At 44.6% G+C, this 144,179-nt stretch overlaps 1 protein-coding gene across 8 annotated transcripts; it reads right to left on the reverse strand.

Annotated features, from left to right (window-relative positions):
* Positions 1 to 19,081: 19,081 nt before the first annotated feature.
* fmr1 (fragile X messenger ribonucleoprotein 1) lies at positions 19,082 to 99,720 on the reverse strand. 8 transcript variants are annotated; one of them, XM_086002011.1, is made up of 17 exons: positions 99,611 to 99,718; positions 88,583 to 88,635; positions 75,765 to 75,858; positions 66,160 to 66,231; positions 64,685 to 64,833; positions 64,432 to 64,525; positions 64,209 to 64,325; positions 57,562 to 57,630; positions 57,128 to 57,298; positions 51,515 to 51,593; positions 51,311 to 51,420; positions 39,356 to 39,442; positions 30,098 to 30,293; positions 27,116 to 27,316; positions 26,458 to 26,537; positions 21,220 to 21,249; positions 19,082 to 20,155 (listed from the first exon to the last, which is right to left on the reverse strand). In XM_086002011.1, the coding sequence occupies exons 1-17, from the start codon at positions 99,659 to 99,661 to the stop codon at positions 19,985 to 19,987; spliced, it is 1,824 nt and encodes a 607-aa protein (XP_085858137.1). In that variant the 5' UTR covers positions 99,662 to 99,718; the 3' UTR covers positions 19,082 to 19,984. The 8 variants fall into 8 exon arrangements, with proteins under 8 accessions (XP_085858137.1, XP_085858128.1, XP_085858147.1 ...); XM_086002002.1 differs by having other exon boundaries at positions 57,562 to 57,633; XM_086002043.1 differs by having other exon boundaries at positions 20,036 to 20,150; positions 57,562 to 57,633; positions 99,611 to 99,720.
* Between the last annotated feature and the right edge of the window lie 44,459 nt (positions 99,721 to 144,179).

Raw genomic sequence — 144,179 nt, forward strand, 5'->3', positions numbered from 1 at the left:
AAGTCAAGTTACCTCATCCATTGATCCCAATGAGATTCAGATGGGACATTACCACAATCCTGGCTTTTATGGGGTCGATAGAACTGTTTACTTTCTTCTTTATCGGTGCTTTCCTCTTGACATTGCTCCTTTGGTTGCTGCCTCTGTGGCTTAAATTTCTGTTTTGCTATTAGCCAAAATATAGAGAGAAAGAGGATACGGCAATAATGAGAGAAAATTTCCTCCAGCAGACAGGAAATTTCAACCCTTTTCTTCCTGTGTCCCCGTTACTCCTTGCCTAGCTCTCTGTTGGCTGCGTTTGTCGCCTGTTGAATATGAATGGGTGAAAACATAGCCATGTTATTTTTCGGTCGCGTTTATTTCCAACACCAGATTTCTGATTGGTCCCCTTGGAGGACAAGACACACACAGCAGTTTATCTGGAATGTGTAATTAGATCCTGCCTGCCTGAGTAATCAATAAGTGTAATTCGAGCCATTCTGACTGCCAGGCTCCAGACAGAACAGAGCTCACATAGAACAGACAGGGCTCACCCTCGCGGGTTAAGTCCTTCTCCCACCCCCCAAAAAAGTTCCTGCTCCCCCAACAAGTTCCTAACCTTCCTCCTATCCCCTGAGTTTCTGACATTCTCCCCCTGCCCAAGCTCCTGACGTTACCCCCCCGAGTTTCTGACCTTCCCCCCTCCTCTGAGTTCTCTATCTTTCTCCTCCTCTCTCCTGTCCTCTCTCTCTTCTCCTCCTCTCTCTCGCACCCCTCCTCCTCTCTCCCCCTCCTCTCTCTCTCTGCCTCCCTCTCCCCCTCCTCTCTCTACTCTCCTCCCTCTACCCTCCTCTCTCTCTCTCACCCTCCTCTCCCTCTCTCTCCCCCCCTCTCTCCCCTTCCGATTCACACTCTCTCTCCCCCTCTCTCTCATCCTCCAATTCCCTCTCCCCCTCCAATCTCTCCCCTCCTCTCTCTCTCTCCCCCCTCTGATCCCCTCTCTCTCTCCCACCCTCTGATCTCCTCTCTCCCCTTTCAATCCTCTCTTTCACCCCCCCCCAACCTGGCCACTAACGGATCCAGTGACCTTCTCCTTACGGAGCCGAGGAAAGTGCAACCCATGGTGCCGGCCGCAACTGTTGGGTACTGCGCATGGGCAGCTCCGGGATACCAAGCGCATGCGCAGAAGGTCGTAAAGCTGTTCATGCGGATAATCATAGAATCATAGCATCATAGAAAGTTACAGCACGGAAGGAGGCCATTTCGGCCCATTGTGTCCATGCCGGCCAACAAAGAGCTATCCAGCCTAATCCCACTTCCCAGCTCCTGGTCCGTAGCCCTGCAGGTTACAGCATCCCAAGTGCACATCCAAGTACTTTTTAAATGTGGTTAGGGTTCCTGCCTCTACCACCCTTTCAGGCAGTGAGTTCCAGGCCCCCACAACCCTCTGGGTGAAGAAGTTTCCCCTCAAATCCCCTCTAAACCTTCTCCCAATTACTTTAAATCTGTGCCCCCTGGTTTTTGGCCCCTCTGCTAAGGGAAATAGGTCCTTTCTATCCACTTTATCTAGGCCCCTCATAATTTTATACACCTCAATAAGGTCTCCCCTCAGCCTCCTCTGTTCCAAGGAAAACAAATCCAGCCGATCCAGACTTTCCTCATAGCTAAGATTCTCTACTCCCAGCAACATCCTTGTAAATCTCCTCTGTACCCTCTCTAGTGCAATCACATCTTTCCTCTAATGTGGTGACCAGAACTGCACGCAGTACTCTAGTTGAGGCCTAACTAGCGTTTTATACAGTTGAAGCATAACCCCCCTGCTCTTGTATTCTATGCCACGGCTAATAAAGGCAAGCATTTCGTATGCCTTCTTAACCACCTTATCTACCTGGCCTGCTACCTTCAGGGATCTGTGGACATGCACTCCAAGGTCCCTTTGTTCCTCTACACTACTCAGTGTCCTACCACTTAATGTGTATTCCCTTTCCTTGTTAGCCCTCCCCAAATGCATTACCTCACACTTCTCTGGATTGAATTTCATTTGCCACTGTTCTGCCCACTTGACCAATTTATTGATATCTTCCTGCAGTCTACAGCTTCCTTCTTCAGTATCAACCACACAGCCAATTTTAGTATCATCTGCAAACTTCTTAATCATACCCCCTATATACAAGTCTAGATCATTGATATATACCACAAGAAGCAAGGGACCTAGTACTGAGCCCTGTGGAACACCACTGGAAACAACCTTCCAGTCACAAAAACACCCATCAACCATTACCCTCTGCTTCCTGTCTCCGAGCCAGTTTTGAATCCAACTTGACACTTTGCCCTAGATCCCATGGGCTTTCAACTTCGTGACCAGTCTGCCATGTGGAACCTTATCAAAAGCCTTGCTAAAGTCCATATACACTACATCAAACGCACTACCCTCATCTACCCTCCTTGTTACCTCCTCAAAAAATTCAATCAAGTTTGTCAGGCACGATCTTCCCTTAACAAATCCGTGCTGACTATCCTTGATTAATCCGTGTCTTTCTAATTGAAGATTTATCCTGTACTTCAGAATTCTTTCCAATAATTTTCCCACCACCGAGGTTAGGCTGACTGGCCTGTAATTACTCGGTCTATCCTTTTCTCCCTTTTTAAACAAGGGTACCACATTAGCAGCCCTCCAGTCCTCCGGCACCACACCTGAAGCCAGAGAGGATTTAAAAATGATGGTCAGGACCTCTGCTATTTCCTCTTTTGCTTCACTTAACAGCCTGGGATACATTTCATCTGGGCCTGGAGATTTATCCACTTTTAAAGCTGCTAAACCCCTTAATACTTCCTCTCTCACTATGTTTATTTCATCTAATATTTCACACTCCTCCCCCCCGATAGCAATGTCTGCTTCGTCCCTCTCCTTTGTGAAAACAGACGCAACGTATTCATTAAGAACCCTACCGAGGTCTCCCGCCTCCACACACAGATTACCCTCATGATCTCTAATAGGCCCTACCCTTTCTTTAGTTATCCTCTTACTCTTAATATATTTATAAAACATCTTTAGGTTTTCCTTGATTTTACTTGGCAAGAATTTTTCATGCTCTCTTTTTGCTTTCCTAATATCCTTTCTAATTGCACCCCTGCACTTTCTGTACTCCTCTAAAGATTTAGCCCTCGGTATCTGTCATATGCCTCCCTTTTTTCCTTTATCCTACCCTGTATGTCCCTAGACATCCAGGGGGCTCTAGATTTGTTAGTCCCACCTTTTTTCTTTAAGGGCACATATTTGGTCTGAACCCTCCGGATCTCCTCCTTGAATGCCTCCCACTGCTGTGACACTGATGTACTTTCAAGTAGCTGTTTCCAGTCCACTTTGTCTAAATTCCCTCTGAGCTTAGCAAAATTTGCTTTTCCCCAATTTAGAATTTTTATTCCTGATCCATCCTTGTCCTTTTCCATAACTACCTTAAATCTAACTGTCTTATGGGCACTAGCACCAAAATGCCCCCCCACTGATATGCCTTCTACCTGCCCAGCTTCATTCTCTAAAACTAAGTCCAGAACCACCCCCTCCCTTGTTGGGCTTGCTACATACTGGCTAAAAAAGTTCTCCTGGATGCATTTTAGCAATTCCACATCCTCTATACCCTTCACACTAATTTTATCCCAGTTAATATTGGGGTAGTTGAAATCCCCTACTATTACTGCCCTATAGATTTTGCACTTCTCAGAAATTTGTCTATATATTTGTTCTTCTATCTCCCTCTCACTGTTTGGGGGTCTGTAGTACACTCAATTCAATTCAATTCAATTTTATTTGTCATATATGCAGCAGACGTGTGTACTGCACAATGAAATGTTGATTTTTACGAGTCCTCCCAAGCAGTGTGATCGCCCCTTTTTTGTTTTTCAATTCGACCCATATGGCCTCGTTTGATGATCCCTCCAACATATCAGCCCTCCTCACAGCTGTAATAGTTTCTTTAATCAATACCGCGACTCCCCCTCCCTTTTTACCTCCCTCTCTATCCTGTCTGAAAATCCTGTAACCAGGAATGTTGAGCTGCCATACCTGCCCCTCTTTCAGCCATGTCTCTGTAATAGCTATAATATCATAGTCCCAAGTATCTACCTGTGCCCTCAGCTCATCTGCCTTGTTCGCTATATTCCTTGCACTGAAGTATATACCATTTAGTACAGGCAAACCTCCTTGTTGACTACAGGTGCTATCTAGCCCTTGTTCGCTATATTCCTTGCACTGAAGTATATACCATTTAATACAGGCAAACATCCTTGTTGACTACAGGTACTATCTAGCCCTTGATTCCTCTGTCCTTCCAATTTACTTTCTACGTTTTTGTTTTCCAATTCCAGTTTTTCTTCCCTCCCTACTGACTCTATTCTTAGGTTCCCATCCCCCTGCCAAGTTAGTTTAAGCCACCCACAACAGCACTAGCAAACCCTCCCACGAGGATATTGGTCCCGTTCCCATTGAGGTGCAATCCATCTGGCTTGTAGAGGTCCCACCTCCCCCAGAAACGGTTCCAATTCCTCAGGAATCTAAAGCCCTCCCTCCTACACTGTAATGTATATACCTTTAAGGGGGGAACTATCTTTTACAGCTCATGTATGCTGCAGTACTGGCAGTGACCACACCTGTATATAGCACTGAGTAGTAATCTGTACAGATCAGTTCCAGTGTGAGCCACGTTTAGTAAACACCTGTTGTACCGTTCTCCTGCAGTCTGTGTCTTATTATACACGGACACAACATTGGCGACAAGGCAAGTTCGAACCTACCTGCAACTCTGCATCACCTCCCGGGGATTCGTTCCTGGAGATCAGTGGATTGGAGGTCAAGGCCAGAGACTCGGGCGTCGACCACGGGCAACCGCCCAGTCATCCAGCAGAGACTCAAGAATTGCAGGGGAGGCTGTCGAGAGCCAGGCTTGGCTTTCCAGTCGAGGTGGTCCAGCGAAACGGGCTGGCAACAGGTAGTGTGCAGACCCTTCCCAGACAGCGGCAGGCTAGAGCCCGACCGAGCGGCACAGCAAAGGGCCGAGCAGCGTCGACGGGGGAGAGAGAGAGAGGGCAGAGCGCACAGGGCGCAGCCGGTGTTCAGGGGCTGAGCAGCGTCGGAGAGAGGGAGAGAGAGATGCACAGAAACCCGCGAGGCACCGCCATTGCCACGAGGACTGCCGAGAGCGGCGTTGGCAGCAGCGCAGGAGAAGCGCATGAAACCTACAGGGCGCCGCCATTGCCACGAGAACCACCGGGAGCGGGCGTTGGCAGCAGCGGGGGAGGAAGGAAAGCGCGGGAGCCGCCATTTTAAGTCATTGGGAGACGCCATTTTAAACCACACCCAAAGTGCTGAAGAGTGGCAGTATCACCGCATTTGAAATTGAAGTCGAAGATTGGACTACATATGTCGAACGAATAAAGGTATACTGCAAGGCAAATGAGGTGTCAGATGACAAGAAAGCGTCGGTATTGTTAAATTTAATGGGTGCAAAGACGTATGGTTTATTACGAAATCTAGTAACCCCAACGAAGCCAATGGAAAAGAGTTTTGAAGACATAGTAACGATACTACAGGAACATTTAAACCCCACACCGCTGCTGATAGCAGAAAGATTCAAGTTTCACAAACGGAACCAGCATAAGGATGAAAGCAATGCTGATTATTTAACAGAACTGCGCAAACTATCGAAACACTGCCAGTTTGGAGCGGGACTGGCAGATACCTTAAGGGACAAGTTTGTGTGTGGGCTTCAAAGTGAAGGAACCCAGAAACGGCTTTTATCTGAAAAGGACCTTACGCTGGAAAAGGCTTTCAGCATTGCGGTATCATATGAAGCAGCAGCACGGGGCGCTGCAGAGATACAACAGAGACCGCAAGAATATGGCACAAACGAAATGCCATATGGAACAGAGAAGTGCTATCACTGCAGCAGAACAACACACGACCAGAATGATTGCTGGTTCAAAGACAAAGTGTGCAGACAGTGTGGAAAAGTAGGACACATAGCACGAGTCTGCAGGTCGGGAAAGAAAACCAGCAATAAGAAACCTACCAAAGGAAAGTACCAGAAGGTACATAAGATGACGGAGAATAGTTCAGATGAACAAAAGAGTGATAACGACTCCGAAATCAGGGAACTGAGTTGTCTGAAACTACATAATGTGATCACAACGGAGGATCACTGAAACATTTGGGTCACTCTCAAGATAGCAGGAGTCCAGTTAAAGATGGAATTGGACACAGGATCAGCCCTAACAGTCATAAACCGACGGGACTACGAGCGGCTATTCTCACACATACCCTTGAGAGACACAAAAATTATTTTGAAGACATACACGGGGCAAAAAAGTCTACCCCAATGGAAAAATAAGGGTGACCGTTATATATAACGGTAAGGAAACACCAAAACTAGACCTGTATGTATTGCAAGATGGAGGACCACCATTACTGGAACATGAATGGATCCGGAAAATACAACTGGATTGGCATTCCATACAGGCACTGACTGTGGCTGACAAAAAGGATGATGATGTCACACCTGGGCGACTGTCAAAGATCCTAACTGACGCGAAAGAAGTGTTCCAGCAAGGACTCGGAACACTAAAAGGCATGACAGCGACGATTAAAATTGAAGAAAACGCAAGCCCAAAATTTTTTAAGGCCAGTCCGGTACCTTATGCGATCCGCCCAGCCGTCGAAGCAGAGCTGGAGAGTCTGGAACGTTCAGGTGTACTGTCCAAGGTAGACTGGAGCGAGTGGGCTACACCCATCGTCCCTGTGATGAAAAAGTCGTTGAGCAGCACGCCTGGGGAACCAAGGAAGGTTCGCATCTGTGGGGACTTTAAGGTAACAGTGAACCCGATCCTTCACACCGTACAATATCCACTTCTGCGGATTGAAGATATTTTCGCCTCGCTATCTGGAGGGAAACGCTTCACTAAGATTGATCTGGCCCAGGCGTATCTGCAAATGGAGGTAGAAGAAGCATCAAAAAAGTACCTCACAATCAACACCCATAAAGGTCTCTACCAATACAACCGGCTGGTATTCGGGGTAGCATCAGCTCCGGCTATTTGGCAGAGGGCAATGGAACAAGTCCTGCAAGGGATCCCAGGGACCCAGTGTTATTTGGACGACATCCTGGTCACGGGCGAAAATGACAGTGATCACCTTGCCAACCTGGAGCAGGTGCTCACTAGATTGCAGGAATATGGGCTCCGAGCTAACTGCCCCAGCTGCGAGTTTTTTAGAAAAGAGATCTCGTATTGTGGCCATGTTATCAATAAAGAGGGGTTACATAAGTCCCCAGAGAAGATTGAGGCAGTAGTCAAGGCTCCAGCACCGGAAAATGTGTCACAACTGAGGTCGTTCCTCGGGCTGGTAAACTACTACCATAAGTTCTTGCCAAATTTGTCTACAATACTACACCCACTGAACACCCTACTGCAAACTGGGGTGCCATGGAAGTGGAGTGACAAATGTAGACGAGCTTTCCAGAAGAGCAAAACACTAATCACATCGAAAGAGGTATTGGCCCATTACAACCCAGCATTACCAATTCGGTTGGCATGTGATGTGTCACCCTACGGCATTGGAGCGGTGCTGTTGCACAAATTCTCAGACGGCTCAGAGAGGCCAATAGCCTTTGCGTCACGATCACTAACCTCAGCCGAGCGTAACTACGCCCAGATTGACAGGGAGGCCCTCAGCCTAGTGTGGGGAGTGAAAAAGTTCAATCACTATCTGCACGGGCAGAAATTCACGTTGCTGACTGATCACCAGCCTCTTGTCTCCATTTTTAATCCGAAGAAGGGCGTTCCGGTGATGACTGCGCAATGACTACAAAGATGGTCACTTTTTCTAGGGGTGCACCACTATGAGATTGAATATAAGGGCACGAAACAGCATGGAAATGCTGATGGGCTATCACGCCTGCCACTGCCTACTGTGGAGGAAGCACCAGCAGTGGGTCCTGTCGAAATATTCCATTCGACTATAGTTGAATACCTACCGGTAACTAACGCTTGTATCGAAAAGGAAAACCGAAATGACCCGACACTGTCTCGGGTATATGATTTGACGGTGAAGGGATGGCCAGCACATGGCGACTCACTGTTGCCAGCATTCTCGACAAGGAGAGAACAGCTGTCAGTGTGCCGGGGGACCTTGATGTGTGGATCCCGAGTGGTAATTCCACCCAAGTTAAGGGATAGAGTGCTCAATGAGCTTCATGAGGGTCATCTGGGAGGGGTAAAAATGAAAAGCCTAGCCAGGGCTTATGTGTGGTGGCCGGGAATCGATAAACAAATCGAGGACCTGACCAAAAGCTGCTCAGGATGCCAGAAAGTCCAAAATGCACCACCACAGGCCCCTCTACACCCATGGGAGTGGCCCTCATCTCCATGGCAACGGGTGCATATTGATTTTGCTGGTCCATTCATGGACTCAATGTTTTTAATTGCCGTGGATGTGCACTCGAAATGGCCTGAGGTCATCAAAATGTCCTCCACCACCACGGAGAAAACTATTGCAGTCCTACGGACCATTTTTGCCAGGAATGGCTTGCCAGAACAGATTTGCTCTGACAACGGACCACAGTTTGTGCCCGAAGAGTTCCGGAGGTTCTTGAAAAAGAATGGGGTAAGGCATTACACATCCGCCCCGTATCATCCAGCCACAAATGGATTGGCTGAGAGGTTCGTACAAACCTTTAAGAAGGCAATAAAGGCTATGTACAATGACAACATTCCGCTGCAGCACAAGGTGGACAATTTCCTGTTCGCCTACTGGAATGCGACACATGCAGTCACCAACCAGGCCCCAGCCATGATGTTCTTTAACCGAAGGTTAAGATCTCGCCTGGATTTGCTCAGACCAAACGTACGAAGAGGTGTTGAGAGTAAGCAATTCCAGCACATCCATGAGAAGCCAACAAGGAGCTTCAATGTAGGGCAACCAGTCTTGGCCCGTGACTACCGAACAGAAAAATGGCAGCCAGGAATGATATGCACACGGCAGGGCCCACTAATGTACACAGTGGACGTTGGGGAGAGCATTGTGAGATGCCATGCTGACCAGATCCTAGAGTCACAGGAACAAGTCAACCCCATGCCTCGCCCATACGTACCTGGTGATGAACCCGACGTACAGGTCGCATCTACCCCAGAAACAGTAGCATCGGAAGCTGATGAACCAACCGACGACAGGGGGCCAGAATCGCCTCCGCGCCAAGAGCAAGACACTCGGGAAAGGCGCTATCCAGAAAGGATCAGGAAGCCTCCCCAAAGACTGAATATATAAATAGACTATTTTCAGCTAATGTTGCATGTTAAAAGTGTTAATTGTAATTAGTTTGATATTTAATTGTTAAATGAGTGTTATGGTACTGTTAATCTAAAAGGGGAGGAATTGTAATGTATATACCTTTAAGGGGGGAACTATCTTTTACAGCTCATGTATACTGCAGTACCGGCAGTGACCACACCTGTATATAGCACTGAGTAGTAATCTGTACAGATCAGTTCAGTGTGAGCCACGTTTAGTAAACACCTGTTGTACCGTTCTCCTGCAGTCTGTGTCTTATTATACACAGACACAACATACACCATCTCTCCAGCCACACAATCATCTGCTCTATCTTCCTATTTCTGTATTCACTAGCACGTGGCACTGGTAGTAATCCGGAGATGTCCTGCTTCTTAATCTCTTCCTTAGCTCCATAAACTCTGCCTGCAGGACCTCATCCCTCTTTCTACCTATGTCGTTGGTACAGTGTTATTTTCTCGCTATTCACTATTGCTTTCTTTTTCTCTCTCAATGATACACTATGTTCTTGTTACTCCTGATGCTTTCTCTGAACCCTTTTGTGTTATTCTCCTCGAATGCTCTTCCAATTGCTGCCTTTTAATTACATGCTCTCTCCCAACTCCATGCCCCTCAATTCTGCACGTCTTGCCTGACGTCAGCACCAGCTCCAATTCAACTGAGGAAATCAAGGCACTTCAGGTAAAGTTACTGTTTATTTGGGATCCTGAGTGACCAATCGGTCCGTTGAACGAACGAACGAACGACCGAGCAATCTGGAAATGTTCAAGCCCTCATCTTCGGCCTACACCGTTCAAACTCCTCTTTCATCCTCAGCCACCACCCGTCCCCACCAAAATAGAAGGGGAGCCTGTATTGTAGTTGAATAGTGGGGGGGGGGGGGGGGTGAGGGGAAGTGAGTTCTTCAGAGCAAAATTTAGGAAAGTAATTGCTTTGGAATTGTTATGTTTGTTTTCAGATCTCTTCATTGACTTGCCCCTCCCTATCATCACTGTAGCCTCCTCCAGCCCCACACCACCTTAAACATTCACTCCCTCCACCACCGGCGGACCGTGTCTGCAGTGTGTTCCATCTACAAGATGCACTGCAGTAACTTACCAAGGCTTCTTTGGCAGCACCTCCCAAACCTGCAACCTCTACCACTTAGAAGGACAAGGGCAGCATGGGAACACCACCACCTCCAAGTTACATACCATTCTGACTTGGAAGTATATCGCTGATCCTTCATCGTTGCTGGGTCAAAATCCTGGAATTCCCTCCTTAACAGCACTGTGGGAGTACCTTCACCACACGGACTGCAGCGGTTCAAGAAGGTGGATCACCACCACCTTCTCAAGGGCAACTAGGGATGGGCAATAAATGCTGGCCTTGCCAGCGACGCCTACATCCTATGAATGAATTTTTTTTTAAACTCCGAGATCTGAGAACAGTGTTAGCACTGTTGCCTCACAGCACCAGGGACCCGGGTTCGAATCCGGCCTCGGGTGACTGTCTGTGTGGAGTTTGCACATTCTCCCCGTGTTTGCGTGGGTTTCCTCCGGGTGCTCCGGTTTCCTCCCACAGTCCAAAGATGTGCGAGTTAGGTTGATTGGCTATGATAAATTGACCCTTAATGTTAGGGGGATTAAATACGTGGGGTTACTGGGATATGTGTTGGTGTAGGGGTTGCGGGGATCAGGTGGGATATGTGTCAGTGCAGGCTCGATGGGCCAAAATGGCCTCTATCTGCACTGTGGGGTTTCTGTGATTCTGTGATCTCTGCTCTCCTCCAACTCTAGCCTCTTGCGCATTCCAGATTTTAATCGCTCCACCACTGGCGGCCGTGTCTTCAGCTGTCATGGCCCTACGTTCTGGAATTCCCTCCCTAAACGTCTGTTTATCCACCACTTTCCTCCTTTAAGATGCTCCGTAAAACTTACCTCTTTGACCAAGCTTTTGGTTGCCTCTCCTAATATCCCTTTATGTGGCTCGGTGTCAGATTGTGTTTGATAATCGCTCCTGTTAAGCAACTTGGGATGTTTTACTGCATTAAAGGTGCTATATAAATGCAAGTTGTTCGTTGTTGTACTGACGCTGTAATCTTGCACATACGCCTTCAGGTGTTTCTCCTATCTTCCAATCACTGCGGTGAAGTAAGGACAATTGTAAACCAACAAGTTATTTGAATGTAATATACAATCAGGATATAGTTTTGGGTGAAATTCAGCCTAATTTCTTCTGCTCACCCTAGCTTCAAAAACAATAAAACATGCCACTCTATCCGTTATGAGTTAAATTCCACCATAAATTAGCCCGTTGTGCTCCCCAACCCTCCTGCTGGCGAATTTACACCACAATTCACTGGAAAAATAAGTAGAATACGCCACAGCAAGCAGAGACAGATCGCGAGTGGTGCAGCCAATGAATAGTTAATAAATAATTTCAATTGTTGGTTTCTGTGGGAATTTCAAGTTAGATTATATAATGAATCACTCTGTGGGAGTGTAATGTCAAATCTATCTAAAAAAAACTCTAATTAATCGAATCCAAGCATATTGTTCTTTAAGGAAGAGATGTTCCAAGTACAGGCTAGGTACATTCCAACAAGGGGGAAGGGTAAGGGAAGCAAAGCAAGGGCTCCTTGGATGATGAGGGAGATAGAGAAGATGATAAATCAAAAAAAGAAGGGGTATGATGCATGTCAGGTGAATTCTTCAAGGGAGAACCAGAACAAAAACAATAAGTTGAAAGGGGATGTGAAGATGAAAGTAAGATTGGCGAAGAGAGAATACGAGAGTAAAATGGCGATTAACATAAAAGGGAACTCTAAAATCGTCTACCGGCATGTAAACAGTAAGCGGGTAGTAAGAGGCGGGGTGGGGCTCATTAGGGTCAAAGAAGGTGATATATGCTTAGAGGCGCAGGGCAAGGCTAGAATACTCAATGAGTACTTTGTATCGGTGTTTACTAAGGAGGTGGATGCTGACAAAATATCGGTAGAAGTGGAAAAGGTAGAAGCAATGGAAGGGGTGAAAATTGAGACAGGATGTACTAGAAAGGCTGGGTATGCTTAGAGTGGTCAAGTTGCCTGGTCCAGATGGCTTGCATCCCAGGTTGCTAAGGGAATTGGGGGAGGAGATAGCAGAAGGGCTTGCATAATTTTCCAATCTTCCCTAGATGCGGGGGAGGTGCCTGAGGATTAGAAAGTGGCAAATGTGACACCGTTGCTCAAGAAAGGTTGTTAGGACAATCCTAGTAACTACAGGCCGGTCAGTTTAACATCAGTGGTGGGTAAAGTTTTAGAAACAATAATCAAGGAAAAAATTAACAGGCATTTGGAGAGGTTTAAGCTAATTAAGGAGAGCCAATACAAGTTTGTAAAAGGCAGATTGTGTTTGACTAATCTAATTTAATTTTTTGATAAAGTAACAGGGAGGATCGGTGAAGGGAATGCAATGGATGTTGTCTACATGGATTTTCGGAAGGCGTTTGACAAAGTACCACATAGAAGGTTGGTTAACAAAATTGAGGCTCATGGAATAGGTGGGTCAGTGGCAGCTTGGATAAGGAATTGGCTTAAGGACAGAAAACAGCGAGTTGTGGTAAATGGCCATTTTTCAGACTGGAGGATGGTAGACAGTGGTGTTCCCCAAGGGTCAGTGCTGGGGCCACTGCTTTTTTTGATATATATAAATGACCTGGATAATGGAATAGAGAGTAGAATTTCTAAATTTGCCGATAACACCAAACTTGGGGGTGTGGCAAACAGTGAGGATGATACCAATCGACTGCAGCAGGACATAGAAAGGCTAGCAGAATGGGCAGACAAGTGGCAGATGGAATTTAATACAGAGAAGTGTGAGGTGATGCATTTTGGCAGAAGGAACAGGGAGAGGCAATATAGACTTAATGGCACAGTTTTAAAGAGTGTGCAGGGACACAGGGACCTGGGAGTTAATATGCATAGGTCCCTGAAGATGGCAGGACATATTGAGAGAGTGGTTAACAAAGCATATGGGATCTTGGGCTTCATAAATAGAGGTACTGAGTACAAAAGTAGAGAAGTTATGCTGAACCTTTATAAAGCGCTGGTTAGGCCACAACTGGAGTATTGTGTCCAGTTCTGGTCACCACACTTTAGGAAGGATGTGAAGGCCCTTGAGAGGGTGCAGAGGAGATTTACCAGAATGGTTCTGGAGATGGGGGATCTTAGCTACAAGGACAGGTTGGAGAAGCTGGATTTGTTTTCATTAGAGCAAAGGAGGTTGAAGGGTGATTTGACAGAGATGTACAAGATTATGATGTGTTTGGATAGGCTAGACGGGGGAAAGGCTGCTCCCACTAGCTGATGGTACAAGGACTAGGGGACACAGATTTAAGGTTTTGGGCAAGAGATACCGGGGGGGGGGGGGATGGGAGGAAAAACTTATTTACGCAGTGAGTGGTGAGGACCTGGAACTCGCTGCCGACGGAAGCGGAGACACTCAATGTTTTCAAGGGGAGACTGGATAGGCACTTGAGGGAAATAAACTTGCAGGGCTACGGGGATAGAGCGGGGGAATGGGACTGACTGGATTGCTCTACAGAGAGCTGGCACGGACTCGATGGGCGAATGGCCTCCTTCTGTGCCGTTATGACTCTATGACTACGACTATGTTCATTTTCAGATGAGTTGGCTGAAAGTTGCATTTTACCCCTGCTGACTGGAACGGGAAACCATTTGTTGTTAAATTGTTAAGGAATTCATCAGAACACAGCAGTGCCAATATAGATTTCTGCCTTTGGTCAACATTTATTTAGTAAAAATTTGGTAGCAAATTACTAAAAGCTGTAAGCCCGGACAAATAATGAATAAATATTGGCACAAGAACAAATAGTTCTTCTGTAACTCTCGCACTGTATTAGGAGGCTATGGCTGGGAGCTGTGGATTTTAAGTGTGTTGTACTTCACCTGTAATTGACATCAGAAAAACAATTTCAGAAATGATACAGAAACGTAAGATTGTAAGAAATAGGAGCAGGAGTAGGCCCTACGGCCCCTCGAGTTCCATTCAGTAAGATAATGGCTGATCTTCTACCTCAACTCCACTTTCCCGCCCTATCCCCGTGTCCCTTGATACCCTTCCTGTCCAAAAATCTATCGATCTCATTCTTGAATATACTCAATGACTGAGCATCCACAGCCCTCTAGGGTAGAGAATTCCTAAGATTCACAATCCTCTAAGTGAAGAAATATCGCATCTCAGTCTTAAATGGCCGACCCCTTATCCTGAGGCGATGACCCCTAGTTCTAGACTCTCCAGCCAGGGGAAACAGCCTCTCAGCATCTTCCCTGTCAATCCCTCTAAGGATTTTATACATTTCAATGAGATCACCTCTCATTCTTGTAAACTCCAGAGAATATAGGCCCATTCTACTCAATCTCTCTTTATACAACAACCCTCTCATCCAAGGAATCAATCTAGTGAACCTTTGCTGCACTGCCTCCGAGGCAAGTATATCCTTCCTTTGGTAAGACCAAAACTATGTACAGTACTCCAGGTGTGGTCTCACAAAAGCCCTGTATAATTGCAGCAAGACTTCCTTACTCTTGCACTCCAACCCCTTGAAATAAAGGCTAACATGCTGTTTGCCTTCCTAATTGCTTGCTGTACCTAGAATCATATAATGGTTACAGCACAGAAAGGGGCCATTTGGCCCGTCGAACCTGTGCTGGCTCTCTGCAAGAGCACTTCAGCTAGTCCTACTCCCCCGCCCTTTCCCCATAGCTCTGCAATTTTTTTTCCTTCAGGTACTTATCCAATTCCCTTTTGAAAGCCACAATTGAATCTGCCTCCATCGTCCTTTCAGGCAGTGCATTCCAGATCCTAACCACTCGCTGCCTAAGAAAAGTTTTTCCTCATGTCGCCTTTGGTTCTTCTGCCAATCACCTTAAATCTGTGTCCTGCATGTTAACTATGTGATTCATGTACAAGGACACTCAAATCCCTCTGAATACCAACATTTACTAGTCTCTCAACTTTAAAAAAAAAATTGGTTTTCTAGTCTTTCTACCAAAGTGGACAATTTCACATTTCCCCGCATTATACTCCATCTGCCACCTTCTTGCCCACTCACTTAACCTGTCTATATCCCTTTGCAGGCTCTTTGTGTCCACCTCACAGCTTACTTTTCCACCTGGCTTTGTATCGTCAGCGAACTTGGATATATTAGAATATATATAGAAAACATTCACTAAGAGGCAAGTTCAGTGCTTCAAGGACCACCCGTACACTTATTTCTTGAACGCCTGTAAAAAAAAAAAATTAACATCCGGATTTGCGTTACATAAAACCTTAAAAAAAAGTGGGCTCTGCTTTGATCAACTTGCTCAAAAAAAATGTAGAATTGAGATAGCAACTATTATAATGCCCAAAAGCAACGCTGCCTCATTTAAATGAGTTCCTGTTATGATTCTTGTATATTCAGCCACCAGATGCAACAATCTAAGTGGGACCGGTGATCTCAACGGCTTTAATTCAGCAATTTGATCTTGCAATTGATTTTAATGGAGTTGGGAGTTATGATAATTCGCCATTCAAGTAATGGCCTGAGTCACTCATGCCATAATTTCCTGGAAATAATAATGGCGCAAATTTCCAGCCCCAAGATGATATTGGGAGCCCTAGAAAGCCAGGCAGATTACAACAAAAAAATAGGCATGGCTTTAAACTTCTCAGGGAATCCCAGCCAAGAAATCATCAAGAGATCAGCAAAATTGAGATTAAAAAAAAATAAACAAGTGAAGAGCGAGCACAGTTGTAAAGAAACCGAGAGGAAAATTTCAGCCTGATCACAGGAAGCAAATAAAGATGCTCTTGGAGCACCAGATGTGGAAATGTCAGACAAGCCAGAATAAGTAGCTCATCGTTGGGTGAGTTTTGCTGTCAACATGCCCGGTAACAATCGTCATTAAAGTCAAATTAGACAGACATTGTGAAAATTTGCATCAATGAGATTTCTGAATGCTACATCGAGTATACTGTTGGGTTTAACAAAATATCTAACGGATAGCAGATGTTTTTACATGCCTGGATTCAGAATAATGATTGATTTGTTTTCAGTTATGTGCTCACTCTGTGTACTTAGGAATTAGGCCAAACGGCCCCTCGAGCCTGCTCCGCCATTCAATAAGATCATATCTGATCTTCGATCTCAACTCCACTTTCCCGCCCTATCTCCATATCCCTTGATTCCCCTAGTCCAAAAATATCTATCTCAGCTTTGAATATACTCAACAATTCAGCATCCACAGCCCTTGGGGTAGATTCACAACCCTCTGAGTGAAGAAATTCCTCCTCATCTCAGTATTAAATGTCCGACCCTTTATCCTGAGACTCTCCAGCCAGGGTAAACAACCTCTTGGCATCTACCCTGTCAATCCCCCTCAGAATCTTTTACTGTAGTAGTAACTTGGTTTCAACTCCGTGTGCTAGTTATCTTTTTTTTAAAGACACAAGCACTTCTTGCTTATGTTTGGACAGTGCATATACTGGACAGAAAATTTCATGTCATTTTTTCCTTAATTTGTTCATTAGTCAGATCAAAAGCGCTCTCCACCATCTCCAGACAACGTTGACATACGAGAATAAAAGGAATCTATCTTTTTTGCTGCTTTCATGTCATTAGTGATATCACTTACCTTTTTCCTTTATTGGGTTTTATGATTTTTTTTGTAACGGGAAATGAAAATCTAAATCTATAGCCAGTTGTATATATTGGAGGGCATTTTGTTATTGGCATGCGAGAATATTTTTGCCATTTTCCCAAAAAGTGACGTTGCACCATGTCAACAACTTCCAACCTCCTCCCCGTCTCCAAGATGAAATCATTTAACTTCCACTTGGTTTGAATTATGCAAGTGTGATGCGTCTTTTGTAGTATTTTACCTTGCATCAGTTTGAACTGTACGCAAAGACTCAACGGGCCAGATTTTGCTGGAGCGGGGTAGCTCGCGGCGAGCCCCGTTACTTAAAGACTTGTTGGTGCACATTTAGGTTTTAAAAAATTTTGCCCACAAAGTTGCTGGGAGTGCGAGCTGATAACGGGGCGGCGAGGGCAACGGGGCATCTGGGACCTTGGTGAACGACGGGACCACCAGTCTATCTCCCTAAACAATGAGATTAAAGGATTGAGAAATAAACTGAGGAAGGACTGAGGAGGAGGGGGAATTCAACATGAAATCAGTTACAGAAAGAGTAATAGAGAGGGAAAGAAAGATTGGATTAAGAGAGGGAAAAAAGAAAAATGACATTTTAAAATCTCTTAAAAACATTTCACAACCTGCAGGAATGAAATTTCACATTTGGAATTGTTTAATTTCTGGGCTAAGAGATTGATTGGCAGTCATGAACAATCATTACATCATTAAAAGGGTGCTTACGCTGATAATTACTAGACCACTTTTTCTGGCGAGTTTAGTGGGCAATTAACATGCAAATGCAGCAACTTGATGAAAATAACAGGGAGGTTAAGCGCTGTTTTCGCAAAGATACTTATGGCGATTTGCAATTTCATCGCTACAAGTTGCTGGCCGATTTGCGCGTCAATAACTGCGTGCGTCGTTCAGGTGTTGTCATTTTTTGCAGCAAAATCTGGACGAGTAGCTTCTCCATTTACTCACACAAGTTTTCAGCTGAATACACCAGCTCCTTCCTTCAATTCTCCTCCCACCCATTCCCAACAATAAAGTGGTTCCTCTCAATATGCTGATTCACGTGCCACAAAAGAGAGACACTGGTTTGGGGGGGGGGGGGGGGGGTGGGTGGGAATGGAATAGAAAACATTGCAAATCTTGTATTTTGCACACTGCGACGTCGTATCCTGTTGTCATTTTTATAACCACACAGAAAATGTCAGAATTTTCCTGGGTAGGTAAATTCAATGGCCCAGAAATTCGGGTCGGGGGCTTCCCGCGGGTGCAAGCCCCCGACCTGCACTTACCTAGCGTGCCGGCCGGTGCGCTGTGGGCCCACGTGGGATTCCGATCCTGGGCCTCCTCCAACTGCCGGCGCGCAGTGCTTGCGTATCCCAGGGGCGCAGTTAGTTCGATGCGTCCCCTGGGATCACGTGGGCCATGGAGAGCCAATCGGAGCAGGGAATGCTTCATTCATAAGTTTGCCAAGAAGGGCTGTCAAACTTATAAATACTATAAGCCCCAAAACATCACTAAATCTTCAAATAAATTTTAAAAAACATCACTTTTTTAAAATAAACTATAAATTACATGAAATAACTATTTTAAACAATAATTTAAATTTTTGAAAAAAATAATTTTATTTTCTAATGGGGCTAAAAATAAACTTACCTTTCTTTAAAGTATTTAAAAATAATAAACCTGTGGAAAAAATGTTTTAATTTTAATTAATTCACCACTTACCTTGTTAAAAGCAGGCCTTGCGCCTGCTTTTTAAAAGTGTAACTGCTGGAGACTTACCCTCCCGGAGAAACCTGCAAAAAAAACGTAAGTTCGATGCGCACGCGCTGCCTCTCCTGCGCACGCGTTTGACCTCTGAACCCCTTCTTTCAGGAGAACGGAAGTGCCAGTTTCCCACGCATGTGCAGTGCCCTCTTGAAAGCCCCGTGCGTACTCACCCGTGGAGACCCGAATTTCTGGGCCAATAAGTCAGTTACTAACTAGCTAAGAAATTTTTGTTGGGTTCATTTAGTTAATTGAAAAATAATTAAAACTGACATTTAAACTGTGACTTTGCAGTAAATTAGCAAAAAGTAACGTTGGTCCTACAGTCAGCAGAGGAAGATCAAACTTTATTAATTGAAACTGCTTGCATACAAAATATATTGCACTTCAACCGAACAATATCAACATAAAACCAAATTATTCGTTTTCACTACTATGTACAGAGAAAAATATTGCCCCTGTTGCAGATTCATATACTGTAAGGTCAATCTACCTTTGTTAATCGTCTATACTAAGTTAACACAATAGCCCATAGTGGACAGGTACATAAACAAAGCTTTTTTTTCCTCCCCAAATACTGTACAGTCCCAAAAATAAATAACTACAAATCATCAGTTTGGCAACAATCTTCAGGCATTTTATGCCTTTCAAAAACAATACACCATTTAATTCTTTACGTTAACCCTCGTACATCAAATGTAGAGGTGTAAAGAAAAAAGTGCCCTCCCACAGTGACCAATCAATGCCATACAAACTTCAGTGCAAGGATTTCTGATCCTTTACTGTTCCGCTAGATGCATATACAAGGAAAATCATGAAAAGCATGCATTCTTCTGTAAAGGTTCCCCGATATTTAACCACACTTTTTATCTACATACATGTACAATACAATGTTACTGTCTTCTGCTCGTTTAGCTTCCCTGATTTCTGCAACTATAGTAAGGTTACCCTCTTCTGGCAAGTTATATTGAAGGCACAGATCAAACAATATACTTTTTTTTAATTTTTTTTTTTCAAAAAAGGAGTTTTGCTAAGTGAAATGAAAATGGTTACATCACAAATGTTCCACCTGCCCACCAAAAGACAACGTGGACCATGTGCATCAATTGTGCACAAATGAGTTTTTATGTCTTTGGCCTAATAGGTTTCTCTAAATGACATGTAAGCATCTGGTTTGTATGGTTAATGAAAGGAAATTAAGAGAGAACATCACTCTACAGATATGCGCTTTAGGATACTCCATTCACCAGCACTTGCTGGTTGTCTGTGGGACTCTCTGACTTCTCTTTCTTTTGAGCGCGCTCCTTGCCCACGCGCTGTCGAGTGCTCTCGCCAAAGACATTTGGGCTGTGTGAAGCTTTCGTCGTGACACTCCTTTCATTATTGCTGTCAATTCTGATCTGAAACAAATCAGAAAGTGTTCAGAAACTAAATGCTGAACCCACCACATTAATTGTACGGCAGAGACAAGCCGCAATATTGGAACTTAGGAGGACTTTGCAAAAAAAAAAGTGAAACAGTAGATAAAATAAGAACTGTATTAAACTGGTTGCATTACTTTAAAGAGTTCAGCACAGCCAATAGAACACTACTTGAATAGATAGGGCGCGGTAGCGTAGTGGTTAGGTTACTGGACTAGCAATCCAGAGGCCTGGACTAATGATCCAGAGACGTGAGTTCAAATCCCACCACCAGCAGTTAATTAAATAAATCTGAGTACCTTCACCACAAGGACTGCAGTGATTCAAGGTGGTGGCTCACCTCAGGGGCAATTAGGGATGGGCAATAAATGCCGGCAACGCCCACATCCCATGAACAAATAAATAGATTTTCCACACATATGAGCAGCTCAAATCAACATGAGCAATAACTGGTGACACTGACAGTCACATACCCATTCTTGTTTTCTACCGAAGATATCTAAAAGTTTGTCACCTTGGTCAAACATATTTCATCAGGATAGTGCCTTCAACTTCTCCACTGCCCCTCGCTGTTGGACCCCTATACAAACACTGCCACAGGCCCGTTCAGCCATCACCCTCGTCCTTGATGATCTCCTTTGGCTCTCACCTTGACCTTGTTTACAAATCCCCCCTTCCCCCTGTGCATTCGTCCAAGTCTACCTTTCCAATCGCTGCCAGCCTAACACCCCAGCCCGCGCCCAAAGGTCCCTGCATTCAAGCCGCTTGTGCGTGCCCCTTACCCCCCCTCTCTGCTCCATCCTCGGTGAGCGAGCCTTTTGCCGAGCTTCCTCCGCCTTACAACTTCTTTCCTCACATTTAAAAGCCTCCTGGAATCCATGCTTTCAACCAGTCCTCCCAACTCCTGTGCTAGTGTACAATCCATTTCGTCTGTGAAACATCTTGGATTATATCAGAAGGTGTTATATAAATGCAAGTTCTTGCGTCACAAGTTGTTTTGACTTGCTGTGCCATAATGTGGTAGGACGCCAGTTCATTCATACCTGTGATTCCCCATATAGTGGCTTCCCAATCTTCGTAGTGCCAGCACACAAAAAAAAGGGAGAAAAGTATGTTTTAAAACATGCCAGGAAAAAAGTTCAAACAAGTGCCAGGTGTACTTTCTATGAAATCTCCTAAGCACTAGAAGGAAGTAGAAATTTGCTAGTAACATCACATTTTACAAACCCAAATTTTCATATTGAGAGAGAAATAAACAAAAGAACCTATCTAAAGGCAAATCAAATGTCAGTGACTCAAAATGATTACATCCTACACAAGTGAATAGTTTAGTAAAAATGTACACAGTAAGTAACGAGAAAAGCTTCAGTCACTGGGTTAAAATGTCTACTACAGGAAACTTTGTGCTATCCGGAGGTTGAATGTCCGGCAGCTTCGATCTAACGGCAGAAATCAGCAGCCGTTTTGGTTAGGTTTTTTTTCTTCTCCTAGCATTCTTTTCACAGGCAGGCTCTGGAAAGCGTCTTTGTCGCTTAGCAACAGCTTCAGAGACGCTTCCAAGCTACTGGGCCGAGTGTTTACAAGCTGTTGCTGAGCAACAGTGTTTGTGGTCAGATACGGCAGGCTCTGGAAGGTGTCTCTGTATCTTAGCAACAGCTTCAGAGACGCTTCCAAGCCACGGGCCGAGTGTTGACAAGCTGTTGCTAAGCAACAGTCTTTGTTGTCAGATACGGAGATGAAAAGCTCCTATCTGATAACATTGACGCTGGTCTATCCGGAAGTTTTGAGGCAACGGCAGCAGCTCGGTCCCGTGGGTGCCGGATAGCACAAAGTTTCCTGTAGAACCTTTTAAAAACTTTTTGTAAGGTATCAGAATCTACAGTATATAAAAAAATGATAAGATGGTTTATTATACAGGCTATTGAAAGTTTTGTCCCATTTTTAATCTGTCTGTAAATTCAGAGATCCAGTTGGTCTCTTGTAGATCTGCATGTACAGGAGCTAGAAATTTTACATTCTGGCCCAAGGCTTTTTAAAAGTCAAAATATCACTAGAATACTATACTGTTTACATATTTGTACCATATTTTCGCCACAGGATCTAGTTTTCAGGAACTTTGTAAATTATGGAAAAAAGCCTACAGTCCCACTAGCTCTTTGGAGACACGTTCCAAAACGTCAGTCGCGGTAACATGCGGGAGAGGCCTAAGTTTTTTTTTAAAAAGGGAAAAGAACTACAGGAAACTTTCTGGTATCCGGCACGGACGGGACCGACCTGGTGCCGGTTCATCAACAATTCCGGATAACCGAACGCTATAGTAAAAGATACGGAGCTCAGAGCTCCGTATAAAGCAACAAACCCTGCAACAGCTTCAAAACAATCGGCACAAGTTGCAAGCGTCTCTGTAGCTTAGCAACAGCTTCAGCTACACCCTTGCACAGCAACAAATGGAGTTTAAAAAGGTAATAAAAGTAATAAAAGTTACCGGAACCGACTCCTGAATTTTGCCGGTGGATAGAGCGTTCCGGTTATTTAGGGGCCGGTTAATCGAAAGTTTCCTGTACTAAAGTGAGTTTAAAAAGAAACACCAGATTGTTCAAATGTTCTGGCAATTTTGATTGTGGCATCATAATACTTTAACACAGACCAATATAGACTTGGAGTTGATGAGCTTTTTGGGAAATTAATTTGTCCACAATGATTAGTAGCAGGTCTTGTTGCAGAAGAGCATTACTAATTACAGGAAACTCTTTGGTATCCGGCACCGACGGGGCCGGGATGGTGCCGGTTGAATAAAAATTCGGGATGACAGAGAGGGTTATCTACCGAGGCTATTTTTAACAAACAAAGAGTCAGACTCCTGTTATTGAGGTGTTCGGACTTCAGACAGTGCCAAGAAGCCGAGTAGTGGCAGTTTGGAGAACTACCCCCGCTGACTAACTCGGCCACCGCGGGAGACTCGGACTCGGCAACATTGCCGGTTATTGAGGTGTTGTTTTCGGAGTGAGAATTTTGCCAGTTAATAGAGAATTCCGGATATTTAGGTGCCGTTTAAACGAGAGTTTCCTGTACATTCCCAATCAAACAATTCACATGGAAATAGGAGAACACATGGTTTGTGGGTGGGGTGGGGAAGTGTGTATAATTGTGATGCACAAGGTATCACAACTGTGTGGGACAGACTGGATGGACCAGAGGGTCTTTTCCTGCCACGGTTCGTATGATCCTCCTTACCATCGAATAGGACAAATTCACTTCCGAATCGGACATCTATACTTGCGAGTTCTGAAGAACACTTGTAGTATGAGTGAGTGCCAGCCATTTTAGAACTGCTTTGGGAAAAAGACGACTGATTCAGGCGAGATTTGGCCAAATTTGAGTTCAGGCACAATGGCAGAGTTTGGGGGTTATTTAGTATTCTACAAGGACACAGGATTCAGTAAATAGCCATCCAAACAAACTTTCTTTTGCATACTAATTGCAGCATTGCATGCATTAACCACAGCAACAAGGCCACGACAACTGGAATGTAGCCTCAGGCTGCACAGAGAGCGAGAGAGAGAAAGGAGCCAGGGCTCTTGTCTGAAACACTATTTGGCAGCAACCTCTAGAAATACCATTCCTGGACCTGCACATGTAGATACTGGCTGATGACACAAATCACATTCAGCTGCATTGATCCCAGTGGTCAAACGGTTTGCCAGAGCTCAATGTTCAGGCTCAAACATGAAGACTATTGCTTGGGCGAGTTCCAGAGAGGCTCCAGATAATGGGTCTGGACCCCAGCACCAGTTGCCATCTTCAATCAGAAACCAGATGGGGCAAAACAGTTTCTTGAATGCATTAGTACAAATAAATCCCATCAACCAGGTCTGATCTCTCTCTCTAACTGCCACAGGATTCAGGAATTAGATCAATTGTTGACGCCATCTGTCTTTAATCTCCAACACCCCCCATTCACAAATGGGATAAATATTTCCACAGCTGTGAACAAGTGCATCAGGAAAGGCAGAAAACACTGCACTATCAGATGTTCATGTGGAAGTTAGAGGGAAGCCAGATACAGTTAATAAAAAATAGAAGTAGAAAAAGGAATACATTTGAAGAATGAGGAAGATTGCCTGTAAATAATGTAATACAGGAAACTTTCGATTAACCGGCCCCTAAATAACCGGAACGCTCTATCCACCGGCAAAATTCAGGAGTCGGTTCAGGTAACTTTTTTTTACTTTTAGTTACTTTTTTTGCTCCATTTGTTGCTGTAGCTGTTGCTAAGCTACAGAGACGCTTGCAACTTGTGCCGATTGTTTTGAAGCTGAGGGTTTGTTGCTTTATACGGAGCTCTGAGCTCCGTATCTTTTACGATAGCGTTCGGTTATCCGGAATTGTTGATGAACCGGCTCCACGTCGGTCTCGTCCGTGCCGGATACCAGAAAGTTTCCTGTACGTTGAATTTAAGCCCATCGATGCACACCTCAACCTAACTATAGTTCAGCACAACACCAGGCTCCAGATAGAAAGTCTGACCAATATTTGGATGTCGAAATCCACGGAGTGCCAAGTTTTATGCCAGGCAAAGCACCAGCTGTGTTAAATTCCTACAGGCAGTCAGAACCCATGACGGAGTCAATAGCAGCATCCGCCACCTATCGGGAAGGTAGGTTCAGCCGCTAAAACCAATCAGGGAGTGGAATGGCAATGACCCACCTCTCCAGATGGTACTTGAGATGCTTAGGAAGGGGCGGGGATGGGAAGACTAGACAATGTTTGAGAATCAATGATTCATCCCTTAATTTATTGATCACATAGAATCATAGAATGGTTACAGCACAGAAGGAGGCCATTCGCCCGTCGAGCCTGCGCGCTCTCTTGCAAGAGCACTTCAGCTAGTCCCACTCCACCACTGCCCTTTCCCTGTAGCCCTGCAAATTTTTTTCCTTCAGGTCTCCACCGCCCTTTCAGGCAGTGCATTCCAGATCCGAACCACTCGTTGCGTAAAAAAGTTTTTCCTCATGTCGCCTTTGGTTCTTTTGCCAATCACCTTAAATCTGTGTCCTCTGGTTCTTGGCCCTTCTGCCAATGGGAACAGTTTCTCTCTATCTACTCTGTCCAGACCCATCAAGATTTTGAACACCTCTACCAGATCTCCTCTCAACCTTCTCTGCTCCATGGAGAACAACCCCAGCTTCTCTAGTCTACCCACGTGTCTGAAGTTCCTCATCCCTGGAACCATTCTCGTAAATCCTTTCTGCACCCTCTCTAAGGCCTTCACATCCTTCCTAAAGTGCGGTGCCCAGAGTTCGACACAATACTCCAGTTGAGGCTGAACCAGTGTTTTATAAAGGTTCACCATAACTTCCTTAAGAAGCAGAAATTTTACGCAATCAGATCTGTATGCATTCAAGTAAAGGGGAACAAAAAACCTTTTAAAAAATCTGCCACTTTTTGATGTGCAGTAATGTAAACTTTTGTATAAGTCAGTATAGAAATTGGCTATGTAAATGCTGGGCTGGGTCAAAGTGGTGGATATCAGTGCTGTACAGCATATATATGAAGGGCCACTGGAAGAGTGATCATCACTCTAAGCTTACTATACTTATTCAACACTCAACTGAAGTGTTCTGGGTTTTGTCTTTTATGCTCTTTTTCCCTCAAATTCTCACAACCCAACCAATGTTCCCTTTAAGCTGTGCGGCCATGCAGCGCTCCAGGGGTCCCGCGCAGCGGTGAGCCGGCTTTTAAATTGAAAAAAACTGCGCATGCGCGGAATTTTGAAATGGGCCGCGCAGCCCAAAAAAAAATTACAAGGAACATTGAATCCAACCCTCTACCTTCAGTGACACACAAATCTCCTGCCTCTTTTACAAGATGCCGTTATTTGTAGTCCAGGTCTTACACTATCTGGAAATAAATCTATATTTTCTGCAATGACGGGCGTGTTTGCCTTTGGGTCACTGACAGTGTAGCTGAAGTTAGGATAGGGGGATCAGGCAGGAGTGTGACGTTTGAAAACCTGTAATATCTAAAATACGGAGAATCCTAACTTTTGGTCTGTTTTAGTTAATATATTTTATTTAATATTTGTATATTGAAGAAAATAAACCATAACCAGTTTTATTGCATGTTGCAGATTTCTTTTGTCAAAAAGACCAATCTTTACACGTGCAATTTGAGAGACTCAGCTACAGATCCCTTAAATACCAGAATATCGTCTTCACAAACTGTAGGTCAGAGTAGACCAATCTGAACTGTGCAACCCAAAATCACAATTGAAAGGCTACCTGCAATGAGCCGTCTGTCGTCCTGGATTTTGAGTCTCTTGATGAATTACGTTTACGGATGTCTGCCCTCAAGAATTCATCTAAAATGCCAAACAAACTGAAGTCAACTTAGACTGAGAATCAAGACTGCAGAGTACAATTAAATTATTCAGGCAATCTGTCCAATTGTTATCTAGTGATACGAACCTACACACACACACACACAAACCTATCCACACGCACAAAATGAACTTCAATCTGTCCAGTTATCCAGCTATATAAACAATTACACAATATTGTAATCTGTCCAGTTTGCAGAACGTGACAGTATTATCCAGCCATGCACACACGAACAATATTGTCATCTATCCAGTTGTCAAAATGTAGCAGTTATCCAGACACACGATGAATACTGCAGCCTGCACACTTATTCAGAATCCACTTTAAAAATTTATGTCATTTGCATTGTAATGTGAATGGTGGATTAAATTACATAGAACTACAAACTGACAAAAGAGCTACATACACAGGGATTTAATATGCTTGACACTCCACTTCATTTGGATATTTTCTTTGCGGAAAAGCACCCGGCAAAAAAAAAACCTGTGAATCTCTGTTTAAAAGTTGAAATGCCTGCAGATAGTGATAGTAATGGAACAGATGCTCTGGGGCCACTTACCTGAAGTTGCCGACGGATTTTTGTTACTCCCGCGGCCACGCCCTCCACCGCGGCCACGCCCAGCACTGCCACGCCTGCGACTGTCACCCCGGCGCGAATAGGGTTCCCTTTCTTCGTCTGTTGGCGCCAGTGACCAATCACTTAGCTCATCTCTGTGCTCGGATTCAGTCTCAGAGGCATTGGATGCTTCAGAGTTATTACCTTAGCAGCCAGAAGGAGAAAAAAAAATCAGTCACGGGATTGTAAAACCTCGCTCAATGAAAGCTATTTTATCGCACTTTATGGGAGCAACTGTGCACAAAGCACAATGTCCGATATTTCTGAAATCATTTTTATTTAGATCATATCTCAACTCTTAAATGCAACTCTGGATCCTTGTAAAAAAAAAAGATAAAGTCCCATGGGGCTTGGAGGGGATAGACGGAGAGGGGATTGCTGGGGTGGGGGAGGGGGATCGGGGGGGGGGGGGGGGGGGAGAGAGAGGGGGCTCCGAGGGGGGAGAGGGGCTCCGAGGGGGGGAGAGGGGCTCTGAGGGGGGGAGAGAGAGGGGGAATCGGAGGGGGAAGAGAGAGGGGATCGGAGGGGGGGGGGAGAGAGAGGGGGATCGGAGGGGGGAGAGGGGATCAGAGGGGAAAGAGAGGGATCGGGGGGGGGAGGGGGATCGGAGGGGGAAGAGAGAGGGGATCAGAGGGGAGAGAGGGGCTCCGAGGGGGGGGGGGGGGGGAGGAGGGGACCTAAGGGGGAGAGAGAGGGGATCAGAGGGGAGAGAGAGGGAATCAGAGGGAGGAGAGAGAGGGGATCAGGGGAGAGAGAGAGGGGATCGGGGGGAGAGAGAGGGGATCTGAGGGGGGGGAGAGAGGGGATCTGAGGGGGGGGAGAGAGGGGATCTGAGGGGGGAGAGAGCGGGGATCTGAGGGGGGAGAGAGCGGGGATCTGAGGGGGGAGGGAGAGGGGATCTGAGGGGGGAGAGAGAGGGGATCTGAGGGGGGAGAGAGAGGGGATCTGAGGGGGGAGGGAGAGGGGATCTGAGGGGGGAGAGAGATGGGATCTGAGGGGGGAGAGAGAGGGGATCAGAGAGAGGGGATCAGAGGGGGGGAGAGAGGGGATCAGAGGGGGGAGAGAGAGGGGATCAGAGAGAGGGGATCAGAGGGGGGGAGAGAGGGGATCAGAGGGGGGAGAGAGAGGGGATCAGAGGGGGGGGGAAGAGAGGGGATCAGAGAGAGGGGATCAGAGGGGGGAGAGAGAGGGGATCTGAGGGGGGAGGGAGAGGGGATCTGAGGGGGGAGGGAGAGGGGATCTGAGGGGGGGAGAGAGATGGGATCTGAGGGGGGAGAGAGAGGGGATCAGAGAGAGGGGATCAGAGGGGGGGGAGAGAGGGGATCAGAGGGGGGAGAGAGAGGGGATCTGAGGGGGGGGGAGAGAGAGATTGGAGATGGGGTGGGAAGAGCAGCTCGGTTGGGGGGGCAGCGCAGTCAGGAGATTTGGGGAGAGAATGTCAGGAACTTGTCCAGATGGGAAGATGTATCACGTTCCACTACCCTGTTAGGCCTGGATCACGTTATTCCACCCCGCCCCCCCCTTTTGTTGCCTTTGCCCTAAGCTCTGGAATTCCCTGCCTAAACCTGTCCGCCTCGCTACCTCTCTTTCCTCCTTTAAGACACTCCTTAAAACCTACCTCTTGACTAAGCTTTTGGTCACCTGCCCTAGTTTATCCTTGTGTGGCTCAGTGTCAAATTTTTTGTCTTAAAATACTCCTGTGCAGCACCTTGGGACGTTTTACTAGGTTAAAGGCGCTATATAAATACAAGTTGTTGTTGTTGTTTACACCGGCACCACGTTTGCCTTCTCCTTCCCCTCCCCCCAAGGCCACAGCGGTGCAAGAAGGCAGCTCACTACCATCCTCTCAAGGGCAACTAGGGATGGGCAATAAATGAATGAATAAAAAAAAGAGAGCTTATTCTGTGTTGGTCCTACAGCCTGCGTAACATTACATTTGTGTGTTATTTACCAGACTTGACTATTCCAATGTTCTCCTGGCCAGCCTACCACCTTCCACCCTCAATGAACGTGAGCACATCCAAAACTCTGCTGCATGCATCCTAACACACAGCAAGTCCCATTCACCCATTACCCCTCTGCTCGCTAAGCTGTGCGGGCGTGCAGCTTTCCGGAGGTCCTGCACAGCCCGTTAAAGGGACCGCACACCCCCAAAAAAATTAGGGCGAACATTTTATAAAAACAAAGTGCTGGAGATACTCAGCGGGTCAGGCAGCATCTATGGAGAGAGAAACAGAGTTAACGTTTCAGGTCGATGACTTTTCATCAGAACTGTTCTGATGGATGAATGAAGATGAGCCGAATGGCCTTACTCATCCGTAATTATCTTGTGATTATAAGGGCAGGTAGGATGGATCACTAGAGAGGCTGGGATTCAAAAATCACATACAGGAAACTTTGGTTTATCCGGAGGTTAACAGTCCAGAATGCTCGAGCCACCGGCAAAATTCAGGAGTCAGTTCAGTAAGTTTTTTTTCCACCAGTCAGGCTCTGCAAGGTCTAGCTAAAGCTGTTGCTTAGCTACAGAGGCGCTTGCAAGCTACGGCCGACTGTTACAGGGTTTGTTGCTAGATACGGAGCTCAAAAGCTTCCGTATGTTTTAACATTAGCGCTGGTTTGTCCGGCAGTTTTGATGGGACAGCAACAGTTCGGTCCCGTCGGTGCCGGATATCACAAAGTTTCCTGTACAATACTCTGGTTGAGAACACAAATTCTTTTGCCACTTATGAATTTTTAAATTGGGCCACTTTAGGGGGAAGCTAAAAATAAGTCGCAGATTTAATTTACTAGAATTTTAAAAGTAAAAATGTTTTTCAAAACTGACAGCAATAAATGCCCATCAGTTGCGAATCCTGAAACATAAACTTTGTTGCTGAAAGTGTTTTTTCTCCCAAGCCGGTTGTATATAAATTAATGATATTAAACCTGATGCATAGCCTGGGCCTCGTCTGCCACGCCCTCGACTACTGTAGGGTCTGCCCCCACGCAAGTAACTTGTACTCTCATCGGTCGAGTAGCCCCTTTCCTTGTCGGGACGGTTTGCAGGGGTCCGTAAACCTGCACCCATCTGTCGAAGTTGCTCGTCTATTTGCAAACGTTCCATGCGCAGTTGGTCAACTTCCTGTAGAGAAAGCACAAAGACTTTTACGATGGCCAAATTATTATAAATCAGGATCTGCAGAACCTACAAATCGGGACTTGACCAGTGTACGCAGGGCTGTTTATTCTCGAAAGTTAATGCGACTAATAATAATAATGATTCCCGCTATCTAAATTGGTTGGGGGGGGGGGGAAAGAAAAAAGAGAACGAGAAATGCATTCACTTATCGCCCGAAGGACGGATTTCAGCACCGTTCTCTGCAAACAGATCTACAGGGCCCAACCCATTGCAAATCAGTTCAGAGGAGATTTAGAATAAAAAATGCTGCAGCTTAAAGTCTAATATACAGGATAATAATTCTTCAGGTTGGCACGATGTGGAACCACTTCAGCTGGTGTACGTGTGCCAGGTTCCGCAATGGGCATCAAGCAATTATGAAATTGCACATCCCCCTTTCGCTGGCCAGATAACACATAAGAGTCTTAGCAGTAAGCTGAGCAACGGACATTTTGGTAATGAAAGTGCTGCAGATGGACAATAGTTTAACTTTTTTCCACTTTTTGGCCCAAGCAGATTAGAATGTTCATACCAGATTCCCATTTCAACTGAGATTCCGCACCCTCCCCCGCCCGTCGAGAGTCTATTGAAAACCTGAACAGTAGTGGGAAGCACAGAATATGGCATGTCAAAAAATACCTACAGATTCATATCTGGTCCCGCTGGCTGTCACCCAGCAGTGTATATTGAAAAGATAATTGTTTTCCAATACATACTGCTGGTTTTCATTTCAAGCAGCTGGAGAAATGAAAATACCTTTTGAATTTTAGGCGATACAGTTCACTAGATGAGGGATACAATTAACACAACAAAAGTCAATGAGAAGATGATATATGGGGAGGGGGTGGGGAGAGGAAAACTGGCTTGTGGACGTACACATTCCACCTATCCAAGACTTGGCAAAAAAACTATGTTGATGCTGCAGCATTGTTATGTCAAGGGCACAGAGTTTCTATATTCTACACAGCATTTTGCCATGAAGAGATAATTCCAACAGCACCCCCTGATTCCTAGATAACAGCAGATGGTAAATGGTTAAAAAAAAAGTCAAGAAAGAAGCCAGGAAGAACACAATGCAAAATTGCTCACAGCATCTCAGGCAACACAAAGGTTTCTCCCCACCCCCCTCCCCCAAATACACACAGTAAGCAAATGGTAAATATATTGGACCACTTAAAGATGATGGTGGGACACCCCAATGGTTATTAGTAAAGCTAATGAAATTAGTTTTGCAAGTGCCCACTCCTGGGGAGCACAGGATGCCTCACCAGCAGCGAGAGGAAGAGGAGAGAAAACAATTACAGCAAGAAGCCGGAATTTGTGGGACAAAGAAATGGGATTCAATAGTTAATTCGACAGCACATCTTTCAGAACTAAGGGGGAAAGTAACCCAAGTTGGAAATCAGATTACCAGGGAGGAATTAGACGACATGCAAATAACAATGGATGGACGGATAGATATAGAGATATATAAATAAATATAAAGCAGCTGATCACTTTTACATGTCTCAAAACACATCATGCAATATTTTTGGAATGTAGTGATTGTTATTACATAGGCGCATGGTGTGGTTATGGAAAGGTTAGATGCTCTTAGTACCTGGACTTCACAGTAAAATTTGGGAGAGACTGAGGGCTGGAAAGTGGCTATCAAACTTCTACTACTTAAGAAAGGGTCAAGAGAATCTGATTTTAACATGGGCTGTTGAGAAAACCTTTGAAACAATTCTAAGTGGATGAACACTTCACTGGTTAGCATGAATTTAGGAAGCAGAAATTATGCTGAAGTAACCCAACACTTTTTTGAAGTGGACAAGGAAAATGTAACTGTTTGTACTTGGATTTCAGAAGCTTTCAACAGGTCCTATATTGGTGCCTAAGCTAAGGAGTTATAGAACAAGAGGTAAAGTATAATTGCTGGGTAGGAGATTGGCTTAAAAATAGGAAACAGGCTATAGCCATCAATAGGAACTTCTCAAGCTTGAAAGGGGTTACAAATGAAGCAACCTGGAGAGGGGGCAATAGGTCTTGGGTCTTTGCTGTTGAATGCAGGCATTGTAAGCAAAACCTCCAAGTAGGCAGATGATACCAAAACTGGAAGCAGGCCAAATAAGGAGGAACAATGCAGCTGGTTCAGAAGGATTTGGATCTTTCAGTTGTGTCAAATGCAGCTCAGTGGGGATAAGTGGGACAAGGAACCAAAAGACGGGACATGTATTAAACAGAAGTCATACAATACTGTGCTCAGCAAGTAAATCTAGAAGTTATAGTGGATAAATCTATTAAGCTGTCAGTCCAGTGTTCGTCTGTGCTTTAAAAAAAAAATCAAGATTACTAGGCTGAGGGATGAAGCGCAGATCAAAAGAGGTGGTATGGTTGCTGTACAAGACCTCATATACAAGTACTGTGGCAGCTCTAGTCAACTAATTATAGAAAATACATTATTGTGCTTGAGACGTAATTCCAGGTCCCATAAATTGATCAAAATTATGAGGAAGGTTTAAGGAAGTTCTGCATGTCTGCTTTAGGAATAAAGGAACAGGAGTAGGCCGTACAGCCCCTCAGGCCTCTTCCGCCATTCAATTAGATCGTGGCTGATCTGTACCTCAACGCCATTTACCCGTCTTTGTTCCATATCCCTTACCCAACAAAAATCTAGTAGAATGTGACAACACTACAGGGTGAACATCGCGCCCGATCCTTCAGCATCAGCACATTTCACTTAAAGCAGCGTGGAACTAGAACTGGTCCATGTGATGAGCCATTTCTACAGGCTCTAGTGGGGTGGAATTGCCATCAGCCTTACCATTTGTAGTTTATTGCGCAGCACACGTGGTACAACTGGAAGGGGCATCAGGTAACCTCAGCAGCCTCACTGAGGGTATCTGAAGCTGAAGGGTGTTGCTGTTTTTTTTTTGCTTGCACATTAATGGAGGAACTTCCAAACTTTTTTTTCTCCCCTTTCAGAGAATGAGGAGGCTCCCCAGTGATTCAACTAGTTAAGGCAGTAAGTAGCTGAGCCACACAAACTAGGAAATTCCCAGGCTCGACAGTCAGCTGGTGTCAAGTCAGGGCAGCAGAAAGGTCTCATTTTAAATTTGTGCCTGGAATGTGGGCGACTGGCAAGGCAATATATAATCACCCACCCATAATATTGTAACAGGTTTCAGCAGCCCTAAGTTTAGGGGGCAGGGTGTGGATAAAGTAAGAAAATAAATAAAATTGGTTTGTGTTCCCTGTGCTGACCATCACCCTGCCTGAAGAGAGAGAGTTGTGTGTGTGAGTGTGTGCACGTCGGGGGAAGGACAGGATGAGGCTTGGTTGTGGAAGCATAGCCTGCTGATGCTTACTGTTTTCACACAAAAAGAGCAGCAAGTTGAGAGGGGTATAGGAAAGGAGGGGAGAAAGTTGCAGGAAGGAAAGAAAGGGGGTGTGGGGGAAAATAGCAGGAACTTTTTCGATAGCAAAATACTGCAGATGCTGGAAATCCAAAATGACAACAGAGAATGCTGGAAAAACTCAGCAGGTCAGGCAACATCCGTGGAGAGAAATTTGAGTTGACGTTTCGGGTTGAAACCCTTCTTCAAAACTGGAAAGAAAATAAAAAGATCGAAGGCAAAGCTGCGATCGAACAAAAGAAGAAAAAGAGACAATAAAAGGTATGTGAAGCCAGATGAGATGGTAATGGGCCCGTGGAGACAAAAGGCAGCTGAGATTAGGTGTGAAGTGTACTGGCAGGGTAAGGACAGCTGCCAGGTGAGAGAGAGAAACAAAAGGAAAGGAGGGGGTGGGGGGGGGGGGGGGAGAAAAAAAGGACCCAAAACAAAGGGGTGGAAAAAATTGAAAGGAAAAAAGTAATAGGGGCCGAGGTTATGATCTGAAATTATTGAACTCGATATTGAGTCCGGAAGCCTGCAAAGTGCCTAATCGGAAGATGATTTGCTGTTCCTCAGTCTATGTTCCCCTTACTGGGGTCTGCTCTACAGGACAGAAAGAGGTCATGGGACAAGTGATGGAACTGTGGTCCACATTATGAACAGGACACCTTTATGTCTTCTCTTGCTCATCAGAAGAATTGAAACAGTGGCACAAACCCTTCTTGTAAATTCGCTTCATTTTAGATGTTTGGATAACAAAATATATATGGATAGCAAAAGAACTACCCTAACTGATCTGGGAAAATGGAGAGTAGCAAAGGGGAGCCTCAGCCACTGCACCCACACGATTACCAGGAGGCTAACAGTGTTGAGGATCCAGGTTTTTAATAATTGATGATTTGGGGGGTGGGGGGGGGGGGGATTTTTCTTTTTGGTTCCTACAGATCTCGGCTTGTAATTATGGAAGCAGAAAGCCCATGGTGAAGTCTAGATTTCAAAAGAAAGTAAATTAAAATCATACAGTTTTACTTTTGTATAAAGAGGTGCCGTAATCCTCAAGTGGTTTATTCATTATTAACATTCGTTATTTAATGCAAATTTACACATCATGGACCTGCATGCAAATAACAGCCTTTAAACACACAGAAAATAATAGGCAGATATTACACATTCAGGGAAGGCGCAATGTTTCCTCAGAAAGAAATTAAATGCACATTTACATCTGTGAAAGGATGTGAAATTGCTCAGTCAAGTAAATACTGGCAGCACCAGTTAACATCAGAATAGAGGGGGAAGAGAGAAGGTGCAAGAGAAATGTGGAAAGAAAGGGTGTGAAAGAGGGACAGAGGAGAGGGAGTGAGGAGAGGATGAGGAGTTGGACGTGAAAAGTGAAGAGGGCTGAGTGGTGAAAAGGCGAGAGGAAGAAAGGGGATGAAAGTGGAGAGAAATGGGGAAAGAGAGAAGGGGAGAGCAGGAGCATGGGAAAGGTTAATGGAGATGGTAACATACAGGGAGTGGAGAGGGTGAAAGAAGAGGTCAGAGGCTGGGTATTCTGCAGTGAGTGACTCACCTCCCCAAAGCCTTTCCACCATCTACAATGCACCAGTCAGGAGTGTGATGGAATACTCTCCACCAGCCTGGATGAGTGCAGCTCCAACAAAACTCAAGAAGCTCGACACCATCCAGGACAAAGCAGCCTGCTTGATTGGCACCCCATCCACCACATTAAACCTTCACTCCCTCCACCACCAGTGCACCGTGGCTGCAGTGTGCACCATCTACAGGATGCACTGCAGCAACTCACCAAGTCTTCTTCGACAGCACCTCCCAAACATGCGACCTCTACCACCTAGAGGGGCAAGGGCAGCTGGTGCATGGGAACACCACCACCTCCAAGTTCCCCTCCAAGTCACACACCATCCTGGCTTGGAATTATATCGCCGTTCCTTCATTGTCAGTGGGTCAAAATCCTGGAACTCCCTCCCTAACAGCACTGTGGAAGTACCTTTACCACACGGACTGCAGCGGTTCAAGGTGGCTCACCACCACCTTCTCAAGTGTAATTAGGGATGGGCAATAAATGCTGGCCTTGCAAGCGACGTCCATATCCCATGAATAAATAAAAAGAGGGGTTGGATGACTGGAGCAAGAAGGGACGAGGAGGCTGCTGGAGGAGATGGGGTCATGGAAAAGGAGGTAGGGCGAGAAGTGGGAGCAGGAAAGACAGGGCAACTACCTCAGCAGGGGGTGGGCAGTAAACTCTCACAGCAGAGGGTGGTAGGGGCTGGTTACATTCTCCCAATAAAGTGATGGGGCTTAGGTCAACGTTTCAAGTCTCTTCCAGATGGTTAATGGGTTGCAAATTGAAAAATTCTCCCCGGGAAATGGCCAAACCCAAAAGTTCGAGCTAAAATTGGGCCCACAGACCCATAAGCACACGTAGTGGGGGGCGGAACTAGGATCAATGCACAGGACTGAAAACACACTCAAGCGTGGGTGGAACCGTTGCATTTGCAGACCAAAAATAGGGTGCCCAAGAAAATGCTCAGCAGATTGGAGGTGCTGCAATAGCCAGTGGAACATTACAGCAGGGCTTGAAGGCACAATCAGCAGGTGGTAGGGTGCAATCAGAAAAATATGTGCTTAAAAGACAACAGTGATCTAGTCTGTACTTGGCTTTTAGTTACTGCATTTCCTAATCTTTCAGAAACCAGAAGTGGTACCCCTCTAGAGCCACCTAGAGGACTGTGCTAAAATCATTGGAGACTACTTTTCACATTTCACTTCATTACAGGAAACTTTCTGGTATCCGGCACTGACGGGACCGAGCTGGTGCCGTTAGATCAAAACTGCCGTATAAACCAGCGGCAATGTTAAAACATACAGAGCTTTTCAGCTCCGTGTGAATCAACAAACCCTGTTGCTCAGCAACAGCTTCAAAACAGTCGGCTGCAGCTGCAAGCGTCTCTAGCTGAAGCTGTTGCTTAGCTACAGACCTTGCAGAGCCTGACTGGGGAAAAAAAAAAGCAACGAGAAGTAAAAAAACTTATAGAAAACGGCTCCTGAATTTTGCCGGTAGATAGAGCTTTCCGGACTTTTAACCTCCGGTTAAACGAAAGTTTCCTGTATCTATTTTTAAAAAATCAAGGCAATGCTACATTTTAAGCTTACCATGCCTTATCAGAGCGCCACCTACCTAGGTGTATGTACAAAGTGTTACACGTAATGTTGGGACCCCACCATGCCTTTTTAACGTACAACAGCTTTTGATTTTTCATAACTGAGTTAAGGTTAGGAAACAGAAGTCACATTAGGTGCAACAATGGGTAATTTACTGAGGTTAGGTTTCAATGCAAGTACGACGCATGATCCAAATACCAGATAAAGAATGGAAAAATACACAACAAATGTTATATCTTCAGCATAAGCAAAATACTGCTGCTGCATGAAATCTGAAATAAAAACAGAAAATGCTGGAAACACTCAGCAGCATCTGTGCAGAAAGAAACAGAGTGAACATTTCAGGCCGATGACCTTTCATCTGCATTGGCAGAAGTTATAAAAAAAAACAGAGCCAGGGGAAAAAGGGGGGGGGGGGGGGGAACAAATGAACGAAGGGGAAAGTCTGTCATAGGGTGAAAGGCAGCAGCGACTGAATGACAAAAGTGAAGATAGTGCAAAGCAAAATGGGGCAGTAATAAGACAAGTAAAGAAACAAAAGACGGGTGCAGAGGAGGGGCAAATGGTTACAGTTGAATAACAGAGAAGGAGGAATCATGGAAAATCAGACAAAGAGAAGGCCCCCATGGCCTGGGAATGTGGCAGAGAACAGTGGGTTGAGCCCAGCGGTGCGGACCGCCTTGCCGGCATAGAAACATAGAAGATAGGAGCAGGAGTAGGCCATTCAGCCCCTCGAGCCTGCTCCGCCATTTAATGAGATCATGGCTGATCATCCAAATTCAGTACCCTGTCCCTGCCTTCTCCCCATATCCCTTTAGCATTAAGTATATCTAATTCCTTCTTGAATATATTTAATGAATTGGCCTCAACTGCCTTTTGTGGTAGAGAATTCCACAGGTTCACCACTCTCTGGGTGAAGAAATTCCTCCTCATCTCAGTCCTAAATGGCTTACCCCTTATCCTTAGACTGTGACCCCTGGTTCTGGACTTCCCCGCCATCGGGAACACCCTTCCTGCATCTAGTCTGTCTAGTCCTGTTAGAATTTTATAAGTTTCAATGAGATCCCCTCTCATTCTTCTAAACTCCAGCGAATATAAGCCCAATTGACCCAATCTCTCCTCATACGTCATTCCTGCCATCCCAGGTATCAGTCTGGTGAATCTTCGTTGCACTCCCTCCATGGCAAGAACATCCTTCCTCAGATAAGGCGACCAAAACTGCACACCATACTCAAGGTGTGGTCTCACCAAGGCCCTGTACAACTGCAGCAAGACATCCTTGCTCCTGTACTCGAATCCTCTCGCTATGAAGGCCAACATACCATTTGCCTTCTTAACCGCCTGCTGCACCTGCATGCTTACCTTCAGCGACTGGTGCACAAGGACACCTAGGTCTCGTTGCACTTCCCCTGCTCCCAATCTATTGCCGTTCAGATAATAATCTGCCTTCCTGTTTTTGCCACCAAAGTGGATAACCTCACATTTATCCACATTATACTGCATCTGCCATATCACCCGACCTGTCCAAATCATACTGGAGTTTCTCTGCATCCTCCTCACAGCACACACGCCCACCCAGCTTTGTGTCGTCTGCAAACTTGGAGATATTACATCTAGTTCCCTCGTCTAGATCATTAATATACAGTATATTGTGAATAGCTGGGGTCCTAGCACCGATCCCTGCAGTACTCCACTAGTTACTGCCTGCCACTCGGGAAAAGACCCGTTTATTCCAACTCTTGGCTTCCTGTCAGCCAACCAGTTCTCTATCCAAGTCAGTGCCTTGCCCCCAATCCCATGTGCCTTAACTTTACATGCTAATCTCTTATGTGGGACCTTATCGAAAGCCTTCTGAAAGTCCAAATACACCACATCCACTGGTTCTCCCTTATCTATTCTACCAGTTACATCCTCAAAAAAAGTAATAGGAGATTCCCCACCCCAAGTACCAGCCCACATCTCCTCTGCTTCTAGTGGCTCTGGTGCAGCCGTCCTCCATTAACAGCACCGGCTGTCCCTCAGAAAATGAGAATGGTGCTCAAGGTCTAAAGTATGTTAAACTCTGTGTTGAGGCCAGAAGGCTGTAAAATGCCCAGTAGAAAGTTGAGATGCTGTTCCTCGAGCTTGCATTGAGCTTCATTGGAACAGTGTAGGAGGCCAAGAACGGAGAGGTCAGAGTGGGATGGAGAATCCTTTAGCAATATTTATCCACACCAGTAGAACATTGAAATTGAGATGAGGAAAAAGTTAAATCAAATTTGGTTAGAATGGATTAATCCTGATCTACTTTATTTACTTTTGACAATATAGGTAGCAATATCAGCAAAAAGTTCCTCCCTCCGTTAAGTATGAAGCACAGAAAAGGAAAAGAAAAGTCATTTGTGGCAGTTCTTTTGGATGCAAAGAAGTTATAACCGAACTCAAAAGATAACCATCAGCACAGTCCTGTTGAGAAATTTCAGCTCTTACCTTTAAGTAGTTCAGATGGTAGTCCAACAGAACACGTGCATTGCTTATGCTTTCCTTTGTTCCAACAAACACAAAAGGAACCATGCCCTGCAAGTGATTTTTGGATTAAAATGTCATATTTAAGCCTGAGTTTAATATAAACAACCTCTCAGATTAAAAAATTTGGGTAAAACTTACAGCATACATAATAAACATAAATCATTCTACAACGTTTAAATACTCATGACCAAATTGCACGATATACTGTAAGCCAATCTTAATCCTATTTTTAACACATGGTTCATGCTTTGTTAGCGCATGTGTAAGTCCTGTTCCATTTAAGAAGCTTTATTGATCCATGAAGAACAAAAGTTGAGGATACACACACACACTGTTCAGGGCCACATGTTATGGCGACGGAGGAAGTTAATTTCTTTTTTTATTATGTGAAATTCCTGGATGTTCAGCTGCTGTTTTGGAGATCAGATTCAGCGATTCCATTCATTTCCAGCCCCCGTGGTTATTTTTTTGAAGTAGTCCTTGAACACTTTCATTCTATTTCCACCAAATAAAAACAGATAGGATAGACTGATATTCCAGAAGATTCTTTTTTAACCAGGTTGATTTATAGAGCCGACATCTTTTGGTAATGCTGAAACATTTCCAGCTTTGTCGGTCAATAAAAGGAAAACAGTAAACTCGTCACAAGGGAGCCTTCGAAGTGGATAAAGCCATGCCTGCAAAGTTGTGGCTCGTAAATTTTCATCCAGCACAGGTCAATCAAAAGGGCGGAAAAGTTTTTGTCTAACATTTACACGCCGTTTATCAGAAATGTTTGTGAATTCCACCCCACCCCACCCACCTCACTTTCTTCCCATTATCTCCTGAAACTCATGCAAGGGTTTACTTCCATGGTCAGCAGCAGCCTTCAAATAGCGTAACCAATTCTTGTGCAAAGAATAAACTTTTTATTTTTATCACCTTATCGTGTCCTCAAATCAAAAGAATCAAATCAACTTTATTGTCATTGTTAGTGCACAAGTGCAGTAAAACGAAATGTAGGCTTGCGGCTCCCGAGAGTGTACATTTAGATTAAGACATTTAAACATTCAACACACATTTGGCTTGTAGTATATTAACATAAACATAACCATAATAAAGTGCACTGGCAGATGTGCAGGCTTTAGAGTTTATTTGTGGAGTTCAGTAGGATGACAGCCCTGGGAAAGAAGCTGTTCCTAAATCTGGTCGTACGGGTGCGAATGCATCTGTAGCGTCTCCCAGATGGCAGGAGGGCGAACAGACTGTGGCTGGGGTGGGTAGGGTCTTTGATGATGGACCGTGACCTCCGTAAACAGCGTTTCTGGTATATGTGCTCTATGGTCGGTAGCCGGGTGCCGGTAATGCGTTGGGCAGTTTTGACTACCCACTGCAGGGCTTTCCGGTCATGGGAGCTACAGCTGCCGTACCATACCGTGATACAGTTTGTCAGGATGCTCTCTATTGTGCAGCGGTAAAAGTTAGAGAGGATCAGGGGTGACAGGTTACATCCCTTCAGCCTCCTCAGGAAATATAGGCGCTGCTGGGCCTTCTTCACCAGAGAGGAGGTATTGAGGGACCAGGAGAGGTCTTCCGTGATGTGGACTCCGAGGAACTTAAAGCTGTCCACCCTTTCCACCACAGCCCCATTGATGTGGATGGGGGTGTGACTTCTGCCTTTAGACTTCCAGAAGTCCACAATTATTTCTTTGGTTTTCTTGATGTTAAGGGCCAGGTTGTTATCGGCGCACCACTTCACGAGATGCTGGACCTCCTCCCTGTAGGCTGACTCATCGTTGTTGGTGATCTGGCCTACTACCGTGGTATCATCCGCAAACTTGATGATGGTGTTGGAACCATGAACAGCCACACAGTCGTGGGTGAAGAGGGAGTAGAGGAGGGGCCTCAGCACACATCCTTGTGGGGCCCCCGTGTTCAGGGTCAAAGGGGGGGGGGGGAAGGTGTGGTTACCTAATTTGACAGACTGGGGTCTGTTTGTTAGGAAGTCCAGGGTCCAGTTGCAGAGGGAAATGTTCAGGCCAAGAGTTTGGAGTTTGGTGGCCAGCTTGTTGGGGACGATAGTGTTGAATGCTGAGCTGTAGTCTATGAACAGCATTCTGATGTAGGTCTCCTTACCATCTAAGTGATTCAGTGCCGAGTGTAGAGCAGTTGTGATTGCATCCTCCGTTGATCTGTTTGCACGATAGGCAAACTGGTGTTGGTCAAGAGAGGCGGGAACACTGGCTTTGATGTGAGCTAAGACCAGTCTCTCGAAACACTTCATTATGATGGGTGTGAGTGCAACAGGTCGATAGTCGTTCAGGCACGTCACAGCCGTTTGTTTTGGCACAGGAATAATGGTAGCGGTCTTGAAGCATGTAGGGACTACTGCCTGGGCCAATGACAGATTGAAGATGGCGGTGAAGACATCAGCCAGCTGATCAGCACATTCCTTGAGTACCCGTCCAGGGATGCTATCCGGTCCAGCAGCCTTTCGTGTGTTCACTCCGCGTAGAACACCCCTTACGTCGGAGGTCGACAGAGTGAGCACCTGGTCTTCCGGGGGTGGCAAGGCTTTGGTAGCCGGCTCCCTGTTGTCCCTGTCGAAGCGAGCGTAGAAGTTGTTAAGCTCCTCCGGAAGGGAGGCATCGCTAACCGGGGGGCTGGTGTTTTTGCCCTTGTAGTCAGTGATGGACTGGATGCCTTGCCACATGCGCCGGGGGTCCGAGTTGTTGTGGAAGTGATCCTCTATCCGCAGTGTCTGTTTCCTTTTGGCAGTCCTGATACCCTTTTTTAGGTTGGTCCTAGCTGCACTGTAAGCCGCCGCGTCGCCAGATTTAAATGCTGCGTCGCATGCTTTCAACAGTGAGCGGACTTCTCCGTTCATCCAGGGTTTCTGGTTGGGGTATATCCTGATATTTTTATGGGTCGTGACGACCTTGACGCAGCTGTTAATGTAGAATAGCACTGTGGATGCGTATTCCTCGATGTCATTATGGGCAAACATGCCCCAATCAGTGCGTTCGAAGCAATCCTGAAGCTCCGATACTGCCCCCTCTGGCCATACTTTCACTGCTCTCACTGATGTTCTCCCTCTTTTGATGAGCGGTTTGTATGCCGGGGCTAGAAACAGGGAGAGGTGGTCAGACTTCCCAAGGTGGGGGCAGGGAATGGCCTTATAAGCGTCTACAATGCTCGTGTAGACTTGATCCAGTGTGTTCTCCCCTCTTGTGGGGCAGGAAACATTCTGGTGGAATTTTGGTAGTACAGTTTTTAGGTTTATGTGATTGAAGTCCCCTGCGACGATAAAAGCTCCGTCATCCGGACATCCCAAAGAAACTCCCAATGTACAGTGAGCTATTTTCAAAGTGCAATCACTCTGGTTATGTAGGTAAATGTGGCAACCAATTTGCGCACTGCAAGGTGCCACAAGCAAATGAAATAAATGATGTTAATCTGTTTTTGGTCATATTGGTTGAGGAAGGAACTTTGGCCAGGACACCAGAACTCCCTGATCTGCTTTGAATAGCGTCACGGGATCTTTTACGTCTACCTGAACGAGCAGACAGTGCCGCGGTTTAATCTGAATATTGGCACCTCGGACAACGCAGCACTTCATAAGAAATAGGAGCAGGGGTCGGTTATACGAGCCTGTTCCGCCATTCAACAAGATCATGGCTGATCTTCTACCTCAACTCCACCTTCCCGCACTATCCCCATATCCCTTAATTCCTTTCATTCCCAAAAATTTAGCGACCTCAGAGTTTAATATACTCAACGACTGAGCATCCACAGCGTAGAGAATTCCAAAGATTCACAACCCACTGAGTGAAGAAATTTCTCCTCATCTCAGTCCTAAATGGCCAGCCCCTTATTCTGAGACTGTGACCCCCGTGTTCCAGATTCCTCAGTCAGTGGAAACATTTTCTCACCATTAAGCCTGTCAAGCCCCTTAGGAATTTAATATGTTTCAATTAGGTCACCTCTCATTCTTCTAAACTCGAGGGAATATAGGCCTGATCTGCTCAATCTCTCCTCATAGGGAAATCAATCTAGTGAACCTTCGTTGCACTCCCTCCAAGGCAAGTATGTCTTTCCTTAGGTAAGGAGACCAGAATTGTACACAGTACTCTCAGTGTGGCCTCACCAATGTCCTGTATAATTGTAGTAAGACTTCTTTCCTCTAATACTCTAATATCTTTGTAACAAAAGCTAACACACCATTTGCTTTCCTAATTGCTTGCTGTACCTGCATGTTAACTTTCTGTGATTCATGTACAAGGACACCCAGGTCCCTCTGAGTGCAAACATTTCCCAGTCTCTCACCATTCAAAAAATATTCTGCTTTTTTGTTTTTCCTACGAAAGTGGATAATGTCACACTTCCCCACATTGTATTCCATTTGCCGTGTTCTTGCCACTCAGTCAACCTGTCTATATCTACATAAGAAATAGGAGCAGGAATAGGCCACTTGGCTCCTCGAGGCTACTCCGCGATTCAATAAGATCATGGCTGATCTTGGGCTCAAAGCCACTTCCCCACCCGCTCCCCATAGCCCTTCACTCCCTTATCTTACAAAAATGTGTCTATCTCCACCTTAAATGTATTTAATAACCCAGCCTCCATGGAGCAGCTCTCTGGGGCAGAGAATTCCACAGATTTACGACCCTGAGAGAAGAAATTCCGCCTCATCTCAGTTCTAAAAGGGCAACCCTTTATTCTAAAACTGTGCCCCCGCGTTCTACATTTCCCCATGAGGGGAAACATCCTCTCTGCATCTACCTTGTCAAGCCCCCTCAGTATCTTACATGTTTCAATAAGATCACCTCTCATTCTTCTAAATTCCAATGAGTATAGGCCCAACCTGCTCAACCTTTCCTCATAAGTCAATCCCCTCATCTCTGGAATTAACCTAGTGAATCATCTCTGAACTGCCTCCAATGCAAGTATATCCTTCCTTAAATAAGGAGACCAAAACTGTACGCAGTACTCAAGGTGTGGTCTCACCAATACCTTGTACAGTTGTAGCAGGACTTCCCTGCTTTTATATTCCAACCCCTTTGAAATAAAGGCCAACATTCCATTTGCCTTTTTGATTACTTGCTGTACCTGCATGCTAACTTTTTGTGTTTCATGTACAAGGTCCCCCTGAACTGTAGCATTTTGTAATCTCTCTCAATTTAAATAATAATTAGCTTTTTTATTTTTCCTGCCAAAGTGTATAACCTTGCACTTTCCCACATTATACTCCATCTGCCAAAAGTTTGCCCACTCACTTAGCCTGTCTATATCCCTTTGCAGGTTCTTTGAGTCCTCTGCACAACTTGCTTTCCCACCCATCTTTGTATCATCCGCAAACTTGGCTACATTACACTCGGTCCCTTCATCCAAGTCATTAATGTAGATTGTAAATAGTTGAAAGCCCTAGCACTGATCCCTGTGGCACCCCACTAGTTACCGTTTGCCAACCAGAATATGACCCATTTATCCCGACTCTCTGCTTTCTGTTAGTTAGCCAATTCTCTATCCATGCTAATATATTACCCCCAATTCTGTGAGCTCTTATCATATGCAGTAACCTTTTATGTGGCACCTTATCGAATGCCTTCTGGAAATCCAAATACACCACATCCACTGGTTCACCTTTGTCCACCCTGCTCGTTACCTCCTCAAAGAACTCCAGCAAGTTTGTTAAACATGATTTCCCTTTCCTAAAACCATGCTGACTCTGCTTGACTGCATTATGATTTTTCAAATGCCCTGCTGCTGCTTCCTTAATGAAGGACTCCAGCATTTTCCCAACGACAGATGTTAGTCTAACTGGTCTATAGTTTCCTGCTTTCTGTCTCCCTCCTTTCTTAAATAGGTGTGTTACATTTGTGGTTTTCCAATCTGCTGGGGCCTCTCCAAAGTCCAGGGAATTTTGGTATATTGCAACCAATGCATCCACTATCTCTGCAGCCACTTCTTTTAAGACCCTGGGATGCAGGCCATCTGGTCCAGGGGACTTGTCATCTTTTAGTCCCATTATTTTATCAAGTACAATTTCCTTAGTGATAGTGATTCTCTTTCTTTCCCCCCTCCCTGTGGCCCCTTGCTTATCCATTATTGGGATGTTGTTAGTGTCTCTCTGTAGCCTCTTCAGTACTGAACTGAAGTGTCAGCCAAGATGACGTATTCAAGTCCTTCAGTGGAACTTCAACTCTCAAACTTCCAACTCAGAGGCAAAGATGAAAGATTTGTTCATGTTTCAGGCATAGACTCTTAATTAGATTGGTCAGAGGGAAGGGCTTAGGAAACAAGTTCTGGCATCTTGGTGAATGGCTCACCTTGCTGTCAAAAATCCTGGTGTCTTGTGCACTGCCAACTTCGAAATGTGGTGGCGTTCGTTTGACTCGGAAGATTGGCAGCCCTTAACAGCATTCTAGGAATTGCAATGCAGTCTGGTTGCACAGATTTGCAGCGCATTCTTGGAGTTTAGCTTGATAAATAGTTTAGCTCCTTCATTTAGCTGGCAGAGTGATACTTCAGGGAAGCTTCATGAACTCAAACAGTCGGTTTCTTAGAGGAACAGGCCTTCAATGGAAAACGTTGATCCAAGTCATGAAAGGCAACGGCATAGCTAAGAATAATAAATTCCTTGTGAATTTTGTAAGTTTAAGTCTAGAAACCTTACTTTTAGAACAGGTTGCTCAGAATTGCGAGAATGCAAAATGACATCTGAAAAGTTTTTTTTTTTTTTTTTTACAAGAACACTTAATGATTTGATTGGTTTAGCATTTCATTTAAAACTCTTGGTAGGTTTATTGTTGTTGCTTTGTATGATGGTAAAAGCTTATAACGGGATGTTTAGTTTGGCTATCCATTCCTTGGCCTCCTGAGATCTTGAGTTGCGAAATGAGATGCCTCCCACAACAGATCTTAGTGGGCAGGTTGATGTGATGTGTTCCATGGTCTGGGACTCATGGCCACAGTCCCACTTCGGGTCGTCCCTCATCTTCCACTGGTGGAGGTGGCCGCATCATCCGTGCGCTGTGCGGGTTGGGTTGAGCGCTGTCCACTGTCTTTGAGGGAGGTCGAAGCCAGGGACCTCTGCTGTTGGGTCAGTGATGAGGTGTTGGATTATAATCAGCAGCTTTGATACTTACATGTTGGTAGGTTCGTGATATGCTTAGCTGTGATTTTAAACTTTATGAATATGACATCAAAACAAGTGCTCGTGTGACAGACACAGAGTAGATGCTGTGTAATTGTTAAGGTTAATTAAAGCCAATTGACTATGCTTCCCAAATACTGTTTGTTGCTCCGGGAGCTTCTCTGCAGATTGCCAATGATTGCCCTCATATATACGCTACTTGAATATGCACTTGAAGTGCTGAAACCCACAGGGCTACGGACCAAGAGCTGGAAAGTGGGATTAGGCTGGATAGCTCTTTTTCAGCCGGCACTGTGCCATAAATTTCTATGATGTGGAGATGTTGGACTGGGGTGGACAAATGTGAGAAGTCACACAACACCAGGTTATAGTCCAACAGCTTTATTTGAAATCACAAGCTTTCGGAGCGCTGCTCCTTCGTCAGGTGAAGTGGAGAGATGCATATAGGCACAGCATATATAGTCAGAGAACACGGCCAGATGATTACAGGTAATCTTGCCAACTGCCATTTATCACACCTCGGCAGAGAGATAATCACAGAAAACAAAGGTGTGAATGGTGTCCAAACAGGTCAGTCAGGAAAACATTACATCAAAGAACAATGAGGTGGGGTCACAAGGGGTCAGATGTTACAGATGCTGGGGTCTGTATGAAAAACAAAGAACAAACAAAAAAAAAGACAATTTTTTTTTGCTGGAAATCACAGCAGGTCGGGCCGCATCTGTGTAGAGAGAACAAGCCAATGATGACTCGAGTCTGGATGACTCTACGTCAGGTGGGGTTACATGTAGCGTGACATGAATCCAAAATCCCGGTTGAGGCCGTCCTCATGAGTGCGGAACTTGGCTATCAGTTTCTGCTCGACGATTTTACGTTGTCGTGTGTCTCGAAGCCGCCTTGGAGAATGCTTACCCTAAGATCGGAGGCTGAATGTCCTTGACTGCTGAAGTGTTCCCCGACTGGGAGGGAACACTCCTACATGTAACCCCACCTGACGTAGAGTCATCCAGACTCGAGTCGTCGTTAGCTTGTTCTCTCTACACAGATGCGGCCGGACCTGCTGTGATTTCCAGCAAAAAAAATTTTTTTTTCTTTTTATTGTTTTTTGATTGTTTTTTGTTTTTCATACAGACCCCAACATCTGTAACATTTGACCCCTTGTGACCCCACCTCATTGTTCTTTGATGTAATGTTTTCCTGACTGACCTGTTTGGACACCATTCACACCTTTGATTGCTGTGATTATCTCTCTGCCGAGGTGTGATAAAGGGCAGTTAGAAAGATTACCTGTAATCATCTGGCAGTATTCTCTGACTATATAAGCTGTGTCTTTATGCATTTCTCCACTTCACCTGACGAAGGAGCAGCGCTCCGAAAGCTTGTGATTTCAAATAAAGCTGTTGGACTATAACCTGGTGTTGTGTGACTTCTCACATAAATTTCTATGATTCTGTATTTAAAAAAAAAAAAAAATAGTGACGCAAAATTTGTGCACAGAAAAGTGTGACACCAGGTGTGATGTGCACCTTATGCATCATTTAAAAAATTCTGCCTATATCTTATAAATCTTGCATCTGCGCAGATTTCCTGCCTACAAAGACTCGTTTTCTGTTGGCACTTCTCGTCACACTTGTGTCAAATTTTCCCCGCGTCCACATTATGGATGGCAACCCAGTTAGACTTATTGTAATTAAAGGATCTGGCCTGTATTTTACTGTATTTTCATCACAAATTTCTCATTTGAAATCCCCCCACCTAACTGAAATGTCTAATGTCCAAAATAAGGGTTTATTTTTTTTTAAATCACATATTTCGCAATAACTTGATCACATTTATCTACTGAATTGTCCTGTGTCTTTTAATACCTTTAATTAAAATGTTTATTGAAAAGGCCTTAGCCTCTCTGAAAAGTATGGTCTTGGACTTAATGGCCCAGAAATTCGGGTCTCCACGGGTGAGTACACACGGGGTACTCACCCGTAGGCCCAATGGAAGTGTCGGTATTGTGCATGCACTGCGCATGCGCGGGAAACCAGCACTTCCGTTCCCTTGAAAGAAGAGGTTCAGAGGTGGAGCGCGTGCGCCGGAGAGGCAGCTTGTGCGCATCAAACTTACGTTTTTTTCCCAGGTTTTTCCGGGAGGGTAAGTCTCCAGGAGTTACACATATAAAAAGCAGCCGCAAGGCCTGCTTTTAACAAGGTAAGTGGTGAATTAATTAAAATTAAAACATTTTTTCCACAGGTTTATTATTTTTAAATACTTTAAAGAAAGTTTATTTTTAGCCCCGTTAGAAAATGTAATTAATTTTTTCAAAAATTTAAATTATTGTTTAAAATAGTTATTTTATATAATTTAGTTATCTTAAAAATGTGATTATTTGAAGTTTTAGTGATGTTTTGGGGCTTATAGTATTTATGGTTTTGACAGCTCTTCCTGTCAATTTTATGAATGGGCATTCCCTGCTACCATTGGCTCTCCATGGCCCACGTGATCCCAGGGGATGCATCGAACTAACTGCGCCCCTGGGATATGCAAGCACTGCACACCGGCAGTTGGAGCAGGCCCAGGATCGGAATCCCACGGGGGCCCACAGCACAACAACCGGCGCACTAGGTAAGTGCAGGTCGGAGGCTTGCACCCGCGGGAAGCCCCCGACCCGAATTTCTGGGCCACTATTTGCTGTTGTGATGAATTTGCTCTGCAGATTCTGAGCATGTGCAGCATACATGATTTCCCAGAATGTATCAGTACCATTGATTAAGCTGTACTGATGGAAATCTTTTCTTTAGCTTCTAACGGTTTCTGCTCAGTTGCTTTTCAAAATTATTTGACGAAAAACTAGAGAACAAATTTCAAAATCTTAAGGCAAAATTTATACCGAGTATTTTTATAAACATGTATGTCTGTGAGTGAGAAAAACTACTAATTACACATCTGTTGCAGCTTGTGTTCTTAAATTTCATTAAGTATATTGACCAGTGAGAGAGAAAAAAGACTTCCTTATGCTAATTTTAGTTCCATTAAAATAAAGTTGCATTTTTAAGCCACCATTTATCTCATCTGCGTTTTGATGAGTTAGAAAAGGCTAACTGGTCACACCTACAAGACAGAGGTTCTAATTTCTAACACCCATGAGACAATAATAGAGAAACAAATAAAGAGACAGTGTTTATTCCTCATTCTAATTTGATTTCTTCAAAACAAAAGCCAAGTTGTCTGGAATGACAAATTCTAGGACCTGGGTCGGATTTGCATAAATTTTGTGGCTAGCAAACTGGGAACCAGTGATTTCACTGCTGAAATAACAAACTCAAAAAGCCATACAACCAGTTTCAACAATCCCCACAGAGCCGCCCATTTAGGTCCCACATTATTATTGATTGGTTACTTGTTCTTGCTGGTTCAAGAGTGAAAGCCTTAGGAAAAAATAAAAAGAGGGTTTGTATGGTTTTCTGTTGGTTACTTTTCCGGCATTGGCTTTGTTTATTTAGTTAATTCGATATTTAATTGGTAACTTGATAGAAAAGTAGTTATTTGAGCCATTTATGATTGTTTTGCTCTATGGACACGTGATGCTTTGGAAGGGTGACCTCTAAGGCGTGACACTTGAGATGTGATGCCTCTGGGTCCACATTTCCAGGCGCGATACCTTTCTAAGGTGTGACGTGATGAATGCGTGCCAACTCAAGCCTGGAAAATCTCCCATGGCACTGCTCAGATTGCGCTGCTTTGTAAGGACAGGAACATTGTGCCATGTAAAATATAATGCATTAATCTTCTGCTTCAAGTGTAGGTGTACGTGTCTAAGGATGCAAAATCTAATTGCTGTTAAGTAAATACTGGGCGAGTTCATACAAGTCAATTAAGAGACTGCAGACATTCCAGCACTGATATTTGGTGGGCATACTTTGTTTCTTCATGGTTTAAGTTTTAGCTAGAAATTTCAATTTACCAAAGATGTGTCGCAGAGGAAAAATGTTCACTGGAGGTTTGTTTAAAAAAAATATCACTAGGGTATTTCCTGTGGCATTGTGGCAGTAATTAGGTGTGCTGTTTTAGAACGATAGGGGTGTTATGCCATGGACAATGATTTCTGACAACCAGAAAAGTCAAACTCTGATGTGGTATTCTGCAATTTTTATTGGTGTTTGAGATCGAATTCCACAACTCCTTTCATTTTTCTGAGAAACCTGTATGAGTAGCCTTGATTATTATGTGTATTTAATCTTTATTTCACCTTTAAAAAAAAAATCAGACACTCAGAAGATGGTAGGCAACAAGTAGAAGATTGGAGACAGGTATGTTGACTTTAGCAATACCTGACGTACTCAGTAGCAGATGTACGGTGCTGGGCTTTGATAGCATTGGGGAGTGGTGCTGGATTTCGCAGTTCTACGATGGGGAGACCTGGGGCTTGGTAATAACCAGGGAGTGGAAGGTGGGGTTTGAGTTACTGGAAAATGTGGGGCTTAGTTTACCAGATGATTCCTGGGGTTTAACAGCAGCGTGGTGGAATGGAAATTAGCCGCAGGATGGGCAGCACTGGCGAAGGCGCTAGGCTCCGAAGCACTGAAAGGGGTGGTCCTCAAGTGCATCAGATCCCGGGGGGGTGGGGCATATCTAGGGGGACTGGTAGCTGGAGGACAAGGATGGTACATTTGAATTAATTAGAATTCTGTAGGACTTGGACTAGTGTATCATACTTGGATCAGATACATTTTCCTCAATAGCAAGCTGCAGTATACCATACATCGAACTATCATAACAAAAGCACAACACACCTCTTCCCGTGGAATCTTTTTATCACCGTCTCCTTCAATTCTCACTCGGACAACTCCAGATTTGTCTACAATTTCTTGTATGAGCTTCCCGTTTTTGCCTATTACTTTTCCTGGTAAAGGAATGGATTACAGATATTCAGTTCCATTTTATAAGTTCAACAATAAATAATATTTACTCAAGGGCATTTCTTATGATGGGCTTACCTACTAGATTCCTCGGTACTTGTACAGAGTCTTCTGTAAACTCGAGATAATTCCTGGCCTGCTTGACTGCCTCCTGGTCCTATAAATCAGATTGATATTAAAGGAAGACTGTCGCCTGGAGAAAACATTAATTTCAACTAAATTAATGATATTAATGTTACCATTTCTGTATAGTTATACTGCAATGCTACTTGTACTGGGTTTTTTTTGTTGCCAATTTTCTCCCTTCTCCTCTACTGAAAGCATCGATTCCTTGTTGTGTAAGGTGCTCGGGGTCACCTTCCATTACCTTGCTTAAGGAGAGACATGTAGGCAGACATGGAAATTATACAACCTCACAAAACTATTTGAAAATGGGAAATACTCATGCAGATAGCGAAGGCAAGTTACCTACCTTGAAGGGGCTTCCTCATTTTTCAAATGAAACCATCTTCCACATGATAAAGGAGCAAGCCCCAGTGGGAAGATCAACACGAATAAAGTACCTTTAAGACAGTTTTGACGTCAAGGACGTTATGATGTCAACACTCTCCCTTCCTGTGCTGTTTAAAGGTGAATCAGCTCTTTCCCAGAGGAGGAAGATAAAAATATATTAAACTTAACTATGTACAGATATAAATATAGGAGAGGGATTAAGGGCAGCGTGGCGTCACTACATGGGGAGCGCTTTCATTCACAGAACAGGGGAGACCTTACAAGATTGGAAAAACTCCCTCTCTTCCTCCACATAGCATACGATTCTAAACCAGCCACACTAAGAGGGGTGAAAATAGCAAGACTTTCTGATCTAGACAAAACTCCTGCAATCAAAACACAATCACTAAGTTGTAAATCGCCCTTAGGTGAAATATCCATAATGAAGAATTAGGTGCAAGAAAGTACTGAATCTCCAAATATTGTTCACAAACTCATTAGATTAACAAATTCAAGACCTAATGGAATAATACTTGTTATCCAAATGTTTCACACCTACTAGAGTTTAGCCAAATAAAATATATTAATTCAACCGTTTGTCCAGTACCTTCCGATGAGACTACAGCCCCTGTGCACACGTCCCAAAAAGGCTACATTTATAAACTGAAAATGTAAAAGGATAAAGACATTTCAGTATCTACAAAATGGTATACAGGTAGACTATCCTTTATCCGAACTACCGAAAACCTCTGAAAACCGAAAGTTTTTTCGTTAAGCGTAAGTCGTGCGCACGACATGACCCGAGTGGCGCAAAACATGACAGGAGTGGTCCTCCGGGGCCCAGAACAAGAATTCCTGCAGATTGTCGACACGCCGGCCTTTGCTCTCGATGTTAAGTGTGACTGAGGGAGCTCTGCCTTTCCCTGTGAGCAGGGCAGAGGGTCACAGAGTTCCCTACTGGGTAGGAGATTGCAGGCCGAGCCGGGCAGTGTGAAGGAGGTACCGGGAGAGTGAACCCAACAATACAGCGGCCCGTCCGATAGCTGCAGCGGCCCGTCCGATATAATTTGTTCTCCCCCCACCCCCCCCCCTCCGCCGACCTGATTTGCGGACCAGCTTAGCGTAGGAGTCAGCCGATATCCGGCTTTCCCACAACTGGCGGCGGCAGTCGAGCCCCAGACCCCCGCTAAGTCAAGGAATTCAGAGAAGCAGGAAGGGGAATGAGACACGGAACAGTCGCAAGAGGTAGCCTGAACTTTTAAAATTTATATTAAATACAAATACTAATTACCAAATTAATTTAATGTTCAGAGTTTCCCAGTCTGAAATAATAGCTTCTGAAATCCGAAAATTTCCGAAAACCGAAACACAGCTGGTCCCAAGGTTTTCGGATAAGGGATAGTCAACCTGTATATACTCCATTGCCAATTCATGCAGAGATGGGTAAACAGTAACTTTCTGTTGGAGACTAGCTTAGGTGGGAACCTGAAACAAAGCATATTCACTGCAAATACAGCAGAGCTCACCAACCAAAACTGCCTGTAGTTTATCAACACTCTTAAGATCAAGGCAACTAGGATCAATGTTCCCGCGAAGCTGCACGCGTGCGTAGCCGCGCAGTAATCTGCAAGGTCCCGTGCAGGCCGCTCAAGCGCTTTTCCATTTGAAATACTGCGCATGCGCAGAAATTTAAAGGGACCGACAATTGAAATAAACAGGCTGCGAACAACAAAGACAATTCAGAGGGAACATTGACTAGGATCATACTTCTCCACACAAGTAACTTCAATTTACAAGAGCACAATGGTTTGAATGGAGGAATACACAAAATCACGAGCCAAGTTTAATCCAACAGGGAATCAGAGAGAATTGAGTTTCAATGCTCTTTTCAGGAAAGATCCAGAGACTATTCATCAAGGGAAGCAATATTAAACGCTGCATTAAAAAAACAAACTATAAAGGTTGCAGTATGCGCCCTGACAAAAATGAGTTCCGAAAAACTGGATCAACAATGTTCAACAGCAAGATACTGAAGAAGTCACCAATACAAACACAAAATCAACCACTGGGGAGATCACTTGTTTGTGTGCATAGTTTTTAAAATCCCCCCCCCCCTCCCATTTCTCTTTTCCCTCCCCCCTAATTTATATGTTGCATCACAAATAACTGGGAAAATCTACTGGCCTCAATGTGCACATCCCAGGCGATTTACTTACATCATTGAAGTAAAAATGTATTGGCACACAGGAAAAACAAACAACGGACAAAAAAGACAAATAAAAGACTTGCATTTATATAGTGCCTCATCACATCCCTCTGAAACATGTCAAGGTAGTGGGAGTGTTGTAGGCAACACTGTCGCCATTTTGGATTCCACAACAGCAATGGGATAAATGATCAAGTTTTTGGCAGTGCTGACTGAATGTTAGCTAAGACACCAGAGGAACCCCCTGCCTGTTTTTAAAATACAGGAAACTTTGTGCTATCCGGCACCGACGGGACCGAGCTGTTGCTGTCCCATCAAAACTGCTGGACAAACCAGCGCTAATGTTGAAACATACGGAGATTTTGAGCTCCGTATCTGGCAACAAACCCTGCTTCTAAACAGTCGGCCATACCTTGCAAGCGTCTCTGCAGCTTAGTAACAGCTTCAGCGAGACCTTGCAGAGCTTGACTGTTGAGAGAAAAAAGCAACAAAAAGAAAAAAAACCTAACGAAACGGCTCCTGATTTTTCCCAGTGGCTCGAGCATTCCGGACAGTTAACCTCCGGATAAACCAAAGTTTCCTGTAGTACCACAGAATCTTCAACATCTACCTGAACAGGCAAGACCAGATCTTAGTTGCATGCTTCATTGGATGGGCAGCACCTCTGATAATGCAGCACTCAACCAGCCCTACACTGATGTGACAACCTAGATTAGGTGCTCAAATCCTGGAATGGGGCTTAAACCCACAACCTTCTGGCTCAGAGGCAAGAGTGCTACCAATTTAGCCAATGATACTTGCCTTTTATTCATTGTGTATAATGTACAGCAACATGAGATTGAAGGGCAATTTTTCTCACAATGTGCCAATGATGGAAGAATTTAAAGTTTTATCTGGTGCCTGCTCATATTCACATTGTCATGACCAGGGAAGAAATGAAATCAGTAACCTGAAGCTTAGCTAGAGAAACAATTAGTCCTAACCAATGTTCCCTTTAATCTGCGCGGCCACACAGCGCCCTGGACCTCCCGTGCAGCTGACTTATCAACAGGAAAAACCACGCATGCGTGGAATTTTGAATGGGTTGCGCAGTCCCTTAAAGGGTCGCGCACCCCCAAAAAAATTAACAGGAACATTGGTCCTAACTGAACCAAACTGCAATATCTTTTGTTACATTATCTCTTTTCTAGTCAGGCCTAGTGCTTTCACATTTTTCCTTAGGTCACACTTACTCATAGAAACAGACTATATTTACTTGCTATGCTGATTATTTTAGAAATGTCTACACGTCAAACTGAAATGTAATCCTACACTAATGTTATTAACTTCACAATCCATTCCCTTATAGAGCTCCAATCTTTCGTTTTCAGGTCAGATGGTAACTGAAAGATTTTGACAAAAGGGTCTACAACCCAAATGTTAGCTTAGTTTTTTTTGAAGTGCTGACTGATCTGTGTATTTCCACAATGTTCAGTTTTTATTTATGAAGTATTCTACTTGTGGTTATTCAACCACTGCATTGCTTAAAAATTACATCATGCTACACAGGAGTAAGCGCTTTGAAAAGAAGTAACACAAAATCCAAGTTGCTCCCTGCCACCATGCTTCAATCTTCACTCAAAGGGTCGGAGGGTTGTAGACTTCTGCAACCTGACGATCTGCCAAGGCTTCATGTTGTTGGACTAGAGAAGTCTCATTAGTCTTAACCACCCCCCCCACCCCCCATTTCCCCGACATGGTGCCCCGCACTGCTACATCAAGTTTACTTCAACAGCCCCTCCCTTCGCTGCGACCTCCGCCACCAAGAAGGACAAGAGCAGCAATATCAGTGGGAGTGCAATCATAGCCAAAGCCCCCTGCAAATCACACACCATCCTGACTTTGACACACATCTTCATCTCTTTTGAACACCATCGCCACAAGGACAGCAGCGGTTGAAGAAGGTCCACCACCACCTTCGTGGAGAAACTAAGCATAGGCAAAAAAGGTAGACTTGCCAGCGTCACACACATCCCATGAACAAACAATTAAAAAAATTAACAATGCAAACAAGAGCTGTGAGAATTTGGCCAATGAAGGTAGGCAAGTTCAAATATAAAACACAGACACATTAATACTTTCTATTCAGAGTACTCCCCCCAAGCTTGCTCCATCTGTTCAATAGGCCATATTAACACAAAACAGCAAGGCCAGTTAGAATGCATTTAGAATGGTTTTGAATGTTTTGGCCTGGAGGTTGAATTGGGCTGCTCCCAACACTGGTGAATAGGCCCCCAACTCCAAACACGAAAATCTGTTAATATCAGTATCTTGACATGTATGTAATCGAATGGAAATATGGATTAAAGAACGTAAGAATTAGGAGCAGGAGTCGGCCATACAGCCCCTCGAGTCTGCTCCGCCATTCTATAAGATCATGGCTGATCTTCTAACTCAACTCCACTTTCCCGCCCTATCCTCATATCCCTTGATCCCCTTAGTGCCCAAAAATCTATCGATTTCAGGCTTGAATATACTCAACGACTGAGCATCCACAGCCCTCTTGTAGAGAATTTCAAAGATTCACAACCCTTTGAGTGAAGTAATTCCTCTTCATCTCAGTCCTAAATGGCTGAACCCTTATCCTGAGACTATGGCTCCTAGTTCTAATCTCTCCAGCCAGGGGAAACAGCCTCTCAACATCTACCCTCCAGAAAATATAGGCCCACTCTACTCAATCTCTCCTCATCCCATTTAAACATTATTACATGGCTGCTGAAGATCCATGACATGCACCAATAAAGACGAAGAGCGCGGAAACCCCAGCTATACTGGTATTTAAAATCATAATATATTTGCGCCAATGAAAAATGGCTTTATCCTTTCACCGTGTTCTTCAATTGAAACAGCTGTGTTGAATTTATTGAAATAAATGAAACTCAGCAGTTATGCCCGTGTTAATATTAAACACACACACACGCGTCCATTCATAACAGTATTCTGAAGGAACCCACCTCACCGTAGATGTGGAAAGTGCAAGTCTCTTCATCCAGTTCGATTGCAGTGACGCCCGGCACTTTCCTAGCTTGCTGGATGTTGGCTCCGTGCGTGCCGATGGCGAGGCCCATGAGGTCTTCTCGTACAACGAACTGCTCGTGGAAGCGGGACGCAAGCTGCCGAGAGCTCTAAACAAATGTAAACAAGCACAGCAGGCATAGCATCACTGGAGGCGCTGCAGCCATCATCCAACAGCATTCATCTTGGCAAATTGTTATGGCAAAACAAATAAAAGGAACCTGCCGTTTATTCCCAACTTTTCAGTTGAAGTAAGCTGCCAACAGTAGCAAGTAGCAACAAAGATTTGGGTTTTGAATCCAGTCTCCAGCTACAAGTTGCAACGAAAAAAAACTTTTAACTAGAATCTAACTTTACATAGTGCATTACTCACTTTTCTCTGCATTAAATAGTAATCTTTTCTCAGCGACATCTTATTCTGCTGGTCAGGAAACGTATAGTCCTGCTAAGAATTATGAGTAAAGGTAAACAGACAGTTTTTTTTGTCTTTATCCAAAAGAGGGATGTTAGTACTGGGAAATGAGTGTTTCCTCCCTCCCGCCCCCACCCAATTTTTGATTCAGCATCAATCCCAGAACTACGTTGTTCCATAACAGTTTTTAAAAACTTGCAGTCGTTGAGGAGGGGGACGGAAAAGGAGTGCAGGTTAGCAGAGAAGTAAAGATTACCAGCAGGGATTTGAGAGTTAGGAGTCTGAAAAGGTAAAAGAAAACAAAACCTTGTGATGAATAAGTAGCAAGACAGATACAGTCTAACAAAAATGTAGTTAGAAAGGAGTGAGTGGCAGTACATCAGAAATATAGCAAATTAGATTCATCTAGAAGGAAAAGCAGCAAGAGAAATTGGGAATTTGGGGAAAGAGGCCAGAGACATGAAATAACTGGAAACAGAGTCAAAGAATCAGTATATTATTTTGTTAATACTAGATTACCACATATATGTGATTCACCATTATGTCTGCTTCAAACTGCTTGAAAATGCACCAAATGAAGTGACAAAAAAAAAATCAGAATTTGAGACAGGCCCCAGAACCTTCTCTGACTCCAGTTATTACATAGAATTTACAGCACAGAAACAGGCCATTTGGTCAACTGGTCTATGCCAGTGTTTATGCTCCACACGAGCCTCCTCCCACCCTACCAGCATAGGTGCTACTATCCCTTTCTCTCTCATGTACCTATCTAGTTTCCCCTTAAATGCATCTCAACTACAGGTTCCACATTCTAACCGCTCTCTGGGTAAAGTAGTTTTGCTGTTGTAATGTTCAAATGCCCACTTGACATCAAATCCTGGATGAATCAAAACATATTGCAGCTCAGCAATCGGCAAAACTGAGGTTAATTTTAACTTCGGCGATGGTGTAAAGTGGGAGATATCGGATGAACTGCCTGTTGTACACCCAGCCTGATTTTTCATAGAAAAAAAAAGGGGCGGGTGTATAGCGGGTGGCAAATTACCCTCAAGGTGTCTCGCTGCTTCTCACCGGGACCTATGCCCCTGGCTGCTCACTTGGGCTGAACGAGGTGGTGTACGATTTCAGCATTCTCTTTGACCCTGCGCTGAGGTTTCTAGCCCACATCCAGTCAGTCTCAAAGACCTGCACCTCTGCAACAGCTGCCCACTACACCCCTACCTCACTCCCGAGTTTGCCGAGACCCCCAGCCTCACCACCATCCTGAGGACTGACTGACCAATACTCTCCTCACTGGCGTCCTTGCTTCCACCCTTTAAAAAAAATTCAACTAACCCTGAACTCTGTTGACCCAAATCCTCTTCAGACCCCCATCACTTCCACTGCCACCCAGTTTCAATGAATTCTTTTCAAGTTCTTTATACTCATTGTCAAAGCCCTTTGGATACTTTTTCTCAATAGTATTTTACACTAAAACAATGCAAGATTGTAAGTGATACCTTCCACATTGTTTACTGTACCAAAGTGCTTGCACAACAAGAGAAGGCATAAAATAAATATCAATATTTGAAATCGCTTCTAACTGTTTGGATGAATGATTACAAAGAAGTAAAATTCTGCAGCTCAGAGATATTGGTCTTGAATGTTAGCACATCAATGCAATGCAACGAAGAGGTGAAAAGTGGAAGTGTCAATGTTTCTGCAGCAGTGATCTTATTCACCAAGTTTAACAGTTCTGAAGCACGGTGGAGCAGTAATTATTGCAGTTTGGCAGTGATCAGCCGTTTACTGCCACAACGAGTAGGAAATGAGTCCCTCGGCTCCAAGCAAGAGACAATATAGATGTGCTGAATGGAGAATTTAGAGCCAGTGCTAGAAAAAAAGTCCATAAAAATCACACATTTTAATCAGAAGTGAATTTGATTATACAAATAGTATTAGCGAGGAGGGCAGCACAACTTGGCTCTGGCGCACATGTGTAAATCCACAAGCTTGGGAAGAGATTACACGCCAAACCAGCAGCAAGGCAAAAACAAAAATCTAGCTTTCAAATCAACAGGCAAGCAAGATTATGGGTGGTACTGGAAAGTTAAATGTGGACTTGAAGCAGTCATGGAATCCAGACTCTTGTTTGGCCTGAAGAGTGTGGATAGGGTGACAGAAGTCAAAATGGGTCCACACATCAATAACTTGGGTCAGTAACTATCGTCTCACATTATGCTTTTCCCATGCCCATTACTAAAGAGACGTAGAGACAATCGCATCTTTATGGATATGGCACACACAAGCAATATTTTGGAATTTCATACACAGCAACCAACTATTTAACCTTGTGTTCCCTCCTAAGACCTGACAGGGCCATCTAGATTCCAGGGCACACTACACCTGAAGAGGCACCACTACTGTACCAGGCACCCAACACAGAGGCAGAGCCACCTGGACCTTCACAACCTAATGAGTCAGCAACACAGAAGCACTTGGAGAATGGAGGAGTTAGAATCTACACAAGTTAAAGGTGGTTTGAAGAGGCTAGTGAAGGCATCCTAGAGCAGAGGCTCATAGTGGGAGGTAGTCATCAGTGGGCTTACCTTCAAATAGAGAGTAGTGCAACACCAGCACCAGGCACACTATGTTGGGAGAGAGGCGCTAGGCAGGATAGATACTATCTCCAGAAACCTCTACGTTTACCTTACATAATGGTATCTCATGAGATGAGACTTCCACTTGACATTTATAGTATCCTGGCTCAACAGCTGGCTGAAGTGGAAGTCTTGCTGATTCAAGGACTTGATAAAATCGGTCATTATTCTACTCTGATTGCTGCGGTGTATGATGCGAAGTCTACTATTCAAGAAAACATCTGGTAAGGGCTAGATAATCGTGAAAAAAGAATATAGTGAGTTTTGCTCACCTTATAGACACAATTGTTCTGTCTTAGTGTAAAATCAGTACAGCCATGAGGAGATAACTTAGCAACAGTCGCCAAAGTAGGGCACCTCAGGAGGAAAGACAACAGAACCAATGACGTCAAGTAATCCTGGCCACATTTCTTCTGGTGCTCCACTGGACAATAGCCCTCCACAAACACTGTTCAAGATATTGCTTTCCTTGATACTGCAAGCGCTACTGCTGATCCTTCCACTATTCGCTGCGAGTAATCTGTAGGTCCACAGTTGGATGTTCAAGTTTGTACCAGTGGTAGCGCTACTGGAAGCATTACACAAAAGGGCACCCTCACACACACATACTCCCCTGTTCAGAAGTATATGGTTTGCTCTTAAGAGGCCACAAATTCCACTCGTGCAAAGGCGGCAATACAGTTGTTCACATCGGCCGCTTGCTTGTTTCCTCAGTAATAGATGTCTGCTCAGGCATAGGGCAACAGTGAGTTTATGTATTGGGTACGGCTGCTTGTGTGACAAGTAGCTCAGCTGTGTTGGATGATTTATTGTATCCTGTAATTTTAATGTACTGTGTAATGTTTCCTATGCTGTTTTGATGGATATGCTTTCGTAACGAGATATCAGCCGGATCAGTATTTGACTATTTGCCTCGGTGGAGAAGATTCCTTTCTGTACAGCTCTTCATCTGAAAGGATGAGGTCAGCCCCCAGAGGACAAATGTCAGTGTCAACGTTGCTTGGTTTGGTAAAAATGTCCAACTTCTCAGCAGCGGCTCTGAGGTGGGCATGTCGGCAACAGGTCCACAGACCTTCTTATGTGCAAACTGGAAGGTGGCCTCTTAACTGGGTTCGAAAATCTCAGTTGATTACTCAACACCATCATCCACTCACTCCCGATGTTGGAAGGTGGCTTTGTAACTTCTGTCCCCCTTGGATGCACATATAATTCCAGTTTCCATGTTATTTGGTCCGAAAAGTTTCCCACGTGGGGCATTTCGTCCCCAAGATTATTGGTGTGCAAGGTTTCTCAAGTACATCAGCGCAGCAAGCAATGTCAAAAGTAAAATGTAAATGTTATTATCTTATTGGAACCTGCCTTGTAAGAAAGAGAAAAGAGAAAGACTTGCATTTCTATAGCGCCTTTCATGACCACCGGACATCCCAAAGCGCTTTACAGCCAATGAAGTACTTTTTTTGAAGTGTAGTCACTGTTGTAATGTAGCTAACGCGCCAGCCAATTTGTGCACAGCAAGCTCCCACAAACAGCAATGCGATAATGACCAGATAATCCATTTCAGTGATGTTGATTGAGCGATAAATATTGGCCAGGGCACCGGGGAAAACTCCCCTGCTCTTCTTCAAAATAATGCCATGAGATCTTTTATGCTCACCCGAGAGAGCAGACGGGGCCTCGGTTTAACGTCTCATCCGAAAGACGGCACCTCCGACAGTGCAGTGGTCCCTCAGAACTGGAGGGTCAGCCTGGATCTTAAGCTATAGCAACAATTGTTTTAACAACAAAGCAGGTCTTCAAAAGCAGAAGTTATCCTGTCACAACTTCTACCAAGTATCTTTTTGCTCAGATTGGAAATTAAAGTGGGTTATCAAAATTCCTGAACACATTTGCACAAATCAAGTGTACTTTAAATATTAAATATAACCAATGATTGACTACATTTTTCTCTCATTTTTTTATAATTATCTGTATACAACATACTGTGGTAACTGCCTAGTTTGCTGCAATTGTATCACAGTCGACACCTTCATTAAGTGGTCGCTCCTGTTGTAATCAATTACTAAATGTGAAAGCAACTTTCCGGTTAAACATTTCATAAGCCTAATTTTAAAATTCTAGAAGATCTCCATGGCTTTGCTCAAGGCGAGTTGCAGGATATATAATTTTATAACATTAGGGCTGCCATCAATAAAGTATGACAGGAAGTAGGTGCGACACTTAAAAGAAAGTTGTGCACCACATGTAAATCTTTTAATATTTTGCACAAATTTGTATTCATGGAGTTCTTGAGAAGCCACGTGCCCCTTATTTTTTCTTCAGTAAAGAGTGGAGCAAACAACAGCCTATAATGCATGTCTGTTCCATAACACTTAGCATCAGTGATATCAATCTCTTTAAAAAGGGTAAATCAGGGCTCCCATGCAGGTTGTTTTTTGCTCAGTTGATAAGCGTGAAACTAAAGATCCTTGGTACGATTCCTGGTCTGTACTGTGCATAGCTCAGCTGGGGTGGCAGTGGGATCTGATTCTGAAGGTTCCCAAAGATTCCTGGCGGAAACTGGATGAGGGTACATGATCAGTCTCAGCTGTAATGCTCCCATGATCAAACAGAACTGATGATCGCCGTCAAAGCTCACACAAGAAAAGTAATGCCGCTTGTGTGAGACCCCGCAGGGCTACCAGGACCCTCGGTACTACCCGAATGAGTCAGTAGCTTCAGAAGAGAAAATTGGGGGGGGGGGGGGGGAGAAGACAAAAGCTGGCAAAAATGCAAGGTACTGTACTGGAGCTTATGAGCAGATTCTGCAATATTACATAACGGGCAGAGAATATTACATGTCCAAAAGGTAGTTTAACATATTTTTAAAAAACGCACCAATATTTCATGCCAACATAAGCATTTTGAGTACCAGCACATGAAAAGTGACAAGGAAATATTCACGTAGCGTTTTGTTTCTTTTTTTTTTACAAATTGTTGATGAATTCTGGTACTTGGCATATATAACTGCATAGAATATATGCCCTTAACAGATGTTTCATGAACATTAGAACAGTGTTAAACTCCTGCCTTTACCATTACAAGCACTATACGAGTTGAAATATGCCCATTTCCTTTCATTACTAAAAGAAAAAGGTCATCTTATGGCACCAATGCTGGATTTCAGTGGACTGTCAGCGACATGATTTATAATGTAATTACAAGCTAGTGTAGATAGTATTCTTAGCTCAACACTAGGTATATTTATCACCCACACACTCCCAATATTTAAAAAGGTGCAATGTGTTACCCTTGTGCAGTTCAGAAGTACAAGCCTGTTCACTGTCATCAATAAGCTGCTATTTGCTGATGGCCAGTTTGTAATTTCTCCCATGATAATTTGGCAGGCTTTATATAACCTTGGGGGGGGGGGGGTGTTAGGCTAACCACTTATAAAACTTATAAAATTCTAACAGGACTAGACAGACTAGATGCAGGAAGGATGTTCCCGATGGCAGGGGGAGTCCAGAACCAGGGGTCACAGTCTAAGGATAAGGGGTAAGCCATTTAGGACTGAGATGAGGAGGAATTTCTTCACCCAGAGAGTGGTGAACCTGTGGAATTCTCTACCACTGAAGGCCGTGGAGGCCAATACATTAAATATATTCAAGAAGGAGTTAGATATATTTCTTAAGGCTAAGGGGATCAAGGGATATGGGGAGAAAGCAGGGAGAGGGTACTGAATTTGGATGATAAGCCATGATCGCATTGAATGGCGGAGCAGGCTCGAGGGGCCGAATGGCCTACTCCTGCTCCTATCTTCTATGTTTCTATGTAACCCCGATAAGGAAGAAAATACTTTTTTCATTGTGAAACATTTTGTCTCCTGCGTGCCAGTCTTTCACAATAAGCTTTCACTTTGGACTTTTCCCCCAAATTAGATCGGCAGAGAAAGGAACACTTAAAAAAAAAAAGCTGAACCACGCAACGTACCTCCAGCTGCTTGCTGGCCTCTTCGTTCCGCAACATCAGAGTCAACTTTGTCCGAATGCTTCTGAAGTGCATGTCGCTCAGCATGCTTGCTCGCTTTGCTGTCATTTCGCTGGTGGACTGGAGTTTTTTGCAAAGAAGTGCAGCGTTAGGGTCAAGTTGGTACAATAAAACTCAAAAATTAAAACATGATAAAAAGCACCAAGAAAGGAAATCCCACACATACCAGAACAACTAGTTGATTACTTTCTGAATCAAAGTACACACAATACGCGCCAATAGCCTTTTTAAAATCCTTATGTGCAGATTCGTTGGCACATCTAGAAATAATTGAAATACACAATTGGAAACACTGAGTGTGAGTTATTAAGACTGCAAAATACATTAAGGCTTATTAAACACTGCAACAGAGTCTAGATTTAATGTAGTAGTCATTAAATTCTTACGTTTAGTTAGTAACAAATCAAAATTTTACTTACGCACGTCTCAGGTCATCTGGGACGTCAAGTTTTATTTTGTGAAATGTGCTTTTTGTTGCAGGCTTATTAGGGTTGATAGGTCGTAGTCGTTCTACTGTGACTATTTCATTGAAAGTGGCATCACAGACAGCGTATTCTATAACATAAAACTGAATAATTTTTTTCTTTTTAAAAAAACATTTCTTTAAATTTGTGCTTTACTTCCACCTAATACTGTACACCAAAATCAGAATTAGTGATCACAATTGAAGATTCCACAAAAATACTGTATGTGGGACTGGGAAACATCTTACTGTACTGCTCAATGCAGACCATAACTACAGGAAACTCTTTTTTATCCAGCACCGACGGGACCGGCGTGGTGCCGGTTTATCAAAAAGTCCGGATTACAGAGAGGTATTGTAAAAGGTACGAGAGCCACAGATCCAGGCGTCCCTGTTGCTATGCAACAGGTGCAGGAACCCCAGCCACAAGATCCAGGCGTCCCTGTTGCTATGCAACAGGTACAGGAACCCCAGTTACAGGGCCACTGATCCAGGAACGGCCACTGATATGAAGTAAAACTTACCTGAATCTACTCCTGAATTTTGCCGGTTAAGAGATTTCCGGTTATTTAGGTGCCGGTAAATCAAGAGTTTCCTGTACTAGGTTACATTTGGAATGCATTGTTGGGACCCTAACCCAATATATGCCATCTAACCTGTGCCTCATCAGGCCCTAAAAAGCTTGATAAAAGATCAGGAGCAACATGGGATACTTTATTTCCTCAACACAATCACTTTCCACTGTTACTCCCGTTTACTTTTAGAAGTCATTTCTATGCAAATTTTAGACAAGCATTTTGCAAACCAACCAATGCAAACGTCAAATTAGAAAGGAGAATGATTTTATTAACCAAGTGTAAACCTCAGCCCCAAGTCCGACAACTCGACCAATTTTTAGTTATAATACGGAGGACAGGCAGTACGCCACTAACTCAATTCGCACTAAATGGCCACCGCTACCCGTCATCAGTAACTAGCATGCCTACCCACACAGCAGTTTCCACTACCTACCTATCCATTGCATGGAATGATTTGTGAAAATGTGGACAAAATAAAAGCTTTAAGAAAGCAGTTCCCCACGTGAAGGTGCCACCAGTATCAATTTCCTGCCGGCTTGTAGCATGAAGAGGATTTAATTCCACAAGTCCACAGAAAATGACATGCAGGATGAAAACAAATTTACAAAATATAGAGGAACAGCAATTAAAGTCATTTCAAACATGCATTTTTGCAAAACCTAACATGCAGTATCTGCAGAATAAAAAAGAAATTGTATAAAACAAATATTTTACAGCAATTTCAAATCTTTGATTTAAAAAAAATTGGAACCTAATCAGCAATATTAAAATGTAATCAATGAAAGTAATCAATGAAATTAATCATGATATTAAACATTGAAACCTGAATATATAAGCGTAACAAATTTCTTACTTCACCCTTCATCATTCTAACTTTTGCCAACCACCAGCCGCAAGGTTCTTTTTCATTTGCTCGAGAATACACCTGAGAAAAGAATTACAACCACTGCTTTAGACAGGAAATCACAAAGAAGTTTTGCAAAGGACAAAAAACTGGATGCACTTTCCAAGTTGATAAAAGTTTAGATTATTTACAAAACTAACAAAGTCAGAAATGTACTTAATGCAGAAAACAAAACAAAGGAGGGGGTGGAGTCCTCCACCTTTTTGAATGTCCAAGTATATGCTGTGAAAGCATTGTGGCAATACTGCTAAAGACAATTCGTTCATTGTTTAAAAAAAAAGACGAGTTGATCTCCCATGACATTACTCAAGGCAAAACTAAAAAAAAAACTTCAACAATTGGCACTTGTTCTCCAAATATTTATCAGTCTTTGTTTTTCACGCTATCCCTACACGCTTCCCAATCATTTCTTATTGTATTTATCCAGGTGTCTCCGAATCTCCTCACTTTAGTTTTTGTGCAAGTCTCTCAATTGCACTGGCACGTAATACTTTACTGCTGTGCTCAATTTTTAATCTTGGCTTTTATAATGCACAGGGTAACCAACAAGATGGTCGGCAGCATCAGGGGTGGGTACCAGGCGGGAAAGGCTGTCCAGGAACATGCAGGTGAGAAAGCGGGGTGTCAGACTGGTAGGAGTAATCAGGGATGGGACCTGGCTTTGACTCTTGGATGACAGTGGACAGCGGGAGTGCTTGTAGGATATGGGTTCTGGGAAATCAGGTTTGGTATTCTAGAAGGATGAGAAGTCAACTTGAGGTAGGGCCTGGGAATTAGGTTTGGAAACGTAGAAAGTGATTAGAGAAGGAAATGGGCAAAGCTGCATGAGTTGGGGCTGGAATTGGGGCAATGATTGAGGCAGTGCTTCTGATACCACCTGCTACAACTGATTGAAATCCTAGGATGAGGAAGGACAGTCACGGTTTCCCCATCCCCTTGTCTCTGCCACCCGACTGTGCTTTGTGACTCTCCTCCACCACCATCTTGGGCTTGGAATGGCTGCCGGGTTTCTGCTGCAGGATGGCTAAATCCTGGGGTCCTGGTCACAGCCATCGGGAGCCCGCCGACTCCTCAGTGGCCACGGAGGTCACTCAAAAAAAACCACACAAAGTCTGGGAGGTATAGTCTATTTTAGGTCTGTTCCTGGGACACATAGAAACATAGAGGATAGGAGCAGGAGTAGGCCATTCGGCCCCTCGAGCCTGCTCCGCCATTCAATGAGATCATGGCTGATCATCCAAACTCAGTACCCTGTCCCGGCCTTCTCCCCACAGGAGAAAAGATACGAGAAATTTGACTGGTTCCTTTTATTTATTGGTTGCGTTTTAGTGAACAGAAGCAAAGTACACAGCAATTGAGCGCCTTTCTTTAAGCAGATAGTGATTTGTAATTAGTTCAAATGTCCCATTCACTCAATCAAATCAGCATGCCTCACACTTTACAGATTTTCGTACACTGTATGGACATTTTCTGCCCTTACTGACAAGCACGAGATACAAAACTTTTTGACAGATGGATTTATTTTAAAAGATTTTAAACACTTAAAAACAATCCCTGCTGGGGTTTGGTGCAATGGATTAGCAGACTGCTCTTTCACCTCCAGGTGCCGAGGGGTCACCAATGCAGTGCAGAAATGACAATTTTCACAGTTGCTGGTTTATCGTGACTAAGTACAATTCCATTTTTATTCCATAAGAGAATCTTAGAATTTTTAAATGCACGTTTGGAGGAAATCATATTCCAGGATTGTACTAATTTATCACTGGAAACAAGTGACCTTCCCTATGTCTTGTGTGGCAAATGGGCTTGGTAGAGTATAGTTACGGTACTGAACTAGCAACTCAGAGGTTGTGATTTCAAATTCATAGGATTACATAGGATATACGGCACAGAAACAGGCCATTCGGCCCAACCAGTCCATGCCGGCGTTTATGCTCCACTCGAGTCTCCTCCCGTCTTTCCTCATCTAAATCTATCAACATAACCCTCTGTTCCCTTCTCCCTCATATGCTTGTCCAGCCTCCCCTTAAATACATCTATACTATTCGCCTCAACCACTCCCTGTGGTAGCGAGTTCCACATTCTCACCACTCTCTGGGTAAAGAAGTTTCTCCTGAATTCCCTGTTTGATTTCTTGGTGACTATCTTATATTGATGGCCTCTAGTTCACAGAAATCACAGAAACCCCACAGTGCAGATAGAGGCCATTTCGGCCCATCGAGCCTGCACCGACACATATCCCACCCGATCCCCGTAACCCCTACACCAACACATATCCCACCCGATCCCCGTAACCCCTACACCAACACATATCCCACTCTATCCCCGTAACCCCACGGATTTAATCCCCCTAACACTAAGGGTCAATTTATCATAGCCAATCAACCTAACCCGCACATCTTTGGACTGTGGGAGGAAACCGGAGCACCCGGAGGAAACCCACGCAAACACGGGGAGAATGTGCAAACTCCACACAGACAGTCACCCGAGGCCGGATTCGAACCCGGGTCCCTGGCGCTGTGAGGCAACAGTGCTAACCACTATGCCACCGTGCTGCTCTTCCCCACAAGTGGAAACACTCTCTCTGTATCCACTCTATCAAAACCTGTCATAATTTTGAAGACCTCTATTAGGTCACCCCTCAGCCTTCTTTTTTCAAGAGAAAAGAGACCCAGCCTGTTCATCCTTTCCTGATAATTCCATCATGACAAGGTGTGCAAGTGAATTGAATAAATCTGGTTGTGTGGCAAAGCCACCAATGGACTCCTGTACAAATGTATAACTGTCTTTAACAGAGTGCTACAGCACCTACGTTTGTTTACTGCATGTAAATAGCCTTTCTGGATAAGTCCCAGAATCAACGCGATGACATCATCACATTGGTCACGTGATGCCCCGAACGGCGGGAAACGTGATGACGTCATGACGTCTGAGAGTGGGAGGTTCCCAATCCAGACCTCGTAAAACCAGCGCCTGAAAAGACCTGTTTACTGTTGCTCCTGCATGCCTTTGTTTTGTTCTTTAGTTTTAATTAAACTTCGTTTATTTATCGAACTGACTCGACCTCAGTACTTTAGTCGGGGATCGGTCGATCCCTACAGTTGTAAGCCATATACTTGAAAAAGAAAATGTTGCAGTGCTATGTGGAAAGTGGGACTAATTGGACAGCTCTTTCGGAGAGCTGGTATGGGTACGATGGACTGACTGGCCTCATTCTGTGCTGTCATATTCTATGGTAATTTGTGGGCCAGCACCAGAAAAATGGCCACACGAGCCACCATATTGTTTTAAAAACCCAAGAGATTCACCAATGCCCACCAAAGATGAGAATTTGCCATCAGGACTTGCTCTGGACTCCAGTTTTCCCATCTGCACTTAACTCAATATCTCAAGTCATTCAATTGTGAAAAAAATCAAATTACGCAAGATGGTGGCATACCACCACCATTTCAGGTTAACAAATGCAGCCTTGTCCATACCCAGAAAAAAGAAAAAATGCAAAGGGACTACTATTCCCCTATAATCAGGGTCACTGACTTATGCTCACTAAATAAATCAACAGGGATTGTGTGTGAAGACCTATGGCTTTGTCCATATTTCGAAATGAATTGGCAGTCTCAAAAGGCACAGGCATGGCTGGTGTGCAAAATGGAAACGTTCAATGGTACAGTAACAGTGCTGCTCTAGTTAAAGCATTGTGTTAGCACAGAGGGAGCTTTATTAGGCAGCCGACTCGCGTTACATGCAAACTGGAAGTGCTAGGTGTTAACAGTGACAAACAAATAAAAAAGGTCCCCTTCCCCCCCCCAGTGTTTATCAGTACAAAGAAAACGTACACGAGTTTCTCCGGCATTCCCGTAGACACCCCCGGGGAGAACCCAGTGGAAATTCTACCCCGTATTTTCTTCTCCAGAAGATATACTGTGCATTACACTAGGTAATGCAAAATGTATTATTCTGCTCTTCAGATAGAGCCGAGTGTAAGCCATACAGCCCTTCAAGGCCACGAAGGGATAAATGTTCCATAGGCATATCATGAGATCAATTCAGGCTAACTGTTCCAGGGTCTCCCTATTGCTGGAAAGTTTAGCAGGTGCTTGTAAATCCCTAGAACAAAGCAGGAGGAAGTAACTTTTTATAAAAAAAAGAAGACAGGTAACCCAGAAATTTGCATGCATGATAAAAAAATAAGATGCCTGATGTGCAATAGGTAGACAGATATACAGGTTTCTAAACTTTTATTGTACAAAGACTTAAATACTGTTCCACTCGTTCAGACTTGGCTCCCTGCCCAGATCTGAAGCACTAATTGTTACAGCGAGTCAACGTTTGATACATTAGGAGGGAAAACTTGTGAAAATTATGAAAGTCACAAAATATTCAACATGGTTCTATATTTAATAAAATCGGTACTGGTTGTATTAAATGTTCAGCTGCTATCTCAGTCATATAACCCCCATGTTCCTTTTAAGTGCAGAAATCAACTCAAGCTGCAATAATTTGAACCAAAACAATGCTGCAGCAGTGAAGATGTTAGATTCTGCTCCTGACCAGAGTCTCATTCCCAATTTTCTGGCCTTTAAAATATCAGTAGTCAGAAAATTAAAAGCAGCTCAAATCAGACCAATCTGCACTGGGAATCCATACCGGGAACTATGTTGATGCTTATGCTTCCTTGATTATTGTCAGCACTTCCCAATGTATAGCCCATCCCTATCTCTGTAACCTCCTCCAGCCCCCTGATCTCTGCACTCCTCCAATTCTACCCTCTTACACATACCCGATATTCAATGCTTCACCATTGGTGCCTTCAGCTGCCTCGACCCCAAGCTCTGGATGTCCCTCCACCTCTCTCTCCTCATTTAAGAAGCCCCACAAAACGTAGCTCTTTGACCAAGCTATTGGTCAGCTGCCCCAATACCCCCTTATATGGTTTGGTGTTAAATTTTGTTTGATAATGCTCCTGTGAAGCAGCCCGTGACGTTAAAGGCGTTATATAAATGCTATTTGTGGTTGTTCTAACCCACGCATCTTTACAACATAGGAACATGAGTAGGCCATTCAGCCCCTCGAGCCTGCTCCACCATTCAATGAGATCATGGCTGATCTGCGACCTAACTCCATATCCCTTAATACCTTTGGTTAACAGAAAGATAGCAATCTCCAATTTAAAATTAACAATTGATCCAGCATCAATTGCTAATTGCGTTAGAGAGTTCCAAACTTCTATCACCCTTTGTGTGTAGAAGTGTTTCCTAACTTCACTCCTGAAAGGCCTGGCTCTAATTTTTAGACTTTGCCCCCTAGTCCTTGAATCCCCAACCAGCGGAAATAGTTTCTCTCTATCTACCCTATCTGTTCCCCTTAATATCTTGAAAACTTCAATCAGATCACTAAGGTGTCACTAAGCAAATGGGGATATTCAACCAGCCCGACAACTTGTGAATGTGGAACTGAGGCACAGACTATGCAACATCTCCTGCAATGCCCATCGTTAGAGGAACCCTGCACTGTTGCAGATCTTGCCGAATCCAACAAGAAGGCGCAAAATGTGTCCAGTTCTGGCTGGGCTATGTATAGACTGTCCGTGGACACGATAAGAAGAAGACCCCTTAACTTTCTAAATTCTAGGGAATACAACCCTAATTTGTGTAATCTCTCCTCATAATTTAACCCTTGAAGTCCAGGTATCATTCTGGTAAACCTGCGCTGCACTCCCTCCAAGGCCAATATATCCTTCCTAAGGTGTGGTGCCCAGAACTGCTCACAGTGCTCCAGGTGTGGTCTAACCAGGGTTTTGCATAACTTCGACCCCCTTGTATTCTAGTCCTCCAGATATAAAGGCCAACATTCCATGAGCCTTTTTGATTATTTCCTGTACCTGTCCGTGACATTTTAATGATCGATGTACATGGACCCTCAAGTCTCTTTGGACCTCTACTGTTTTTAGCCGTTCACCATTTAGAAAGTACCCTGTTCTATCCTTTTCAGGTTCAAAGTGGATGACCTCATATTTGCCTACATTGAAGTCCATTTGCCACAGTTTTGCCCATTCACTTAATCTGTCGATATCCCTTTATCGGGGGTAATATATTAGCATGGATAGAGGATTGGCTAACTAACAGAAAACAGAGATTCGGGGTAAATGGGTAATTTTCAGATTGGCAAACTGTAACTAGTGGGGTGCCACAGGGATCAGTGCTGGGGCCTCAACTATTTACAATCTACATTAATGACTTGGATGAAGGGACCGAGTGTACTGTAGCCAAATTTGCTGATGATACAAAGATAGGTGGGTTAGCAAGTTGTGAGGAGGACACAAAGAGTTCGCAAAGAGATATAGATAGGTTAAGTGAGTGGGCAAAAATTTGGCAGATGGAGTATAATGTGGGAAAATGTGAGGTTATCCACTTTGGTAGGAAGAATAGAAGAGCAAAATATTATTTAAATGGAGAGGGACTACAGAATGCTGCGGTACAGATAGATCTGGGTGACCTTGTACATGAAACACAAAAAGTTAGCACGCAGGTACAGCAAGTAATTAGGAAGGCAAATGGAATGTTGGTGTTTATTGCAAAGGGGATGGAGTATAAAAGCAGGGAAGACTTGCTACAACTGTACAGGGCAGTGGTGAGACCACACCTGGAGACCTTATTTAAGGAGGGATATACTTGCATTGGAGGCTGTTCAGCGAAGGTTAACTAGGTTGATTCCTGAGATGAAAGGGTTGTCTTATGAGGAAAGGTTGAGCCTATACTCATTGGCATTTAGAAGAATGAGAGGTGATCTTATTGAAACATATAAGATTCTGAGGGGGCTTGACAGGGTAGATGCTGAGAGGATGTTTCCCCTCGTCGGGGAATCTAGAACTGGGGCATAGTTTCAGGATAAGGGGTCGCCCATTTAAGACGGAGATGAGGAGGAATTTCTTCTCTCAGAGGATCGTGAATCTTTGGAATTCTCTACCCCAGAGAGCTGTGGAGGCGGAGTCATTGAATATATTCAAGACAGAAATAGGCGTATGTTCTTTGTAATTTTCTGCTTCCATCTACACTGCCTACAAATGCACCGATCTTTGTGTCTTTGGCAAATTTGGATATCTGACTTTCTATGCCATCATCTAAGTCATTAATAAATACTGTGAATAGTTGAGGCCCCAATGAATAGTTGAGGCCCCAATACAGATCCCTGCGGGACACCACGAGTCACCTCCTCCCAATTTGAGTACCTACCCATTATCCCTACTGACCGTCTCCTGCCGCTCAGCCAATTTCCTAACCAGGTCAATAATTTGCCCTCAATTCCGTGGGCTTCTACCTTAGTTAACAGTCTCTTATGTGGGACTTTATCAAATGTCTTCTGGAAGTCCATATTAATAACATCCCTAGACATTCCCATAGCCACGACTTTAGTCACCTCTTCAAAAAATTCAATCAGGTTTGTCAGGCATGACCTACCTTTCACAAATCCATGCGAGCTACAAAACAGAATTTCTCAAAGAAAAAAAAAACTTCAGAAATACCTGTACATACATGACTGGTCGAGCTTGCCCAATTGCAATGACTGGTCCAGGTAAAGAAGAGTTAATTTGACCCACAGTTCGCCCATGGAATTAATTACTTTAAAAATTGTGGTGACATCTTAATAGAAAAGTTGGGAACCTTCGCTGTAAAAGTTCAAAACTTTCACCGTGGAATCCCAGTGTCACTGTTCATGCAGAAGCCAGAAGCACGAGGGCAAATCTTAAGAGTTTATCCAGGAAATGTATTCCAGCACCAAGACGCTAGCATAGGCAGGTGGGAGACTCAATGAGCCCGGCTTTCTCAGGAATGAAGTGTTTCAAACTTGGAAAATGGAAAGAAGTTTAGATGATTAGAACACAGCATACTAGCTGGAAATAAAAAGTAAAAAGTTAAAAAAAAGGGAGAGAAACGAAAAATAGCATTTCTCTTAAACATTTATTTTAATTATCTTCGGTTAATTGAGTGCTAGCAGGTGCAGAGGAAACACTTTCTTTTAATTAAAGTTTTCAGCTCACACGCCATGACATAGAAACAAACACAAAGCTATTAAACTGCCAAGGATAGCTTTACCAACCAGAATGAATAAAATCTTTGAAACACTTCATTTCTGCCCTATTGTCTTTTTTTCCTCCTTCACCCCAATTCTCCTCTAAACTATATTTCCCCCATTTTAACAGTCTATTTTATTCAAACCCCCCCCCCCCCGCCAACCAACCCTTCTGACTCGCACGGTCCATTTTGGGGATGGGAGTAACATCCGAGAAAAAGAAGTGTCCTTGGAGCAGCTGAAACTAATCCAGGACCAGAGAAGGCTGCCATTGAATGATAAAATTCAGGTGGTCCCTGAAGCCCAACAGTGCCCAAGTGGCAGGCAACAGTTAGGAGTATTCCAATGCAGTTCTTGGCACCCCATCCTTAGAATCATACCAAGAATGAGAGGTTATACAGGAAACTTTGGTTTATCCGGAGGTTGTATGGCCGGAAACCTCGCTCTAACGGCAGAAATCAGCAGCCGTTTTGGTTAGGTTTTTTTTCTTCTCCTAGCATTCTTTTAACAGGCAGGCTCTGGAAAGCGTCTTTGTAGCTTAGCAACAGCTTCAGAGACGCTTCCAAGGTACGGGCCGAGTGTTTACAAGCTGTTGCTGAGCAACAGTGTTTGTTGTCAAATATGGAGATTTTCATCTCCGTATGCTTCAACGTTAACTTTGCATGTCCGGCAGTTTTGATATATCGGCAACACGCCGGTCCCGGATATCAGAACTTTTCCTGTAGTTATTGAAAAATCGGAGCTCAGGTTATGGGGATCCAACAGTTTTTCCAAGATTAAGAAAGGTTTTGAGAGGGTAAATAGTGAAACACTGATTGGTCGGCAAATCGGCAGCGAGACTTGGACTCTGGATTAACTGCAAGAAAACGCAAGACATTTTTTTCTGCTTTGCCTCAAGTGGCTATTGAGGTGGAGGCTGCATTAAAAAAAACTGGATAAATATTTTAAAACTGAATAAAAAAGGACCAAAAGGGCAGGGAAGTAGGATTACAGTAAATATCTCCAGTTGAAGAGCAGCACGGGCACGATGGAATGGCCCCATTCGGTGATGACATTTCTATGATCCCATGTTATTTGGTGTAATCTTCAGCACAAGATAGATCGAATACATAGAGTATGGGTAATCTCATTTAAGTAATGAGAAATTGAAGAACTATGTTAGCAGTAGGAAAGATCGATTTTGTTCTAAAATGCTTATGAAGTGTGAGCTTAAAAATGGGACCTTCTCTTACTAATTATCTATTTTGTGGCCCCAAGTGTGCAGATCAGATTACTGAAAATTAAAGGTGTGCCAAATAATCCTAACAAATAGTTTTTAAAAAGATTTACACTGACGTTAGCCAGGGCATAATTTAAAGTGTCAAGTAGGTGCTGGAGTAGTGTTCATGTCCATTAAGTTAACTTTATGGTTGCACCCTTCAATAACTCGTAGAAGCTCCAAGACAATACAACACATTACTGTACCTTCGTGGATATTCACGTACCTCAACATCATCACCTTCGTTAATGTCTTTGTGATAGTCTGCTGGTGGTGGAAATCGAACATCGTGGAAAGGAATCTGCCGTTCGGGTTGCCAGCTGAAACCAGAATTTAAAATAAGCTGATTCAGAGAATTAAACGTTGGGAACAGGTGAAAAAAAACAAGCCATCTTGCTGTTTGGGTCTGCGTTTCTGTTAGCAGAATCAGATTTTTTAGCCCTGGCACTTGTCTGAAAATAAATGTTCCAAATGGAAATGACTCGTCAGCTTAGTGTCGCCCTGTAAAATATCTAGTCATATCGGTTAGGTTACTGTAACAATGTCTCTGAATGCTACATTCAATCAAAACTCAGCAATGAGAGGAACTGATGCTGACTGCAATGGAGAAGAGGTGTTCACGTTTCCCACTGTCAAGTGGTGGTGACTCAGTCTCACATTCTCTCCTCTGGAAGCTCCTACAGCAATCTGGCTGTTGTCACTTCTCCTGTACACAGACCCACCATCTCAACTTGATTGCCAAACCAGGACCCAGCACACTGCCTAAATAATAAAGCATCCCTGGGGCACCCGACTTAGCACTTTGCTTTCCCGGGCATAATCCGTACCGCAGTTAACCGCATATTAGAAACGGCAGGGGTACCAACGTCAACGAAGGATGCAATGGCCCAATGATAATGGACCAGTAACCCAGAGGTTGAGAGTGCATCACCCTGCCAAGGCAAGTTGAGAAACTGAATTCAGCAAATCGGCTAATTTATGGCTTAGTGTGAAAGTCACCAGGTTACCAGATCGTCCTTCAGGGAGGGACCCACCACTTTCCTATACTAGCCTTGGTTAGTCTAGCCCAACACTACGTGGTTGACTTGCAACTAGGGATGAGCAATAAGTCTTGCATGGTCAGTGTCGCTCACACAAGTACATAAGAAATAGGAGCAGGAGTCGGCCATTTGGCCCCTCGAGCCTGCTCCGCCATTCAATAAGATCATGGCTGATCTTCCACCTCATCTCCACTTTCCTGCACTATCCCCATATCCCTTGATTCCCTTAATATTCAAAAATCTATCGATTTCTGTCTTGCATATACTCAACGACTGAGCCTCCACAGCCCTCTGGGGCAGAGAATTCCAAAGATTCACCACCCTCTGAGTGAAGAAATTTCTCCTCATCTCAGTCCTAAATGGCCGACCCCTTATTCTGAGACTGTGACCCCTGATTCTAGGCTCCCCAGCCAGGGGAAACATCCTTCCTGTCAAGCCCTGTAAGAATTTTGTATGTTTCAATGAGATCACGTCTCATTCTTCTAAACTCTAGAGAATATAGGCCTAGTCTACTCAATCTCTCCTCATACGACAATCTCCCCATCCCAGGAATCTGGTGAACCTTCGTTGCACTCCCTTTATGGCAAATATATCCTTCCTTAGGTAAGGAGACCAAAACTGTACACAATACTCCAGGTGTGGTCTCACCAGGGCCCTATATAATTGCAGTAAGATGTCTTTACTCTTCTACTCAAATCCTCTTGTAATAAAGGCCAATTGTTTGCCTAATTGCTTGCTGTACCTGCATGTTAAATTTCAGTGATTCGTGTACAAGGACATTCATGTCTCTCTGAACACCAACATTTCCCAATTTCTCACCATTTAAAAAAATACTCTGCTTTTCTATTTTTCCTACCAAAGTGGATAACTTCACATTTCTCCACATTATATTCCATTCGCCATGTTCTTGCCCACTCACTTAGCCTGTCTATACCCCTTTGAAGCCTCCTACATCCTCCTTACAACTTACATTCCCACCCAGCTTTGTATCATCAGTAAACTTGAATATATTACATCTGGTCCCCTCATCCAAATCATTGTTGTAGATTGTGAATAGCTGAGGCCCAAGCACTGATCCTTGTGGTACCCCACTAGTTACAGCCTACCAACCCAAAAATGACCCGTTTATTCCTACTCGCTGTTTTATGTCCATTAACCAATCCTGAATCCATGCTCGTATATTACCCCCAATCCCATGAGCCCTAATTTTGTTTAATAACCTCTTACGTGGCATCTTATCCAATGCCTTCTGAAAATCCAAATACACCACATCCACTGGTTCCCCTTTATCTATTCTGTTGGTTACAACCGCAAAAAACGAACAGGTTTGTCAAACACGATTTCCATTTCATAAATCCGTGTTGACTCTGCCTAATCCTATTATTATTTTCTAAGTGCCCTGTTACCACGTCCTTAATACAGGAAACTCTCGATTTACCGGCACCTAAATAACCGGAAACCTCTGTTAACCGGCAAAATTCAGGAGTAGGTTCAGGAAAGTTTTACTTCATATTAGTGGCCATTCCTGGATCTGTGGCTGTGCAATCGGGGTTCCTGCACTTGTTGCTAAGCAACAGGGACGCTTGGTCTGTGGCCTGAGTTCCTGCACATGTTGCTAAGCAACAGGGAAGCCTGGATTTGTTGCTGTGTACGGAGCTCTCGTACCTTTTAACTATACCTCTCTGTAATCCGGACTTTTTGATAAACCAGCACCACGCCGGTCCCGTCGGTGCCGGATAATAAAGAGTTTCCTGTAATAGATTCTAGCATTTTCCCTACTACTGATGTCAGGCTAACTGGTCTGTAGTTCCCTGTTTTCTCTCTCCCTCCTTTCTTAAATAGTGGGGGTACATTTAGAAACATAGAAAAATAGTAGCAGGAGTAGGCCATTCGGCCCTTCGAGCCTGCTCCGCCATTCAATATGATCATCGCTGATCCTCTATCTCAATACCATATTCCCGCCCTCTCCCCATACCCCTTGACACCTTTTGTGTCTAGAAATCTATCTATCTCCTTCTTAAATATATTCAGTGACTTGGCCTCCACAGCCTTCTGTGGTCGAGAATTCCACAGGTTCACCATCCTCTGAGTGAAGAAATTTCTCATCTCAGTCCTAAATGTCCTACCCTGTATCTTGAGACTGTGACCCCTCGTTCTAGACCCCCCCAGCCAGGGGAAACATCCTCCCTGCACCCGGCCTGTCTAGCCCTGTCAGAATTTTATACGTTTCAATGAGATCCCCTCTCATTCTTCTAAACTCTGGTGAATACAGGCCTAGTCGACCCAATCTCTCCTCATACGACAGTCCTGCCAACCCAGGAATCAGTCTGGTGAACCTTCGCTGCACTCCCTCTAAGGCGAGTATATCCTTCCTTAGGTAAGGAGACCAAAACTGCACACAGTACTCCAGGTGTGGTCTCACCAAGGCCCTGTATAACTAGTAAGATATCCTTGCTCCTGTATTCAAATCCTCTTGCAATGAAGGCCAGCATACCATGTGCCTTCCTTACTGCTTGCTGCACCTGCATGTTTCCTTTCAGTGACTGGTGTACAAGGACACCCAGGTCCCTTTGTACATCAACATTTCCCAATCTATCACCATTTAAGTAATACTCTGCCTTTCTGTTTTTCCTACCAAAGTGGATAACTTCACATTTATCCACGTTATACTGCATCTGCCATGTATTTGCCCACTCACTCAATTTGTCTAAATCGCCTTGAAGTCTCTTTGCATCATTCTCACAACTCACAATCCCACCTAGTTTTGTGTCGTCAGCAAACTTGGAAATATTACATGTGGTTCCCTCATCCAAATCATTGATATATATTATGAATAGCTGGGGCTCCAGCACTGATCCCTGCGGTACCCCACTAGTCACCGCCTGCCACCCCAAAAAGACCCATTTATTCCTACTCTCTGTTTCCTGTCTGTTAACCAATTTTCAATCCATGCCAGTATATTACCCCCAATCCCATGTGCTTTAATTTTGCACACTAACCTCTTATGTGGGATTTTATCAAAGGTCTTCTGAAAATCCAAAGACACCACATCCACTGGTTCTCCCTTATCTATTCTACCAGTTACATCCTCAAAAAACTACAGGTTTGTCAAACATGATTTCCCTTTCATAAATCCATGCTGACTTTGTCTAATCCCGTTGATATTTTCTAAGTGTCCTGTTATCACATCCTTTATAATAGACTCTAGCATTTTCCCTGCTACTGATGTTAGGCTAACTGGTCGATAGTTCCGTTTTCTCTCTCCCTCCTTTTTTAAATAGTGGGGTTACAGTTGCCACCCTCCAATCTGCAGGAACTGTTCCATAATCTATAGAATTTTGGAAGATGACAACCAATGCATCCATTATTTCCATGGCTACCTCTTTTAGTACTCTGGGATGCAGATTATCAGGCCCTGGGGATTTATCAGCTTTCAGTCCCATTAATTTCTCCAGCACTTTTTTTTTACTAATACTAATTTCCTTTAATTCCTCCTTCTCACTAGACCCTTGGTTCCTTATTTGAGTTATTTGAGTCCTCTACCATGAAGACAGAACCAAAGTATTTGTTTAATTGCTCTGCCATTTCCTTGTTCCCCATTATAAATTCTCCTGTTTCTGACTGTAAGGGACCTACATTTGTCTTCACTAATCTTTTTCTTTTTACATACTTGTAGAAGCTTTTACAGTCCACTTTTATGTTCCTTGCAAGTTTACTCTCATACTCTATTTTTCCCCTCTTTATCAATCTCTCGGTCCTTTTTTGCTGAATTCTAAACTGCTCCCAATCCTCAGGCTTGCTACTTTTTCTGGCAACTTTATATGACTCCTCTTTGGGTCTAATACTATCCTTAATTTCTTTTATTAGTCATGGTTGGGCTGCTTTTCCTTTTGTGTTTTTGCGCCAGAAAGGAATGTATAACTGTAGCAATTCATGCATTTGTTCCTTAAATGTTAGCCATTGCCTATCCACCATCATGCCTTTTAATGAAGCTCCCCGATCTATCATAGCCAACTCTCTCCTCATACCTTTGTAGTTTCCTTTGTTTAGATTTAGGACCCTAGTTTCGGATTGGACTACTTCATTTTCCATCTTAATGAAGAATTTTATCATGTTATGGTCACTCTTCCCTAAAGGACCCCGCACAACAAGATTATTAATTAACCCCTTCTCATTGCACAATACCCAATCTAGGATAGCCTGTTCCCTAGTTGGCTCCTCAATGTACTGGTCTTAAAAAGCATCTCGTAAAAAACATTCATCCTCCACAGTATTATTGCTAATTTGGTTTGGCCAGTCTATATATAGATTAATTAAAGTCACCCATGATTACTGCAGTACCCTTGTTACATGCATCTCTAATTTCCTGTTTGATGCCATCCCCTACATTAATACTACTGTTTGGAGGCCTATAGACAACTCCCACCAATGTTTTCTGCCCCTTGGTGCTTCTTAGCTCCACCCACTGATTCTACATCTTTATTTTCTGAGCCAATATCCTTTCTCACTATTGCTCTGATTTCATCCTTTACTAACAACACCACCCCACCTCCTTTTCCTTTTTGCCTGTCCTTCCTAAATATCAAATATCCTTGGATATTCAGCTCCCAGTCTTGGTCACCCTGCAGCCACGTCTCCGTAATTGCAATTATATCGTAGTCGTTTTCGTCTATTTGCGCTGTTAATTTATCTACCTTATTACGAATGCTTCGTGCATTCAGATACAGTGCTTTTAAATTTGTCTTTTTAACATTTTTAGACATCTTAACATTTTTTTGTACTATGGCCCTATTTGTCTTACCATTTTTACTTACCCGGACCCTATTTGTTAGTGCACTCCTTTGTTTGTACGCTCTGTCCCTTCCTAACACAATGAGGTTATCCTTACTCTATTCACTTTCCTGCACTGCTTCCTTGTCTTTTCTCTTTAGCATTCTAGATTTCTCTCCACCAGGACCCTCCCCCACCTTATTTAATTTAAAGCCCTATTTGCTACCTTCCAATCCACATCTCAAGACCAAATAAAAACATTCATGATGCACCCCATTTAGCCCACCATGACATAACTCGCATACTGTATATAGGCCATTCCTTGTTAGAAAAGAAAGGCTTGTATTTTTATAGCGCCTTTCACGACCACCGGACGTCCCAAAGTGTTTTTCAGCCAATTAAGTACTTTTTGAAGTGTAGTCACTGTTGTAATGTAGGAAATGCAGTAGCCAATTTGCGCACAGCAAGCTCCCACAAACAGGTCCCCAATGTGATAATGACCAGATAATCTGTTTTAGCAATAGTGGTTAAAGGATAAATATTGGCCAGGACACTGAGGAGAAATCCCCTGCTCCTCTTCAAAATAGTGCCATGGGATCTTTTACGTCCACCTGAGAGAGCAGACGGGGCCTCGGTTTAACGTCTCATCCAAAAGATGGCACCTCCGACAGTGCGGCACTCCCTCAGCACTGCACTGGAGTGTCAGCCTAGATGCTTGTGCTCAAGTCTCTGGAGTGGGACTTGAATCCACAACCTTCTGACTCAGAGGCAAGGGTGCTACCCGCTGGTCACCCTACCTTCTCATCTGATCAGAGGACTAAGCATTAGTAACTTTAAAAAGGAGCAGTTGGCTAAATTCTTCCGCTAATAACAACGTGCTAGAAGAGAAAATACAATGGGCACAGAAATTCGGGTCCCCACAGGCGAGTACGCGCTGGGTACTCACGCATAGGCCCAACGAAAGTGCCGGTTTCGTGCATGCACTGTGCATGCGCGGGAAACCGGAACTTCCGTTCCCTTAAAGGAAGGGGTTCACAGGTCGAACGCGTGCGCCGGAGAGGCAGCGCGTACGCCTGGAACTTCCGGTTTTTTTGCCGGTTTCTTCGGGAGGTTAAGTCTCCAGGAGCTACGCAAGGCCTGCTTTTAACAAGGTAAGTGGTGAATTAAGTAAAATTAAAACATTTTTTCCACAGGTTTATTATTTTAAATACTTTAAAGAAAGGTAAGTTTATTTTTAGCCCTGTTAGAAACTGTAATAAATTTTTTCAAAAATTTAAATTGTTTAAAATAGTTATTTTATGTAATTTATATTTTAAAAATGTGATGTTTTTTATTTGAAGTTTTAGTTATGTTTTGGGGCTGAACTCTATTCATGGATTTGACAGGTCTTCCTGTCAAATCTATGAAGAGAGAGTCCATGCTACCATTGGCTCTCCATGGCCCACATGATCCCAGGGGACGCTTCGAACTAACTGCGCCCCTGGGATACGCAAGCACTGCGCGCTGGCAGTTCGAGGAGGCCCAGGATCGGAATCCCACGCGGGCCCACAGCTCAACGGCCGGTGCGCTGGGTAAGTGCAGGTCGGAGGCTTGCACCCGCGGGAAGCCTCTGACCCGAATTTCTGGGCCAATTATTTCACAATGATAACAGTGTGCCAGCGACTTACATTGGGAAAATAATTTTTGAGAAAAATTTCCAGGGTTAAAAATAATTGTCTTTGCAGCAAGTTACCAACATCACAAATTCGAAACACTACAACCAGCTCAGAAGTTCTTAAATGGCTAGAAGTCAGTCAGATGCTACCACCCTGAGAACCTACTGGCAAGTAAAGGAACACAAGTTTATATGTGAAATAAAGAGTAGATTGCCTTTCAAAAGCTAGGCTTTATTAACCTTAAAAAACCAGCAAGTACATGTTGAGCACCCAGTCTCAACCAAACTGTAGAAAACTGAATTTAAGATGGCCACCGCAGGTCACATGGAATCAACTAACCAATAAGTTTACAGCATATATCTCAAGGCAGGAAAACAGGCAACCAATTACAATGCTTCTTATAAAACAAGAATAATCACCACATTCACCCCTCTTAAAATATACTTCAACCTAGGTAGCCTTTACAGTTTACAATTAGTTATTTATGACTAGAGCAATACATGTATAATGCCTTCAACAATTTAAAAATTTTACTATTAAATTATTAATTATTTTAAAAGTCCATTTTTAATCGGTCGACCGGATATCTTGTTCGTGTCGACCTTCTTAGCCTTGGTGGAGTTCCTTGCCCTCCCACACCAGGAGACACAGAAATATCTTCTGCAGGGAAGCTATCAATATCCCGATTATCAACGGTTTCCGGATTGGAAGTCCCATTAGAAGGTAGACTGGGAGGGTCATGAACATCCATCGGGGGCAGACTAAGACAATTGTAAGTGTCTGCAATAGGATTGGAAATGTTCGTAGTATCTGTGACGACATCAACATTATCTGAATTATGGCTATTGTTAATGTCCTCAGGAGAGGGCTGGCCACCACAAGGAGCTAAGTCTTTAACTGAAACCGTACTTTCTTTCCCATCTTGGAATCGAATATGAGCATATTGGGAATTTGCCTCCAATAGCTCCACCTCCTCCACTAAAGGATCATACTTTGACAGTCTAACATGGCGTCGGAGCAGCACAGGTCCCTGCATAGTAAGCCATGAAGGTACCGAATATCCCGTAGTGGATCTCCGCGGATAGTTGAAGAGCCTTTCATGGGGGGTCACATTAGTAGCCGTTGAAAGCAATGATCTAATGGAATGCAGGGCATCAGGCAGTACCATTTCCCACTGTGTATTCTTAAGGTTCCGGGATGTCAAAGCCAACATAACTGCCTTCCAGATCACCCCATTGTATCGTTCGCACTGTCCATTACCCTGGGGATTATACGGGGTACTTCTGCTAGTAGAAATTCCCCGACTCTGGAGGTATTCCTTCAACTGGGAAGACATAAAAGAACTTCCTTGATCCGAATGGATATACGCAGGCATCCCAAAGATGACAAAAAGTTGAGTCAGACATTTAATAACTGTAGCAGCTGATACATCTGCACAAGGAAAAGCAAAAGGGAACCTTGAAAACTCATCCACAACAGTAAATATATATCGATTCTGAGTCGTTGAAGGAAGAGGCCCCTTAAAATCAACGCTCAGGCGTTCAAAGGGAGAAGTAGCCTTTATAAGATGAGCTCGTTGAGGCTTAAAGAAATTTGGTTTACATCGGGCGCAGACAGAGCATGACGAAGTCATCCGCTTGACGTCTTCAACTGAAAAGGGCAAATTCTTACTGCGTACGAAGTGTATCATCCTCGTAACACCAGGATGGCACAAAGCATTATAAAGATTAATAAGCGTATCTCCATGAAGCACAGAACAATAAGCCCTCGACAGCGCATCAGCGGCGACATTATCCTTCCCCGGACGATAGACTATATCAAAATGGTAGCATGCCAACTCGATCCTCCACCTCATTATTTTATCATTCTTAATCTTTCCGAAATGTTTGACATCAAACATGAAGGACACAGATTTTTGGTCAGTTACTAACGTAAAATGTCGCCCAGATAAATAACGTCTCCATTTACGCAGTGCTTCTACTATTGCGTACGCCTCTTTCTCTATTGATGAATGTCTCTGCTCACTATTGCTCAAAGTACGTGAGAAAAAGGCCACAGGTCTTCCATTTTGGTTCAGGGTAGCCCCAATTGCAAAATCGGAAGCATCCGTCTCAATCACAAAGGGAACCTGCTCATCAATAGAATGCACAACTGCTCCAAGGATATCCTTTTCAAGATTATCAAAACACGTCCTGGCCTCCCATGATAGAGGATATATCATAACCCGAATAAGGGGCCGGATCTTCTGCGAGAAGTTTGCAATCCAATTAGAATAATAAGAAAACAGTCCAACAACTCGTTGCAAGGCCTTAGAATTAGTAGGACAAGGTAAATCAATCAGTGGTCGCAGCCGTTCTGGATCTGGTTTAATCTTGTTTCCCAAGATAATATACCCCAGTAAATTTACCTCGGTAGTCGAAAAGATACACTTCTCTTTATTGAAAGTTAAGCCAACTTTTTCCGCAACTTGAAGGAATCTTTCTAGATTAAAATCGTGCTCCACCCTTGATTTGCCACACACCGTGATGTCATCTAAATATGAGAAGGTGTCAGAGAGAGAGTTATCACTTATAAAAGCATCCATTGCCCGTTGAAAACAGGCGACACCGTTAGTAACACCGAATGGTACTCGGCAAAACTGGTACAGCTTTCCGCCAGCTTCAAAGGCCGTATATGGTTTGTCCCTCTTAGCGATAGGAATCTGATGATAAGCACTCTTTAGGTCAATAGTGCTAAAAACCTTATATTGAGATACTTTATTGATAAGCTCATCAATCTTAGGCAGGGGGTACGCATCTAATTGAGTATACCTGTTAATAGTTTGAGAGTAGTCTATAACCATTCGCTTCTTATGTCTCTCATTAGTGGTGACAACTACCTGTGCCCGCCAGGGCGAAAAACTAGGTTCAATGATTCCTTCCGATAAAAGACGTTGAACTTCAGAATTAATAAATTCTTTATCCTGACTGCTATACCTTCTTGACTTGGTAGCAATTGGCTTACAGTCTGGCATCAAATTGGAAAAAAGTGATAATGGAGAAATGAATAAAGAAGTTAATCCACAAATAGACAAAGGTGGCTTGGTTCCTCCGAAAGAAAGACTGAGGGACTCATGTAATTGAAGCACATTATGACCAATCAAAATGTCCGCACAGAGATTAGGCAGAACGGATAGGCGTATATCAGTATACGTATTACCTAGGAGAATTAATTTCACAAGGCAACAACCAGCTACTTGTGAGGTGAGAGTCGTCTGAGCCATACACACCTGATAGGAAACAGGCAAAATTTTCAAACGCTTCTCCCTCACAAACTGAAGACTTATAAAGCTCTCAGTACTGCCCGTATCTATAAGGGCCTTCACTTCTAACCCATTAACTTGGGCCATAACTATAGCTTTGTTTAGGCCATGGGAAAAGGCGGCAGAAACTGATGCAATAAACGCCCTATCTAAAGGCTGAATGGTCGCAGAGGAGGCAACCGATTTGCAAACACGTGCGTAATGACCTCCCTTGCCGCATTTACTACACACAGCCTCCCGGGCAGGGCATTTCAGACGGGGGTGCCGGGCGTTCCCGCAAAAATAACACTTCTGAATCCTAGAGGCAACAGCTGCCGAAGTAGAAACTGTTTCGGAATCTGATAAACCACTCCTATTAAATCCACGTAACTCCCTTTCATCTGGAACTGCCGAAACCACGGTCGCAGGCCAATCAAAAAGAGCATAAGAATCCGAACTTCTCTGAGCCAAATCCAATGTAGAGGCTTCCTCAAAAGCACTAAGATCCAAGATCTTATTTTCTAATAACCGCTGACGAATTGATCTGGACAGTAATCCATTAATAAATGCATCCCGTACCAACTCTTCCCTATGTTCTTCTGCAGACACGGCCTTATAATTACAGTTAGCACCAAGGCGCCGGAGTGCTTGTAAATAAGCATCCAAGGATTCTCCCGCCTGCTGCCTACGGGCAGATAAAAGGTGACGTGCAAATACCTCATTTTTGGGTTTAACAAAAATGTTTTCCAACGTAGCAATAGCCAATTCATAAGTTTCACAGTCCAAAATATACTTATACACATCCAGAGCAATGTAGTTGATTAGTATATCCAACTTATTTAGAGATTGCTGATCCAACACACCCAAAAAGTTTTTAAATGTACGATACCAATGTTTCCATTGATCATCCACTCCTGCAGAATTAGGGTCAGCATTAAATCGTTCCGGTCGAAGATATCGTTCCATTATAGCAAAAGGTTAATAAATTGAAATAAAGAGTAGATTGCCTTTCAAAAGCTAGGCTTTAACCTTAAAAAACCAGCAAGTACATGTTGAGCACCCAGTCTCAACCAAACTGTAGAAAACTGAATTTAAGATGGCCACCACAGGTCACATGGAATCAACTAACCAATAAGTTTACAGCATATATCTCAAGGCAGGAAAACAGGCAACCAATTACAATGCTTCTTATAAAACAAGAATAATCACCACAATATGAAAGCAAGTTCACCCATAAAACCTTTCCACAAGGCTCACCCAGGAACCCCAACAGGTTTATCCAGCTGGGACATGGGACAATTCCATATTGTATCCCCGTGTTAGCGGATTTGAACCAGGGTGGTATTAGAATTGTTGCAACTGGCCTCAGCAGCCATAGATCAGGGCAGAGAAAAACTGGCACCGCTCTTTATTGCTATCTGGTGACCACCACTGGAAACGCAAGTGTGTGTGGACGTCGGATAAGAACGTAAGAAATAGGAGCAGGAGTAGGCCATTCGGCCCCTCGATCCTGCTCCGCCATTCAATCAGATCATGGCTGATCTTCTACCTCAACTCCACGTTCCTGCACTATCCCCATATCCCTTGATTTCCTTAATATTCAAAAATCTATCGATCTCTGTCTTGAATATACTCAACGACTGAGCCTCCACAGCCCTCTGGGGTAGAGAATTCCAAAGATTCACCACCCTCTGAGTGAAGAAATTTCTCCTCATCTCAGTCCTAAATGGCCGACCCCTTATTCTGAGACTGTGACCCCTGGTTCTAGACTCCCCAGCCAGGGGAAACATCCTCCCTGCATCTACCCTGTCAAGCCCCTGAAGAATATTTTACTTTTCAATGAGATCACATCTCATTCTTCTAAACTCTCGGGAATCTAGGCCTAGTCTACTCAGTCTCTCCTCATAGGACAATCCCCCCATCCCAGGAATCAGTCTGGTGAACCTTTGTTGCACTCCCTCTATGGCAAGTTTATCCTTCCTTAGGTAAGGAGACCAGAACTGTACACAAGAATAGGATTGGGATTGGCTATGATTCAAATACTGCTAATAAGCATTGTGAAAGCTCAGGTGGAAATTAATATTTGGGCAAAAAGAAGAAGAGCGGAAGAGAAAAATGTCCGGGAAACAAACCAAATTCACTTTTATCCAGAAAATTACATTTACAAGTACTCTGAACAAAAATAAGGGAATCATGCAGCTTTCATTTCTACTCTCAATCGAAACTTGATCATTCCCTTCAGAAACTAGCAAGAAGCAGTCATGCTACAAATGAAATACTATGCAAGACAAGGACTTACTTGTTCTCAAAAGCAACAGTCAAAGCCTCATCATGCACATCCTTCACAAATGCCTGTAAGAAATAAAAAGATAAACAAGCATATAAAAAAAGGTGATAAGACAAATGCAGTTTGTGGAAAATGCACATTTAGGTAGAGATTACCATTGCTGATATACATGTTTTAAATCATGTTAGGGGAACAAGTACCAACTCAGCATTGTATTGCAATCTGAAAGTTTATTGCGAATTAATGCAATATTGATCATATTAAGGATAGTCTGGATAAAGATTTGTACAATAGCACAAAAACTACTGATACTTAACCTGGATACTACCAAAGCATAGAAACAAACTTATAGCAGAGGAACAAAAAAAAGATCTTTGTTTCTTGTTTAAGAGGAAGCAAATATCTACAACCTGATCTATGAAAGGAGTAATTGCAGACAGTTCCCTTCTGCTTCCTCCTCATTTGTGGACCTTCCACATTCGCCAATTGTTCCCAGCTCTCATTCTTAGCTGGCTACTACAAGTGCATAGAAACATAGAAGGCAGGAGTAGGCCATTCGGCCCCTCGAGCCTGCTCCGCCATTCAATGAGATCATGGCTGATCATCCAAATTCCGTACCCTGTCCCTGCTTTCTCCCCATATCCCTTGATCCCTTTAGCTTTAACAAATATATCCAACTCCTTCTTGAATATATTTAATGAATTGGCCTCTACTGCCTTCTGTGGTAGAGAATTCCACAGGTTCACCACTCTCTGGGTGAAGAAATTCCTTCTCATCTCTGTCCTAAATGGCTTACCCCTTATCCTTAGACTGTGACCCCTGGTTCTGGACTCCCCGACCATCAGGAACATCCTTCCTGCATCTAGTCTATCTAGTCCTGTTAGAATTTTATAAGTTTCAATGAGATCCCCTCTCATTCTTCTAAACTCCAGCGAGTACAAGCCCAATCGACCCAATCTCGCCTCATACGTCATTCCTGCCATCCCAGGTATCAGCCTGGTGAATCTTCGCTGCACTCCCTCCATGGCAAGAACATCCTTCCTCAGATAAGGCGACCAAAACTGCACACAATACTCAAGATGTGGTCTCACCAAGGCCCTGTACAACTGCAGCAAGACATCCTTGTTCCTGTACTCAAACCCTCTCGCTACGAAGGCCAACATACCATTTGCCGCCTTAACCGCCTGCTGCACCTGCATGCTTACCTTCAGTGACTGGTGCACAAGGACACCCAGGTCACGTTGCACTTCCCCTTCTCCAAATCTATTGCCATTTAGATAATAATCTGCCTTCTTGTTTTTGACACCAAAGTGGATAACCTCACATTTATCCACGTTATATTGCATCTGCCATGCTTCTGCCCAATCACCCAACCTGTCCAAATCATCCTGGAGTTTCTCGGCATCCTCCTCACAGCACACACGTCCACCCAGCTTTGTGTCGTCTGCAAACTTGGGAGATATTACATCTAGTTCCCGCGTCCAGATCATTAATATATATTGTGAATAGCTGGGGTCCAAGGACCGATCCCTGCGGTACCCCACTAGTCACTGCCTGCCACTCGGAAAAAGACCCGTTTATTCCAACTCTTTGCAGATGCATAGTGAGTTTGATGGTGGGATGGAACTTGTTGATGTTATCATGTAGTCTTTTGTTTTTTGTCTGTTTTTTTGTTTTTCATACAGACCCCAGCATCTGCAACATTTGACCCCTGGTGACCCCACCTCATTGTTCTTTGATGTAATGTTTTCCTGACTGACCTGTTTGGACACCATTCACACCTTTGATTGCTGTGATTATCTCTCTGCCGAGGTGTGATAAAGGGCAGTTGGAAACATTACCTGTAAACATCTGACATGATTCTCTGACTATATAAGCTGTGTCTTTATGCATTTCTCCACTTCACCTGACGAAGGAGCAGCGCTCCGAAAGCTTGTGATTTCAAATAAAGCTGTTGGACTATAACCTGGTGTTGTGTGACTTCTTACATTTAACAAGGTAAGTGGTGAATTAATTAAAATTAAAACATTTTTTCCACAGGTTTATTATTTTTAAATACTTTAAAGGTAAGTCTATTTTTAGCCCCGTTAGAAAATGTAATTAATTTTTTCAAAAATTTAAATTGTTTAAAATAGTTATTTTATGTAATTTATAGTTTATTTTAAAAATGTGATGTTTTAAAAAAAAATTATTTGAAGTTTTAGTTATGTTTTGTGGCTTATAGTATTTATAGGTTTGACAGCTCTTCCTGTCAAACTTATGAATGAAGCATTCCCTGCTACCATTGGCTCTCCATGGCCCACGTGATTCCAGGGGACGCTTCGAACTAACTGCGCCCCTGGGATACGCAAGCACTGCGGGCCGGCAGTTGGAGGAGGCCCAGGATCGGAATCCCACGCGGGCCCACAGCTCAACGGCCGGCGTGCTAGGTAAGTGCAGGTCGGGGGCTTGCACCCGCGGGAAGGAAGCCCCCCTGACCCGAATTTCTGGGCCAACATGTCTCCAATAGTTTCCAAAAATTTACCCACCTCCATTTCTGAGTTGAGTAACGTGCAAACAACATTTCAGAAAATGTGGCAAGATTATTATCACAGTACAAGTATCATTTCATTTAAATCAAACATTCAGACAGATGGGACACCTACATAATCTTAAAAGGATTTTTAAATACAGTTTTTCAGTCATTCAGATTTGGAAAAAAAATTACATTGACAGGAAAAAAAGCACTATAAAGTAAAATTTGAAGCTGCAACTACCAGTCAAGGGGCTGAACGGCCACCTTCTGCGCTGTACTATGTAAAGTTTGGATACTCCCCAAAACCTGACTTTTCCCTAGAGCTGATTTCGCCAAACTGAGAAAAAAGGGACAGAACAACAGCTTAAAAATTGAGACTTGGCAAAAAAAAAAGATACTTAAAAGAATAATGATGCACTGATAAAACTTAACCAAGCACACAATATCCCAACCTTGGACCAGGATGCAGTACGCGGTGGAGCCAACTAAGATTGCACGGAACAGACTAATTATGTTGATTGCCAAGTTGCAAAGTAAATATACATTCCAATGATTGCAATAAAACAAAGATGGCAGGATGGTTTCGCAAAACAGGACCCAAGTGACAGGATCAAATGTGCAAACTGTACTGGCTGACTCAACAATAAGATTATAGTGATCAGTTTTTAAACTTTCACACTATCCTGGATTATAAAAGATCAGTACTGTAGCAATTACATCAAATCTCATTTTAACAGTATTTAACTTCACACACACCCGTTAATCTGGTCATAAGAAAAAATCTGGCACTGTACACAGAACAATAAGGCAGGACCATCATATCATTTAGACCATAAAGAAGGGGATAGAATGTACTTTGTGTTATCACTATGTTCCAGTACAGTGCAATGCAATAGGTTCAACATTTTCATACTAGGTTTACTTGGACTGAAAACAGATTGTGTCTGGAGAGAACATTGAGCTTTATAACATTAAGTGTAGTTAGCATTAGTGGTTGGAGGATTTTGAGGTGATTATATTAAGAGCATCATACATGTGCATCAACTCCATTGCTGCCACCCGCTCCACAAGTGGAAGATGAGGGACGACCCGAGTGTGACTGTGGCTATGAGTCCCATACCATGGAACACATCACATCAACCTGCCCACTGAGATCTGTTGCGGGAGGCACCTCATTTCTCCACTCGGCATTTCAGGAGACTGTCGAATGGAGAGCCAAACTAGACATCACATTACAAAAGCAAAATACAGTGGATGCTGGAAATCTGAAATAAAAACAGAAAATGCTGGAAATACTCAGCAGGTCAGGCAGCATCTGTAGAGAGAGAAAAACAGAGTTAACGTTTCAGGTCGATGACCCTTCGTCAGTTCTGAAACCGGCACTTCCGTTCCCCTGAAAGCAAGGGTTCAGAGGTCGAACGCGTGCGCGGGGGAGTATGCGCGTGCGCTTTGAACTTACGTTTTTTTTTTTTACAGGTTTTTCCGTGAGGGTAAAGTTTTTAGAATTTATAAATTTAAAAAGCAGGCATAAGGCCTGCTTTTTACAAGGTAAGTGGTCAATTAATTAAAATTAAAACATTTTTTCCACAGGTTTATTATTTTTAATAAATACTTTAAAGCAAGGTAAGTTTATTTTTAGCCCCGTTAGAATATAAAATTATTTTTTCCAAAAATTTAAATTGTTTAAAATAGTTATTTAATGTAATTTATAGTTTATTTAAAAAAAGTGATTAAAAAAAAATTTATTTGAAAGTTTAATGCTATTTTGGGGCCGTAGTATTTATAAGTCTTGACAGCTCTTCCTGTCAAGACTTATGAATGGGCATTTCCCTGCTCCGATTGGCTGCCCATGGCCCACGTGATCCCAGGGGACGCTTCGAACTAACTGCGCCCCTGGGATACGCAAGCACTGCGCCGGCAGCTGGACCAGGCCCCGGATCGGAATTCCACGGGGGCCCACAGCACAACGGCCGGCGCGCAAGGTAAGTGCAGGTCGGGGGCTTGCACCCGCGGGAAGCCTCCGACCCGAATTTCTGGGCCATTGTTTTAGCTCTGTAGTTCAACATCTCATTGGCTTTGTTGACGGCTTCCCTGCATGGGTTGGACATTTTAGTCAAGCCCATTAAAACCCCTAGGGTTCCTTCAGCTTTATCCGAGTTACACCAACACAAATCAGGCCAAATACTGCAGTCAAGAAGTTAAAAATCCACACAAAATATTTCACGAGTATCATGCTGAAGAGACCTCATGAAGTTGGCCTAGTGGTGCTAAATCTGGCTGAAGCTTAGCAATTGCCACAGGCTCATGACCACCATCGCCCACACTGCAATTTCCCAAAAACTCGCCTGGGTTGCAACAAGGAAATTCAACTCAGACGCCAAATGAACCTAAAGCAGCAAATAAGCCTACGCTGCTCTTTCACACTTACAAAAGAATCAGAGATGGCATGAGGAAACATTTCTTTTTATTATTACACAGCGAGTTGTTGTGATCTGGAACGCGCTGCCTAAAAGGGCGGTGGAAGCAGATTCAATGGTAACTTTCAAAAAGGAATTGGATAAATACTTGAAGGGGGAAAATTTGCAGGAATAAGGAAAAAGAGCGGGGGAGTGGGACTAATTGGACAGCGCTACCAAAGAGCCGGGGCAGGCAGGATGGGTCGAATGGCCTCCTTCTCTGCTATATCATTCTATGATTCTATGAATTTTACTGAGCAATTATCTTTCCTGCCTCTTACAAAAGTACAGGGTGTTCTTTCTATTCCTTCCTCCCCTCCTAACACCCCCCCCCCTTGTCTCTGCACCTGCTTAATATCTGTTACATCTCCAGCTTTTTCCAGTTCTGATGAAGGGTCCCAGACCTGAAACGTTAACTCGGTTTCTCTCTCCACGGATGCTGCCTGGCTTGCTGAGTATTTCCAGCATTTTCTGTTGTTATTTCAGATTTCCAGCATCCGCAGTATTTTGCAATTAAGATCGTATAGTGATTTGATTTTTAAAAAAACAACAGCCTTGGAAGAAATTTCATCAGTAAGAGGCAGGCATTTGCCCAAGAGCTTAACAAAAATTTGTCTGAAACAGTCCTAAAAATTTCCTGCAGGACCAAGAGCTACAAACAGAAAGCAAAGATAAATACTGAAGAGGAGGAACGTTTAGTAAAGTCTTCAATATTATATCTGGACTCTGTCCTGTTTCCTTTCATTCTTTAAAGTATGTTTTACTCTATCAAAGTCCCAACTAAGTATCCAATTCTTATCTATGAGTGTTCTGATATTCTGTTGACTCATAGCTGCTTTTATGAAAACAATTCTGAACAACCCTGTACTACCGTACCTCTCCATTCAGGTACTCAATAGATCACTCTCAGCTCCAACAGTATTGCCTGTCCACTGTTATTGGCATACGACACTGCGCCTAACTATAAAGTTTACTTCATTTGTTTTTCGCATTAACAATGTTGGTTTTATGTTTCTTCCAATTTATAAAAAGATTAAGCATGCAAGCACTTCCACACACAAATATTTTTAAAGAAGCTAAAAAGAGCTTGCATTTACATAGTGCCTTTCACATTCTCAGGTTTCGTAGCTCTTCACAGCCAATTAATTACTTTTTGAAGATTTTAGTCACTACAGTTTTGCAGCCAAGCACAGCTGCCAGTTTACACACAGCAAGGTCCCACAGACAGCAAGCAAGATAAGCGACAAGTTAACCTGCTTTGCTCAATGTTGCTTGAGAATTGAATATAGATCCAAGGTACCAGGAGAATTCCCTGCTCTTCAAACAATGCAGTAGGAACTTTTACATCAACAATGCAGCACTCCTAGAAACATAGAAGATAGGAGCAGGAGTAGGCCATTCGGTCCCTCGAGCCTGCTCCACCATTTAATGAGATCATGGCTGATCATCCAAATTCAGTACCCTGTCCCTGCCTTCTCCCCATATCCCTTTAGCCTTAAGAAATATATCTAACTCCTTCTTGAATATATTTAATGAATTGGCCTCTACTGCCTTCTGTGGTAGAGAATTCCACAGGTTCACCACTCTCTGGGTGAAGAAATTCCTCAGCTCTGTCCTAAATGGCTTTCCCCTTATCCTTAGACTGTGACCCGTGGTTCTGGACTCCCCGCCACCAGGAACATCCTTCCTGCATCTAGTCTGTCTAGTCCCGTTAGAATTTTATAAGTTTCAATGAGATCACCTCTCATTCTTCTAAACTCCAGCGAGTACAAGCCCAATCGACTCAATCTCTCCTCATACGTCATTCCTGCCATCCCAGGTATCAGTCTGGTGAATCTTCGCTGCACTCCTTCCATGACAAGAACATCCTTCCTCAGATAAGGCGACCAAAACTGCACACAATACTCAAGGTGTGGTCTCACCAAGGCCCTGTACAACTGCAGCAAGACATCCTTGTTCCTGTACTTGAACCCTCGCGCTACGAAGGCCAACATACCATTTGCCTTCTTAACTGCCTGCTGCACCTGCATGCTTACCTTCAGTAAGTACTACACTGAAGGGCCAGCCTAAACTGTCATGGAGTGGGGCTTGGGCTCACAAGAACTTAGAGGCCATCATAAATTTTGAAGCAAAGCTTCTTTCTGATCCATTGAACATCTAATTAGTTTACAGCTAGGAAAACACTTCCCTACATCTGCCATTTTCTATAATGCTATGTAATTTGCCAGGGAATATGATGCCTAAAGCAGAACACCTATATTTTAAGTCATCGACCTGAAACGTTGATTCTGTTTCTCTCTCCACAGATGCTGCCTGACCTGCTGCATGTTTCCAGCATTTTCTATTTTATTATACCTATATAATAGGAATGGAGCACTCAATAACCAGCACGATTTAGGAATCAAAAGTTGTTCCCCCCCCCCCCCCCTTCCACAGTGTAAAGTTAAGAAAAGGTTTTACTATTTTCAGATAGTCATAATGTCTTAGGATTTGGTCAATTAGAGTTTTTTTTTAAAAATCACTTAATTGTGAAGTAGTTAATGAACTGTCCCATGACACAAAAGGCTGGAAAGAGAATCCAACACCTTTTACTACATCAATACAAAAGCAAAATACTGCAGATGCTGGAAAATTGAAATAAAAATAGAAAACGCTGGAAATGCTCAGCAGGTCAGGCAGCATCTGTGGAGAGAGGAACAGAGTTAACGTTTCAGGTCAATGACCTTTCGTCAGAACTGGAACAGGATAGAAATGTCTAAACCTTTCCAGTTCTGATGAAAGGTCAACGACCTGAAATGTTAACTCTGTTTTTCTCTCTCCACAGATGCTGCCTGACCTGCTGAGTGTTGCTAGGCATGGGTATCTCTCTCTCCCTCATGTACCAACAGGTACTGTATGCAACAGTTTCTCCACTGTTACCATACTTAATAACTTGCACTAATACAGCACCATTAACGTAGTAAAAACATCCCAAGGTGCTTCACAGAAGCATTATCAAACAAAATTTGACACCAAGCCTCTTCAAGCGTGGCTAATGAGGCTTTACTTTTGACAGCATTTGGTTATTCCAATAATGCAGCCAGGTTCGGTCACAGGGTTCAGCCTCGCAGTTGATGCAAAGAACATCCTCCAGAACTGTTTTTCAACCATCACTGATTCCATTTATATTACACAAGAGTCCAAGATCAGTGTTTAATGGGATAGTGGTAAATGTGTAGCAGTGTTTTTAAGCTTAAAATAAAATATTTTAAAAAAGTGAAAACAATGTATTTAGGTAACAAAACATGGAAAAAAACTTGTATTTATATAGCACCTTTCACGGCCTCAGGAAGTCCCAAAACACTTTAGTCAATGAAGTACTTTTGAAGTGTAGTCACTGTTGTAATGTATGAAACACAGCAGCCAATTTGCACACAAGCTCCCACAAACAGCAATGTGATAACAATCAGATAATCTGTTTTAGTGATGTTGGTTGAGGGACAAATATTGGCCTAGGACACCAGGGAGAAATCCCCTCATCTTCAAAATAGCACCATGGGATCTATTACATCCACCTGAGACCCCTTTTACAACATATTCACATTTACAGTAGATTAGAGCCACTCCACATAACTATCTGGTGCAAGAACATCAGAATTAGGAGCAAGAGTAGGCCATACGACCCCTTGAGCCTGCTCCGCCATTCAATAAGATCATGGCTGATCATCGACCTCAACTCCACTTTCCCACCCAATCTCCATATCCCTCAATTCCCCTAGAGTCCAAAAATCTAGACAGCCAATTAAAAAAATATATTTTCCACTGACATCGTTTGTATTGCTAAATCTAAAATTACAATACATCAAAACATGGCCACGATTAAGGGAGGAAAGGCATCATTTAATTTGAATGCCAATCTTTATTGGGAGAGGGGGCAAGATTTGTACTCAACTGTGTATTGAACACAAAACTGTAACTTGGATCAACATTGCAAAACATCAGCTCATGAAACAAGCAACGTGGATAAATCCACTCAATAAAACACACACCATCAAACACACCCTCCCAATAAAAACACACACCCTCCCAATAAAAACACACACCATCAAACACACCCTCCCAATAAAAACACACACCATCAAACACTCCCAATAAAAACACACACCATCAAACACACTCCCAATAAAAACACACACCATCAAACACTCCCAATAAAAACACACACCATCAAACACACTCCCAATAAAAACACACACCATCAAACACACTCCCAATAAAAACACACACCATCAAACACACTCCCAATAAAAACACACACCATCAAACACACTCCCAATAAAAACACACACCATCAAACACACTCCCAATAAAAACACACACCATCAAACACACTCCCAATAAAAACACACACCATCAAACACACTCCCAATAAAAACACACACCATCACACTCCCAATAAAAACACACACCATCAAACACACTCCCAATAAAAACACACACCATCAAACACACTCCCAATAAAAACACACACCATCAAACACACTCCCAATAAAAACACACACCATCAAACACACTCCCAATAAAAACACACACCATCAAACACACTCCCAATAAAAACACACACCATCAAACACACTCCCAATAAAAACACACACCATCAAACACACTCCCAATAAAAACACACACCATCAAACACACTCCCAATAAAAACACACACCATCAAACACACTCCCAATAAAAACACACACCATCAAACACACTCCCAATAAAAACACACATCAAACACACTCCCAATAAAAACACACACCATCAAACACACTCCCAATAAAAACACACACCATCAAACACACTCCCAATAAAAACACACACCATCAAACACACTCCCAATAAAAACACACACCATCAAACACACTCCCAATAAAAACACACACCATCAAACACACTCCCAATAAAAACACACACCATCAAACACACTCCCAATAAAAACACACACCATCAAACACACTCCCAATAAAAACACACACCATCAAACACACTCCCAATAAAAACACACACCATCAAACACACTCCCAATAAAAACACACACCATCAAACACACTCCCAATAAAAACACACACCATCAAACACACTCCCAATAAAAACACACATCAAACACACTCCCAATAAAAACACACACCATCAAACACACTCCCAATAAAAACACACACCATCAAACACACTCCCAATAAAAACACACACCATCAAACACAATCCCAATAAAAACACACACCATCAAACACACTCCCAATAAAAACACACACCATCAAACACACTCCCAATAAAAACACACACCATCAAACACAATCCCAATAAAAACACACACCATCAAACACACTCCCAATAAAAACACACACCATCAAACACACTCCCAATAAAAACACACACCATCAAACACACTCCCAATAAAAACACACATCAAACACACTCCCAATTATAACACACTCCCAATAAAAACACACACCATCAAACACACTCACAATAAAAAAACACACGATCAAACACACTCACTATAAAAAACTCACTCACATTATAAAATTCACACTCACAATAAAGCACACAGCCCTGAGAAGAGCAACAGTTGGGTTTTTGTTCTACCTATTTCCAGGTGAGCCTCCTGCCCCCACCCACAGACACACACCAATACAAAAAGGCGGCTGAAACCAAAGTGTAAACACAAAGAGAAAAGGGGGGGGGGTGGGTGGCGGCCTGCCTTTGGTGCCGAGCCTGAAAAGCTCCATCCACACGGCTGGATTTTAAATCGATTTCGGGAGGGGTGGAGAGAAAGGCCCCCCTCCCCTCTCTGTCACCCATTGTAGTCTGACAACAACCAGCACCAGCAGCAGCTCAGGCCCCGGCCCAGACAGGCCCGCCCACCCCAAGCCCAGCCAAGCCCGGGGACTCCTGAGGTAAAAAAAATAACAGATCAAATATGGATAATGGGGAGACAGCAGGATGATAGAGCGGCGCCGAGTGAGGGAAACAGAGTGTGTGTGTGAAAGAGAGAGTGCGGGCGGGTGTGTGGCGCTAATTGCGGGGGTTCGCTCCCAGTACCTTGTAAAAAGCTCCGTTCGAGCCGCGCACCTCCACCATTAAATCCTCCATCTTGGCCGCAGCGCTGCACTCTGGGCCGCCCCGCGCGCACACCCCGCGCGCTCCCGACACACCCCGCGCGCCGCTCGCGCCCGCCCCCTCGGCCGCGCGCCCCCGACGTCCCGCCCCCTCGGCCGCGCGTCGCTCCGACCGTTTTTTCAGTGTCGCGATGCGCGACCCTCAACAACAACCTCCTCCACACACACACAATCCTTCGGTTATTTTTAATTGGTTTCAGCCTGTTTTTTTTCCTCCTCCTCCTCCACCAAAAAAAAATTATAAAAAGAATTTAATTTTTTTTTAGCGGTTAAAATATTGTTTCTGCTGCGTGGTGTTTTTAAAAAAATATTATATATAAAATCTCTCTCTTCACCGCCCCCCCCTGCGCGCACGGTCCCGTTAGAAACACTCTGCCGCCCGCCCGCCAGCCATTGTAAACAGAGGAGGGGCGGGACTCCGAAGGAGATTGACGCCAGGCTCAGCCAATCGCTCTCCCGGGTCCCCACCTGTCAATTATTAATCTCGGCCAATTGCTGCCTAGCCAGAGGGCGGGGGCGCGCCCCTTTTTTTGAAATAGCGCCGTCAATTGGTTGAGGGGTTGCCATGGTTTTGGGCTGGGACTCCGCCTCCCCTTTCCCCTCGCCTGTCAATGATCTAACTCAGCCAATCGGTGTGTAGCTTAGAGGGCGGGGCTTCGCCCACCCTTTGTCCCACCTGTCAATTATCGAACTCAGCCAATCGGTGCCTAGCTGGAGGGCGGGCTTCCCTTTTTTTTTTTATCTAAGTACCGCCGCCCATTGGTGGAGCTGGTTGCCATGGTTTCGGGCTGGGCCTACTATCCGGCCTGGTGTTGTCAGAGGCCTGGCGCAGCGCCCAATGGTACAGAGTGGCAGGTCCGCTCCGAAGCTGGCAGGCTGTTCGAACTGAAAGCAGATTCCACATCTGGCAGGAATTTACCTGGAGCTTTGACCTCACCCTCACAGGGCGAATGCCTCCCACTGTTGCTGGTCTCAGCAGAGAGCCACCTGTCCAGGAGGAACAGAGTGCAAGGGAAGGTTAACGCCAAGTAATATTTAATTGCATATTGCAATTGGGTTGCACAAATCATCGAATGACAACACTTTGTATGCAGCGGCCTTTAATGTCGCAAAATGTCCCAGGCGTATAAATAGCAAAAAGAAGTAGTAAGAGGAGGAGTAAGGCCGATTAGGAACCAAAAAGGAGACCTACGCACGGAGGCAGAGGGCATGGCTGAGGTGCGAAATGAGTACTTTGCATCTGTCTTCACCAAGGAAGAGGATGCTGCCATAGACATAGTGAAAGAGGAGATAGTGGATGGGATAAAAATTGATAAAAGAGGAGGTACTAGAAAGGCTGGCTGTACTTAAAGTCGATAAGTCACCAGGAGCGGATAGGATGCATCCTAGGATGTTGAGGGTGGAAAACGTAGAGGTACTGGCCACACTATTCCAATCCTCCTTAGATACGGGGGTGGTGCCAGAAAGGACTGGAGAATTGCAAATGTTACAGCCTTGTTCAAAAAAGGGTGTAAAGATAAACCCAGCAACTACAGGCCAGTCAGTTTAACCTCGGAAGTGGGGAAGCTTTTAGAAACAGTAATCAGGGGCAAAATTAACAGTCACTTGGACAAGTGTGGATTAATTAAGGCAACCCAGCACAGATTTGATAAAAAGCAAATAGTGTTTAACCAACTTGATCGAGTTTTTTGATGAGGTAACAGAGAGGGTTGATGAGGGTACTGCGGTTGACGTGGCGTACATGGATTTCCAAAAGACGTTTAACAAAGTGCTACATAATAGGCTTGCCAGCAAAGTTGAAGCCCATGGAATAAAAGGGACAGTGACAGCATAGATACGAAATTGGCTAAGTGACAGGAAACCGGGCGTAGTGATTTTGAATACCTCTATACTTCCAAGTTTTGTGTCATCTGCAAATTTTGAAATTGTGCCCTGTACACCCACGTCCAAGTCATTAATATATATCAAGAAAAGCAGTGGTCCTAGAACCAACCCCTGGGGAACATCACTGTGTACCTTCCTCCAGTCTGACAAAACAACCTTTCACCAGCTAGTTATCCATTCTGCTACTTGTTCTCTGACTCTGCATTCTCTGACCTTAATCATTAGTCGATTTATGTGGTACCTTATCGAAGGCCTTTTGAAAATCTAGATACATTACATCAACTGCATTACCCTTGTCTACTCTCTCACCTCTTCAAAAAATTCAATGAGGTTGGTCAAGCAAGACTTTCCCTTTTGAAATTCATACTGACTATTCATTATATTTTTGGTTCCTAGATGTTCTTCTATTTTCTCCTTTAGTAGGGATTCCATTATATTTCCTACCACCGATGTTAAGCTGACTGGTTTATGGTTCCCTGGACATGTTCTATCTCCCTTCTTAAATATAGGTATTCCGTTAGCTGTCCGCCAGTCCTCTGGCACAATGCCTTGTTTTCGTTCGGCCCAATTGCCTGCCTCTCTTCCACGGCCATGTTCGCGCCCGGGTGACCCTGGAGACGGAGCACCCGGTGTCCGCCGGAACGCTTGAGGCCTTCCGCGACCGGTGGGCGCCGCGGGGACTGGAGTGCATCATCACCCCGGCCAACACAATTTTAATTTAATTTGTTAAGGTTCTTTTAAAGTTTCATTAATTTACAGACAATTTGATTAATCACCCCAACAAAAGAGTACACCTTGTTCTAACAAATTATCAAATATGTGTAGTAATGCCTCTGCTATCTCTTCCCTAGATTCTTTTAAAATGTGTGGATGTAATCTGTCCGGACCAGGGGTTTTATCCTCTTTGAGTTTAATAAGTACATTCTCTTTATTTTTATCCTATCCAATATCACTACTACCTCCTCCTTTGCTGCTGCATTGGCAGCATCCTCTTCGCTAGTGAAGATAAATGCAAAGTACTCATTTCGTACCTCCGCCATGCCCCCTGTCTCCACAAGAAGATCTCCTTTTTTGGTCCCTAATCGGCTCCACCCTTCCTTTGACTACCCTTTTACTATTTATGTGTTTATATAAGACAATTGAGTTCCCTTTTATGTTAGCTGCTAATCTATTCTCATGCTCTCTTTTTGCCCCTCTTATTCCCTTTTTTAAATTTCCTCTGTACTTTCTACATTCAACTTGGTTCTCTGCACTATTATGAACCTTATAATTGTCATAATCCTCCTTTTTCTGTCTCATTTTAATCTCCATATCTTTAGCCATCCAGGGAGCTCTAGCTTTGGATGCCATTCCTTTCCCCGTTATAGGAATGTGACTACTCTGTACCCGAACCATCTCCTCTTTGAAAGCCTCCCATTGTTCAATTACTGTTTTGCCTACCAATTTTTGATTCCAATCCACCTGGGCCAGATCCCTTTTCAATTCACTGATGTTAGCCCTCCTCCAGTTAAGTATTTTTATGCTTCATTGCACCTTGTCCTTTTCCATAACTATTCTAAATCTGATGATATTATGATCACTGTTCCCTAAATACTCTCCCACTGCAACATGCTCCACTTGCCCCACTTCATTCTCCAGAACTAGATACAGCACCGCTTCCTTCCTTGTTGGGCTGGAAACACACTGCTCAAGAAAGTTCTCGTGTTATTGCCACTATATCATTATCCGATGTGGCGACTTGAGACCTGCAGCTCAACAACCTTATTTACCATGCACCGTGTATTTACATACATGCACTCCAAGCCCACCTTAGACTGCTTCGCATTTGCCCCCTGTCTGAACCCTTCTATTTCTGAACTATTCTTTACTCTAGTGCTATTTGTCTCTCCCAGTCCTCTGTGCACCTTGTTTCTCCTCGCTAATATTTTGTCCTGGTGCCCACCCCCAACCCCTCATCCCACCATCAACAAATTAGTTTAAACCCTTAAATATTCAATAGTTTTTTTTTACATGCAGTGCAATTTTTTTTAACTGTAAATTTGAAAAACTAAAACATAGAAGAAACATGCATCCTTTAACACCTTAGCCCATCACCCTAAAGTACTTTATCACCAAGAGATACCATTTTGAATTGTGTTTACTGTTGTAATGACCCCACACTGAACTACACCAGCCACAGTTTTTCCCCACTCACTTAATTTATCAATGACCCAATGCAACATTTTTTTTTATTCGTTCGTGGGATGTGGGCATCGTTGGCAAGGCCAGCATTTATTGCCCATCCTGAATTGCTCTTGAGAAGGTGGTGGTGAGCCGCCTTCTTGAACCGCTGCAGTCTGTGTGGTGAAGGCACTCCCACAGTGCTGTTAGGGAGGGAGTTCCAGGATTTTAACCCAGCGTTGATGAAGGAACGGCGACATATTTACAAGTCAGGATGGTGTGTGACTTGGAGGGGGAACTTGGAGGTGGTGGTGTTCCCATGCACCTGCTGCCCTTGTCCCTCTAGGTTCTAGAGGTTGTGGGTTTGGGAGGTGCTGCCGAAGAAGCCTTGGCGAGTTGCTGCAGTGCATCTTGTAGATGGTACACACTGCAGACATGGTGCGCTGGTGGTGGAGGGAATTAATGTTTAAGGTGGTGGATGGGGTGCCAATCAAGGGGTCTGCTTTGTCCTGGATGCACCCATCTACATTACTTACTGTGCCACCAACTTGCTGTCACTAGTAAACCTGGATATACGGCCCTCTTTTCCTTCTTCTAAGTTTTTGATAAATGATTTTGTAAGACACGTGTTCACTTGTTTGGATTTTTGTGTCCCTATTGCATTGAATGGGACTGCAGAAATACTTTTTTTTAAACTCTTTAAAGGTCCAATGTCGAGCATAATATATTACATGACATGACTAAAATGTATACCATATGGCGTGTGATGCATGTTAAGTTAATATATTGTGTGAATTAAAGTTTCCAGTGCAGCTACTTTTGAATCCCCTAGTTGCTTGCTCCAGGGATTTCTGGGCTCTCTTGGCAGGTTGTTTTTCCTTAAGTTTCCACACGCTAATGTTGAAAAATCCCATGACACAATGGTAATAATCCTACTCTGATGCCAGTAGTTTTATAACTGTGTAATTACATTATACTGCTAAAAGAGTATTTATAGCCACTTTAAATTCAAAACATTTTTAAAACTTCTGCCTTCAATTTTTTCATGTATTTTCCCATATTTACTATTTTTATTTCTTCCATATGTGCTGCTTTATAAGGTGTTAGCCGTGGCTCAGTAGTGCAACTCGCCTCTGAGCCAGAAGGTTGTGGGTTCAAGTCCCATTCCAGAGACTTGAGCCCACAATCTAGGTTGACACTCCAGCGTGGTACTGAGGGAGTGCTGCACTGTCGGAGGTGCCGCCTTTCAGATAAGATGTTAAACCGAGGCCCCGTCTGCTCTCGCAGGTGGACGTAAAAGATTCAATGGCACTATTTCGAAGAAGTGCAGGGGAGTTCTCCCCGGTGTCCTGGGCCAATATTTATCCCTCAACCAACATCACTAAAACAGATTAACTGGTCATTATCACATTGCTGTTTGTGGGAGCTTGCTGTCCGTACATTGGCTGCTGCGTTTCATACATTACAACAGTGACTCCACTTCAAAAGTACTTAATTGGCTGTAAGGTATTTTGGGACATCCTGAGGTTGTGAAAGGTGCTATATAAATCCAAGTCTTTTTGTATGTTTTGTTACTGATTATTTTTACTTTTTAAAAAAAATATTTATTTTAAGCTTAAAAAGCACTGCTGCACATTTATCACTGTCCCATTAAACACCGAGCTTGGACTCTTTTAATATAAAAGAAATCCGTGATTGCTTGAAAAACAGTTCTGAAGGATGTTCTTTGAGTCAACTGGGAGGCTTAACCCTGTGACCTAACCTGGCTGCATTACTGAAATAACAAGGGCAATGTTTGGTAGCCCTAAATTGAGCAAGCACCTGATAAAATGTCAGTGGTGACATGAATAACCAAATGCTGTCAAAAGTAACGCCTCATTAGCAGCACTTGAAGAGGTTCGGTGTCAAATTTTGTTTGTTAGCACTTCTGTGAAGCACCTTGGGATGTTTTACCACATTAAATGGTGCTATATAAATGCAAGTTGTTAAGTATGGCAACATTGGAGAAACTGTTCCATACAGTACCTGTTGATGATACACGAGGGAGAGAGAGAGATACCCTAGCCTAGCAACAGTCGAGAGAGAGAGAAAGAATTACAGATCACGCTAGCAATAGCCAGTGTTCAAGATTGAAGTAAGGCCTTCAGATGTTTATAGTAGTTGCCATAATAGAATGTTTAGATTATAACTGTTACGGTCACAACAAGGAGGACACTGCAACTTACGTGAAATGTTGATGTATGTATGTTGTAGAGAAAGGTAAACTTGTGTGCGTAAGAATCGGCTGAAGGATTCTGCATTGACCAGAGACTACCATATAAGGCAATGCCTTAGCAATGCTAAGGAGAAAAAACAGTGTATAAAAAATAAGCTTTTGTGTTAAGTTTTAGAAGAGAGAAACTTATAAGGATGAGCGCACGCCGACGTTCAAATCTGTTGACAAAACTCTGCTTGTAAATTGCGTTATACTCTGAAGAAATTATACTCTGCTTTTAGATTGTTTTTTATGTTAAAGTAGAAAAAATAAAGTGATTATAACCATAAGAGTGAATTCGTTACTACTTAAATGAACAACGGTAGATTGTTTAAAATAACACCTATAAATGAATACGAATAGCAGCTAAAATCCGAAATAAGTTAACAAAACAATTTCAGCGCCACTGAAAATTCCAGGTAGCAAATGGTGAAAACCTGGCTGACAGGTGGAAGACAGTACTATGCCTGCATTACAATTCTTTTACCTTTTTATTCCCCGAATCCCAGCAGAGGCACTGACTTATTGGCCTAGAAATTCAGTATCGCCACGTTTGGGGCGCTACAGCCGGGCGTTCGCTAAATTTAGCGCCCGGCGCAACTTAGCGCCACCTTCGCCGAAATTGAGTTGCATCGCCCCAAGAGGTTGCTGCTGTGCTAAAGCAGGCGATGCACGACTATCATAAGGCACTAAGCCGGCGTGGCGAGGCGCTAACACCGAGGGCGGGCGCAGCGCAGGTGCGGCGAGTTGCTGATTGAAGGCAGACACGCTGGCGCCGGTCAGCTCTTAAAGGGGGAGGGTGGACTTGTTTGGCTGCCACGCCCTGCACACTGCAGCCCTGAAGCAAGGCCTGACCATTGCTGGATCATCATTTCTACGCCCAGGACCATGCAGAAGGCTAGTGAGCGAGCGGAGCGCTTCAGCGAGGGTGCCCTGAGGCTACTGGTTGGCGCAGTAGAGCGCAGGTGACCTGTCCTCTTCCCTGACAGTGGGAGGATGCCGCTTCCCAGCGAATACCGAAAAGCCTGGAGGGAGGTGGCAAACAGGGTGACCACCAACAGCATGGTTGCCAGGACTCCACTTCAATGCAGGAAAAAGTTCAACGACCTCACTCGGGTTGTCAGGGTGAGTACCCTTTCCACTATCCTGTTCATCCCTGCATGTGCACCTCAGTTTCTGGCCAAAGGGACCTGAAAGCCCCAATGCCCAGCCCTCATCCAAGAGCTATGGGACTCTCATGAAAACCACTTGCACATTCAGCACTTTACACACTGTCAGGGCTATTCCACCATGGGAGGCAGTGCAGGCAAGATCAGGGCTTGACACTGTCAGGGCTATTCCACCATGGGAGGCAGTGCAGGCAAGATCAGGGCTTGACACTGTCAGGGCTATTCCACCATGGGAGGCAGTGCAGGCAAGATCAGGGCTTGACACTGTCAGGGCTATTCCACCATGGGAGGCAGTGCAGGCAAGATGAGAGCTTGACACTGTCAGGGCTATTCCACCATGGGAGGCAGTGCAAGCAAGATGAGAGCTTGACACTGTCAGGGCTATTCCACCATGGGAGGCAGTGCAGGCAAGATCAGGGCTTGACACTGTACTTAGAGGCCGTACTTTCTCTTGCAGGGCAAGCTGGCCCACAATCGCAGGCAGCAGCGATGGACCGGGGGAGGCCGTCCTGACCTCAAACAGCTCAGCAACCTGGAGCAGCATGTGGAGCGCATTATGGCAGGCTGGCTGATTGGCCCAGTCGCCAGTGGAGATGCTGACCCTGTTCTGGACAGCAATGGTAAGGTCATCACCTTTTTGACCTCTCTCTTTCCACTTGTGCCTCACACCAGCATCCTTTGCCACTATCGAACCAATGCAGTGCATAGCAGCACTCATGCCTCCCTCGCTGCCGCCCTGTCCTCACTCTAAAGCAACTCTTGTGCCTCCCTGCTTTCAGATGCTGATTCACCAGGTGAGGAGGCGGGCCCTCAAGCTGCCACTGTCAGTGATTCTGAATTCGAGGAGGAGGAAGAGGAAGCCGGCCCATCAGTGCCACCCTGAGCCGAGGCAGCCCATGGCCATGATAGTGACACGTCTTCCATGGAGGGGAGCAGGGGGTATGGGTCTGAGGAGAGTGAAGCTCTGGGGCCCAGCAGGCTGCAGCAACACGGGAGGGGTGGGGAAGCTCGGCGGCCTTCTCCCCGGAGGGTGAGTGCGACCTCCAGTCCTGCTACGGTGAGCTCAGAGGAGGTGCGGCTCCTTGGTGAAATGGGCGCCCAGGCTGAGCGCAGGCACACTGAGCTCATGGCTGTAGTGGCAAGGATGCCTGACTCCATAGAGTCACTGGCAAGGAGTGCTCAGGAATTCGGGGCAGCACAGGCAAGGAGTGTCTGCAGGACTTCGCGGCAGCACAGGCGGCTTCCAGCCAAGTGCTCAGTCGTGCTGTGCATTCACTGGCTGGTCTGATGCAGACACAGATCAGGGCCACACGGGCACTAACTGCTGCCACCCTCGCTGGATCGGCCAGGCATCACCGGGGCCCTCACCGCACCGCAGCAGCCCAGCAGTCTGTGCTTCAGCAGATTGCTGCACATGCTGCAGTGCTGGCCCGTGCGAGTGCCAGTGTATCAGCCGACCAGGGAGTGCCTGTGCTCTGTCAGGTTGGCAGCATTCCTGCAGCCAACACTGTCACTCCTCCACTGCAGCTGCCACCACCCGTAGGACAACTGCTGTCGCCCAAGCAGAATTGGAGCAGTCAGCAGCCGGGCCCTCCAGGCCCAGAGCTGGTCCAGGCCATCCCCCAAAGGCATCTGGCGTCTCACCATCTGACCCTCAGCAGCCTTCCCCCAGCCTTGCTGCAGCCACTGGAGTCCCATTGAGGAGGAGCTGCAGGGCGGGAAGGGGCCATTCGCGGAAGCGAGGCGGATCACCCTCACAGGGGAAAAAGTAGAAGGTGTGGCCAAATGTTGTGTTTATATATGAAGGCCGAGAATGTTTTTTTTATATATGAAGGCCGAGACTGTTGTGTTTGTTTTTTATATGAAGGCCGAGGATCATGGTCATTTTTGTTTAACTGTTTTTTTCATTTTCTGAAGGTTGTGAGAGCCAGTTATGTCTCTGACTGTTTTTTGGGGTTTTATCTGAAGTAGTTTGTCATGCGGGAAGGGCACAGAGTTTGCACAGTAAAAAAATTTCTTTAATCACATTGTCCATGTTTGCACTTTGAACTATTTGTTGCCTTGACCGGCTGAGGGCTTGCGGAGCGGCTCCATTCATGTTCTTTCATTGGCACAAGCCATTCCCTGAGAGGGGGCCTAGAACCGAGTTGCAATAAGCCGCTGATGGATGGCCCTTGCACTTTGTGCCTCCCTCCCGTCTTGGTGCACCTCCTCCTCCTCCTCCTCCTCCTCCTCCTCTGGTGGTCCTCCAATGTCTGCTGGCAGTGGCTGAGTCCTGAGGATAGTCAGGTTGTGCAGCATGCAGCACACTACAACGAAATGGGAGACTCGCTCAGGCGAGTACTGTAGGGCTCCTCTGGAACGGTCCAGACAGCGGAGCCGTTGCTTGAGCACGCCGATTGTGTGCTCAATGATGTTCCTGGTAGCTTGATGGCTGTCATTGTATCGCTCTTCAGCAGGGTTTAGCCAGGTGCACAAAGGATAGCCTTTGTCCCCAAGAAGCCATCCTCGTGGGTGAGCCTGGGCTTTGAAAATGTCTGCCACAGAAGTCTGGCGCAGGATGAAGGCATCATGGCTGCTGCCTGGAAAGCGGGCATTGACAGCTAGTATGAGCTGCCTGTGGTCACACACCAACTGGACGTTGAGCGAATGGTAGCCCTTCCGGTTGCGGTAATCCTCGGCATTCTCTAGAGGTGCCCGCAAAGCCACATGCGTGCAGTCAGTGGCGCCCTGGACCATGGGGAAGCCCGCTATTCCTCCAAATCCCATTGCACGCTCTTGCTGCTTGTCCAGGGTCATGGGGAAGGAGATGTACTGACGTCTCCTTCTGAAAAGGGCATTGGTCACCTGGCGGATGCAGCAACGTACCGCGAACTGGGAGATGTTGGCAATGTCCCCAGTAGCGGATTGGAAGGAGCCGGTGGCATAGAAGTTGAGAGCCACCTTCACTGCCACCGACAGAGACGTCCTGCTCCTCAGCTGTGGCTGCAGATCTCTGCGAAGCAGGTGGCAGATCTCAGTGACCACCTCCCTTGTGAATCGCAGCCTCCGAACACACTGCTCCTCAGACATGTTCAGATATGAGAACTGCTGGCGGTATACCCTGGGTGGGTAAGGCCTCCTGTGCCGATGCCTGTTGGCCCTTCTCCGTCTGGCCATTACTGGCACTCTCTCACGGCGTCTCTGAGCCCTTTGAATGCAATGCAGTAAGCCAACGTTTCCACCCATTGCAGCCCCCATTTTATTTGGCGACTCAAGGCTATGGCGCTGAAAGTTAAATCCAAGTGCAAAGCTCTGGCCTGAAGCCAGAAGTACCTGTGTGAGCGCTGAGTCAAAGCAGAAAGCTCTCTCCCTTTGTCTCTCTCCAAATATCCGTCTCTCACACAGGATTGCGACAAAATGGCTGCCACTTATACTGCAGGAGGAGTCCCCTTTAAATAGCATCCCCCGTGCCCCGCAGCGACCGGGAACCGTTCCCCTCTACTAGTCGCTGGGGGCGCCAGGCGCACAGAAGGGCGGCGCCACTGAAGTTCCGGTTCGGGGCACACCAAGGGCGTTGCACCATGAAATGACGTCAGGATCTGCGCGCGCAGCTGAGCGGGCGCTGCGGTTTTGCGCCGCCGCTAAATCTTGAGTGAAGTTTGCGAGAGGCGCAGATCACGCCGTGCCCGGGCGCTAGCCACTTAGCACCCCACTTCTCCTCCTAAGGCGCTAGTGGCTGGCGCTAACAACTGAATTTCTAGGCCATTTTTTAAAAAAAAGTAGCCACTTTCATTTAACTTAATGAGGCTTATTTTCGGCTTCACCTGATCCTCAGCTCCATTTCATTAAAGATTAGGAAAATAAACAGTCGAGATTAGAAGTTAGCACTTGGCAGTCTGTCTTCCTGCTGGCTTTATTTAAACAAAGCACCGTCTGATGAACTGAGTGTCTTTCGCATGTTGTGTCGATGTAAAGTCCATTTTCACTGTAAATCTTCATATTTCCAGTTGCATTGCAGAAAAATATTTTATTCCACACTAGTAGATCTCCCAGGGTGTTGCTCAGAGTGAGTTTAAGGTTATATAAGACACGGGAAGCAGTATTACCAGGAACATTGATTTATCAGCAATGGAAGGAGGCTCCCGGGCTTCCAGGAACACTGGGGAGGGAGGCTCTCGCAACACCCAGAGCAGGCTCTGGTACCTGGTGTTACTAGGAGAGCGTTCTTGTGGCCTAGAGGCATTGGGGAGGGAATCAAGGCCTGGGAGCATTTGACGCGGGCGATCAGGTGAACGCTACAGAAAAATACCCCAGTGGATCCAAAAATGTTCAGATCGTGGTTGACAAATCTGCCCCACAATATCACCTAATGACTAGAGCATGAAGATGGGCTGGATTTTCCAAGCCCCATGGAGGCGGGACAGCCGGTAAATTCAGAGAAAGTGGGGGCAGATGGCAAACCCGCCCCATCCTGCCTCCGTGCCCTTTTGCCAGGAGGTGGGAAGATGTGCTGCTTTGGGTCCCATCTGGAGGCAGGAAAGGTATTTAATCCTTTTAACTGCCTGTTAACAGGCAATTAACAGGCAGAAAAAAGGATTAGTGCCATTTTACCTTCACTGGTGAAGGCTTCCTGACCTCGGAGAACCCCGCCGGGTTGGAGGAGACGTGAAGGAGGTCTGCGGTGGTCGGAGGCACCTGGAAGTAAGATGTAGAGGTGAGTGATGGGTGCAAGTGTGGAGTGGTAATATGCAAGGTGAGTGATAAGTTTTAAAAAATGTTCACTTACCTTGTTTTCTGCCTACAGCCTTCAGCCGTGCTGGATTGGGAGAGCCAACATCCTCCTTGTCAATTTCACAGACTGGCTGTTGGAACCTCTGAACCAACAGCCATGTGAAATCAACAAAGTTGAAAGGTTTGAGTCCTGAGCACAAGGACTCATCAAACTGGAGAATGTCAGTCTTTGACAGCTTCACAGAGCTGTCAAACGCTGACATTTCTTCTTTCAAAAAGTCTTTGACAGATAGCACATCTGACGTTGACGTGCTCTGTCAGTGACTTCCTCCCTAACTGGCCTGCTGAGCCCGCAGGGCAGGCTTAACAAGCTCAATCAGGGGGAAATCCCTCTGGTTGGTCAGGCGAGGATGGAGGCGGGACATTGACACGACAAGCAGCAGTCCCGCCTCCAACTCACCTCCATTCACAAAATCAAGCCCACAGAGTCACAAGCTGTCGCATTAATAGGAAAAAAACAATTAAAAACGTGACGGCAGGCATCACCAGTTAACATTGACGGGGGACTTTTGAATGGAAAGATGACGGCATATCGATATAGATGCTTTCAAATTAAAACTTAAAAAATTTCAAACCTGCCTCGAACAAGCACACTCCCAGTTTTAACAGAGGCAGGATGGAGGGGCGGGCAACCAATCTGCTCTCAGGAGGTGGGTCAATCATTGAAAATTTTTAAGGAGGCTGTGTGTCTCCATTTTGACATGCTTTCTATTTTTAACTAATGTTGGCCGAGTTTTCCCGGCCTCGGGAAACCCGGCAGGTAAAAGAAGACGAGAAGGACTGGATCCGTAAGTGAAGTGCCTTTACAGCACTGCTTGTGGGCCAGGAGGAGCAGGAGTGTTTGTAATCTGTCCGACTCCCCCCAATCTCCCCACCCCGTGATCTCTCATCCCCCCAACCATGCTGAACCCCCACTGCAATCTCTTTCCCCCCCCCCCCCAACCCCCTCACTAGACCTATCTGCTCCTCCACTGCATCCTTCTGCTGTTGGTTTTGTGGGAAATTTAAATCATGACCTGCAGTTAAAAACCCGTACTTCCGGGTTTGCAGCCCATAATGCTATCAACCCCCGCCCCCCCCCCCCCCCGCCTGCTCTGAACACTGGGCTCGGTAAATATTGAGGCCTATGTATTTAAAGCCATAGGTCTTTCTGTTCCTCTACACCCTTCAGTGTCTTTCCAATGGGTGTATATGCCAATTCCTTACTTTTCCTGCCAAAATGTATTACCATACACTTCTCCATGTTAACCTGCATCTGCCACATGTCCGCCCAATCCACTATCTATGTCTTCCTGAAGTCTTTTACAGTCATTCATGCTGTTTGCCAAACCTATTTATGGATCATCAGCTCCCGATGCCCAAGCCCAGCATTATATATACACTTGTAGATACACCACCTCCAAACATTTTCAATCCAAATTACACCCATTTACCTAACCTTTTGTTTCCTATCCATCAACATAAATTATATCATCTTCTACTCCATTTACTATAGTGTTGTTATCCTGTGATGTAAAGGACCTAATGCCAATGGTGTAGGAGGCAGCAACATCCTCCTCAAGCAGGTTTTGGTGGATCTGCCCAACAGAAAGTGCCAGTGGTGGAAATGCTAAATGGCTCCTGCCTACAGTATCTGCATTCACTCTGCCAGCTTGGGTCTCAACTCACGCAAATAGCCTAGCAATACAGTTTTTGCACATCTTGCACGTCCACAGTTTTCCCATTATTACCAAATCTGCCCTACTGTATGAGCGGACCAATCCAGCACCAAAGGCGTTGGTTCAATTACAGAACTGCTTCCACTGGAGGCAGAGACCACCATCTTGCAAAGTGGACTCATTTATCACTTCGAGCAAAGTGACTGCAGATGGTAAAGATAAGTAGTTCCAGTCCCCCTATTTCTCCATCTCCATGGTGGCCTAGTGGTTATGTTACTGGACTAGTAATCCAGAAGCCAAGGCTGACGTGAGTTCAAATCCCACCACGGCAGTTGGGGAATTTATAATTCCGTTAATTAAATAAATCTGGAATAAAAAGCTAGTATTAGTAATTGTGACCATGAAGCTCATGTCATAAAAACCCATCTGGTTCACTAATGTTCTTTAGGAAAGGAAATCTACCGTCCCTATATGACGCTAGACCCACAGCAATGTGGTTGAGTCTTAACTGCCCTCTGACATGGCCCAGCAAGCCACCTTGTATTGGCCTTGCCAGCGATGCCCACATCCAATGAATAACTTTTTTAAAAGGCCAGCAATGCAATTTTAACGTTGCTTGCCTGTATGGACCTTTTTTCCACAAAAACGACTTTATGGCCAACTGTGCCTGCATGTAATTTTGCGTGTGTGCAGCCATTCCACCATTGCTAAATCTGTCCCTTAGTATAAAGAGAGCGAATTTGGCACAACAGGAACTGGATAACATTACTGAACCTCTTCGATTGGAAGCAGTTCCACAATATCAATGTGGTGTTACAAAGCAGAATGGCAGCATCACAGAGGGGATTCGACATCAAGCACCCCTTCTGCCAAGCAGTTTAAATGTACATTTAGCTACCATGTTGCTGCTGATGATAGCCCCAGATCTCGTAGAATCATGTAGCACAGAAGGAGGCTATTCAGTCCATCGTTCCTGAGCTGGTCCTGTTTTGATGCCAGCCCTGTAAGGTACATGAGGTGCCCCCGCCACACCGTACTGCCCCCCGATTATCAAAATCCACGACAAGGCCTTAGACAATGTGGACCAGTTGCCATACCTCGGAAGCCTACTGTCAACAAGGGCAGACGTCGACGACTAAGTCCAACACTGCCTTCAGTGTGCCAGTGCAGCCTTCGGTCGCCTGAGGAAGAGAATGTTTGAAGACCAGACCTCAAACCCGGCACTAAGCTCATGGTCTACAGAGCAGCAGTGATACCTGCCCTGCTGTATGCCTTGGAGACATGGACAATGTACAGCAGGCACCTCAAAGCACTGGCGAGGTACCACCAACGCTGCCTCCGCAAGATCCTGCAAATCCATTGGCAGGATAGGCGCACCAACGTCAGTGTTCTTGCTCAGGCCAACATCCCCAGCATCGAAGCTTTGACCACGCTCGATCAGCTCCGATGGACGAGTCACATTGTCCGCATGCCCGATACGAAACTCCCAAAACAAGCGCTCTACTCGGAGCTCTGGCACGGCAAGAGCCCCAGGTGGGCAGAGGAAACGCTTCAAGGACACCCTCAAAGCCTCCTTGGAAAAAGTGTAATATCCCCACCGACACCTGGGAATACCTGGCCCAAGACCCCACAAAGTGGAGGAGAAGCATCCGGGAAGGCGGCGAACACCTCGAGTCTCTTCGCCGGGAGCAAGCAGAAGCCAAGCGCAGGCAGCGCAAGGAGCGCATGTCAACCCAAGCACCCCACCCACCCGCCCCTTCAACCACCGTCTGCCCCACCTGTGACAGAGACTGTAGGTCCCGCATTGGACTCATCAGTCACCTGAGAACTCATTTTTAATGTGGAAGCAAGTCATCCTCGGTTCCGAGGGACTGCCTAAGAAGAAGAAGGATATGAGGTGGCTCCTTTTCTTGTACCCCCTGGAGTCAGCAACATTGAGGCAGCATTATAAATATTGCTTCAGTGCAATTGCCAAGTACCTGACTGCCCACAATATAAACTAGGGACACAGTACCAGGAGGCTACCGTTTTGGAGAACCCTATCCATTGAAGTTGTTGTGCAATAGAAAAGCAATAGGAAAGGAGGAAATTACATGTTTGTAATGATAAATTCAACAATTGAATAGCAGAACTTATAATCAATCACCAAAAGGCAATGGCAGTTATCAATGTCATAAAGGAGGTGTTTGCAGCCTTCAGTTAGAGGAAAGCTATCACTCTCTCTAATGGTGTGTCATCATTTCACACGTACAGCAAGCAAATCTCATGTATCCATCAATTTTGCAAAGTCTAATTTTTCAGGCAAATCATTGCTCATTGCTTCGGGGGACTGTTTTATTAACAGCATCTCCAAATCAACATGATCTTCAGTGGGTACAGCAAATACAACAGTGCATATTGCCAATCTGGCTTTCATTGCGTTCGTCCCAGGAGACAGTGGGGGAATTGCCATACTTGCTCAAAAATGACAAGCAGCGTATAGTTCAATAATATTGTCAGATTGTGCTTCCTACAAATGAGAGAAATCACAACCTGGGAACACATTGCAAATCCTTGTTCCAATTTTATGAATTCAACAACTGTAAGACAATGTCCAACTCTTTTTTTAAATTTCTGTAATTTCTAGCTTTAAAATTCTGTAGCTTTAAAAATACGTTGTTGCACAGCTTGGAAAATAAGCATTATTGTGACTGAAAATATATGACAACTGCAAATCCAACACAGCGTTGAAGGCCATTGAGGAACGACAAAGTATGGTCACTGTGATAAATCCATGTAGTGAGACAAGGACTCGAAGAGGTGATATCGTAGAATTAGCACGAGTACTTTATTAACAAACAGAGTAACAAACATCATGCCTGCATCCTGGCATTTCACCTTTGCTGACCTTGACAGGAAGCGAAACCTCTGACCTTAACAGGAAGCAAATCTCTGACCTTAGCAGCAGCATTGGCTACAGCACCACCTGGTGGATAACCTTAATCATAACATCCCAGATTACTATATCCCTCCTCCCTTAAGATTTCAGTATGAATTTCTTAACAAACAACCATTCCTGAGGGTCACATAAGGAGTCTCCATTCATCATGTTCCATACTTGACGAATCTAACAGTTCAGTATCAATCTCTCTGGTGGCTTGCGAGCTCTTTGTGAACATCTAACAGTAAAGTCCCTGCTTGTTTGTGGTGAAGCCACCAGCTGCTCCTGAGCAGTGCTTAGAGTATCTGACTCTGCAACGATGGTTTCCTCTTGACGAATAGGTTCCTGTGGAATTGTCTCTGTCCCTGGTGGTGGCACCACAGATGCACTTGGATAACTGGGGGCAACCCCGTCTTCAGTCATTGCATCTGGAACCTTCATTTCAATTTCCCCTTGTCTGGGAAGTATCTGATCTACATGTCTGCGTACTACCCTACCATCTCCCAACATGACCTTGTATGATACTGGACCTGTCATTGAGTCCATGAAGCCAGGAATCCACTTTGGTCCATAACTGAAATTCCTGGTAAGGACCGCATCTCCTTCTCCAAAACTTCGGCTCTTTGTTCTTTTGTCATGGTTCTCTTTTTGTTTGTTTTGTCTGTTTTCCATTTTCCTTTTTAGGTCTGGGTTGACAAGGTCAAGAGTGGAGCGTAGTCTACGACCTAATAACATCTCAGCAGGAGAGAGTCCTGTGGTGGATTGAGGTGTTATTCTGTAGCTGAACAGAACCCGTGACACTTTGGCTGCTATACTCCATTCTGCACTTTTTTTCATCATCGCCTTAAATGTTTGTACGGCTCCCTCCGCAAGTCCATTCGAGGACGGATGATATGGAGCCGAGGTCACCTGCACTATGCCATTTTTTCTCAAGAACTCTTTTGTCTCTGTACTCACAAAACAAGTGGCATTGTCACTCACCACGATCTCCGGTAGCCCTTGATTACTGAAGCTCCGACGCAGGCAGTCTATAGTAGTAGTGGCAGAAGCAGAATTTACAGGATAAACATCCATCCATTTGGAATGTGCATCAATGATTATGAGGAACATCTTCCCCATGAATGGACCCGTATAATCTAAGTGCAATCTTCTCCATGGTTTATCCGGCCACTCCCAGGGGTGGAGAGGAGCCGCTGCTGGTGCCTTCCGGTGTTCCTGACAAGTGCTGCATGTCTTGACTAGATTTTCTATCTCCTCATCTAGCTTTGGCCACCACAAGTAACTCCTAGCCAAGGCTTTCATACGCAAGACCCCAGGATGACACTGATGTAGTTGCTCTAGGATAGACTGTCGTGCTGGCTGTGGAATAATCACTTGTGCTCCCCACAACACGCAACCATCCTGCACACTCAGCTCTGTTTTCCTGACACTGTAGGGTGTGAAGTCAGCCCCTTCAGGATGCTGTGGCCATCCCCTCACCACATATTCTCGAACTCTAGACTGTACTGGATCTTTACCTGTCCATGTTCTTACTTGCTCTGCAGTCACAAGTGCCGTGTCAGTGTCCTCCAACATCAAAACTCTGTCCTCTGGAGCTGCACGGATAGGTGTGCCTGGCAGTGGAAGACGGCTCAAGGCATTTGCTTTCCCATGGTACTCGCCCACCTTGTAGACGATGACATACTCATTTGCCCTCAACGTCACTGCCCACCTCTGGATCCGGGGTGACACCATCTGTGGAACTGCTTTCATTTCATTGAAAAGAGAGAGAAGAGGTTTATGATCAGTGCATATGGTGAACTTCCTGCCATATATGTACTTGTGGAACCTCTAACCCAAACATTACTGCTAACCCCTCTTTGTCTAACTGGGAATAGTTTTTTTCCGCTGGTGTTAGAGTTTGGGACATAAACCCTATTGGTCTTTCAGTTCCATCTTCCATGCAGTGTGAAAGAACTGCCCCCACCCCGTAAGGTGAAGCATCACAAGAGAGAATGATGTCTTTCTCTGCATTGTAGTGAACCAGCACATCCGACGACAGCATCAGTTTCTTGGATTGTTCAAAATAAACCCCCTGCTCCTCTCCCCACTGCCACTGTGTCTCCTTGCAGAGTAGTTTGTGAAGAGGTGCTAACACAGTTGACAAGTTTGGTAAAAACCTGTTATAATAGTTTAGCAGTCCCAGGTAAGCTTTTAACTCAGCCACATTTGTAGGAGCAGGGGCGTCCTGCAGTGCTTGTACCTTCTCCTTGAGTGGATGGAGCCCGGTGGCGTCCACTGTGTGTTCCAGGAACACTGCCTCATTCCCCAGGAAAGTGCACTTACTCCTCTTGAGCCGGAACCCTGCCCTCTCCAATCTCTGTAGTACCTCTCTCAGAGTGCTCAGATGCTCCTGGTCGGTTCTTCCCATCACCAGAATGTCATCCAGATAGATGGAAACATGTGGAATCCCTTGCAGTACACCTTCGATTGTCCTCTGGAAGATAGCTGGACTAGATGAGACACCAAACGGTAAGCGGTTATATGTAAACAAGCCCTTGTGTGTATTTATGGTGACATACTTCTTTGATTCATCATCCAGTGTAATCTGCAAGTAGGCATGACTCATATCCAACTTTGTGAATTTCTTTCCTCCAGCCAGGTTTGCAAAGAGATCCTCTGTTTTGGGAATCGGATACTGCTCTAGTTTGGACACCCGATTGACTGTCAATTTATAGTCTCCACAGAGTCTTACCGAATTGTCCGGTTTTGAAACAGGTACTATGGGAGCGGCCCATTCCGAACATTTCACTGGCTCCAGTATGTTCTCTCTCAATAGATGGTCAAGCTCAGCCTCTACCTTTGGCTTCATGGCATAAGGCACAGGTCATTGTTTAAAAAACCTTGGCGGTGCCTCCTTGTCTACATAAATCTTAGCTGGGGGGCCATTAAATGTGCCAAGTTCCTCCTTGAACACATTCTCATGTTCACTCAACACTTCTTGCAAAGTCAACTGGTTGCCCGCATCTATTGAATGTACTGCTCCCCAGTCTAATTTAAGTTCTTTTATCCAGCCCCAACCTAACAGGTTTGGTCCGGTACCCAATACTATAACTACAGGTAGCTGTTCCACTGTGTCCCTGTGTTGCACAGTTACCTTAGCTGTACCTAATGTCGCTACTGTTGTGTATGTACCTTTAAGAGAATAACTGGTCTCAGCCTGTAGTACCGGCAGTGACCACCCCTGTATAAAAGGCGCTAGTGAGCCTCTGTGTTTTTAGTTTCACTATTGACTTCCACCAGTAAAGACTTATTTTGTTCACTCCTGCTGTCCATGTCTCAATTATTCACGGACGTAACACTGGCGACGAGTAAGAAACGAACTTACCTGCAACTCGGCAGCACCTCAGACGACGTTATTGAAGGTCGAAGCCAGAAGAAAGAAAAATAAAAAATAAAAATAAATAAATAACATCCAAAGAAACTCAAGAAACGGGCGTCGACCGTGGGCAACCGCCCTCCAAATCGTCGGATTGAAAACTTGCAGGAGAGACTGTCCAGAGCCAGGCTTGGTTCCTCGGTCTGTGGTTTCCCAGCTAATCGGGCTGGTGGCAGTGCACTGATCCTTCCTGGGCTGCGGCGGGCTAGAGCTCGATCGGGTGGCTTTTCGACGGGGCTGGGCAACGAGTCGGGAAGCAAAGAGAGAGAGAGAGGGTGGAGCACACAGGGCGCGGCCGGTGCTTCGAAGCCGGGCAGCGTTCGGACCTAAGAAGAGGGAGGGAAGTGTCCCAGAGGGTCCGCTCCACGATGGGAAAATAATAAAAGAAAAAAAAATCAATATTAAACGCGCAAGAAACCGTGGAAAGCAGCGCTAACAACAGCGGGGAAGAAGGCAAAGCGCGGGAGGCGCCATTTTGTTAAATCGGGGAAGAAGGCAAAGCGTGGGAGGTGCCATTTTAGATTTGCAAGATGCCGAAGACTGGCTGTATCACTGCTTTTGATAATACAATAGAGGACTGGACCACGTATGTGGAAAGAGTCGAGGTATATTTCGAGGCAAACGAAATAGCGGAGGGGAAAAAGGCATCGATATTGCTGAACTTAATGGGCGCTAGAACGTACGGCCTATTGCGGGACCTGATTACTCCAGCCAAACCGAAGGCGAAGAGTTTTAACGAAATTGTTGCTGTCCTACAGGAACACTTAAACCCTGCACCGCTGTTGATAGCAGAAAGATTTAAATTCCACAGGAGAACGCAGCACAAAGATGAGAGTAATGCTGAGTATCTTATGGAACTATGCAAGCTATCAAAGCACTGCCAGTTCAGAGCAGGACTGGCAGATACCCTACGGGACAAATTTGTCTGTGGACTCCTGAGTGAAGGAACACAGAAGAAGTTACTCTCAGAGAAAGAGCTGATGCTAGATAAGGCTTTCAGCATGGCAGTATCGTATGAAGCAGCAGCCAGGGGAGCTGCAGAAATTCAACAAAAACCACAGGAATACGGCACCCACGAAATGACATGGGGATTTGCAAAATGTTATCGCTGCGGCAGAACTAACCATGACCAGAAGGACTGCTGGTCCAAAGACAAAATATGCAGGCAATGCGGGAAGATGGGACACATTGCACGAGTTTGCAGGTCTGGGAAGAAGACCAGCAACAACAAAAAGGCTACTAAGGAACCGTACAAGAAAGTACAAAAGATGACGGACAGTAGTTCCGAAGACCAGATGAGCGATAGTGAATCCGGGAACAGGAGACTAAGCTGTCTCAAACTTCACAATGTAATCGCGAAAGAGGATCACCGAACCATTTGGGTCACCCTCACGATAGCAGGGTCCCAAGTTAAAATGGAATTGGATACAGGATCAGCGCTAACCGTCATGAATCGACGAGACTACGAGCGGCTATTTTCACACATACCCTTGAGAGAGACATCCATCGTCTTGACGACGTATACGGGGCAAAAAGTATACCCCAGAGGAAAAATAAGGGTGCCTGTCGAATACAATGGCAAGAAAATACGGAAATTGTATCTCTACATACTGCCAAATGGTGGATCACCGTTGTTGGGACGGGAATGGATCAGGAAGATAAACTTAGATTGGCATTTCATTCATGCAATGACGGTGGACGGTAAAAAAGATGAAGACGTCACTCCTGGACGATTGTCAACAATCTTAGCTAACGCCAAAGAGGTATTTCAACAAGAACTGGGCACGCTTAAAGGCGTAACCGCCTCGATAAAAATAGAAGAGAACGCAGTTCCCAAGTTTTTCAAAGCAAGACTGGTACCATATGCAATTCGCCCAGCCGTCGAGGCAGAGCTGGAGAATCTGGAGAAGGCGGGCGTGTTGTCTAAGGTCGACTGGAGCGAGTGGGCGACACCCATCGTTCCTGTCATGAAGAAAACGTTAAGCAATAAGTCCGGAGAGCCAAGGAAGATTCGCATCTGTGGGGATTTCAAGGTGACGGTGAACCCAGTCCTTCACATAGTACAATATCCTCTTCCAAGGATAGAAGACATCTTCGCCTCACTGTCTGGAGGGAAGCGTTTTACAAAAATTGACCTAGCACAAGCATATTTGCAGATGGAGGTTGAAGAGTCCTCTAGGAAGTATCTCACGATAAACACTCACAAAGGTCTTTACCAGTATCATTGATTGGTATTCGGAGTAGCATCGGCTCCGGCGATATGGCAAAGAGCGATGGAACAAGTCCTGCAAGGGATTCCGGGGACTCAGTGTTACTTGGATGACATCCTTGTAACAGGTGAAGATGACAGTGAACACCTTAACAACCTAGAACAGGTGCTCGCTAGACTATGGGAACATGGGCTGCGAGCCAACCGCCCCAAGTGCGAATTTTTAAAGAAACAGATATCGTATTGTGGCCACTTGATTGATGAAGAGGGGTTGCATAAGTCCCCTGACAAAATTGAAGCGGTTGTTAAGGCCCCAGCGCCTGAAAATGTGTCGTAACTGAGGTCATTCCTCGGATTGGTGAATTACTATCATAAGTTTTTGCCGAATTTGTCGACAATTCTGCACCCACTGAACGCCCTGCTACGAACGGGGGTAGCATGGAAATGGAGCGATGATTGTAAGCGTGCTTTTCAGAAGAGTAAGGACTTAATCACTTCAAGGGAAGTTTTGGCTCACTACAACCCAGCACTGCCAATCAGGCTGGCGTGTGATGCGTCTCCCTACGGCATTGGGGCGGTACTGTCACATAAATTCCTCGATGGTTTAGAGAGGCCGATAGCTTTTGCGTCACGCTCGTTAACTTCTGCCGAGCGTAACTACACCCAGATTGACAGAGAGGCCCTCAGCCTACTGTGGGGGGTGAAGAAGTTCAATCACTACCTGCACGGTCAAAAATTTACTCTACTAACCGATCATCAACCTCTTGTCTCCATTTTCAACCCTCAGAAGGGCGTACCGATAATGACAGCACAACGGCTGCAGAGATGGTCCCTTTTCCTAGGGGCACACCAATATGACATCGAGTACAAAGGAACTAACCAGCATGGGAATGCTGATGGATTGTCACGTCTACCGTTGCCGACGGTGGAAGAAGAAGGCCTTGCAGTGGATCCAATGGACTTATTCCACTCGACCATAGTCGAATGTCTCCCTGTGACGAATGCAAACATAGAAAAGGAAACACGGAATGACCCGACACTATCACGGGTCTATGATTTAACGGTGAAGGGATGGCCAGCACATGGCGAACCACTGCTGCCAGCATTCTCGCCGAGAAGAGAACAGCTGTCAGTGTGCAGAGGAACCTTGATGTGTGGATCCAGAGTAGTAATTCCACCTAAGTTGACGGATAGAGTGCTCAATGAGCTTCATGAGGGTCATCTGGGTGGGGTAAAAATGAAGAACTTAGCCAGAGCGTTTGTGTGGTGGCCGGGAATCGATAGAGAAATCGAAGAGATGACCAAGAGCTGTGCAGGATGCCAGAAGGTCCAAAACGCCCCACCACAAGCTCCTCTGCATCCATGGGAGTGGCCCTCATCTCCATGGCAAAGGGTGCACATTGATTTTGCTGGTCCCTTCATGGACTCGATGTTTTTAATTGCGGTGGATGCACATTCAAAGTGGCCAGAGGTAATAAAAATGTCCTCAACCACCACGGAAAAAACTATCACAGTTTTACGAACCATATTCGCCAGGAATGGGCTGCCTGAACAGATTTGCTCTGACAATGGACCACAGTTTGTGTCTGAAGAGTTCCGGAGGTTCTTAAAGAACAATGGTGTTAAGCATCACACATCTGCCCCATATCATCCAGCCACTAATGGATTGGCCGAGAGGTTTGTCCAAACATTCAAGAAGGCTATCAAGGCAATGTGTAATGAAGATATACCCCTACAACACAAGGTGGACAACTTCTTGTTTGCCTACTGGAATGCGACACATGCGGTTACCAACCAAACTCCAGCCATGATGTTCTTCAATCGAAGACTACGATGCCGCTTGGATTTGGTTAAGCCAAATGTCCGAAGAGATGTGGAGAACAGGCAGTTTCAGAATATGAATGAAAGGCCGACCAGGAGTTTTAAGATAGGTCAACCAGTTTTGGCCCGGGACTACCGCACTGAGAAATGGCAGCCAGGAACGATATGTACACGACAAGGACCTCTCATGTATACCGTGGACGTTGGGGAGAGCATTGTAAGACGCCATGCTGACCAGATTCTAGAGTCACTGGAAAACGTCAACTCCACACCACGATCTGATACACCTGGTAATGAAATCGACGTTCCAATTGCAGCTACCGCAGAACCGGTAATATTGGAAGCAGATGAACCAAACAACGACATTGATCCTGACTCAACATTGCCAGAAGAACCTGATACCCCAAAGAGGCGTTATCCAGACAGAATCAGGAAGCCTCCTCAAAGACTGAACTTATAATTGCTTAAACTTAACCAATGTATCTAGCAACAGCAATTGTGATTGTAATTAGTTATCATTTAGTTGTTAAATGAATGTTATGTACTGTTTATCTAAAAGGGGAGGAATTGTTGTGTATGTACCTTTAAGAGAATAACTGGTCTCAGACTGCAGTACCGGCAGTGACCACCCCTGTATAAAAGGCGCTAGTGAGCCTCTGTGTTTTTAGTTTCACTATTGACTTCCACCAGTAAAGACTTATTTTGTTCACTCCTGCTGTCCGTGTCTCAATTATTCACGGACGTAACAGCTACTCGTTCACCTGTATATGTTTTAAGATGCAGGGAGCAAGGCTTTAACTGCGGAACTTTTGCATGGTTCCACAATTTTGAGTACTCTGCCTTGTTCATTATGGTCACGCCGCACCCTGCATCCACTTCAAAGTTCACCTTAGAGTCATTTACTGTCAGTTGCAATGTGATAGGAGCCACTTTTGGAATGTTCTCTAACATGCTATACATTATGAACATGTCCTCTTCTTCCTCAGCTTCCCCACTGATGTGGTGTGCTCCATGTTTTTTCACTTCTCTCCCTTGGTTTTGCTGTCCTCCGCCTTTTGGTTTGGATTCCTCCACAGGCGATTTCACCCTGCAAGCTTGTTTTATGTGTCCTTGTTTCATAAGAACATAAGAAATAGGAGCAGGAGTAGGCCATACGGCCCCTTGGGCCTGCTCCGCCATTCAATAGGGCCATGGCTGATCTGAATCTAGACCCACGTCCACTTCCCTGCCCTCTCCCCGTAACCCCTAATTCCCTTATCTGCTAGGAAAATGTCTATCTCCATTTTAAATTTATTTAATGTTGCAGCTTCCACAGCTCTCTGGGGTAGCAAATTCTATAGATTTACTACCCTCTGAGTGAAGAAGTTTCTCCTCATCTCAGTTTTGAAAGGGCAGCCCCTTATTCTTAGATTATGCCCCCTAGTTCTAGTCTCACCCATCAGTGGAAACATCCTCACCGCATCCACCCGATCAAGCCCCCTCACAATCTTATATGTTTTGATAAGATCGCCTCTCATTCTTCTGAACTCCAATGAGTAGAGTCCCAACCTACTCAACCTTTCCTCATACATCAACCCCCTCATCTCTGGAATCAACCAAGTGAACCTTCTCTGAACCGCCTCGAGAGCAAGTATATCTTTTCTTACCCACACTTTTAGCACTTTTCCTCCAGAAACCGGCATTCACTCGCCAGGTGATCGCCCTTGCATCTATAACATGCCTTCACATGCTCACGGTGTAGTTTCTGACGCATGTTCAACTTGTGCACAACAACCTGACCTGCAACTTGCATAGCATTAGCCCTGTCTGAACCCTGCATTTCTTTTACATCTCGGTTCGCTGTCTCTATGGCTTGAGCAAGTTCCAATGCTTTTTCATAAGTAAGCCCAGTCTCGGATAATAATCTACGCTGCATTCGGTCGTCCATAATTCCGCAAACTAGCCTATCTCGCAGCATTTCCTTCAGGTTGTTCCTGTAATTGCAATCTTGTGCTAATTTACGCAACACCGCTACATAGCCCATTACGCGCTCTTCCTCTTTCCTGTTGCTTGAATTAAACTGGAACCGCTGTACAATCTCACTAGGCTTAGGGTTGAAATGTTCTTTTAGCAAAGCCACTAATTCAACAAATGATTTGTCTCCAGGCTTTTCAGGACTGAGCAGATTCTTCATCAAACTGTAGGTTTGGCTTCCTACTGAACTAAACAGAACGGCTTTCCTTTTTCCGGCATCATTTATTTCATTTGCTTCGAAAAAATAACCCAACACTGCACAGTATTCCTCCCAGGTTTGTGCTTGACTATCAAAAGCAGAAACCGTTCCTACCGTGGCAGCCATGCTCTCTTCCAACTGGTAGCTAACTGCAGCTCGTGATTTTGTTGTTTAAACGTCCTGGCAGACTTCTCTTTATCCAGGGTCCTGTTTTACCTCATCGCCAAATGTGATAAATCCACGTAGTGAGACAAGGACTCGAAGAGGCGATATCGTAGAATTAGCACGAGTACTTTATTAACAAACAGAGTAACAAACATCATGCCTACATGTGCAGAGCATTCTGAAGGGGGAGGGGGATCAGCCAGTTGTCGTGGTACATGTAGGTACCAACGATGTAGGTAAAAAGAGGGAGGAGGTCCTACAAGCTGAATTTAGGGAGTTAGGAGCTAAATTGAAAAGTAGGACCTCAAAGGTAGTAATCTCTGGATTGCTACCAGTGCCACGAGCTAATAAGTTTAGAGAGAGTAAGATAGATAAGCTAAATACGTGGCTTGAGCAGTGGTGCAAGGGAGAGGGATTTAAATTCTTGAGGCATTGGAACCAGTTCTTGGGGAGGAGTGACCTGTACCAAGGGGACGGTCTACACCTGAACTGTGAGGGAGCCGATGTCCTCGGGGTAATATTTTCTAGGGCGGTTCGGGAGGATTTAAACTAATTTGGCAGGGGGATGGGAACCTAGGTAGTGGAAAAGAGGGAAGTCATATGAAGTCAGAAATAGATGGTAGAAAGGTGAGAAGCAATAAGCAAAGGAGAGAAACACAAAGGGCCAAACTAATTCATAATGAGAGTGTGAAAAAAGCAAGCCTGAAGGCTTTGTATCTTAATGCTAGAAGCATTAGGAAGAAGGTGGATGAATTAGTTGTGGAAATAGAGGTAAACAAGTATGATTTGATTGGGATTACAGAAACGTGGCTGCAGGGTGGGCAAGGCTGGGAACTTAACATCCAGGGATATACAATATTTAGGAAGGATCGGCAAAAAGGTAGGGGAGGTGGGGTAGCATTGCTGGTAAAGGAGGGGATTAATGCAATGGAAAGGAAGGATATTAACTCGGATGAAACGGAATCTGTATGGGTAGAAATGAGAAATAGCAAGGGGAGGAAAACGTTAGTGGGTGTGATATATAGGCCTCCAAATAGTAATATGGAGGTGAGGGAAGGCATAAAAAGGGAAATTAGAGAAGCGTGCGATAAGAGCACAGCTGTCATCATGGGTGACTTTAATTTACATATTGATTGGACTACCCAAATTAGTAAAAATTCTGAGGAGGAGGAATTCCTGGAATGTTTTCGGGACGGTTATCTGGACCAATATGTTGAGGAGCCGACTCGAGATCAGGCCATTTTAGACTGGGTATTGTGCAATGAGAAGGGACTTATCAGCAATCTTCTTGTACGAGGCCCCTTGGGTCAGAGCGATCATAATATGATCGAGCTCTCAGTCGAGATGGAGAGTGAGGAAATTGAATCAGAGACTAAGGTCCAGAACTTAAATAAAGGGAATTACGAGGGTATGAGATGGGAATTGGGTAAGATTGATTGGGTGGTGTTTCTGGGGGGATTGACAGTGGATAGACAATGGCAAGCATTCAAAGATAGAATGGAGGAATTCCAGAACATGTTTATACCGGTTTGGCATAAAAATAAACCTAAAAAGGTGACTCAACCGTGGATAACGAGGGAAATTAGGGACAGCATAAAATCAAAAAAAAGGGCATATCAACTGGCAAAAAAAAGCACCAGACCGGAAGATTGGGGGCAGTACAGGATACAGCAAAAGAGGACAAAGGGATTAATCAGGAAAGGGAAAATAGAATACGAAAGTAAACTTGCAGCAAACATAAAGACAGACTGCAAAAGCTTTTATCGGTATATCAGGAGGAAAAGACTGGTAAAATCCCAAGTCGGTCCCTTGCAGTCCGATTCGGGAGAATATATAATGGAGAATAAGGAAATGGCAGACCAATTAAACTCATACTTTGGTTCTGTATTCACAAAGGAGGACACAAATAACCTCCCAGGAATATCGGCAAACATAGGGACTAATGAGAGGGAGGAGCTGACAGAAATTAGTATCTCTAGGGATATGGTGTTGGGTAAGTTGAGGGGACTGAAGGCCGACAAATCCCCGGGGCCTGATAAACTACATCCTAGGGTACTTAAGGAGGTGGCCCTGGAGATAGCAGATGCTCTAAGGATCATCTTCCGGAACTCCATTGACTCGGGAACAGTACCCGTGGATTGGAGGGTAGCTAATGTTACCCCAATATTTAAAAAGGGGGGTAGAGAGAAAGCAGGGAATTATAGACCAGTAAGCCTTACATCGGTTGTGGGCAAAATGCTAGAGTCCATTATTAAGGATAAAATAGCGGAGCACTTGACAAATGGGGAAAGGATCGGACAGAGTCAACATGGATTTACAAAGGGTAAATCGTGTTTGACTAATCTGCTGGAATTTTTTGAGGAAGTAACTGGTAAAATAGATGGGGGAGAGCCAGTGGATGTGGTGTACCTTGACTTCCAGAAAGCCTTCGATAAGGTTCCACACAAAAGATTATCATGCAAAATTAAGGCTCATGGGATTGGGGGCAAAGTATTAACGTGGATAGAGAACTGGCTGGCGGATAGAAAACAGAGAGTTGGAATAAACGGCTCGTTTTCGGAGTGGCAGGCAGTGACCAGCGGGGTGCCGCAAGGATCTGTCCTGGGACCCCAGCTGTTCACAATATATATAAATGATCTGGATCAGGGAATTGGATGCAATATTTCCAAATTCGCTGACGACACTAAACTAGGAGGAGGGGTGGGCTCTGATGAGGATGTCAGGAGGCTACAGTGCGATTTGGACAGGTTGGGGGAATGGGCGGATACGTGGCAGATGCACTATAATGTGGATAAATGCGAGGTTATCCACTTTGGGGGTAAAAACAGGAGGGTAGATTATTATCTAAATGGCAATAGATTGGGAGATGGGGAAGTGCAGAGGGACCTGAGTGTTCTTGTGCACCAGTCACTGAAGGAGAGCATGCAGGTGCAACAGGCGATTAAGAAGGCAAATGGTATGTTGGCCTTCATATCAAGGGGGTTCGAGTATAGGAATAGGGATACCTTACTACAGCTGTACAAGGTGCTGGTGAGACCGCATCTGGAGTATTGTGTACAGTTTTGGTCGCCCCATCTGCGGAAGGATGTTCTTGCCATGGAAAGAGTGCAACGGCGATTCACCAGGCTGATACAGGTAGACTATCCTTTATCCGAAAACCTCGGGACCAGCCGAGTTTCGGATAAAGGAGAATTTCGGATTTCGGAAGGTGGGTCGGCGGGGGGTCGTGCGCACGACTTACGCTGACGCTCAGCGTAAGTCAGTCGGGGTCGGGGCCGGCGGGGTACGCGGGGGGGGGGGGTCGGCGGTTGTCAGGGCTGGCGGGGTCCGCGGGGGGGTCGGCGGCTGGCGGGGTCCGCGGGGGGGTCGGCGGTTGTCGGGGCCCGCGGGGGGGGGGTCGGCGGTTGTCGGGGCTGGCGGGGTCCGCGGGGGGGGTCGGCGGTTGTCGGGGCCCGCGGGGGGGGTCGGCGGTTGTCGGGGCTGGCGGGGTCCGCGGGGGGGGTCGGCGGTTGTCGGGGCTGGCGGGGTCCGCGGGGGGGTCGGCGGTTGTCGGGGCTGGCGGTTGTCGGGGCCGGCGGGGTCCGCGGGGGGGTCGGCGGCTGGCGGGGTCGGCGGTTGTCGGGGCTGGCGGGGTCCGCGGGGGGGTCGGCGGTTGTCGGGGCTGGCGGGGTCGGCGGCTGGCGGTTGTCGGGGCTGGCGGGGGGGTCGGCGGGGGGTCGTGCGCACGACTTACCCTTTATCCGAACTTCCGCAACCGGAACCCTCTAAAAACCGAAGGTTTTTTCGTTCAGCGTAAGTCGTACGCACGACTTACGCTGAACGAAAAAACCTTCGGTTTTTAGAGGGTTTCGGTTTTCGGAAGTCCGGATAAAGGGTAGTCTACCTGTACCTGGAATGGCGGGAATGACCTACGAAGAGAGATTAAATAGTTTGGGCTTGTACTCACTGGAGTTTAGAAGATTGAGAGGGGATCTCATCGAAACATATAAAATTATGGCAGGCCTGGACAGGCTGAATTCAGAGAGAATGTTTCCAATGGCCAGGGAGCACAGAACCAGGGGCCACAGTCTAAAAATAGCGGGCAAATCATTTAAAACAGAGATGAGGAAGAATTTCTTCACTCAAAGAGTGGTGAGCCTGTGGAATTCCCTGCCACAGAGGGCTGTGAAGGCTAATTCAATAAATATTTTCAAGAGAGAATTGGATATATTTCTGAAGGCTAAGGGGATTAAGGGTTACGGAGAAAAGGCGGGGACGGGGTACTGAACTGGTAAGATCAGCTATGATCTCAGACGAAGATCAGCCATGATCTCATTGAATGGCGGAGCAGGCTCGAAGGGCCGAATGGCCTACTCCTGTTCCTATCTCTATGTTTCTATCCTGGCATTTCACCTTTGCTGACCTTGACAGGAAGTGAAACCTCTGACCTTAACAGGAAGCAAACCTCTGACCTTAGCAGCAGCATTGGCTACAGCACCACCTGGTGGATAACCTTAATCATAACATCCCAGATTACTATAATCACGGTCACACAGGATGTAATTGGTGACCTGCTGGGCTTTCTCAGTGCTACACGTTAGTCGGATAATGATTGTGCAGCACCAAGTTGCTTGGTGAAAGAAAAGAAAAAAGGAAGATTTGCATTTATATAGTGCCTTTCTTGACCACCGGATGTCCCAAAACGCTTTACAGCCAATGAATTACTTTTTGAAGTGTAGTCACTGTTGTAATGTAGGAAACACAGCACACAATTTGCACACAGCAAGCTCCCACAAACTGCAATGTGATAATGACCAGATAATCTGTTTTAGTGATGTTGATTGAGGGATAAATATTGGTTAGGACACTGGAGAGAACTCCCCTGCTCTTCTTCAAAATAGTGCCATGGGATCTTTTACTTCCACCTGAGGGAGCAAACTTAAAGTTTGACATCTCATCTAAAAACCGGCAGCTCTGACAGTGCAGCACTCCCTCAGTACTGCCTAGATTTTTGTGCTCAAGTCTCTGGAGTGGGACTGTGAATTCACAACATTCTGACTCAGAGGCGAGGGTGCTATCAACTGAGCCACAGCTAACACACAAGTTGGTGGGGGAAGTTAACACACAGTTAGGTGGCAATAAAGCACGTAAGGACCTGGGAGAGAAAGGACAGATCGATAGAATGCCAGTTTGCAGAAATAGAGCTGGTCAAAGTTGGGATTTTTAAGGCACGGTGGAAATAGTACCTGGGAAAAGGGGAGAGTTTGACCGTGTCGATGGGTTTGGGCAAAGAAAGGGAGGTTAGGTTGGAAGAGGACAGAGAGAGCAGGTGGTCAGTTTTATTAACATTCAGACTTGCTCCCAACACCCTTTACTTGTGCTCACATCAAAATATAGCTTCCATAGCCAAGCCTGTACTTTTTATGAACCGAAACTTAACCTGATGAATGTAATACAGAATGCCTCAGGGTTACAGTCTGTGCGTTTACATCTACATTATACTGTAATTCTACCATTTACTCCTAACTCTGATAGCAGAAAACAGCTTGCTAACAGACCATCGCAGACTAGGCTGCAAATGGTGTGTTACAAGGAAGAAATATACACAGAAGTGAGTTAAATCATAGACTCATGATTATCCCTAGAAAAAGAAAAGAGATGTTAGAATAATTATTTTCACTCAGAGGGTTATTAGAACAGGGAATGCTTTACATAAACCGCTATAACATTTAACAGGAATTTGATGAGCATTTGAAAAGGACGAATGTGAAAAGGGCAGAGTAATGCTGCTAGAGTAGATAGATCCAGTTGAAGATCTAGGATTGACACAGGCTTAATGGGTCAATAGCCTCCTTCTGTGCTGTAAATTCGATGAAATCAGCAGAAAAAATTATTAATACAGTACTCATTTTCATTGGTACAAAATTGTCTTCTGAATCTCCTGTAACAAATCTTTTCAGAGATTCTTTTCAGAGATTTTTTAAAGCTGAATCTGTTGATGCTTTTTATGTAAGCACCGTCTTTATGTTTATGGGGCTGTCTTGCCAGTTATTTGTTAAATTTGATTGAAGTTAAGGTGAACAACTATTGAAAGGTCTTTATGCCAAAAAAAGTCTTCCATGTCACAAGCGCAATGTTGATACAGTACCAATTTCCCAGGCAGGGTCCCTCTTGATGGGATAGCTGTCACAGATAACGATCTCCTCATGTTATCAGATTTGAAGGGACAACCAATATGGTAGCAATCAGCAATTTTAATGATCAAGTACAACTAGTTACACACAGTAACAAGGCAGTAAATACAAAAGGTCGGTAATAATCCAATCCTTTGGAGTGCCTGAGTCTTTGCCCTGAGTCCTCCTGCTCTGCCCTTCTTCTCCCCCCTCCTTAAGGCAGTTCTTTATTTACCCCCCAGCTCCATGGGGCAGCCACATGACCATGACATAATCCACCCTCAGCCAATCTGTGGCACTGTAGCCAATTTGACCTATATATGGACATGCTTCCACTTTGTTTCTCCCTGATTCTTCAGCAGTTTCAGCCATTATATAAGAATATAAGAATTAGGAGCAGGAGTCGGCCATATGGTCCCTCGAGCCTGCTCCGCCATTCAATAAGGTCATGGCTGATCTTCGACCTCAACTCCACTTTCCCGCCTGATCCCCTATCCCTTGATTCGCCTGGAGTCCAAAAATCTATCGATCCCAGCCTTGAATGTGAGATATTACATTTTGGTAGGAAGAATAGGGAGGTAACTTATTACTTGGAGGGTGCGAGTCTAGGTGGGGTAGAGGAACAAAGGGATCTCGGAGTATAAATACACAAATCACTAAAAGTTGCGACACAGGTTAGCAAGGCCATAAAAAAAAGCAAAAAAGCACTGGGGTTTATTTCCAGAGGGATCGAAATAAAAAGTAGAGAAGTTATGCTAAACCTGTATCGAACCTTGGTTAGACCACACTTAGAGTACTGTGTACAGTCCTGGTCGCCATATTATAGAAAGGATATAGAGGCACTGGAGAGGGTGCAGAGAAGATTTACAAGGATGATACCAGAAATGCGAGGATACACATATCAGGAAAGGATGAACAGGCTGGGTCTCTTTTCTCTTGAAAAAAGAAGGCTGAGGGGTGACCTAATAGAGATCTATAAAATTATGAAAAATTTTGATAAAGTGGATACAGAGAGAATGTTTCCACTTGTGGGGAAGAGCATAACTAGAGGCCATCAATAGAAGATAGTCACCAAGAAATCAAATAGGGAATTCAGAAGAACCTTCTTTACCCAAAGAGTGGTGAGAATGTGGAACTCGCTACCACGGAGTGGTTGAAGCGAATAGTATAGATACATTTAAGGGGAGGCTAGACAAACATATATGAGGGAGAAGGGAATAGAGGGTTATGCTGATAGAGTTAGATGAGGAAAGACGGGAGGAGGCTCGAGTGGAGCATAAACGCCGGCATGGACTGGTTGGGCCGAATGGCCTGTTTCTGTGCCATATATCCGATGTAATCCTATGTATTTTCACTACCCCAATGAGCTGAAGTTGCTGCCGTTATTCTTTTATATCATTACAGGGTAAATTGAATTTTAACATAACACAATTTTCCCTCATCTTTCTTTCCACGTTTTACTTAGTAACATAAGAATTAGGAGCAGGAGTGGGCCATACGGCCACTCGAGCCTGCTCCGCCATTCAATAAGATCATGGCTGATCTTCAACCTCAACTCCACTTTCCCGCCCGATTACCATATCCCTTGATTCCCCTAGATTCCAAAAATCTATCGATCTCTGTCTTGAATATACTCAACGATTCAGCATTCACAGCCCTCTGGGGGTAGAGAATTCCAAAGATTCACAACCCTCTGAGTGAAGAAATTCCTCCTCATCTCAGTCTTAAATGGCTGACCCCTTATCCCGAGACTATGCCCCCTAGCTCTAGACTCTCTAGTCAGGGGAAACAACCTCTCAGCATCTACCCTGTCAATCCCCCTCAGAATATTGTATGTTTCAATGAGATCACTTCTCATTCTTCTAAACTCCAGTGGGTATAGGCCCAATCTACTCAATCTCTCCTCATAGGACAGCCCTCTCATCCCAGGATCGATCTAGTGAACCTTTGTTGCACCACCTCTAAGGCAAGTATATCCTTCCTCAGATAAGGAGACCAAAACTGTGCACAGTATTCCAGGTGTGGTCTCACCAAAGCCCTGTACAATTGTGACAAGACTTCCTTACTCAGGACCCCAAACACCCCTTCCAGGTGAAACAGCGATTTACTTGTACTTCTTGCAATTTTAGTATACTGTATTCGCTGCTCATGATGCGGTCTCCTCTACATTGAGGAAACCAAATGCAGATTGGGTGACCGCTTTGCGGAACACCTCCGTTCAGTCCGTAAGGGGGACCCCGAGCTTCCGGTCGCCTGTCACTTTAATTCACCGCTCCACTCCCACTCAGACCTCACCGTCCTCGGCCTCTTGCATTGTTCCACGGAAGCTCAGCGTAAGCTCGAGGAACAGCACCTCATCCTCCGATTAGGCACTTTACAGCCATCTGGACTCAACATAGAGTTCAACAATTTCAGATCATAACCTTGGCCCCTATCATCATATATATATTTTTTATTCACACTTTTTGTCTGTGTCTTTTTTTCTTCTCCCCCACATGGCAGCTGTCTTTCATTCTGCCAGCACAATTCACACTTCATCTAGAGCCATCCTTTGTTTCTTAACCTGTCCCATTACCACCTCCTTTTGCCTTGAATATCTCTTAATATCTCTTAATGTCTCTTCACCTCTCCTGCCTTCTATCCTATCACAGATCTTCACTTTTGTTCTTTCATCCCCTCCCCCCTTTCCCAGCTCCCACACTTGCTTAAAAATCTGTTCCATTTCCTGTTTTTTTCCAGTTCTGATGAAAAGTCATCGACCTGAAACGTTAACTCTGTTTCTCTCTTCACAGATGCTGCCTGACCTGCTGAGTTTCTCCAGCATTTTCTGTTTTTATTTCAGATTTCCAGCATCTGCAGTATTTTCTTTTTGTTTCCTTACTCCTGTAGTCTAAACCCCTTGCAATGGAGACAAAAGACATGCCAGTTGCCTTCTTAATTGCTTGCTGTACCTGCATGTTAACTCTCTGCATTTCCTGTACGAGGGCACCCAAATCTCTCTCAACACCAACATTTGAAAGTTTCTCACCATTTAAAAAATATTCTGTTTTTCTATTCTTCCTACCAAAGTGATTACCCTCACATGCCCCTGTTGTGTATGTACCTTTAAGAGAGAACTGATTTTATACTGTAGTACCGGCAGTGACCACACCTGTATATAAAGCCATAGCAGGCTTCTGTACTTTCAGTTTAAGTTTACCCTCTGTTCAGTAAATACCTGTTATTATTGTTCTCCTGCAGTCCGTGTATTATTGATACGCGGACACTACAGCCCCCACATTATACTTCACATTATGGTGCTTTACAAGCTACAGTGAAACAATTTAAGATTATACACATGGCTAGAAAATTATTTTAAAAATCCTTGCTTTCAAATTTATGATCTTACTCTACCTTGCCTCAGCAACCTCCTTCAGCCAACTGGAGGCGTTGATGTGCAGAAGTTACACAATGTCAGGATGAGACAGGCTCGATAGAGCAGCTGGTCTTTGCCTGTTCTTTGCTACAGCTTTGTAAATTCCTAAGTCCACGTTTACAAAGGGAACGGCTTATGGAAAACCTGCCACACTGACATCACACCCTCCCACCAGTGATGGCACTGTAGCCAACTGCATGCACCAGTTGCTGTTCAAACGTTGGCTCACTCATTCCCTGCTCACTCTGTTCCACAATCGACAGCTATTGCTTCAGCATTGCCCAGCTTCAGTGGGACTTATTAAAACCCATCTCTTTGACCAAGGTCTATAACCACCCCAGTCTCTCCTTCTTGAACCCACAACCTTCTGACTCAGAGGTGAGATTGCCATCACTGTGCCGAGTCACAACATCTACAGGTACTGTTCACCAAGCACTGACACGTGACAGTAATTGAAATTGAATATATATATATATCTTTAAAACCTAATGTCACAAACTTAATCTGTGGTATGTACTGTATCCTTTTAAATACCAGATGGCTGAAGATTCCACACTGTCTGCCTGCACATCAGTCATTTGCCATTTGTTCAGTTGTTAAACGAGTCTGTTTTCTTAATGCATCTAATTAAAATCACTTATAGATACATAGATACATAGAAGATAGGAGCAGGAGTAGGCCATTCGGCCCTTCGTGCCTGCTCCGCCATTTAATGAGATCATGGCTGATCCTTTAATTCAGTATCCCGTCCCCGCCTTCTCTCCGTAACCCTTAACCCCTTTTGCCCGTAGAAATATATCTAATTCCCTCTTAAATATATTTAATGAGTTGGCGTACACTGCCCTCTGTGGCAATGAGTTCCACAGGTTCACCACTCTCTGAGTGAAGAAATTCCCCCTCATCTCTGTCCTAAATGGTTTAGCCCTTATCCTTAAATTATGTCCTCTAGTTCTGTTCTCACCCGCCAAGGGAAACATTCCTTCTGCATCCAGTCTGTCTAGACCTGTCAGAATTTTATACACTTCTATGAGGTCCCCTCTCAATCTTCTAAACTCCAGTGTGTACATCCCTAAACTACATAGTCTCTCCTCATAGGTCATTCCCGCCATTCCTGGTATCAGCCTGGTGAATCGCCGCTGCACCCCCTCCATGGCAAGAACATCCTTCCTCAGATGAGGCGACCAAAACTGTACACAGTACTCGAGGTGTGGTCTCACCAGTGCCCTGTACAGCTGCAGCAAGGTATCCCTGTTCCTGTATTCTAACCCTTTTGCTATGAAGGCCAGCATACCGTTTGCCTTCTTGACCGCCTGTTGCACCTGCATGCTCGCCTTCAGTGACTGGTGTACAAGAACACCCAGGTCTCTCTGTACTTCCCCCTCTCCCAATCTATTGCCATTTAAATAATAATTTGCCCTCCCGTTCCTGCACCCAAGGTGGATAACTTCGCACTTGTCCACATTATAGTGCATCTGCCATTTATCCGCCCAATCGCCCAGTCTGTCCAAATCGCTCTGGAGCTTCCTGGTCTCTTCCTCTGAGCCCACCCCACCTCCTAGTTTAGTGTCGTCTGCAAATTTGGAAATGCTGCATCCGACTCCCTGATCCAGGTCATTAATGTAAATTGTGAACAGCTGGGGGCCCAGGACAGATCCCTGTGGTACCCCACTTGTTACTGCCTGCCATTCAGAAAATGAGCCGTTTATTCCAACTCTCTGTTTTCTATCTGACAGCCAGTTCCCTATCCACGCCAAAACTTTCCCCTTTATCCCATGAGCCTCAATTTTCCATGCTAATCTTTTATGTGGGACCTTATCGAAGGCCTTTTGGAAGTCCAGGTACACCACATCTACTGGCTCTCCCCCATCTATTCTACCAGTTACTCCCTCAAAAAATTCCAATAGATTAGTCAAGCACGATTTACCCTTTGTAAATCCATGTTGACTCTGTCCTATCCTGTCCCCATTTGCTAAGTGCTCCGCTATTTCATCCTTAATGATGGACTCCAGCATTTTGCCCACAACTGATGTAAGGCTTACAGGTCTGTAATTACCTGCTTTTTCCCTACCCCCCTTTTTGAATAGTGGGGTAACGTTAGCTACCCTCCAATCCATCGGCACTGTTCCCGAGTCTAATGAATTCTGAAAAATCATCCTTAGTGCATCCGCTATCTCTAGGGCCACCTCCTTCAGTACCCTAGGATGCATGTTATCAGGCCCTGGGGATTTGTCCACCTTCAATCCCTTTAGCTTCCTTAACACCATATCCTTAGAGATATTGATTTGCGTCAGTTCCTCCTTTGCCAATGTCCCTATTTTTCCCGATATCCCAGGGAGGTTTTTTGTGTCTTCCTTCGTAAAGACTGACCCAAAGTATGCATTTAGTTGATCTGCCATTTCCTTATTTCCCATTATATATTCCCCCGTATCTGACTGCAATGGACCAACTTTGGTTTTCACCAGTCTTTTCCTTTTGATATATTTATAAAAGCTTTTGGAGTTAGTTTTTATATTTTCCGCCAGCTTATTTTCGTAAGCTATTTTGCCCCTCTTGATCATGCCCTTTGCCCTCCTTTGCTCTATCTTAAACTGTTCCCAATCTTCCGCTCTGGCGCTTTTTTTGGCTATTTTATACGCCCTATCTTTGGATTTTATGCTGTCTCTAATTTCCCCTGTTATCCACGGTTGAGTCACCTTTTTAGATTTCCTTTTATGCCAGATTGGTATAAACAATTTTTGCAATTTTGTCATTCTATCTTTAAATGTTTGCCATTGTTTATCTACCTCCAGTCCTCTCAGGAACGTTGTCCAATCAGACCTACTCAGTTCCCGTCTCATGGCATCATAATTCCCCTTGTTTAAATTCAGGACCTTAGTCTCTGAGTCAATTTCTTCGCTCTCCATTTCGAGTGAGAAATCGATCATGTTATGATCGCTCTGACCCAAGGGTCCCCGTACAACAAGATTACTGATTAGTCCCTTCTCATTGCACAGTACCCAGTCCAATATAGCCTGTTCCCGAGTTGGTTCCTCGACATATTGATCCAGATAACCATCCCTTAAACACTCAAGGAATTCCTCCTCCTCATTATTTTTACTGATTAGGCTAGTCCAATCTATATGTAAGTTAAAGTCACCTATGATGACAGCTGTGCTCTTATTGCACGCTTCTCTAATTTCCCTCGTGATGCCCTCCCTAACCTCTATTTTACTATTTGGAGGCCTATATACCACTCCTATTAATGTTTTTCGCCCCTCGCTATTTCTTAGCTCCACCCATATAGATTCTGTATTAACTGAGTTAATATCCTTCCTTTCAATTGCATTTATCCCCTCTTTTACTAGCAATGCTACCCCTCCTCCCTTTCTTTTTTGTCGATCCTTCCTAAATACTGAATACCCCTGTATGTTAAGCTCCCAGCCCTGCTCACCCTGCAACCATGTTTCCGTAATCCCAATTAGATCATAATTATTAACCTCTATTTCCACAGCTAATTCATCTACCTTGTTCCTGATGCTTCTCGCATTAAGGTATAAAACCCTCAGGCTTTTTTTATGCTCACATTTTTTATGAATTAGTTTGGCCCTTTGTTTTTTGTTCCTCACCCTTTTACCATTTATTTCTGTCTGCCTTTCACTTTCCTCTATTTCACTACATAGGTTTCTAGCCCCCTGCCATACTAGTTTAAATGCTCCCGAACTGCTTTATCAAAAATTACCCCGAGAACATCAGTTCCATCTCTGCACAGGTGTAGACCGTCCCTTTTGTATAGGTCACACCTACCACAAAACTGGTTCCAATGCCTCAAAAATTTAAAACCCTCCCTCTTACACCACTGCTCAAGCCACGTATTTAGCCTAACTATCCTGTTCTCTGTACTCTTACTAGCACGTGGCACTGGTAGTAATCCAGAGATTACTACCTTCGAGGTCCTACTTTTTAGCTTGGCTCCTAACTCCCTAAATTCTACTTGTAGGACCTCTTCCCTTTTTTTAGCTACGTCGTTGGTACCAACATGTATCACGACAACTGGCTGTTCCCCCTCCCCCTCCAGAATGTTCTGCACCCGCGCCGAGACATCCTTGACCCTTGCACCAGGGAGGCAACATACCATCCTGGAGTCTCGGTCGCGACCACAGAAACCCCTATCTATTCCCCTTACAATCGAATCCCCTATTACTATAGCCCTGCCACTCTTTTTCCCTCCCTTCTTTGCAACAGAGCCAGTCATGGTGCCATGAGCCTGGCTGCTGGTGCCTTCCCCCGATGCGTCACCCCCCCCGACAACAGTACCTAAGACGGTGAACCTGTTGCTAAGGGAGACAACCCCAGGGGATTTCTGCACTACCTTCCTGCCCTTGCTCTGCCTTTTGGTCACCCATGTACTGTCTACGCTGGCCTTAACCTGCGGTGTGACCAACTCACTAAATGTGCTATCCACACCCCTCTCAGAATCGTGGATGCTCCAAAGTGAGTCCATCTGCAGCTCAAGGGCCGTCATGCGGTCCCACATGAGCTGCAGCTGGACACACTTCCCGCACACATAGTCGTCAGGTACACAGGAAGCGTCCCTGATTTCCCACATGTTACAGGAGGAGCATGACACAGGTCCGAGCTCTACTGCCATGACTTAACCCTTATATTACTTTTTAATTTTCTAGTTTTAGTTTATTTATCGACTTTTGTTTTCCCGAAGCTTACTTAGACCAATGTATACTGTACTCCTCTTATTCCTTGGAAGAGGTGTGATACTGAAGTTCAGGTGGTTTTAATTGTATTTTTAAATATTCATACGGTTCTAGATTTGATATGATTCTATTTAAGAAAGTGTCTTACCATGTCAGGTACCTGGAGCACTGTGAGCAGTTCTGGACACCGCACCTTAGAAAGGATATATTGGCCTTGGAGGGGGTGCAGCGGAGATTGAACAGAATGATACTGGGGCTAAAAGGGTTAAATTATGAGGAAAAGAGGCTTGCATTCCCTTGAGTATAGATGATTAAGGGGCGATCTAATTGAGGTGTTTAAGATGATTAAAGGAGTTGATCGGGTAGACAGAGAGAAACTATTTCCTCTGGTGGGGGGAGTCCAGAACAAGGGGGCAGAACCTTAAAATTAGAGCCAGGCCGTTCAGGGGTGATTCAGGAAGCACTTCTTCACACAAAGGCTAGTGGAAATCTGGAACTCTCTCCCCAAAAAGCTGTTGAGGCTGGGGGTCAACTGAAAATTTCAAAACTGAGATTGATAGATTTTTGTTAGGCAAGGGTATTAAGGGTTACGGAACCAAGGCGGGGAGAGTGAGTTAAGATACAGATCAGTCATGATCTAATTGAATGGTGGAACAGGCTTTTAGGGCTGAATGGCCTACTCCTGTTCTTATGTTGCTATGCTCCTCTTATATATAAGCCCTGAGATTGCACAGGCCACAATCCCAGCAGTTACGCCAGGATCGTACCCACCAGTGCCTTCCAGCACTGATCCCACCAGAGTATGTGGAGGCAGTGGGAGAGCACCTCATTAACATGGGCTCAATGGGTGCCTGACAGCCTACAGAGACCGCAAACTCCAGTGCCTGCTGCCACCCAGTGGGCGGGAGGTTGCTTTCCTGGCCTGGAACTCCCCTGGTGGGGCCCACTTGCTCCTTTCTAGAGGTTAGTGTGCCTCATCCCATTGCATTTACTGGGCTCCAATCTAACGCTGGGGCCCACTGAGGCCTGCCTTCTCTTGACACGGGGGACCACATTTGGGTTGGACAATGGTTCTAAAGAGAGAGAGGGATAGCCTGTCAAACAAGCTTTTAATTGAACTCCGGATTCTACACAGGAGTGAGAAACGTGCTAGAGAAGCCCCTTCAAATAGGAGAGCAGCATTGAAGTCTTGCATGGCCCTGGGCTACACGCAGAATTATAAACTATTGAGAGTGCTTGTCATGGAAGGGGAAACTAAGCTTCTTGGAGGAGATGTGAGTTAAAACAATCACTTTTATATATCTTTTTGCATTGGTGCAATTTTGGCACCGGCTATGCCAATGTTCGTCTGGTACTTTTATAATGTAACTGTTTCATTATTAGCTCTTCCATTTTGAGTGGTACAAGTGCTGTATGCAAATTAAATGCAAATGTGTCTTTCAGTGGCGAGAGACAACATCGCCAGCATTTTGAGTTGTTTTCAAGAGATGTGTAACCCAGGGAGATTTTTTTCCCAATAACTGATCATGGGAATGATTGCAGTCTTAGATGTTCAGGGACAGATTCACTTTATAAAAAGAAAAATGCTTTTTTAAACAAAGGGGCGCAGCTTGGGGTTGGCATCAACTTATTGAGTTAAATAGTCAGGAGAAAAACACACACGTACCACACACGCGCACACACACATGCCACACACATGCTACACACGCACACACGTGCACATACATGCCACACACACGTACACACATGCGCACACACATGCCACACACACACACACGCACACATGCTACACACACATGCACACACACATGCCACACACACACATGCTACATATGCACAATCACACATGTGCACACACATGCCACACACACACACACTACATACGTACACACATGCACACCCACATGCCGCACACATGCACACACACACATGCCACACACACACACACATGCCACACACGCACACGTACACACACACATGCCACACACGCACACATGCCACACAGGCACACATGCCACACACACACCACACACACATGCCACACATCTGCCACACATGCCACACACACACACATGCCACATGCACACACATGCCACACACACACACACACACACATGCCATACACACACACACACACACACACACACATATGCCACACACGTACACACACACATGCCACACACATGTACATACACACACGCACACCAGTAATTTTGTGAACATAAACTTGCTATTTTTGCACCACGGCTCACTGCAGCCCCTCCTGCGCGAACCATTCCAGTTGCAATGCAAAACGCAGGCAACTGGTGTTCAAATCTCATTTGTGCTTGTATCTGGAAAAGTTTGATGTTGCAGCATTACTAAAACTATAAGAGATTTTTACTGGAGCCATTTCCCACTGACCTGTAAAATGCAACCTAAAACTTCTAGCAACGACAAACAATGAAACAATTACATTTTATACCGAGGTAATAATTTCATCATCTACACAAAAACACAGCAGAAGATACATCACCTGCACCAATCGGAACATTTGTGCTGTTCTGAAAAACTGTTGCCGCATTGCCCCCCCGCTGTAACTACAAGTTTCACTGAGTTGCTTTGAAGTGACAACACTAGTAAGATATGCGGCTGGAAATTACCCGTGGCAAAATTAGCAGATGAATGCTAGCATCTCCATTAACATAGCAAACAGGAAGGTCATATGAACCCATTGATCATTTGTTGAAGCTTTTTTTCCTCTGTTGATTCCTGTTCCAGATTTAAATGGCGAATCCCTCCCAGGATCTGCTCGCTGCTTTCCTGTCCTTTTCTGCTCCTCGGAAACCTCCTTCTAACCCTCGCAAAGTACCGCTTTAATTAGAAGAATGGGAGGGGATCTCATTGAAAGGTATAAAATTCTGACAGGGCTCGACAGGCTGGATGCAGGGAGGTTGTTTCCCCTGGATGGGGGGTCGAGAACGAGGGGTCACAGTCTCAGGATACAGGGTAGGACATTTAGTGCTGAGATGAGGAGAAATTTCTTCACTCAGAGGGTGGTGAACCTATGGAATTCTCTACCACAGAAGGCTGTGGAGGCCAAGTCACTGAATATATTTAAGAAGGGGATAGTTAGATTTCTAGACACAAAAGGCATCAAGGGGCATGGGGAGAGAGTGGGAATATGGTATTGAGATAGAGGATCAGCCATGATCATAGTGAATGGTGGAGCAGGCTCGAAGGGCCGAATGGCCTACTCCCGCTCCTATTTTTCTATGTTTAATCCCTCGGTCAGGGCCGTGAACTGGTCTGGGGTGGTATGCGAGTCCCGCGGCCTGTTCGGGGGCTGATGTTTGGGATTTTTTTTTGCTGTCTGTGATTGGGGAGCAGGGGAACCCGGTGGGGGGGGAGGAGCGGGTGGGTCCACGGCTCCGCGGAGACACTCGATTTCCCTCTGGCAGTGGGCGGTGGTGGTATAGTGGTGAGCATTGCTGCCTTCCAGGTGATTGTTCTGGGTTCGGTTCCTGGCCATCGCAATTCAACATTTCTTAATTTCTTTACATCAGAAACTCCAACATTGGAAGCAAATTTGATGCTGCTCAGAGGGACGTTGTT

The sequence above is a fragment of the Somniosus microcephalus genome, chromosome 1 (assembly GCF_052327205.1).
Source record: "Somniosus microcephalus isolate GS21.2 chromosome 1, FLI_Smic_1.0, whole genome shotgun sequence".
NCBI lineage: Eukaryota > Metazoa > Chordata > Chondrichthyes > Squaliformes > Somniosidae > Somniosus > Somniosus microcephalus.

Coding starts and splice junctions, on each gene's coding strand:
- fmr1 (XM_086002002.1), bottom strand. CDS start 99,661: ATGGAGGATTTAATGGTGGAGGTGCGCGGCTCGAACGGAGCTTTTTAC. Junction 66,232..75,764: donor ACGAAGGTGATGATGTTGAG/GTACGTGAATAT, acceptor TTCTTTTCTCAG/GTGTATTCTCGAGCAAATGA. Junction 57,634..64,208: donor AGGCCAGCAAGCAGCTGGAG/GTACGTTGCGTG, acceptor CATAATTCTTAG/CAGGACTATACGTTTCCTGA.